The 142,404-nt window shown below is 48.8% G+C and overlaps 1 protein-coding gene across 12 annotated transcripts; it reads left to right on the forward strand.

Moving 5' to 3' along the window:
* Positions 1-9,003: 9,003 nt before the first annotated feature.
* Positions 9,004-119,066, forward strand: HIC2 (HIC ZBTB transcriptional repressor 2). 12 transcript variants are annotated; one of them, XM_044440773.1, is made up of 5 exons: positions 9,501-9,674; positions 10,631-10,707; positions 81,593-81,641; positions 96,960-97,104; positions 113,182-119,066. In XM_044440773.1, exon 5 carries the CDS (start codon positions 113,219-113,221, stop codon positions 114,926-114,928), a length of 1,710 nt encoding a protein of 569 aa, XP_044296708.1. In that variant the 5' UTR covers positions 9,501-9,674; positions 10,631-10,707; positions 81,593-81,641; positions 96,960-97,104; positions 113,182-113,218; the 3' UTR covers positions 114,929-119,066. The 12 variants fall into 12 exon arrangements, with proteins under 12 accessions (XP_044296717.1, XP_044296707.1, XP_044296708.1 ...); XM_044440772.1 differs by lacking the exons at positions 9,501-9,674; positions 10,631-10,707 and adding an exon at positions 9,005-9,200; XM_044440775.1 differs by lacking the exon at positions 10,631-10,707.
* Positions 119,067-142,404: the final 23,338 nt, after the last annotated feature.

The following is a 142,404-nucleotide window of genomic DNA, read 5'->3' on the forward strand; positions in this document are numbered from 1 at the left end:
TGACCCCCCACCACAAATTAACAATTGTTGAATCTGCTGCCAAGTTGCCTCTGACTCGTTCTCCAAAGGTCCTGCCTAAGATAGCCCTGCTCAGCTCTTGTCAACTCATGGCAGCGGCTTCCTGTATGGAGCCCATGCATTTCATTTTTGGTCTTCCCTTCCATCTTCCACCTTGGAATTTCCCTACCACAAATGCCTTTTCCAGGGAGCCTTCTCTTCTCATGATGTGCCCAAAGAAGGAACAGCCTCAGTTTTGTCATTTTTGCTTCTAAAGTTCTGACTAGGTTTGATCTAGGATCCATTTGTTTGTCTGTCAGCCCAGTGTATTCTGGAAGGTCTCCTCTAGCATCGTGTCTCATACACATCAATTGTTCTCTTGTCAGTTTTCTCCAGCTTTCATATCCATACATTGGGACTGGGAATACAATGGTTTGGATGATCCTGACCTTGTTCTCTAGTGAAAAGCTCTTACAATTAAACTAACAATGACTAATATGTAAATTTGCACATAAAACTAGGAACCCAACTGTATCAATTATATATAAGCTCCAACATAGGCAGATAGAATATCCATATTCATGTCTGTTCAAGAGCAGTGTCTATAAATATTGAAAATATTATTTCTTCAATCCATTGAGTTCTAGGCCGTGGGCTTTTATCTTCCTGATATTATAGGATCAGTCTTCTAGGTGTCAAAAGGGCACAGAAAATCCATTAAATCAACCAAAGTTCTAAGAAACAGGTAGATAATTGAAAAGTATATGCGATAGCAGAAACATCATGTTCCAGTACAAAGTGTATCTATATTATAACTTGCATCCAAAAGGAGGCAACTGTTAGACCCAGAAGAGCCAGTGAAGTAAGCCATATTCTTTTACCTCCCCATATGCCCTAATCATAATTAACTAATTACTGGCAATTGTTCTCTTCAGTGGCATAAGGAGGTAATTTTAGGCCCTGGACTTAATGATCTTTTAGAGACCCACTTTAAACAGCCATCTGTTTTTTATGGAACTAATTTCCCCCATTCCCCACTTCACTGTAATTCAGAGTCCACCCTGGTGTCTACAATCCTGAGCCGGTGTCATATGGTCCCCAATCTTGAACTGCAGACATTCACCATCCAGTTCCTGCTACAGAGCAGTAAATTGGTTGAGCTTAGCTCGAGAACAAGCTAACTCTGCCCAATATCTGTTCTGTAGTCCTTCATTGCTGGTTTCTGGTGGCAATGAGCAATGTCATTGATTGCCCTCTCTTTTGAAGGACTGCCAAAGAACTGACCTCTATTTTGAAGGTGTCCCTCGTTTGAAAGGCTTGTCCTGATCAGGCTGCATTGAGAGATCCAGAACCATCAGCAGGAAGAACTGGAGAGCAGCATCCGGGCAGCAGATGATGCCAACAGTCACACAGGTCACCGAGTTGCAGTTACCACACTATGCACACAAGGATTTCTCTTTCGCTTTGTATCAGTATGATCCAGCATATGCAAATATTATGCAAATCCATGTCCTTTGTGGGGGAGATGCATTTCTTCATTCTATTTAAACCATGACTTTCAAAACTGCATCTTTATATATAATTCAGCATACACACACCTCATGCAAACCAATGTCCTTTTTTGGAGTGATGCTTTTATTTTGGGGATCCATAACTGGCCACGCTAACTTTCAGTCTGATTTAGCAGAATCATCTCCTTCCATCCATCCCTTCATCCTTTCATCTCTACGTATCTTTTTGAAACTGCGTATGATGCCTTTTTTGCACTGATATCTGACCTGGCACTTGTGTGGCTGAGGGTGTTCAAAGACAGGCTGGACATGCACCTGGCGAGCATATTGTGAGCAGAGCTGGCTGGAGCCGGGGGTCAGACTAGATGGCCTGGGAGGCCCCTTCCGACTTGCTCTGTTTCTGTGTTTGGCTCTGCATGGCAAGGGCGGGATGGGGCCCGGCTCGAGTGCCAAGCACATGATTTGTGGTCAAAAGGCACTCCAGAGAAGCCCGTGGCATCCCCAGATAAGGACAGACCTCTGCTTGCGGCAGGGGAAAGCAACCACCAGTCACGAGAGATAATACGGAGCTGACTGGACCGGCAGCCTGACTCTGCAGTGCCCTTGCAAATGTCCAGTGAAAGTGGACAAGCTTTTGCTTGCTTATTTTGGACTCCCATGCCTTCTCTTCAGCCAAGCCGTTTCCTCAAGAGGAAGCTGCAGTAGAGGCCAATGAGCAGGAAACCGTGTTGCGGGTCCTTCGTGATCCTGCCGTGGTGGCGGTCTGGCAACAGCCATTCCACCAGGCTGCAGCGGAGGGGGAGGCAAGACAGCTCCATCCTACCCCCCTGCGGAGAGACCGGCCCCGGACGGCTCCTCTCCATCCCGAACCTTCCATCTGGAAGTTCCAACTACTATTCACCTTCACGAATTAGTGCCCAAATATACGCGTTTCTTTTCCTTTTCCTCTTTCCCCTTGCTTTTGTGGCTTATGGATTGTAAACCTGGAGGCACAGATGCGCGTTTTAAAAATCATGGATCCTAAGTAAGCTGGTCTAGCAGCGTATTTGGGTAAGTGCAGAATAACAAATGCTTTAGATATAGGCAGCGTGAATTAAAGACTTCATTTCCTTGTCGATTTGTTGCATTCACAGTCCTTCCAAGTTCATTCTTGATATTAAACATGTTTTGTTTCTCAGACCCTACCCGTCTGGTTTCAAAATGACCTTTTGCAGCCAAAGGCAAGAGGGACCTTCATTCTGGTGGCTACCATTTCCTTTCCCAAGAGGTTATAACCATGGCATTGTTCTTGGAGCATGTTGGGGGGGAAATCAGCACCCGCCACCAAAAATATTGAAGGTCACTGTTAGCTGTGCCTCGTTGCAGGACTGTTCCAGCCCTCGTGCAGCAGAGAATTCCCAGTACATGAGTAATTGCGAAACATTAGGACTGGAAGCTTCTAGGCGGACGATTCTGGGGGGCCACACCATTGGGTGGCCAGGTGTCCTGCCTAGAGGACCAACTCTATTTTGGAGCAATCTCCTCTTTGAGGGTGTCCTCTGTTTGAACAGGTGTGTGACCAGCTCTGGCTTAAAGTCAAGCATAAGGAGAGAGAGCAGGAGGTGCCGTCAGGTTGGTTACCAGCAATAGCATCCTGAATTAGCATCCATAGCACCTAGTTGCTCTTCCCCATGCGGTTAGCTATCTTGTGATTCAAGTAATAGCTTTTTCTACATTTGCAAATGCTGCGCGAAGGAGCACCCTTTCTAAAATGATGCATTTCCTTCTTTTTGACAGTGCGTAAGGGCGCACCCTACCCATGACTTCTCACCTCGGCATGGACAGTGTTGGCTAGCACTGACAGAGGTCGTAGACCCAAGGATAGGGAGGGCTGCAAGTTGCCCACCTGTGCAGGAACACTTCTCAGGCAAGCTCCCAACAGTCTCCGTTCACATAATGGTTGCATGTGTCTGTGACGAGCATCCACCCACCCTTCCTCTTTGGGTTTAAAACTGAGCCAGAAACTTTGTGCTTATTGCAATCAAGTTTTAATTCGGTGTTCCTTGGGAATATGGGCAGCTAGCTTGGATGGGGCTACGGCCAGTTTTATGGGGCTTGCTCACGCTCCATCTGCTTGACCATTCTTGTGTCTGAAGGTGGCTTCTCTTTATAAGGACAGCAAGAAGACTAAAGGTCAGCGTGGGGAGCTTGTCCAATACTCAGATGGTCTCCCTTATCTTTATTTGTCTAGGCAAGCCCTTTAGAGTTGGAAGGAGAGACCTCTGTGCCTCAAATGCTGAACTCCGAGTAAGTTAACAATCAAAATAAGTTTACTGGCAGACAGAGCTAACCAAAACGGGTTTTGTTCTGTATACAGCGCCCAATAATGGATGTTTTTTGTGGGTATCTTGTTTTCAGATCCATCATAAGAACAAGATACAGCATAATAATCCATTGGTAGCATTCTATTACTTAACCCCCCCAAAAAAGCACTGGCAAAATATGACTAAAACTGGGGCTGAGATAAAAGAAATTTGCATAAAAACAGGAGGAGGAAGCATTGAAAATTGTCCCCCACCCCCAACATCAGGATGTTAAAACACAGGTGTGAGGTTTCCATCCATCTCCCTGGGGTTTCACAGAAAACAACACTCACCTAGCGTTACCTCCTTGTTGTTTGCTGGTTTCCTGGACTTGGTTGCCGTTTTTTCTGCGTTCTAAAATACAGTGCCTCTCCGGAGGGGGACCTTCCATCAGGAAATGTCTTATGACAACATGCAGATAGGTTTGCCATTCTAGCCCTGCCTGCCACTGGGATGTAGCTGGGCCCGTGCGCTGAAGGGGTCTCTGCGGCAGCTTTACATGTTCTTCAGCAACTGCTTCCAAAGGAATTGAAAACGTTTGCCACTTCAGAAAGCGCTGCCTTCTTCAGAACAAAGTGATGCTTGCCCTCTGCGACTGCCCATTCTGAGCAGCTGTGGAATGCCAGGTGTCCTCCAGTTTCCTACATGTTTCCAAGTTCATTCATTCATTCTGTATTCATTATTATTATTATTATTATTACTACTACTACTACTACTACTACATTTCTATGCCGCCCCTTGCAGAAGCCTCGGAGCGGCTTACAACACATTAAATACAATACAATACAAAATAACAATATAAAATTAAAATTAATAACATAAAATAAATAAAAAATATAAACGATATAAAAGAAGTTATAAAAGTTGTAAAAGAAAAGAAGTCACCCTGGCCAGATAAATAAGTAGATATTGTTAACAATTAAAATGACGTTTAAATAAAAAAGGTCTTCACCTGGCGCCAAAAAACAAATAACGATGGCGCCAGGCGGACCTCTCTGGGAGCACATTCCATAGATTGGGCGCCACCACATTACCCTTATATCCGATCTATTCTTTTTTAAAGAAATCATACTGGCTCACATCATTCTCCTCCTCTTGCTCTCCATCTTATCCCCACAACAACCACCCTGTGAGGTAGGCTGGGCTGAGAGTCTGGGACCGGCCCAAAGTCACCCAGTGGGCTCCACGGCTGAGCAGGGAGCAGAACCCAGATGGCCCGAGTCCCATCCACTTTATTCAGTTAAAACCACACCTTGTAACATGGAAATATTATATTTGGAAATCTATCAAATAAAGCAATTCAAAGTACAATCCTATTACACAGAAAAAGGCCTACGACTCCAGACAGCCATATATAAATGATAGTCATTATGGTCGATTTTGCATGTACATATATAAGCTGGTATAGGCAAACTGGATGCATATTTTGTGTTTTTTCCCCCCAAATGCATACATGGTCACCTTAAACAGAATGCGGCCACTGAAATTACCACTGAAAAGGTCACTCAAGTTTTCTTTCCTTCTGAAATGAACACACTACCCTGAAAATTGTCGATTCAAGTCCTCCTGGGGTTTGATATATGAAGTTTTTTTTTTTCTGTCCTTACTTATATACTATATCTGCTACACAAATTAAAAAGCCCTTAATTCATTAATCATGTATTTTAGTTGATTAAAAGATTATACTGTTAATCTTATGTCTATTCTAAAGTGTCTGTTTCAATGGGACTCTTTTCCAGGTAACTGTATGTAGAACTATAGCCTAAATATGCATTAAGTTGCATATAGATAAATCAGTATTCTCCGAGCAAAAAAAGGGCACTTGTTTTTAAATCGGGGATAGAGAACATGTGAATCTCCAACAGTCATGCAATTTTAGTCCTCATAGTAGAGTTGAAAGAGAGTTTCATCTATTGGGCAGTATAAAATGAAATAAGGGACCTGGGAGAAAAATAAGCAAGCGGTAAAACCTCTATGCATAGATTTTGTAAGCATTGCATTAAAACATTTTTTAAAATCTGCCTAAGTGGAGTATTTTAATTAATTAATCAAATAGGACAGAAAATAGTTTGGGATCAATGGGAAACTCCAGGGTGACTTGCAGCTGCTATTTCGGAAATAATTCTCACTCCTACATAGTTTGACAACATTAACTATAGGAAGCAAGATGCCAAGTTAATCAAACAGATCTTTGGCTTGTGTCTCTCACCTGAAAAATTAATTCAGAAGAATATTAGTTCCTTGCCTTTTCAACCAGGTGGCTGTGCAGCTTGGATGGCCAGTTTTAGCATTTTGTGCTAGAATCGGAGAAAATTAAGCCAGTTTGCTCTTCAGTGGAAACTGGTCCCCTTTTCCATTCTCCCCTTCAAATTTTTGAACTACTCTCTAACAGAAACTATGCGAACTGAGACCTTTTAGAATTTGCACTTCCTTGAATTTTGCAATGAGTTGTATGATCAAAAATGCCTACAAAAATGCATGTATTAGTGGGGAAAACGGTTAAAAACTCAATATATTAGGAAAATGATTTCCAACTGCTGTGCATGTTAGGGCAAAATGGTCTACAAGGATTTCGGTATTAGGAGAAATGTATGCAAATGTGTGGAAGGATTTTGATGCAAACTTTTAATTGAGAGAAACCAAACCTGAAACATTCTTCTGTTCCTAATTAGAATCATCAAACTGCAGTAATTCAGGTGCAATCAATATGTAGTTTCTCTTTATCTAAATACTGCAGCCCCCATATTTGCATGCAACAATACTGAAATACTTACATATTTGGACTAAGATTCTTCAAAGATCTCTATCATGCTTTAGCACTGGGTCTGTTAACAATGACCAACTAATCTGCTTTTTTAAAAAATATATATTTTAAACTGGCTTTTGGTTGCAAGTCTCTGGCTGTTTAGTATGCCTTGGCTACTGTAATTCATTTTCTTTGGAGTAAACCCCCTGAATTTAGAGAGATGCACTTCTGAGTAGACAAGGCTAGCATTGAATTGGTAGTGTTTGGAGTACAATCAAATTCATCAAAGCTTAAACATGCACAAGCCTTTCCACAGGTAGTTTGATGGTAAGATTTTCTTGTCTTTGTGGTTTTTAATTATTATTAAATTTATATGTCACCTTCATCTTGAAAAGAACCAAGGCATTCCACAGGCACTCCAAGGCAGTGGTTTTCAACCATCGGTCTGTGGGTGGCCCACATCTCGCTTGCTATGGACCGGCACGGGGGCTGGCCATCCTCCCCCACCTATTCCTTGGGTGGCATCATGTTTGTGGGGGGGGGGTGCTGGTGCCAGTGGAGGGGGGGCAAGGAGGGGAGAGATGGCTTGGTGGAAGCTGGCTGGTATTTCGTTCTTTGGCTGGCATTTTTTGTTGCTCAGTTTCTGGTTGTTTTGGAGGATTTTCATTGTTTTGATGACGTTTGGAAACGAATGCACAGAACACTGTATTCTGTGGGTGGTGCTTCTGTTTCTCCCCAGTGCTCCCCGAGGTAGTTTCTTGTCCCCGGCTGTGCAAAGGTTGAAAACCACTGCTCTAAGGAGCTCATGACAGCGAACATGCTCTTCACCCTTTCCTCTTTATCTCCACAACAACCCTGTGCGGCAGGTTATGCCGAGTCTGAGCCTGCCCCCCCCCCCCAGTCCACTTTATGGCCACGTGGAGATCTCCTTGGCCCCAGCTGAACACTCTCACAACCCACATTTCCTTCTTCTGCCGTTAAACAATCGGCTGATGCAAACCCCTCCGTGACCGGAAGAGTAGTGTATAAATAGTTGAGGTAAATAAACACAAACTGCGAAAAGCTGCCTTTGTTTCACTGTTAGATGCCTCTTTGTTGCCTTTTCAACTGCAAATGCCTTCACAACAGAAAAGCGGGCTAGAAATGTTGTTATAAAAAAGAGAAAGGAAGAAGCAAGCCCGTGCAGTGCAGGCGACCCCATGTCCATGGTCCCGCCAGCCATGCCCTCTCCTCCGGGGTCCCATTCCGCTGGCCCACCCCTCCCACTTCCCCCTCCCCTCACAGGCCAGCGATTCGCAGCTGAGGAGCCTAAGCAGTTCCAGTTGGGCTTTTTTTGGGGGGGGGCGGTGTCTCCCTTGGGATTTGTCTTACCAACCCCGAGTTGGAGAGCACCCCTTTAAGAAGGGCTGGGTTAACCACTGCTACTGTGGGCGACAGTTCAGTCCCAGCCAGGTCTACTCAGAAGCAGGAGCAGACGAACCACGGAGCTACTGCTGTTAAGTCTTCAGCCCTAACCTTACGCGTGCGCTTCACTGGACTCCATGGGCTCCGGCTGCGGAGGGCATTGGGGCTCTGCTTGTCTTTGCTGGCAGGCCAGGTCGCCTTCGTGGGGCCTTCTGTATTCCGTGGCGAGGCGATGCTCACCTAGAGGAGCCCAGACCTGCAACACCGGGCGAGACTGACTTCTGAGCAGGCACGCCTGGACCGCGCTGCTTCTGCAGCCGTTCCTTCCCGGCGGAAAGCGGGGGAAAGAAAAGGAAAGGGCAGGAAAAGGCGTCCTCACCCTGCCGTAACTTTTGCACCCCCCCCCCCACGGCCGCCCCTGCCCTTAAGTGTCCCCGGGTCGCTGACACGCTCTCAAAAAGCCGCGCGCCCCCCCATCCTCCTCGTCGCCCCCACGGCCGCCCGGGGCTTTGTTTCCCCGCGTCCGAAACCCGTGGAACGGGGCCCTTCCGCGCGCGCACCCGCATCCCCATCCCCATCCCCACGGCGGCCGTCCTCCCGCGGGCGGGCGTGCGCCCCATCCTATCCCAGGGGCCGGCCCGGGCGGGCGGGCACGCGGAGGGCGCCGCGGCAGGGTGCGCCCGCGCGCAAGGCCCGCGCAGCGGCGAGCGCCCCCAGCCTCGCGCGCGGACCCGCCCGGGACACGTGTGCGCGGTGCGCGCGTGTAAAGGGCGCCCGCCCGCCGGCCCGCCCGGCGCCTCCTCGCGAGCCGCATCTGGGCGAGGCGCGCAAGAGCGCAGCGCAGCGCCGCTCTGCCTGCGCGGGGCGCGGCGCGGCGCGGCTCGGCGCGTCCTGCTCGGGGCGCGCGCATTCCTCTCCCCGCCCGCCGCCCGCCCGCCTCCCCCCGGCTGCCCTCCCCTCCCCTCCCCCCGGTTTTTCCTCTTTTCCCATTTTGGCTTCTATTCAAATGTGGGTCAGGGGTGAGCGACTCCCAACGTCACAAGCTTACAAGATGGCGCTGAGAGGAAGGCTGTGAGATGGGGAACGCGCTGGTATAATCCGGCAGGAGTGACGGACCCGGGGCGCCGGGGAAGCGGCCGCGGCGGGAGGCGGCGGCGGCGGCGGACGGAGCCACTCGAGCAGAAGCATGCAGCTCAAAAGGTAAGCGCCGCCGCCGCCCGCCCGCCCAGGCGGGCAGCTGGACGCGGCTCCGGCGAGGGGTGTGTATGTGAGGACGCGCGCACGCGTGTCCGGGGCGTGCGTGCATCCGGCCGACGGACCCCGGGAGCCGCCGCTTCTCCCGGGCCCGGGCTCGGGCTCGCTCGGCTTGCCTGGCGCGGAGCCCCGGACCGCTCGCCCCGCCGCCGCCGCCGCGGCGTCCCCAAGCCCACATGCCGCGGGAGCTCGCACACAAAGGAAGGCGAGCGGGGCGTGCGGTCGGCGTGTGCGCTCCCCGGCGGACCGGACCGCACGCGTGTGCCAAGTCGCCCCGCGTGGAAGCCGCATAAACAAGCAGACGGACGGGAAGCGCCCGGCGCGTCATGTGGACTAGAAGATTGGCGTGGCTTTTGTGCCTTCGGTTCTGGCGCTTCCCCACCCCCTCGAGCCTGTGTGCGCGGCCGCGCGCGCCAAGGGGTAAATTAGAACTTAATTTTCGAGCCCGAATCGGGCAGTTTGGAAAACTTTGTGTGGCTCGCCTGGTCCCCCGCGCTCTTTGTGTGTGCGTGCGTGTGTGCGTGCGCTTGGTCGCTGCTTGCATTGCCCCGGCCGCTCTATTGCTGGGCCGATGCCTCTTGGGAGGAGGGGGCGGGGGAGGAGGGGGGGCCTTCGGCAAGCGACTGCAGCTGCCGCCGCTGCGTTGGACAAGCCATGCAGGAAGGGAGGGGACCCCCCCGCCCCGAGACGGTACTCCCGGTCTTTCCTATTGATTGCTGGTATTGGCAGGCAATTGCAGCTAAGTAATTACTGCGGGGGGAGTTGTGGGGGCGCGCACGGAGCGGGCGAAGTGGGGGCACCGCCGTTTGCACGGCCCGGGGCTCTGGCGCTGCCAGGGAGGCGGCTCTCCAGCTTCCCCTCTCGGCGTGGCTGCGCCTTCGGCGGCCAGAGGCTCTCCCCGCTTCCCTCGCCCGCGCCGCGGCCGCGTCCGTGCAGCCTCGGTCTATGGAGACGGAGCGGTGGCCCATCCTCACGACCTGGCTTTCCTCTTGGGCCGCGCACCCCCCGCCCCAGCTGCGTTTGAACTTTTGCCACATCGCTTCTTCTATCTCTCTCCCCTCCTCCTCTCCCTCCATCTCTATTGAGATGGAAGAGACACTCTGCGGGGCGTTGTTAAGAACAGGGGCTTTTGTTGCCGCTGCGAGATTCAAAGGGACTAGAAACGGAGGGCTTCCCATGTAAAACCTTGGGGTCCCCCCGGCACCCACCAGCGGCGCCCTCCTGCTGCCGAACGCCCACCCTTTTCCCGGGACCTTGAAGCCATGCCTCTCCGAAATCTCTCTGGCGCAGGATTTCTTGAAACGTACTGTCTCCGCGCAGTTTTCACACATGGAGAGAAATAGCCAGCGTTCAGGTCGCTCTCCTTTTCCTCCTAGAACTGAATTTGGCCTGCCTTCCCATCATCTCCACGAACAAATGCACCGTGTCAGCAAACACGAACGGGTGCTTGCGGGTTAGTTACATTGCTGTAGATTCCTTTTAAAAAAAGGAGACCCAAACTTTCGAATTTGAAGCACGAGATCTGCATCCACGGGCAGAGAAGTGGCATTGGTCACTTTTGGGGATGGCTGGATCGGGCTCTCAGCGGGTGGCTGATATTTACAAGTGCGTATGACCCTATTGTGTTTCGGTGTGCCTTGGTGTCTAGCTGGGCACAGTTGCTGCAGAGTGGGCATTCTGGGTGAAGGTCCCAGGATTTGAGGAGGGGGCGAGGAAGAGGTGAGGCATGTCTTAAAGTTCCTTCAGGTGGATGTGGGCGAGCTGGGGAGGCCCCAGAAAGGGGGTTCGCTTCTCACCGCCACCCTCTCCTCCTCAGTGCCGTGCACTTTCCTCCTTTATCAGTCCGGCCAGCTGGTTTCTTCTTGTTTAGTCATTTTAGGGAGTGTGACTGTTGTGTCATTGCTGGGGGAAGGAGCAGGCAGCTATGAACTTTCCATTTAAGGTTTTGTCATTTACCTTTTAAATTTCCTGTAAACATTTTTTTTACTTGTTTGCTGAAACTGGTGGTCACTTGTACTCCCCGAGGGAGGTGTTTTGGGTTGTTTGCTGCACTTTGAAGGGAAGGTGTATTTCCTGTATAGTGAGAGCTAACCGAAAAACCTGGCACTGGGGGTGCTCATTTTGGGAAACATGGGAGGAGGGGGGGGGGGGGGGCTGAAAGCAGAGGGAGCAACATCCTTTCATTAACTCAAGCTAGTTCTGGCCAGAAATGATTTTGCAGCCCGCATCCCATTTCGATGGCGATGTGGGTGTGAATCATGGCAAAAAAGGGGGTGAAGCGAAGGAAAGACTTGGACTTTGACAAAGATCTGCATGAGAGGCTTCTCAGATGGAGGCTTCAGCTTTTCCAACAGGACCCATAAATGGCCATTCAGGATCAGACTGCGTGCCATGAGTGACGTACGACGAGAAGAACCTGACTTATTTTTATGATTGTCAGGAGTTTCTTTGGTGCTGCTCCTTAATCCTAAACACACAAACAATCAATTAATTGAGATGGCACCTAATTCTTCAGTTTGATCTATTTAAGCCAGGATAACTGCCAGAGTCAAAAGTGGAACGCAAAGTTTCTATCCTGTTCCAGCTTAGGGGAGTAGATCATCTCACCAACTGAGGTTCAAAAATAAATTCGACGATACCACCCCCAATTATTGTTCTGTACCGATGTGCATTCTTGGTGGCACGTCACACCTTGCTTTTTCGGGTCCTAAAGCATATTCCTCACTCATGCTTGTCCAAGCAAATACCTCTCGGATGCAGTCGCCTCGTTCTGAAAAATGCACCTTTGGAAACGGCTTTGCTGCGTGTGCAAGGAGGTATTCGTGTACACTCACAGCTGCAGGTGTGTACATGCCAAACCGAGGGCAGGTCTCCTTTCTGAAGAAGGGTGTCATCTTTCGTGTCTGACATGCACACTTGCAAGAGAACAGGTACCCGCTTTTTAAAACTGGATGCTGGCTTCGTGCATGTCGGTCTCTGGGTCACGCAAAGCGGTACCCATTCGTGGCAGTCCGCCCAGACACCTTTTTTGATGTGCAGCCGTGTGCCTCCCCCTCCCCCTTCTTTATTAACACATTTTCTTACTGGGAGTTTCTATTTTAGTGAGACGGTTGATGCTGCAAATGTGAGTTCACCAGAGTTTTTTTTTTAATACGCTGGGATTCAGACCCCACTTCAAATTTGCACTCAGTGTACCGCACAGGTGACTTGTCCTTTAATGCACCTCCTGTGGGAGCCATTTTGTGGTGGTGCTCGGGGCAATTTCTCAACCCACCAATAGCTCACAGTCCCACCCCTGTTCTGGGTTATTTGGCTTGAAGATATAAAAACATAAACCATGTTATTCTTCCTGGGCGTATGTATTTGTTTAAACAAAGGTGCTGCTAAAGAGCATAGTAGAGCGTAGAGTGAGAGCCTCGCGTGCATATTTAGACAGGCCACTGTGCTGGATTTCTCCTGGTAAAAAGTGTGTTTCAAGATCGCCTAGAGTGCTTTTGCTGTCATGTGATGAGGTTTAGCAAGTCGGTCCTGGATTGTTTAGCAGCAGAAATGACATGATAAGGAGGCCGTGGTCTTGAGAGGCGAGTGGGTGCTACATTAACGGTGTCCTTAAACTGGAATGGATTTACACCTCGCTTGGGGCTGCTGAACTGCCAAAATTCCCCTGAAGTGCTGACGAAATCTCAGAGGGAAAACAGGCACCAGTGCCAGCAAGGCGATCTGGGGAGAGCTGGTGGAACTGTAAAATGGCCCATCGGTTCCTGGAGGTGGGAGTGCTGGAACGGCAAGGCGGGTGGCTTTGTTCCGCTGTTTAGGTGGGGAAGGGCCGAGCAGAGCTGGCGGATGCTGTGCCCCCTTTACTGTGTCCTTTCTTTTTTTGGCAAATTGGGATCTGAGCATGGGTTGGCAGATGGCTGGCGGGTCATCTTCTGAGCTTAATGAAAAATAGACTTCACAACGTCAGCTGAGAAGCCGTCTCCCTGCTTGGGCTTTTTTCCTCCAGTTTGTAGCCAGACTCCAGTCCACTTTCTATATTTATATATACATGGCCTTGGTTAGGAATCTCCTATTTAAAACCAGTGCTCTGGTTTTAGCGGCCACTATAAGCCGCCGACTCTCCTCGCAGTGTGCCGTGGCTTCAGCAACCTAGCAGCAGATGTTGTCTTGGAAAAGGTTTGGGGGGGGGGAGGCGGAAACGAATTGCATTTGTGATTCAGCCATTATGTGGGCTGTGACAATCTAGGCTCAATGGGGTCTGAAGGAGTGGGGGAAGGGCCTGGGAGAGAGAAGGGGGTGGGGGGGTCGCATTTCAGTATCGCTGGACACGCCTGCCCTGTTCGGCTTGGCGAAAAATTAACTGGGCTCAGCTGTTGAATTGCTTTCTGAAGAATCCAAGCCGAGCTATAAAGCTGGAAGACTTTAAAAAAAAAAGCCAAAACCTTTTCTCAGTCCTTGGCTTGACTGAAGGAGAAGGATGACACGTAAATGCCAATTTGTGCAGAAGGAGGTTGAAATGTGTCTCTTGGAGTTACGGCATATTGGAGTAGGAAGAACAAGGCAGTTCCAAACCTGGCTGTGAGCAGGGTTCTCTTTTTTGGAAACAGACGCGATTTGTCCCAGCAGCTTGCCTGCCTGCCTTCTCAGGGCAGCAGTCTCCTCGAGTGTACAAGTGTTGACTCACAGCAGTTGCGTACCGCCCGTCCCTTGCACCTTGGGACGCACACCGCATGTCACAGAAGTTTTCGTGGCATAGATCCACAAATCGCCTACTGGCTGGAAGATGCCCCCTTGTATAGATGTGGGGGCAGCTCTGGCCAAATCCAGTCCCATTTGAACTAACCTCCAAACAGGCTTTTTACAATAGGAACGTTCTAATGCAGTGTTGGATCGCTTGCAAAAATGTTATGCCACAAGGAAACGAGGGAGGGGTTTCCTTTCCTAAGTGCCAAGGCATCTTTTGCTGCCCCGCTCCTCAAATTGCGATGGAGTATTGCTGCAGGTCAGCAGATGTTCCATGCCGCTGTATTGCAGTCAGTATGGTAAAGTTGCTGATATTTTGCTCTACGGATTTGTTTTCCCCCTTTCTGTTTTAAATGCCTGCGTAGCATCGCAGCGGTGGTTCTGCAAAAGCTGGCCCATCAAAACCAGAAGCATGCAGTGGTATCTGGGGGTTTGGCTTCCACCAGATGTGCTAAGGCAGCTGGTGCCCTCCAGATAGATTAGACTACAACACCCACAATCCTCCCACATCTGAAGACCACCAGCTTGGCAAGGTGACATGGAGCTGCTGTCTGTTCATACCGCTTTGCTGTAATTAGCAGCTTGTGGAGAAAGCAGTTGTTCTCCTGACAGTGGGCTTTGGGAGAGCAAGCAGGGGAAAGAAACCTCAAGCAGAAGTTCAGTGTTGATCTCAAAGGCGACTTTCTTTGTAAAGCAGTTGTTAGAGTTACAGCATGAGAAAAATCCTGAGGGCAGTGGCTGTACCTGTGGTGACAGGTGAGAGAAATGCCTGTGTTGCTTTATCTGCCTTTGGATGAAGGCCCGGCATTGCCTGCAAACGGCAACTCTGGATTAATCTCCGCATCGTGTTTTCTTTCTATAGATTGGGTTTCTCATTTTGTTAATAAGTGGTGCCTAGCCAGGGACTCGGAGTCAGCTGTTATGGGGCAGCGGGGAGCAGAGTATGTGCTCTGCATTATGGAAAGGGCAGCTTTCATGCTGCACAGGACCTCATCTGGATTGACCCGGGCGCTGGGGGAGCTTTGTGCTGGTGTTGAAGGCTCCAACAAGGAATTCAGCTTGTTGAAGACTGTTGATTTAGTTTATTTGGCAAATGGAGTGGGACTGAAGGAGAGAAGAGGGAAACTTTTGCGAAAGGGTGGGGTGCTTGGTTTTAAACTGCGTTTGACTTCAGTTGCTGGAAGCTGTTTTTGATGCCCTGTAATGTGAGCACGAAAACCGTTTGATCCTTCAAACATGTTGATTTAAGGTAAAATACATGCTTCTTCATTTTCCCTGAGAAAAACAACAACCCTGTGAGGTAGGTTAGGCCATGAGCTGCCAATTGGTGCAGCCTCAACTGGTGGGCTTCATGCCCAAGTCTGCCGTAGTCCTAGTCCAGCCTCGAACTGGGGCATCACCTTGGCTCTCTGCTGCCGTTTCTTAGGCGGAATTTGGCCCTGGGGCTGAAAAGAGGCTCTTCTGCACACCTGGCTGACGGCATGTCAGAGGCTGATCTTTCGAACTGGAGCCGGCAGGGGCCAAAGCTGCGGCCAGTGTGTGCACAAGCCACGGGCTCCGCTGTGAATTCGTGGTGCATCTGTGGCTCAGCTCCTCTTGTGGCGCCTCGTCACTACAGAAGCTCGCTTGAGTCTTCTCGATGCCTGTCGGCTCCTAGGCCGTCTGGCTGCTCTTTTGCGAGATGCCAGTTCTTCCGCCAGCCCAGCCGTTCTCCTCCTCGAATCGGTTTCATCAGCAGCACTTAAGGGCTCTTGAACCCGCGTCTTCCTGGTCGGCTGCCCCATGCGTGTTGCTGCCTTTTCCTTGGGAACTTTAACCGGCCTGTTCTCAGGCACGTCCTCAGCAAGCTTTTTGCGGTGCAGTGTTGCTCCTGGGAGAGCTCTCACTTGGCTGCGAGGCTCGCTGGGTGGCTTTGGGCCAACTGGTGTGCAGAGGCGGCGGCTTACGTGCACCCGTTGCCGGGGAGCATGGTCAGGATGGTGCTGCTGCACTGGCAGTCTGCCTGTGGGATCCTTGAGGCGGCCGGCTGGCTGCTGTGTGAGCAGAATGCTGGGCTAGATTGCACCCTTGGCCTGCTCGGAGGAACGTCCAAGGAGCCCTGCTGAATCAAACTGAAGGTCCATCCACTCCAGCTGCCCACAGGATCCCCCAGCAGGGTGGGTGAGGACCTACATTTTTCTTATGTCACTGGACCTCAGCCTCTAAGGGTCAAGTAGAGAGGAGGAAGGTATGGTCAGTCGCTGGAGGTTCCTTGTGGGAAAAAAGACGGACTCTAAACACAATGCATCACTAAATAAATATTTGGGGCAAACTCGCTTCCCCAGTTGCACTCATCTTCGGAACTCTGTACTAAGGGAAAAGAGACTTATGGGCTAGCTTACTTTAGGGAAAATTGGGGAAGGGCTGCAGCTTACCAGCTTTGCCTGCAGAACGTGGAATGCTTGCAAAGCCAAACCTCGAACTGAGAAGGGTCGGGGAAAGAATGGTGCCCAGCTCCATTCTGTGTGGACGGAACAGGCCTGCAAGTATGAAGCAGCTTCCAGCGTTCCTAAGCATGTGTGTGTTGCGTTACGGTGGCTAGAATGGTAGCTTGGTTGGAGAGGGTGAGAATTGGTGAGCATCTTCAATGGCGGTAAACACACAAGCCTCTCTTGACCCACAAGGCATATCCGACAACTGCAGTGCCCCAAGGTTTGAAAGGCTCGGGAGACGACGGGCACGGCCTGACTTGAGATTGTAGCCTGTGGGTCACCTTTTGAGGAAGCTCATTCTGCAGGCTGTGCTGATGCGAAACCAGCCCACTCAGCACCACCCTGGAGCCATCCGAAAGCTGCTCGCCTGGGGAGACGCGTAGCTGAGCCCCCGTTCCCCCCTCGCAGGCCAGCGTGCTGCACTTCTGGGCTCAGAGATTCTGCACCACATTACAATTGGGGTGATGAATATGGTTGTGATCGGGTAGCATTCATATTGTGAGTCAGTCACTAAAAGCCATCCAGGCAGTAAGAAGCCATGTAGAGCAATAGAAGCTTATCAGTAGTAGTAGTAAAGATGCGTATATTCCTTTCTGACGTTGTCTGGGGTCGGTCAGCGTATTTGGCATCCCGTATCCAAGGTCCTCCAGTACTGTTGCTGGGGGCCGGGGCAGGGTTGCGGCTCTGCCCCTCGTAGCCTGTGCAGAAAGAAGCACACTACACCTCTTGAGGCTGGAAGCCACCTGGGGTGCAGATGAGAGGAAGCTGGGGCCAGGGGCTTGCACCCTGTTTGGACAGTGCCACTCCCTCCCCTCAGGTAGCTGCCTGGATGAAATGTGGGGCACGAAGTGTGGGGTGCTTTTTGCCACACCTCGAAGTGTTGCATCGGCTTCTTCAGCAGTTCACATGTGTCAAGAGCGCACCGTGTGGGACTGCACTGCTCAGAATTGGTTGCAGTTTCGATCTTCCCTGCCCTTCTCGGAAGCCAGGAGGGCGGGGGGAAATTGCAGTCCTGGGGGCGGGTACATTTGACCGCTTGGGAGCAGCACAGAATAAGCCCGTTCCGTTCCTCCACGCCCAGCAAGTGGCACCTTTGAAAGGCCCTCTTGTGCAGGTTCATAGTGGATTGAGCCCCGAAAGCAGCTGGCCTTTCCTTCAGGGCAGGTGTGTTCTTGCCAGGATGCCAGGCACCTGTTCGCAGCCCAGCTGCCGGCCTTTTGGGAGCCCCTGAGGCTTGGGGGCGCTCTTCAGAGGCAGCCCCACGTGGAGCACAATGCAGGATCGTGGTGGTCAGCTGTGTGGCCACGATCCGCTGAGGGAAAAAGCGAGCAAGCAGCGTTGTGGATTCCGCACTGCCCCGCTGTATGGTTAGTGCAGTTTGGATGTTTGGCTTCCTCCTTTCCTTTCAGACTCATCCTAAGCTTTGCCTTACACCAGCATTATTCTGAGTGTGGGCTCTAAGCAATTAAGGCAGAGAGGTTTGTGCAATGTTTCCTCACTCAGGAAGGTCGGAGTGGCTCTCCTAAGGCTTGATTACTGGAAAGGAGCATTTAGCTACAATGCTGGGATAGCTCGTATTTTGCCCTCCCCGGCCCCCGCCTTGGTTTCTGCCCCTCTGCCATCAGCTCCACCCCCCGTTGGAAAGTGGCCGGTGAGCATTGCAGTGGAATTGAATTTGGCTCCCTGCTAAGCTGGAAAATTCTGAAGATGGTTTCATGGCAAGAACAGCAGTTCAGTTCAGTAACATTCTCGGTCCAACCTGAAAAGATTCCTTAGTTTTGCCATTTTCGCTACTTCTGTATTAATCAGCACCATGTGCACATCTCAACAGGCTGTGTGTGTCTTTTGCCCGCCTCATCACCGCCGTTCCCGCATCCCTTCCTTCAGAGTCGCAGAGACACCACACACTTGTGATAAGGTTGTTTGCTGGTTTGCATTGTGTCTGGCTTCCTCTAACTCGGTGCCCCTGAATGTGTTGCACTACAGCTCCTATCATCCCCCACCGGCATGGCTGTGTAACTTCGTGCCCTGCTGTTTTTCCACCCCACTCCCTCTGGTGGAACGGGTCACATCAAAATCGAAAGCCTTTCAATTTTGTCAGCCTGGATTCTCGAAAGCCTTTCAGTTTCGTCAGCCTGGATTTCTCGCTTGATTTAAAAGGGGAAGAGGGAACCGGGCTAGGCTTTTCCTTTCTGGTAGAAACCCCAGTAGAAGAGGCGGGGAAGGCAGGGTGTGCTGCCAGGCAAGGTAAAAAGGGGTGTGTGTTTGCGGGAGGGGGGACACTCAGCTCTGTCAATGCTGTCACTGGTGGTAACCTGATGGAAATGCGTCCGGCTCTAAACGCAGCATCACGTGGGCCGGCCTCTCGGGTCTGCTAACTGGGGGCAGTGCAGGGGAGGGCGTATTTATTCTGCAAAGAGGGAGCAAGGGGGGCGAGCTCTTGCAGGGCGCCTGCCATGATGGTGAGACAACCAAGGGCTTTGGGTGGGGGGCAGACGAATTCCCAGAGGAGGCAGTGGCCAGTTCTCATGGCTGGAGGCTCCACTGTCCGAGGCTCCATGCCCAGATACCCGAGTCCCTGGGGAACTGGAGCACAAGGTATTCGTGAGTTCACAGCCTTACCGTATTTATTTCAGTAACAGTCATTCAAATCGACAGCGCTCTTTCTAAGGTTGCCCCAACACAGAGAATACAACAGCGTCAGGAAGGCTAACGATAGAAGGAGCACACAGAAGAGCCAGTGTGGTGTAGTGGGCAGGGGTGCAGGGCCATCACTGGGTGTCCCTGGGCCAATCACAGACCCCCAGCCCAACCTACCTCACAGGGTTGTTGTTCTGAGGAGGAGAACCTGCAGGCATTGGCGAGAGGAGGGCAAGGCAGAGATACAGAATTTTTGTCAGAGGGGCTTTGTGGCCCTCATGGTGGGGAACCCCATCCTCGTGGAGTCCCAGACTGGCATCCTATCCTGCCAGCGGGAATCCTTCAGTGTTTCCTGGCTTTTTTGCACTTTATTATCCCGAAATGCTTCTCCCAGGCACAACGGTGCCCAGTAAGAGACCTGAGCTAGGGGTGCTGGCAGTCTCCTGTGTTTTGGGCATAGTCCCCAAGAGCTTCAGAGTGTAATAGTTAGTATAATAGTTTGGCCCTTCCGTTGGACACCAGGCCTGCCTTCCCCTGCCTTCCAGGAGCTCCATAATAGAGCATGGCCATCACGCTGCCACTGCCACTGCGGCAGCGACCGTGTGGTTCCCTCGCCAAAAAAAAAGACAGGCTTTGAGGGGGGGATTGGTGAGTCTGGAGAAGGGCGGCTTCGTAGGCGTGTTCTCGGAGGCATGGGAATGGAGTCGTTGGAGAGGGCAGGACATCTGCAGGTATGGAGCAGATGAGCCAGGTCGATGTCTGCAGAACGTTCTTTCCTGCGTAACATTTTGAGGAGAAAATGAGCTTGCTTAAGGCAGGGCTCTGCCTTATTTTATTCATTTCCTGAATTTATAAACCACCCTATAGCCCATAGGGCTGTCTGGGGAATGCGATACAAAATGGAATAAATAACATTAATAACCAATAGAACAATAAAAAATGGAATACGTGGGATTCAGCAACTCAACAAAGGCACTATCGAAAATAATGCGTCTTACAGCACAGTGGCAGCTTGGAAACAAACATCGAGAGTGTTGCGATGCCTTAAGAGGCTTCGCGGTGCAACACCCAGGATCCCTGGCCATCCTCTGCGCTGGCTGGTGCAGGTGGAGGTGGTAGTCCGAAACACCTGAAGGGAAGCCCAGTTGGTTTCTGCCTTTGCGCAACCGTGTCTTTGTTTTGAGTAAGAGAGGTTGCAAGCAAGATCCGTGGCAGAAACTAAAAACGACCCTGAAGCCACCTTGGTAGAGGGTCTGTCCTGAGCCAAGGGTAGAGGTGTGTGGCCCACCTGTTTCTCCTGCACCTCTTGGCAGCTTTTCATGCCATGGGGTGTTCTCCTGGCCTGACTCTGTGGCTTGGCGTCGGGAGCATGGGGTCCCTGCTCCTTCCTGAAAGCCTGAGGCTAGAGCTGCAGAACCCAGTTCCGGCTCCCGCTCAGTCGCATCGCATCTCTCTGATCTGCACTGGCAACCCATTTGCTTGCAGGCCAACTCCAGGTCTTGATGTTGACTTACGCTGCCATAAATGGCCTGGGGACTGAATACTTGTTGGGAAGTCTCTTTGGTATGCACGGACCCAGGCCTTTGGGTCCTTTTGATGAGTCCCAGGTATTTGCGTTTGTTTCACTGTTTCAACCCTTTCTGGGATGTAGCATTTTGTTGCTAGTTTGGTTCTGGGGACTGCTTGCTGTTTTAGAGTATTGCCTTAATAGTGCTGTGTTTTGTTTTGCTCCATTTATTTGTAACTTGTTCTGGGTTGTTATGAAGAGCCACATTTGATCTATAGGGCTCCTCCTCTCCTTTTTATGCTAAGTGTACTTTGGCAAACCTCGTTGTGCTCCAGTGTGTGTGGATACCTCTCCCCTCATGCGGATCCTTTTGCTTCCCGCCATCTTCCTGACCTGGATGGTGTCCCCAGGCCCGGACGATCGCTCTTCTCGTGCTGCCTGGGAAGGCAAGTACGCCCTTCCCACAGCGGCTGGAAATTCCCAGTCCCTGATCTAAAGGCACAGGAAACAGCAGCGATCATGAAACTAAGGAAGGCCAGCGCTGGTCTGTGTTTTGGGACCCATAGGGCAGAAGAATCGGGAAGTGTAGCAGTGTCAGCTTGGGTTCAAATCTGCTCAGCCACAGCTCACTGAGTAACCTTGGGCTGGTTACGCATTTTCGGCCTAATCTGCTTCCCATGTGCAGTTGCACTGATAAAACGAGATGTGGGGGAGAAGCTGCATAACGCCTTGAGTTTCTTGGACTAAAGGTGAGTTATAAATAAATACAGAGAAGATTTATTGGATGTCTGCTCCATGATGATGACTTCCCATCGTTAAAACGGCATTGCCTCCGGCCCTTGTTTTGAGAGAGATAAGAATTTATGCCACCCACTTTTCCTGGAAATTCCTCCCCGGCCTCCTGGGCATCTGCCCCTTTTTTGAACCTCTGCTAGGAGTGGTCTGTTTGTGTCTTGCTGTGTGTGTGTATTTCCCCTTGCACACACGCACACCAGGGCTTTGTGGTCTGGTTCCAGCTCACAGTGTGACTCAACACTTTCAGAAATTCTTGGAAGAGAACTTCCATTTGCTCGAGGTCAGAATTGTATTGGCAATGAATTTGGGCAGAGCTCTGTTTGCCAGCTAGTTTCAGGGAGCTGGGGGGGGGGCAGTCTTGATTTCCATGTGAAATGGGGATGGACAGATTTTCTTGAGTCCCTTCCGCTTGTCTCCGAGATTGTCCTGCATTGTTCCGATATCCATTCACTGACAGAATACTGGGACAGTAGGTTTAGCCAGAATTTTGTTCTAGAAGTGCTCATACATGCTCGTCTTAATGAGAAACTTCTCAGAATCAAAAAACCAGTCTCCAAACCTGAAGAATAGGAAACAGTGGTCTGTTACAAAATTCTCAACTCAGTTTCATAGACATCTGAACTCATTTGGTTAAGTTCCCCTACACCGCCAACAGCAAGCGTGTCAAGGTGGTGGGCAAGCTGAGTGGCCACCTTCCAAGGAACTGGGCAGCTCTTTAAAGGGAATGAGGTTGTGTCCATGGCTGCTTCAGATTCGCTTCCACTCTGCATTCAGCTGGTTTTGGATGGGGTTCAGTCAATCAGGTCCAAAGTTTTATAGACAAGGCCCCAATTCGCAACCCTCCAGAGTGCTCATGCATGCTTAAATGTCGGAATTGGCAGTTTTCACCCAGTTGTGCCATGCAGTGTGTAAGTGCGAGTAGGCGTGTTTGTGTAGCAGAAGAAAGCATGCACCGAACCCATCACGCGAGGGAAGCATCACTTGCAAACAGTGCACACGCTCTGAAAAGTTCATTCAGAAGACAAATGCACGGGGGAAATGCAGACAGAGAATGTACGAAGTTAAAGCAGGTGACGGTTCTTAAACTGATGATGGGAAAAACGAGAAAGCAGAGCTGAACCTGACAGATAGGTTGTTGTTAGGATGGGGCTGGATTCTCCCCGAAAAAGGGCGGTTTTGTGTTGTTGGGAGTTTGGGTGGCATGAAGCAGACCTTTTCACAGGCTGGGCTGGTTCGTCTTTCCTAGACAGGTCAAGCTTGAACATGGCGCTCTGGTCACTGCAAAATGTTAGATGTGAGTCTGCCTTAGACTTTGATTCACAAGCGCCCTGTCATGTACAGACATGAGCCCGAGTTTTGGCTGCGCCTTCTGGCTGAGTTCCTATCGCAGCAGGTTGGCTGGTTGTCTGTTCAGACCAATGTCAGGTGCTGGCCCTTCATTTTGTATGCCACACACAACTTGGGACCCAAGGACCCAAAGGGAGCAGAGCAAGATGCCAGCGGGCCAAATGCAGCCCTCTGCAGTGCCCAAGATGGCCTTCTGCCTTATGCCTGAACATCCGTGGTGTCCTTGCTTTGATGTCGTTCTTCCTTCCGTTCTGCCACCAGCATCTTTTATGTGTTAGGCAGGTAGAATACCCAGGTAGAATAGATTCCTGTTACCTGGGCATTCTGCATTGGGCTGGCTGAGGGCCCTTGCTATTTTCAAACTTTTTTTTCTGTGGCTTTATATGATAGCAATCTTATTGTAATGCTTTTAACCTGTCCTGCTAGATGGGTTCAGACAACATCCTCAGGGCTGGGTTATCACTGAACATTGTTGAAATGTGGGTTATCGTGTCGTCTCAATGCAGTCGTGCTAAGAAACCACAAATAACCCACAGTTCACCATCCAACAGCAAACCATAAATTCTCTTCATGGGTTGTTCATGGTTACTACCACCCATAGTTGGTTCGCATGGGTGGGTTCAGACGACACTACATTCTCCGCTTCAGCAACGATCTGCATTCAACCTCTACACAACCGTGGGTTATTGCATAGTCTAAACCCAGCATTAGCCACTCTGGGGGCTTTTTGCTATGGTGTATAAATACCATAAATAAAATTTAAGTGGATTGTGTTATGTTTGAGCTTCTGTATCCTATTGGAAAAACCTGAACCATTTCATCAAAAAATGGTATATAAATATAGTAAATAAAATCTGTCCCTTTCTGTAATCCCAAGAATCTTGTCACCCGATTCTAATTTTCTGTAAATAATCAAGGTTTATTGCAGTTCAGGCTTAGCTTCCCCACTTCACACCTTCTGTTGTGGGGAAAAGAATAGCTTACCCAAGCCACTGAGGTTTGTGGCTGAGCAGGAATTTAAATGCATGCTTTGTGTACAGCATTTTCCTCAACTGGTGACTGGCCCCTTGAACCTTCCATGTCGGTATCTGATCTATTAAAATGGCCAGCCGCCACCATTCAGGCAGTCTCCTCAGTGAAATGCACAGGCCAATTAAGCCGTCTGCAAAATAAATAGTTTTGAGCAAAATACACTGCAGGAATCCCAGCTTCCTATTCCTTTGTTTCACCTTGAGAAGTGGATTTCAGTGCAAAAGGCAACTTTCCCTTTGAATTGCATCTAGTTCTGGTTGTCTCAGTTCCAGTGTTTCTGTGTGGAAGCATGTTTTTGTGTGTGCGTGTGGTGCTCAGAATCCTTCTCGCTCATCTGCTAAGCATCTAAAATCTTACAAATGTTTGGATAAGATTTTAGTTTATTCTTCTTTGGTTTCCTTCTGTAAATGCACAATTAAAAATAGAAGAGGACTGCCTTGTGGCTTTAGTTGTTCTCACGTTCGCATGAATGGTTGGTGTTGACTGCATGGTTAAAACAGTGTGAGAATGAGCCTAGATTTTGTGCAAAAGAGTTAAAATTCGTGAAAGGTTTGGTGCAGAAAGTAGTAAGACACCACATGAGCCCTGAATGCTTTGCTTAACACTGATAAGTAGGCTTTTCAAAAGAATAGTAGGTTTTCGGTGTAATAGGTTAGCTAATGCAAAAGGCCAAAGGGTACGCTTGGCTGTGTTTTTTGTAGTTGTGGTTTGGGAATCTCTTCTTGTTATCATTTTTATAAGTTTAGAAACATCTGCTTACAAGCTATGGTACTACCAGAGGGGTTGTAATTCATGAGGAGGGTCTTCCTGAAAGTTTTGAAGTGGGAAATGTTGTGGGAAATTGTCTGGAATTCCCCCTTCCCCTATGCAGGTCGTATTCTGTAATTTACATCAGGGGAAAAATCAGTTTACATTGGAAACCTTTCTGATATTCTAAGGTCAAGGCCAATCTAGCTTAGGATTTCAGTTTTCCTTGTGTTTCATAAAGAGCAATGCTTAAGAATACCCCCGGTTAATTCTTTCTCCCAACGTACTGCAAGTACTTGTTACCAAATAGTTGAAGGCAAAAGTTAAAGCAGATGAAATGTGTTTTAAAAGTTGACTGTATTATTTTATTTTGTTTTATTATTTTCACTGGAATGCATGTTGAGGTTTTAAAAGAATAGCACGCACTTCCCTTACATTGTTTAAATTTAAGGGGAAAATAACGGTTCTGAAAACGGTTGACACAGGAATAAATTTTAGCAACCCAGAGAATTGTGCAGAGTGTGCGGAAAGCTAAAAACCTATTTTAGCAGTTCGGTGCTTTGGTATTTAATTTGTTGGGGCACATTGAACTTTGCGTCTGAGGCAGAACGTCCGAGGATCATGGGCAGGCAGGAAGCTACAGCAGCTGGTTTTCACTGCCCACTGGTCACACGCCACAGTGTCTTGGAAACCACTGCAGATCCCTACAACAAAGGATGGGTTTGTTTGTTTATTTATTTAACATACTTATTTTATTTATTTATTTATTTATTAAAACATTTTTATGCCGCCCCATTCGCCAAAGCCTCGGGGCGGCTTACAACAAAAAATTAAAATAACATTTTAAGATATATACAATAAAATACAAATATATAATATAAAACATACACTATAAAACAAGCCGCCCTGGCCAAATAAAATTCAATAATATTAACATTTAAAATACTGCTTAAATAAAAAGGTCTTCGCCTGGCGCCGAAAAACAGGTATATCCCATCCTATACCCAAAACATCTCAGGACAGTTTATATTTATTTATTTATTTATTTATTTATTTATTTATTTATTTATTTATTTATTAAAAACATTTTTATGCCGCCCCATTCGCCGAAGCCTCGGGGCGGCTTACACCAATAAATTAAAACATCATAAATACCATTTTAAAATATATACATTAAAATAAAATACAAATATACAATATAAAATAAGCCACCCTGGCCAGATAAAATTCTTGGTTTACAAGAACCAAAACAATCGATCAATAAACAAACAACAATTAACCATTAAGAATGTGCATGAAACAACAGAAACATATTACCGGTAAGAACAAAGTCAAGATCAAAAACAAAAACAAAAAGCGACTGTGAGTACTTAAAAACCATCAAAACTCCTAGTTCTTAAAATGGCAGGCAAATAACAAGGTTTTCCCTTGGCACCGGAAGCAATATAAAGTAAGTGCCAGGCGAACCTCTCTGGGGAGCGTATTCCATAGCCTGGGCGCCACCGCAGGGAAGGCTCTCCTCCGGGTAGAGACCATCTTTACCTCCTTCAGGGAGGGTCCCCGGAGCTGAGCCTCTCCTGCGGATCGTAAGGGGCGCAAGGGCATTTTGGGACGGTGGCGTTCCTTCAGGTATCCTGATCCCTAGCCGTTCCAGGGTGGTTTTATTTTAATCAGTCAATTAGATTTATATCCTGCCTTTTTCTTTTTTCAAGGACTCACAGCAGCTTCCAATATTCTCCTGCTGCTGCTCTCAGTCTTCTCCCCACAGCAACATCCCTGTGAGGTAGGCTGGGCTGAGTTAGGACTAGAACCCAGATCTATTGAGTCCCAGTCGCACACTTTTAACCACGACGCCACCCTGGCTCTGGGTTTTGAAGCCATGGTGCAGCTCACAGGTTTCGCCCGCCATCGCAAGAGTAATGAGGCAACTTTTGCATTGTTTCTCCAGTGAGAGGTAAAAAGCAGCTGCTTCATCTTCTTTTGCCCCGTGATCACACAATCCCGGCCAATTTCTATTTTAAAAACAAACAAGTATGACTTCACATACTTGCTAAGGATAATTCCCTGAAAATTATATTATAACCCTGAAAAGCCAAACTGGACTAATACTTTATTTCCAGTCGGTGTTCATGGATGGTAATTAATGGACTTATGAAATGGAAAGATTTTCACAGAAAAATTATACTGGTATTATGCCTTGCTTAAGAAAATATTTTCTGTGGAAATGTTTCCAAGTCGCGTTGCTGTGATCTGTGCATGGTGCCGCTGCATGCATTTGGCCATACAAGAACCCTGGAACCGTATGTTCAGAATCCGCATTGTCACGGGAATGTGTGGGTTTGAAATCGTGAGATTTTAACCCAATTTAAAAGACGGATGGAAGCAGAACTGAAGCCATGAGGCGCAACTTATCCTTACGAGCAGGCAGGCAAACAAATAGATGTATGAGTATTTGATGGAAATGTCTTGCATGAAACTCTAAGCAGAACTTTTGCATGTTTTCTTTGGTTTTTCTAAAATAATATTAGGTCTACTTTCTAGGTTTGTTCTAAATAACTCCTGCAAAGATGGGGATTGACAGAGACATGCTGCATGCTGATTAAAACCTTCCGGGCCTCTAGTGCCTTTCAGGCTAAATGCAGAGGACTAGCAATAACCTTCAGAGTCCTAAAAGATTTAGGGCTGGAACTCTGGAGGGGATCTCCCGTGTCTCTTGTTAGGAGCTGAACATTGTATGAATGGGCATGTCTTGTCTCACAATGATCTCATATTTGCATTAGTGCAGAACTGTCCTCCTCCTCCACCTCCTCCTCCTCCTCCTCCTCCTCCTCCTTCTTCTTCTTAGAACATTTCTATGCCGCCCCTTGCCAAAGCCTCGGGGCGGCTTACAACACAATACAATACAATACAAAAATAACAATATAAAATTAAAGTTAATAATATAAAATAAATAAATATAAACGATATAAAAGATGTTATAAAAGAAAAGTTATAAAAGAAGAGAAAAGAAGTCGCCCTGGCCAGATAAATAAGTAAATATTGTTAACAATTAAAATGACGTTTAAATAAAAAGGTCTTCACCTGGCGCCAAAAAACAACTAACGACGGTGCCAGGCGGACCTCTCTGGGGAGCGCCTTCCATAGATTGGGCGCCACTGCAGAGAAAGCCCTCCTCCGAGTACCTACCCTCCTAATTTCTTTCACGGAGGGTTCCCGGAGAAGGGCGTCTCCCGCAGATCTCAAGGGGCGGTTGGGCATATATGGACGTAAGCGCTCCTTCAGGTAACCAAGTCCCAAGCCGTTTAGGGCTTTATAGGTCATCACCAACACCTGCAGGATTTTCTGCAGGATTTCTACCTGTGGACAGAAAGTAGCTCTCCAGAGGTGTTGGACTTGGGCGCCCAGCATTGGCCGGGTGCATGAGCAGATGGCTCTCGGTGGCTACCAGCCGTGCTGGCTGTGTGCTTCCTCCGTCACCAGAGGTGGCCTGCCTCCATGCCCCAGTTGCTGAGGAGCTGGCAGAAGGTCTTGCGTTCTGCCCTGCTTGAGGGATCCTGCAGGCAGCTGGTGCATGTACAGAGTGCCAGACTAGCTGGACCTTGGGTCTGATCTGGCATGGCTTTTTATGTGTTCTTGTTGGTTCTGCTGGGAAGGACTTCAGGAGTCCAAGGCCAAACCATCTGGAGATCTTACCTCCTGACTACCCCTGAGTTGTATGCATTCCTGTTGTCTGTAGATGTGTATTAGTTGCTTTTTTTAGAAAAGCGGTGCCTTTAGAGTCGCTGCCTTTAAGAAAGAAGCCTTACTGGTTTGTGTTACATGCTTTAGAAGGTCTATACCCTGACTTTCTCTTGGGTGTGATCCTCAAGTTGGCTTACGATTTGATGATAAGTATTGCAGGCCAGATTGGAATCACGCACGCATGCCAGAGAGGGACGGATACACAGAGAGAGCAGCAACAGGAAGAAAGCGCGCCCTGTCCATCAGCCAGGGGGTCTCCCTGCCTCTTCAGTTGCAGGGCAGCTGAAGTCAAGAGGTCCCCCTGGCACGGAAGGGGCACGTGAGCTCAGCAGTGGCCCCCTTTCTGGGTGACGACTGGGGTCAGCCGGCCATGGTGTTACCGTGAAGGTCTTCCACGGGGCAACCTCTGGGTGGCTCCTGGCTTTCACTTGATGGATTGCGCTACAACACGCTTCCTTCCCGCCGGGCCAGTCTGTGTGTTTTTACATTTTGGTTGTTTACTACCGTGTGCCCCTTCAGTAGTATGGATGTATTTTTACATAGGTTTACTTCTGAAGGGCTTTTGTCCTTTGGGAAAAGCAGCTTAAGAGATGCTGGGTTTATTCTTCCAGCTGGAGTCACACAACAAAGCTGCCTGTGTGATTTCCTGGACAAGCTACGTCTTTTTCTGCCTCAGTCTTCCTATCTGCAGCCTGGGCATATGGGTCAACCTTGCAGGGAAGAGCACACGTTGAGCCCCTGAAAGCAGTACGTTAACGTTTTAATGTTTAATGCCTGCCTAGGCACGTTTCGGCAGAAAAAAGTCCTACCGCTCTGGTGGAAGAATGCTAGAAGTTATCGGATGTTTTTCTGTCTGAACCTCCATACGATCACACAATGGATTAATACTTAATGCTCTTGTAGCTCTTTATGGACCACCGTACAGTAGCTTTCTTCAGCCTGCTGTTCCCCAGATGTCATTGCTATGAACCACCCAGAGAGCCTTGGCTACTGGGCGGTATATAAATTAAATAAATAAATGTGTGCGATGTCAGTTCCCGTCCTTCCCAGCCAGCCTGGCCCTGGGCAGTTGCAGTCCACCCATTTGGTGGGACCCAAGTCGTGGAAGGCGTCTCTTGTACTCTGTCGAGTGGGTGCTTTCTTGGAGGATGCTTTTGCGGGAAGCAGAGCTCGTCTGAGATTCGTACGCTCGCTCTCACAGCCCCGTGCCTCCCACCTGCCCCACAACAAAGACATCGTGATGGGTAAAGGGAAGAGGAGGCATGGCGGAGCGGAGGTATTTTCGTGGCCATGGCTGGCTGTGGAGCAGCTGCTGAAAGCCAGTGCAGAAGTGTGACCTACAGTGTGGCTTGCACTTATCCAGGGGCTGCTGCCAGTCAGAGTTGGCCATATGGGGCTGAATGGGAGCTGCCCAGGAAGTTGGGCAGCCTCCTGTCTTTGGATGAGGCCTCACCCTTTGGTGAGCGATGGAGAGCTTGTGGACAGCAAAAGCAGAAAAAAACCCCCTGCTTGTCCAGAAGCCGTAAAAGCCACTTTGGATCAGTCAGAAGAATGTCGTGGAAGACGCTGCTGCTGTCGAAGGGCTGGCTGAAGAAGGCAGGGACAGAAGGCAGATTTAGACCAGCGATGTGCTTTTTGGCTGTTCCAGGAAGTCATGGGGCTTCTTACGGAGGGTCCCCAGGTGCAGTGCTTGGCATCTCCAGGTAAAAGAGGCAGGCTGCCCGTCCTACAGAAGACCTCTCTTGGCTTCAGATCAGTCAAAGCAGAGAAGGGGCCCCAAGCCGTAGGCCCTGGGCTCACTTTGGCCCTTCTGGAATCCCAGTCTGCTGGCTGTTCGTTGATGTCACAGCTTCATGCGTTCCACTTCTAAAAGGCTGACCTATCCATACAAGCCTGAAGCGAAATAACCTGGCCCTGGGGTTTGTGTTTAGTCCTGCCCCCTTGCCTTCAGCCCGCCCATCACTGGACTGTGTACGGATGTGCCGGGGAGCCATTTGGGGGTGCAGATCAGCCTTCCCTTGCAGGCCAAGTCCTGTTGTCTCTGGCTGCACCAGGCAGGGAAGAGGGCTGATTGCTGGGAATGGTGCCTGGCTCCGTTTGCAAAACCCCCCTCGTGCATCCCGTAGGGTTCCTAGTTGCACCACCAGGAGCCTAAAAGAATTTGCAGACTTCCTCTAGCAAAGGGGTGTGCGTGTGGCTAGAATGCTAAACCCCTCTTAGTTGGACTGTTCTTCAGTCATAGTTGTTGCAGTAATAATACAATATTTGGTAACTCCTCCCTTTTTTCAGACCCTCACACATGGAGAAAAATGTGTGAAAAAGGAAAGGGCGAATTACTCCATTCTGATGCATCTTTTGTGCCTGCCTGAATGCCAGGGCTATGTTGAAAAGGAACTTGTTCTTACTGTATTTTTTAAAAAATTGATTATGATCTGATTTAGCATGCTTGTTTGATTTGCATTTGGTAAATGGTATTCTGTGTTTATTTTCCATGCTGTATCTCAAAATTTGGGCCATTTGAAAAATTGAACTAAATATTTGTTTAGTTGGGGAGAAAGTCAATTAAGCACAGTTACAGTGCAATTATATTTACTCTAAAGGAAGTCCCAGGGAGTTTGGTGGAACTTGATTTAAAGTAAGCACCAGACTACAAACATGCATATGATTTACATTCTAGGCAAGCAAATTCAGAGCTTTGCTTGGAAGTTATTTTTTATTGAAAAAATTGCCAGCATTTTAAAATATGACTATTCAGTAACATGCATTTAGTTTAAAATTCCAGGAGGGTGGAGAGAAGGACCAAAAGTACTAAGATCCTAACTTGAGTAAGTTGCAAAAAGCAGGGAGAAAGAGATTTCTAAAATGGTAGTCAACTGCAAAATAAGTTGCAGTTTTGATGCTGTCCCATTTCAAAGGTATTCATTCTTCGAACAACCATCTTGACATGCCCAGAGTCTTTGCAGCAAGTCCCATTTAGAAAAGAGGAAGACTTGTGAGTGGCCCCATTGGGTCTCACTGCTGCAGCTGGGCCTTTCTCCCGCTTGCAGCTGATCAATAAGTTTTATATTCACCCAGCCTCTGCATATGCAAATAACATGTATTGCATCTATAGTATGTATTGATTTATTGATTTTCGGAAGTGCAGAGTTTTGAAACGTCCGAAGAAAGGATTTGCTTTAAAACAAGGTTGAACAATGGGGCATTTGTGTGTTCTTGTTGCAAGCCAGATGCAGCTTGCCCAAGAGGCGTGATTCCAGCAATTGTGGGTTGATTAACCCCTGGTTTGCTGCCAGTTGCCACCAGTATGTGTGAACCAGCTGTGCATGGCGGGGGGTCTCCAGGGTCTTGGGAAAGAAGCTCCATCATAATGGAGCACCTGGGACACTGGGCATGCTGTTCTGCTGTTCTGATACTTGCTGTCTAGGGGCAGATCTTTATTTATTTTATTTATTTAGCGAGCTTCTATGCCGCCCCATTCGCCGAAACCTTGGGGCGGCTCACAACAATCTTGAGAGCATCTGCCTTCTAAACAGGTTTATTTTATGCATAGGCCCAGTTTTTTCCTTAATTTCTCCTTTTACTGATGTGTGGATGCTTGGCAAAACCATGGCATTTCCAAATAAAAGTCATCTTAAACAGTGCAACCTCCCAAATGTTATCAAGGTGCGTTTTTATTCCAAAGGCCTTGTCAGCTGCAAAGAATAATTGGTTGCAGTCATTTAGAGTTTAATTTTCACTGGTGTAAGTGAATTAATTTGGAGGGGGGTGTCATTGGCCCAACTGTATCAATTCACTGCAGCGCCACACAATGTCACGTTTTAAACATTCAGCTGTTGGCAGTCTTAAGTCATCACCTGGTGGATTTATATGCAGTATGTTGGTGTATGCCAAGTTATCTTGACTACCTGATTATGAGAGCCAATAAATGGAATTTCTAGGATAGCTTTCAGGTGAAATTAATGCTGTTGAATTCGACCTTGGAAATTCCCTTCCCTCTACTTGGTTTATAATAATAATTGTGGTAGTGTGAAGGAGCATTCAGGTTTCCCTGCTGTTGGAAGTGGAGTTTCCTGCTCCACCCCACCCCTTCCTGGGGCAGTCTGTGGAGCCCAGTGAAATGGGATGGGCGATGGGGGTATTTGGGGGGGGGGGAGAGGTGGCATCTCAAAAGTTGGGCAGAAGGGCACACTGCCTTTTCATGAAGAAGGCAGAGCCTGGATCTGGCATTGCCGTGACTATAATGGCAGATACATTGCAGTTCATCTTTAGAGGTTGCTCTCTGAGCCACAGGAAGCTCGGTAGATCCCTGGAAGAGAGAAGGCCTTTTCCGTGTTGGCACCACACTTGAGCCATACGTTCCCCAAAGATGTTTGGCTGGGCATCTGTATTGTCTTCCTGTTGACTTTTCTCCCCGGGGTTTAAGCAGCCTGTTTCTGAGTTGTGAGGGCTGCTTTATTGATTCTTGTGTTGTTTATATTCTTTTGCATTTTCTTTTAAATATTGCATTTTATATTTTTGACAGTTCTGTGGCTCTGTATTTTTGTAGCTACTGCGGTCCATCTGGGAAGGATTCATTACTGGGCAAGTTAGAAATGGAATAAAGGCATGGGGTCGGTAGTTCTGGAGGATGACAATGGTTCTGTTCCCAAATGCAGTTGGGTAATCGTGCATTTGTCAGATAGTTGTTTCAAGCAAGCAAACATACACCCAATACCTCAAAGTAGCCCTCCCTGCACTGGGGACCTCCAGCTGTCTTGCACTACATCTCCCATCAGCCCCCATCCATCCTGGCTGTGGCTCCAAGTTGGAGCAGTCTGTGTTTAAGGGAATCAGGCGCTGGGCACTTCTTGCTGTTAGAGAATTATCCATTTCCCACGTCCTCTTTGCAGATTCAGTGGCATCTGAATCTATCCGCCTCACGGCTCCAGGTCCAGCACTTCTTGTTTGCTTTCTAAGAACAGGCACAACAAAGAGATTTCTTGGCAGTGGTGCAAAAGAAGGGATTTGTGTTTAGCGAAAGAGTGGGCAATGAGAAGAAGAGAGGGGACTCCTTGTTCGAGCTTGCACATCAGCTGGGATGAAACGGCCAGACGTGTCCCGAACAGCCGACCCGAGCACATGATGAGGCAGTGCTGGTGGAGCAGGGCGTTGCTGTTTTTCATGTGTAGACGTACTGATATTGTGTGAAACGGTGTAGAATCAAGTGCAACCGGATGTGAGATGCATTGGATCCGTAAAGGGAACCCTTGCTGTGAACCTGGAGGAGCCAAACGGAGCTGTCGTGGAGAGGGCATTTGGGAGAGCTTTCATTTAGAGGGTCAGGAAAAGTTGGAGATAACTTGAGGCCCATCACAACAGCAACAGAGGCAGAATCTGCTGGCGGGGTCCAGAGGTCTTGGTGAGCAGCACCAGGCGCTGCAGTTAACTGAGTTGGCGGCGGCTGGTCTAAATTGGGTTGAGCAACTTGTAGGCTCAAACATTTGGTACACTGCCGTTCCCATCAGCCCTAATTACCACAGCCAAAGGTGGAGGATTATGCAAGGGATTCCTCTGAATATTCCTGACATCAAATAAGGGATCCAGGAGTGGGGATTGGGCTTTGGGAACTGGGGAATTAAATGGGCACCAAGCCTGCCGATTGGAGCCACCTTTCTGAAATAGGTGCAAAGGGGATTAGATGTACAGGGGTGTGGATTTAAGGCAAATACGCAAGAAGGTCATATGGTAACAGAATAGGCTTCCTAGGGGGGCTGTGGAATCTCATTCCTTAGGTACCTTCAAGGCAAGGTTAGGCATGTGTCCCTCTGAGATGCTTTGGGTATTGGCTGAGGCTGCCCTGAGGTTGGACTTAAAGCTCAGCCTGACCCCTTCCGACATTGTTTCTTTTCAAGGTAAAACGCCTGAAGGGCGTTGATGAAAGGACATCATTACAGCCAACACCTCTTCCATTGTGTGGACTTGGAGTGTGGAGGTGCACATTTCACATGGTTTGGCACTTCCTGGACTGAACCAATTCAAAGTAGCAGGTGGGAAGAGGGGTGGAGAGCCTCTGAAAGTTAGCGTGCCCCGGTTCTTGGCTGGCGGCTCTCCTTCACTTAGCACTCTCCCCTCAGTCCCTCTTTGCAAGACAAAGGCCTTTAGCATCTGTAGAACAGAACGAAACGTCTAACAGAAGTTAAACAGTGGGAGAATTAAATAATTTTTAAAAGCTGAGTGGCTCTGGACTAGAAGATATCAACAGTCCTATGCACAAATTCATGTGAAGGCAGTCCGGGTGTACGCCGGGGCCAGAATCCAGTGGCCCCCCAGTACAGTGCTGCCGATGGATTCCCCCTGCCCTCACTGGGCGTGAGCCAATCCTCCAAGAGGTGCCCCACAGGATCAGGTCGCTCTGACTCAAAAGTAACGCAAGAACAAGTATTTTCGAATGAGGCACTGTCAGGCTAAGTGTTGAAGCAAAGAGGGAAACGGTGGCAGCTGCTGTCGCAGGAAGCTCAGCTCGGGGTGTGGAGCCCTTGGCCACTAACTGCCTGTGCCAGCTCTTGCTTTGAGCGTTTGGCCCTGGTTTGGCACCAGTTTTATTTATTTTTATTATTTATTTATTAAAACATTTTTATGCCGCCCCATTCGCCAAAGCCATTTTGAAGCAACGAAGGTGAAAAAGTCGCATCTCTTCAGCCACTTGACCTTCTGGATCCATATGCCTGGTGCTAACGGCATCGTGTTCTAAGATGCTTGATTCCTGCTCCCCAAAATTTGCAGCTTCATATTTGACCAGGGGAAGGGGAGAGAAATGGCAGGTAATTTATGGACACCTTCGCACTCCCACTGGCGCAGAAGCCAAGCTATTAATCAGTGAAACTCGGACACGCTTACAGCTTCTGTATACCTTTGAAAGTTTATATATCCGTGGCTTGCAGAACCCAAAACAGCAGGACTTGGCTTGGCTGTAGTTATTCTGACCCTTCCAGCCAGAGTGTTGAAGCCCATGCAGGCATGGAATCTGCAGAGCATGTGAAGTTAACTATAGGAGTGTTGGTGGCATTAGTCTGAGCTCTTAGTTCTAGGATTAAGCTCTTTAGATTTAAAGAACTCCGCTCTGGACTGCCCAAAGCCCCATTTAGCTTCAGTGGCAGGAGTTTCTCTTTCCCTTGTTTTTATCTTGTAATTTTTGCTGGAGTTGTCCCAGCTTGCAGGCATGTAGAATTTTTTTTTCTGCTTGAAGAAAACACTCCATTTCGGAAAACTTCTTGCAGGCTGCGTTATATTGGGGGAGGGGGCAGAAGGCAAAAATCTGATGGGAGACGAAGTCCAAACTATCTGGAGGCGACCACCATGGGGAAGGCTGTCCTAAAGTCACAAAGTAACTTTAGAGTGGTGGAAAAGTGGTACTCACTTTTCATTTAACTCCCCAAATAGCTGGTTCCAGCCACCATGCACACAAAATTTCTGCAAATTTTCCATCAGTGGTAAATATCAGCCATGATTGCACAGCTTTAGTTCGGGGGGAGGGGAGGGGAGGTGGACATCCCCCCGAATCCATCCATAAGGGACCCCTCCGATTTGTTGTGGGATATAAAGTGCACCATCAAAAGCCCACTGGATCCTTTAAGTCTTAATTTATGTGCATTATAAAAGCATGTTGAGAGCCAGTGTTGCTGCATGCACGATGCGCTGGGAATCGGGAGATCTGGGTTCCAGTCCCCACTCAGTCATGGAGTGACTTGGGGCCAGTCACAGACTCTCAGCCCAGCCTACCTTGCAGGGTTGTTGTGACGATAAGGAAGAGAATGATGAGTTGCACTCTTTGACAGGAAAACAGGTGGAAAATAAATATAATAAATAATATCTCTTCACTCATTCTTGAGTAGCTTTTACCCCCTGGGGATTTATTCCCTGAACCCCATCCCACCCATCTCACCTCAGAGCTAATCTAGCTCTCCACAAACCCTTCCTGGATTTGAGGTACAAACTGCATTAAAGAGTCTATAACTAGCTCTGCTGGGGAAATGATCGCAATTTTTGTTTGCCTGTATTTGAAGATTTTAGCCTTACCAAGTTCTGCAGTGCTTCTCTTTGAAAAGGGGGGCTTCTCTAGCTAAAAGGGTTTGTGCATTTTTTTGCTGTTAGTGAATAATCAGCAAACAGCCTTGGAAAATGGTTCTGCAAACCGTTTATTTACTCAAAGCATTGTTTTACCTGCTGTTCATCCAAAATTGCTCCCAGAGCAGCTTACAAAATCAGAAATCAAACAGTCCCGACTCTCAGGTTTACAGTTGAAGAAATAGCTGGTATTTTTGCATGCACGGCCTTGATCCACTTCAGGACCACCATATATGGGGAGGGTAGATTCACATTTACCCCCTTCACCTCCATGTCCTCTCTGAAATCAACAACAGAAAAGAATAGATGTGTTTTGCTAACTCGCCCCTCCGCCCCAGGCTGGAAGGGGGGAAGTAAATGTTGTCAGTGGAACAATTATCTCGTTGCTTGGTACAGCTGTGCTGGTTGCTGTCTTCATTGGCCCTGCACACGGTTACACTAGAGTAAAGGAAAGGCAAAACCTCAGCTGCACAGTCAGCACAACAAGCAATTTTGCTCAAAGGTAGACTGCACCTGGAACTGGTGGTTCTGTCTGAGGGACTCAAGTTCGGAGAAGCTCTCTGGAATTGATGTCGTATAGGCGGTAACACCAAAGGTGATGGGTGAGGCCAAAATGCCCAAAATAATAGCCTATGTAAAGCTTTTACAACCACCAAAACTATACTTTTCAATTTTTTTTAGAATGGGGAGAAAGCCCAAAATCCTGGGAGCCCCCAGATGGTAAGTGGAACAGAGGGGAGAGCTGTGGAAGTTTTGAACCCCGGAAAGCGAATTTGGCTCTCAGACTTGGGGTTATTCACTTCTGCACTCTGCCTCTTCTCTCTTCAATTAATTGTTTCAATAGCTATTACTATTTATATTTTGCTCACTTATGACTCTTGCTTTTGAATTTGCACTTTAAAAAAGTCTCTGACTGGACTTTCATCCTTTGCTGGACCCGTATGTTCACCTGATCTGGTCCTTTCATTCTTAAAGGTGCTGCAGTCAAACCCTGAGTCCCAGTGTGGAGTTCTCTCGGCACATGAAATTGGGGAATATTCCCAAGGAAAAGTGCTTTTGCCCTGTAACACCAGCCTTGACCTTACTCATCATTTCTTTCCTGTGGGTAGGTTGCTGGAGATACCAACAGGGACCCCAATGAATTCATATTTCTCCAAATCTGATCAGTGGATTCTGTGACAAACCAGCTTTTCCTGAGTTGTGCAGGTTCTGTAGATTTGTAAACTGTTTACATTTGTAATTTTACGCAAATTTCAAATTTACTCCTTGAAAATTAGGGAAAACCCCAATGACTGAAAAGGCAAATTTTCCCATTGACGAAGCATGCAAATCCACATTTTCCGAAGGGTGGCGTATTTTGGGAGAGTTTGTACAGACACATTTGTGCAGAATCTGATTCAGTCTTGCAGTGGATGATAGAATGCCACAGCCTAGCAAATGGACGCAGCACCTGCAGCCTCTTGCTTCCCCGACTGATGCTGACCGATGTTGGTGTCCAGGGAGTGGGCCGGTCATGTGCTCTTGAACTGTGACCATGTGCCAGGTTCAGACCTGGAATTTCAGAGTGCCCTTTGGGGCTGGCACTTTTTTCTCTCTCCTTCTGTTGTGCTGGGAAAGGAGCCATTCCCCAGTAGTTCATTTCTGTGTTGCTTTTGTAGTGGTCACTTGTCTCTGCTGTAAAACTAGAACGAATGGTTGCACTCCAACTCCCATTATCCCTACTGGTTGGGACTGCTGGGAACTGGAGTCCAAAAACATTGGAAGGGCGTTCAGATGAGCCATTTGCTGGTCTTCCGGAATCTGTTGTTTGTACCTTTGTTTTGTTTTATTATTGAGACTTGGTTTCTGTTGCAAGCTGCCCCACTTTAATATCTGAAGAAGTGCACGGTGGTACTCTTCTCCGATAAACAATTTGCAATAATGCTATATCTGACTTTCGTTCTCCTTAAAATGCAATTGTTTCTCATAAAATTGAGTGAAAACGATGAGATGCAGTAAAGGAAAAATCAATTTTCCTCTTAGAGGTCCATATTAAAAGGCTCTGAAAACAGATTTTATAGAGATGAATAAACAGTGTATTATATTATAATCAACATGTGTGAGAGAGAGTCTTGAGGATAGCTATTTGACTAAACCAAGAATAGGCAACAGGATGAGCCGAGAGACCTTTTTGGTGCCTTCGCCTCCTTTTAATTTCATTTTTAAAGCATGTTTTTGTGAGCGTGAGGGGTAGAGAAAAGGGAAAAAGAGTTTGCCTTCCATAAATTAGCAGGGTTGGCATTGAAAACCGTGGGTTCAAAAATGGAGTTCAGGTTTTTGCGGATCAGACCCAGCTGTCTTTGCGGACAACCTTTAGGGTAGGTGTCTTGTCCTTACCTGGGGCAGCCAGTTTTTGTGATACCTGGGTGATTTCTTCAAGTTTCCCCCAAAGGTCACCCATTCCTGGTCTCAGCAAGCTGGGGTGGGGGTGGGGGCAGCAAGGAGCTATTGGCACAGTACAGCCAGAATCTAAATATGGTAACTGAAGCTATTAAAGTATTTCACTTGTAATAGTAATGGAACAGAAGGGCCTGGTGTGTGTTGGTTATCCTGGTACATTTTCACTCATGTCAGTGGAAGGCAGGAACTGGCCTCCAGAGTGAGGGACCCAGGAGAATATCGCCTGCCAGTTTTCCTTGATGTCTCCACAAGTCAGAGGACTGGAAACTTAAAGTTTTGTATGTTTCATTTTTAAAGTGAGCCTAAAAATAAGAAGGCTGAATAAGAGGTCTGGGAAACTTGCGGGCTGGGCAGGTTCCTCCCATACGTCACTGGCAGTGCTGGCTTTGCAAATATGTCGCAACTGGACCCTTTTATGGTGGTCTGGGTTAGGGTTAGGGTTGGGTTAGGGTGCTTTGAGGCCTCACTGGCTGGTGCAGATGGTTAGAATAGCAACCATTGGCCAAGTTTTCAGAGCAGCTTACGTTTGCTGTTTCCCAGCCCTATTTCCTTGCAATTGCGTTGGACTCCAGCTCCCCTAATCCCCAGGCATTATATGGCGGTTGGCTGAAGGTTATGAGTGTTGGAGTCCAACACGTCTGGAGGGTTCCAGTTTAAGATGTTCAGCAACTTTGGATGGTGCTGTTTGCTTGTTTTGGTTTTTACATTGCTTGGATAAACAAAGGCGGGTGGTATACATTTTAAATTGCATCATCATTACTAGCAATAGGTAGTATTAATTCATTTCTGTACTGGCCCATAACACAAGCTCTGGGCAGTTCACAAGAATTACAAACCATGAACACCAAAGGATCAAACAGACATGAATTGACTGTCCTTAAGAAAGCTGGATTTCCTTCCCTCTTTAAAATGCATTTTCTTTCTTTGCTGATGCTGGATGGGCATCCTTGGACAGTGTTTTCGATAAAGCATCGAGGATTTCTCTGGAAGTCTTTTTCTTTTCCACGCACAGTTCCTTACGAAATTGTTGGGAAGAATGGAGCGGCCATAACTTTGCCAAGATAGACCATTCTTTGTCCGTGCCCTTGCACCCCACCCTGGAGGCCTGTGGTCACATGAATTTAGAATTTGGGTTCATGAAGAATCAATAGCTTCTTAGCTCAATCGGTCAAATGAAGAGAGTTGAGACATGTGATAACCGACCTCATTTAGCTCGGTTCCTTTCCAAGGGGCTATGTCACCACCACACAAACGAATTCGCCACACAATGTGAGATTAATTTATGAGCAAGTGGTCTCAAAGGGTGATATTTTGCTAGACCATGTGTGCTCTTGAGTTGGTTGCTCTTTTTTCTTCTTCTTTTTCTGGCAGAGATTTCAGAAAATTTTGATCAGGGCCAGATTATCAGACGGGAACAAGGCTGTGGTGCAGGGATCAGTCATTATTTCTCATACAGTCCTGGTACATCTAGTAATTTCCCCACTAAAAATGCCCCATTTTAAAGGGGCTCTTTGTAGAGGCCAGCTTGGCCCCTTAATTGTCCTAACGCGTTCCTTCTTTTGAAAAAGCCGCTTGAACACACTATTAAAATATAAGTTCTGTCTCTGTCTCTTTTCTTTTAAATGATTGTTTTCTTTCCTTATTTGTTCATTTTTGTTCATTTGTTAAATATTTATTATTGAACAAAATATTAAACAAAATACATATTAATAAAGGTATTTTTAATTAGAGGGAAACGTTTTGCGTTATTAGCCAAGATTGAGGGACTGAGTAGAATTTAGGTCTGACCAAGCAGAGTTGCCCTTACATGTAATTAGCAAGTCCAGTAGGTAGCTATTAGAGAAAATCAAGATTCAGTGGCATCTTGGTTGTAGGAAAAACCCCTTTCTGAAAGGGGTTTAGCCATCAGCCAGGATGTGCTCTTCTTGATGGTAGTCCTTATTTTTTAATTCTCCCTGGGCATTTTGAAATCATTTAAAGAGCTTGTGTGTGTGTGTGTGTGTGTGTGTGTGTGTGTGTGTGTGTGTTGGCAGCAGTTTTAGACATTTTGTTGTTTTTGGTTGTCTTTTCAGTCCGCTAGCTGAACCATTTTGTTTTACCCACACATATCAATGAAGCAAACCAAGAAAAAAGATAAAAGAAAAATTATTATGACGTAATTTAACTCGTCATCCTTCTGAGAAAATGTAAAGGGGTTCAGATTTCTGGAGCAGAAGGGCAAAACCTGCCACAACCAGCTGGATCAGCCGATGTCAAGAAGCCACCAGAAATAAGTTTGTACTTATTTTTATACACTGGTGGCCTTTTTTTTTTTTTTTTTTTTTTGCTTGATTTTTCGGATTCCTGTTGTGGGTTTACTTGTTTTAACAGAAGAGGCTGTTAACTGGGGGTATACAAATTATGGCAACCAGAGAAAAACAACCTAGCCCTGTGTTGTCAAAATGGACTGGTGATTTTTGCAGGGTTGCAGGCACAAATATTTTCATGTGTCTTGGTGCTGAGCTGCAGCACTTCTAGCAGCGGGCTCTTCCAGCGCTCCTGTCTCGAAATAGTTGTGATCTAGGCATTTGGGCATTTCCAAATGTGCACAGCCACTGGATTAGGTTCCCAGTGTTCCACCTTTACCTGTACACCTTTTTGCCTCCTTTCTGGTCTTTAACCTGCCTCCTTGTAGAGCACAAATGATGAGCTGGTGCAGGTGTGACAGAAATGCAGTGGGGGGGTGTCCTCTCTCCCCTTTCAGCAAGTTGTGGGAAGTGTGCACACACACCCTCCTTGTGAGTCAGAACTGGATCCACATCACTTCACTTTTCATCTGCAGGTACACACAGAGGCCCTCTGTGGAAATGCATACTTGGGAAAGAACTTCTGTATATCCATTCCCAGATTCTGGGCCCCTGATCTGCAAAGTGAGTGAGCTTTCCCGAACCGGCATCCCCCAGCTGTGTGGAACTGCAGTTCCCATAATTCTCAGCCAGCATGGGAGTTGTTGTCCAACATGTCTGGGGCTTGGGGAGTGCTGGCCTGGAGAAATCTGAATGGAAGCACAAGCATCCCCTTTGCAAATCCTGTGATGGCATTTTGCTGAAGGGCCGTCCCACCAAGATTATGGGCTTTATCAGTTCAGATAAACAAAGGCTGACTTTCCCAAATCTCCGCCCTGCCCATTTTCTCTAGGATTCTGCTACAGAGGCCCAGAGAAAACGCCAGATCTGCTTGGAGATAGGGGAGCTTTCCAGGGGTATCTGCCAGCAGACTCTGAAGCAGAAGCTGTGGGAACAAGCTCAACATGGGCGGATTTTTCCTGCTTCAGAACCAAACCTGAACTGTTGCATCATTCTCATGAAGACACCTGGAACTTTCCTACTTCTGGATCTTGCCTGCAAAAACCTTCAGCCATTTCTGAAGGGATTTTCTTTCTCTCCCTCGAAAGGGTAATTCCCTCACCAGTCCAGCTCCTGTTGTTGTTCCAAATGTCCCCCATCCCTCTCCTCCCAGTTCCATCCCATTGGATCAGGTTGGAGACCTTCATCGGCTCTCAACCTTTCTGCCACAGTGGCAGGAACTAGAGAATCTCTCCTCCTCGCATTGCCCTGCCCAGGGGCAGTAATTAACCTTGTTTTTCTTGTTTTAAAGTTTCCATTGCTGTCAGTGGAAGATTCCCCCCCACCCCACCCCCCAAACTGGGGAGAGAGATTTGCAGAGGGAGTGGTGACTGAAGAGGGAAGGGTTACACCAAATCTGGGTCCAGGGGTTTCTCCAGATCGCCTCGCCGATTGTCTGGGTTCTCTGCAGTTCCCATTCTAAAAGGTTACTGATAGAGGTTCACACTGCAGTAGCCGCCGCCGCCGCTTCGTCTTGTTCGCTCCTGTTGCTTTTGCTCAACCCACTGCTAGAATGCAGCCTGGGAGGGCTTTTCCAAAACTGGCTTCAGACCCTCAGCCTGAAACAGGTTCCACACCTCTAGGTAAAACCTCTCCTTTCCGTACGTTGGGTGTCTCCATGTTGCTAAAAGTGACCAGCCTTCCCAGCTTGAGTAAAAGCCTGGCGTAGCATTTCCCAAACCTGGAATCCTGATTGTTTATTCAGTTTATTTTTAAAATCACATTCTTTGGCCAAAAAGGCTCCTGGAGCAATTTTCGTGGAGTCTGTAAAACAGGCTAAATCTAAAAATATACAGCACACAAGGAAGAATGTACGGAGAGGGAAGAGGAAAAAGTGGTCTTTCACTAGCCTGTTTCCCACCATGGCAACCAGGTACTTACAGCGGGAATCACAGAGGTTCCTCATGGCAGCATGCTGTCTCCAGGTAGCCCTTGCTAGCCTTATCCATGAGTTTGTCTCATTTGGAAGGCTTTTAATGGGGTGGCTAGCATCCCATTTTGGGGCAGTTTCAGTAGTTCAATTATGCATTCTGTGAAGCGTCCGTCCTTGTTAAATACCCATTTAACCTGGAGAATGTCAAAAACATAATTTTGGAATGCAGGCATGTGCTGGTGGCTGCACATTTCCATTGTTTTTGCATCTGTTTTCTTCTGCCGTCGATTTACATTAAACAATAAATCACTGCAGGTCCTCAGGGTTACCAGATCTAGGTATGATTATATATATGATCGCATCAAGGGTCTTTCCATGCACTTGGGTGCATTGATAAAACACAACACCCAAATCTTGATCTAATCATGCACACAACCACATCAAGGTTGGGGCATTTTCAGGATTGGCATTTGGTCGATGCCGGTAGCGTAGCTGGATAGGGGAGCTAAAAGGGATTTAAAAGATGTGGCAAATGTGGTACGTTTAATGTATAAAAATACATTAAAAAATAAAAGGACTGGTGGAGAATTTGGAAGGCACGGTTTCTACTTGCAAACAAGGCCAGGTAATTTAAGCTGTGATTCTGTACCTGTTTATGTAAGAGTTCCACTGCAGTGTGCCAGTGTGGTGTCGTGGTGAAGAGCATGGGACTGGGACTCAGACGATCTGGGTTCTAGTCCCCGCTCAGCCATGGAGCCAACTGGGTGACTCTGGGCCAGTCACAGACTCTCAGCCCAGCCTACCTATCAGGGGTGTTGTTGTGGGGATAAGATGGAGGAGGAGATGTAAGCTGCCTTGAGCCCTTTGTAGGAAAAAGGCAGGATATAAATCAATCAATCAATCAATCAATCAATAAAAATGTGGTGGGACTCACTTCTGAGTAGAGTTGGAAGTTGGATTGCACTGCCTTCCAGGGAGAAATGTGGAAGGACAAATGTAGAAAGTGTCCTTTTATCCTCTGCTAATTAGGGCCTGGTCTAACTTCTCAAATGTAGCTTCTCGCTGGTTTGGCCACCCACGATCTCTTCTCTGAAGTTTTCCCATCAGCGGCTTGGTGAATGTGATGATTTTGCATAAACAGGCAATCCGCTATTGGATGCAGAATCCAACCTGCTGAAGATCTCAGCACTTTGAGAGAGAGAGAGAGAGAGAGAGAGAGAGAGAAGGAAAGAAAAGAAAGGGAAGGGCCAGTGGTGCATAATGAAGACTCCAAAGCCGGAGGAGGCCTGGCTGAAAAGACCACGAGCAAACGAGGTTTTCTGCAGCTTGCGTGTCACATTGCTTTTCCCGGAAATGTACAGATTTGCCAAATTGGCGAGTTTTAGATCCAGTCAGGCACTTCTGCTGTGCACTGGGAAATCAGTGCAGAGGTATCGGAAGAGTCCTTTTTCAGTGTTCCTTCCCTGCACCATTGACTTGTGTGACAATGCCGTTCGTGTCCCTGTCATTGTCCAGGCCTGTGAGGGTCTGGCTGGAGCCCACTGCATGCTGTAAACACCCAACATGATGTCGAATTCTGTAACTTAGAACTGCTCCAACACAACATCACACACTGAAGTGAAACATCTGGGCATGCCGGATCTGGGAAGGCTACTCCAACCAGTGAAGACTTCTTGTTCCCTGAAGGGTCACCAAGTCCTCTTATGGAGACTTAATCAATTAGGGTGCAGCGATTTAATCAGCTAGGATTTCTTTAATCAATCCAGGGTTCTCTTGGAGTGCCTTGGTTCTCTGTCTGTTTTCTGCTTCTGTCTAGAGGCCAGCTGGTGGCCTTGCATTCCTGGCTCTCCACTATGTTTTATGTGCAGTAAAATAGTGTGCGTGTGTGGGACGGAGAGCGTGTGTGGATTTTTATGCAGCAAATGCTTCTGCGGCAGGCGGAGATGGCCCAGAGAGTGGCCCCAGATGCAGCACTGTTTCTGAAATCCATCCAGGGACTCCTGTCACTTTTACCCCTGGGGGCTGATTGACGGGAATGTGTGTGCATGGTTCTCCTATACCAGGGTGGAATTAAGTTTGAAATCCTAACATTTTTGGACTGTGACAGCAGCTGGTGTGGCATTTCGGCATACATTTTAGCTTAAATTTTGGCTGGGGGGCACTGGAAGGAAGGCAGCAAAAATACGGAATCAACTTGGAGTGTCTAGGAACCAGTTTATAGCTCAAGGAACCAGTTTATAGACCTCCCTCCCTCCCGCTGAAATGTAATAGTAACCTGAGGGATTTTCATTGTACCTACTTTAAGCTTAACAAAGATTAGTTGCTTTGCTTTTAAACCCTTCTTTGCCATTGCTACAGGGATACCTGCGTGATTCATGAGTGGACCGAACTGCTGTGCAGATGGAATTTTCATACCTTTGGACTCTCTTTCTGTTTCAAACATATGCTTAGTGGTGCACTTTTATTTGACGCTCCTTTAAAAGCCTTCTGTGCTAACTTAGGGTTTTCTGGAAAACTTCTCTTTCTGTGCAGCAGCCCTGGTTCACTGGCGGAATGGTCTTTTCGGTACTGGGTTTTTTTAACTCTGCATTTTTCTTTCTATGGAAGCAGAAGGAAAATGAGTAAACTTATAGCTTGAAGTCATGGCGTTATTTGGACAAGCCCACACAAAGTAAATCTTGGAAATTGTTGCCTTTTAAAGGAAAAACAAAAACAGCCGTAATGTTTCTTGTAGTGACACTGGTAAAGTTGCTTGCTTGCCATGTGTAAATCTTTAAGCGATGCTGGCTCCTTGCTCCCAGTGTAGCCAGGGTGGCGTGGTGAGAAGAATTCGGGACTGTGGACCCAACAGGACTGGTCCCCACTCTTGTCCCTGGAGCTTTGGGTCAGGCGGAGACTCTGCACCCAGCCTGTTTCACCGGGGGGCGGCGGGGGGTGGGTGGGAATGGGATGGTTGTGAGGATAAAATGGAGCTTCCTAAGCTGCCTTAGGTTCCCCACAAGAGGGAAAAAGGTGGCTTATAAATGCAAGTTACTACTACTAGTAATATTCCTTTTAACTTGAAAAATGCTCCAGGCAAAGCATGTTTTACCCGGGCTCCAAGTCGGCTGGCTGGGTCGGGCTGAACAAATGTGACTGGCCCCTTGAGCAGCGTCATGGCTTCGTAGTGATTCCAGCCTGGACTCCAACAAAGCCAGGCTTCCCCAACTCGGCTTCCTCTGGATGTGTTGGAGAACAACTCCCATCATCCCCAGCCAGCATTGTTTAGTGATGGGAGTTGCTGCCAGACAGAAACCGAGGGTGTGAGATTGTGGGAAGCTCGTCTAGCTGCTTCTCTCTCTCTCTCTCTCTGTTTGTTTTGTGTGTGTGTGTGTGTTTGTTTGTTTGTGTAAGGTGTGCAGTTCTGTCCTCCTTCCGCTACACCTGGTGTGGCTGCTGTAATGAGCATGCAGGTTAATTCTTGGCTGCTTCCTGCACAAACCGGCCGTTCTCCCGACTGTTTCGTGCTGCCACCGATTAACAAGCCTGGATTGCCACTGCTTTCCTTTTATACGGGCCGTGGGGCAATGTGCTCGTCAGTGGCAGGAAAGGGCAGGAGGAATGCCTGGCCATGGTTGGTATATTTGACAGGTTGATATACTGCTGAACATACTTAAAAATATCTCTGAAGGTGCTCCTGCTCTAGTTGAGAGGCTTCTACTGGGATCTTAGGGACTTTGAAGGACACCAAAAGCGATACCTGTTCTAGTATGCGAAGTTTTCTCTGATGTTGTTTTTTGTTATTCTAGTGATAATCCCGACTATTTTTTTCTTTCAAGGAAGTCAAGGCAGCTGACACAATTCTTTTCTGCTCCTTCTTATCCTCACAACAACAACCCTGTGAGGTAGGTGGCATCGTCTGTGACTGGCCCAAAGACACCCAGTGAGCTCTATGTATGAGTGGGGACTGGAACCCAGATCTCCTGACCCCCAGCCCCACACTCTTTCTTAACCACTCTGGCTTTTGTTTGCATTTGGTAGCCCTGTATTAGGCCAATTCTCACACACGCACGCACACACACACACATGAGAGAGAGAGAGAGAGAGAGAGAGAGAGAGAGAGAGAGAGAGAGAGAGAGAGTTCCCTCAGTCAAGAGGGTAGAAAAACCAGGTTGTGTGTGTCCAGGTGGAGCTGTTTGGCTGTTGCAGTGAGGATGTCTCTGTCTTCGGAGCCTTAAGATGATATGAAGGAGGAGGTTTTGCCGTTCCTGAGAGTGGAACCTGTTGCCTGATGTGCTGGTTTCATGTGTCACTGCCCTTCGGACCACTGCAAAGAAGGAAGTGAGAGGCAGTTGTTGATCTTCCACTTCTGGAAATATAAAACTGCCCCCATTGACGAGGTAGTCCTTACATTAACAGACCCTGAGATGTGTCTAGGCCAGGGATCAGCAACCTGTAGCTCCGGAGCCGCATGTGGCTCTTTCATCCCTCTGCTGCGGCTCCCTGTCGCTCAAAATATGCGTCACAACCGCCAATGTGTGACACCCGCCAGCATGCGATTTATTGAGCTTTTCGACCCCAGATAGGCCAACCATGGATAAATCCAAGGAAAAAAAAGTTTCAGAAGAAAACAGAACGTTTAATGGTACGTGGGCAGATTCATTTGCTTTCACTCTGACGAGACTGGTTTACCAGTCTGGGTTTTTTTAGGTAAAAAACGATATATGCAGTGTCATCTTCATTTTAGATGTCAAAAGGGTTTTGTGGCTCCTGGTGTTTTCTTTTCTGTGGGGAACGGGTCCAAATGACTGAGTTTTTAAGGTTGCCGACCCCTGCTCTAGGCACTTTGCTGGGTTGAAAAAGTGGGAGTTCATAGAAGCCAAATGACCAGGTAGCTGGAAGGGCCGACACTCAAAGAATAAAGTCCCAGGTTTAGGTGGTGTAAAATCCTTCTGATCTCTCTTCACCTGGTAAACTTCCATGCGCATGGAATTGGGATATTCTGCTTATAACAGCATCATTTGAAGATGATTGAATAGGCAGGGGAAACAGATAAGTATCTACTTGCTTTACTGCGTGTGTTTCATTTGTTTTTACGTTTTTAATTAAAGTGTTATTTAATCTGGTATTTCACTGTTAGCCACCTGAAGCTGCTCCCTGCCCCCCCCCCCCCCGTTTTTTGAAAGGCAAGCTATACATTAAATAAATAAGGTATTTAAAACGTTTCTGATTTAGTTGAGGATTCCAACAGGGATAACTTTAAATCAGTTTGTTACTCATTTTTTACATTCCTAAGCTGGAGTTCTGTGGGCAGTTCACAAGAATTAAATCATGAAATACAACACAAAATGCAATATTAAAGTTTAAAACTACAGTATAAACTAAAAAAATCAAAATAAAATGAAAGTTAGCAACAATGCAAAGATTTAAAATTCACTAACAGGTTTAATGTGATAGAACCATTACTGTCTGCTCTATTTTTTAAATTTTTAAAAATGTCTTAGTTTTTTGGGAGGCTTAAAATGAGCAAAAAGTAGTAGAAAGTAGGTAGTGCATCTGTCTATGGTCACATCCTGTGAATGGGTCTGAACCACCATCTGTGCTTCTTGGGTTGTCCCAGTATTTATTTACTTCATTTGTATACCACCCACTAGCCGAGGTACCCAGGATAGTTAACAGAAGATAAAAGAGGAGGGCCTTCTCTGTGGTGGCGCCCGACTATGGAATACACTCCCCAGAGAGGTTCACCTGGCGCCCACGTTATATTCTTTTCAGCATCAGGCAAAACCCTTTTAATTTTCCTGTTATTTTAATGTTTAATGGGATTTAATTGGGATTTAATTGATGTTATTTGGGGTTTAATTGATGGTTGGATGCTGTGGGGCTGTTCTATTCTCTTTATTTATTATAAGCTGTCACGAGACATTCTGTAGGGGACGGGATAGAAAAGCTTTTAAATAAATAGAGAAATAAATAAAATTAAAATACATGTTTGGTGCGTGTTCCAAGGGCATGTGTTTTCTCTGCTTTTCTGTGTTGTTGAGGGGATTCCTAGGGGAAATTTCACAGTAGCAAAGTCTTTCTCATGGAGGTCATTCAGTGCCCAGAAACGCCCATAGCAGGTGACCTGTGAGGTAGGGCATCCACTTTCCCAAATCTCCCTGAATGTTCAGTGCTTTGTTTTATCATGGAAGGCGGTGGCGCCTAAGTTATGGAATGCGCTCCCTAGAGAGGTCCGCCTGGCTCCGTCGTTATTTGTTTTTCAGCGCCAGGCGAAGACCTTTTTATTTAAGCAGCATTTTAAATGTTAATATTATTGAATTTTATCTGGCCAGGGCGGCTTATTTTATATTGTATAGTTGTATTTTATTTTAATGTATACATTTTAATTTTTACTTATGAGGACCTAACTTATTGTTGTAAGCCGCCCCGAGGCTTCGGCGAATGGGGCGGCATAGAAATGTTTTAATTAATAAATAAATAATAAAATGTTGATTCCATCAGTTTACTAACCCTGAATTGATGCCCATTGTCCATTTGGTATTCAGCAAGGGCAATATCATAGTTACAATTCGTGTTTTCCAGGGGATTTATCCCTAGCAAGGATATGAAAAACTACATATAGATGTCAGGAAAATACCAATCTGTCTCAGGGAAATGGAGACAAGGTGCCCTGGATCCGAGTCTGAATGTTTCTGCCAAACAACAGCCTTGGAGAGCTCAGCCTAACTTTTGAGGTCTAGTTTTGTATCGAAATTGTTTAGCTGTCCACATTGTTTTTAAATGTTGCATATTGAAACATTGTCTGCATTTGGGGCTGGAAAAAGAGTGGAGAAAGGCGGCAAACCATGATGGGTTGGGGCAAGTCTTGTGCTGAGGAATGGCTACAACAACTAGGATTTAGAAAAAGTCTCAGAAGAAATGCACGGAAGGGGAGACATGACAGAGGTGCTTAAAAGTATGCACGGTGTAGAAAAAGTGGAGAGGAAAAACATTTTTCTCCCTCTCCTACAATACTAGAACCTGGGTCACCCATCAAGCGGATAGGTGGGAGATTCAGGACAGGTGAAAGGAAGGTCTGGGAATTCCTTGGGCTGTGGGATTTACTGCCACAGGAAGTAGGGGTGGCGAATAATTTGGGTGACTTTAAAAAGAAAGGATTCATGGGGGAGGCGGCTCTGCATGGCTACTAGCCTTGCTGGCCATGGACTACTTCCTTTGCCAGAGGTGGCTTTCCTGCATGCACCAGTTGCTGAGGAGCTTGGGTGGGAGGAGGGCTTGCACCCACCCTGCTTGGGGTGGGGGATCCTGTGGGCAGCTGGTTTGCCACTATGCATATGGAACTCTGGACTGGATGGATCTGGGGTCCGATCCAGGTTGGCTTGCCTTGCGCTCTTATGTGAGTCTTTTGTCGTCTTTGTGGTGTGTGTTTTTGTGAATTGCTGTGAGCCACCCAGAGAACTTGAGCTATTGGGCAGGAAAGAAATTAAATAAATACAAGAATAGAAACGAATGTGCCCCAAGAACTTGAGTTGGAAGAAAGCCAAACTTGCTTGAAGTAGATTAGTGTTTATCGGCATATGATGCCCTGGTGTTTGGGGAATTAAAATTTGTTGGTCTGTCAATGGATTCCACTGCCTTTGTTTACTCCCAGCGCCCCATAAATTTAAACAAAGTGAGGCAAGTATATTGCCTTTTAACTTTTTACAAGTAATCCAGTAAAATAATTCAAACTACTATAGCATTTAAACCACATAAAGTGTTCTTTTTTTCTTTTTGGCACTAGTTCTGCTTAAACACTTCTTATCCTTTTGGATGAAGCATTACCATAGGCTTCTTTTTAAAAACTGTTGCTGTTTGGCAAAGAGAATAGAACGCGTGCTAGGTTAGTCGACGCTCCAATGCAAACGGAACCTTTTCCAATGCACTGGATGCCAAGCAAGTTAGAATTTTCCTGGTTAGAATTCTAGCCAAGCCCCATCGCTGCAGGTAATGGGAAGCACAGCTGTTTTGGATGCTGAAGACCATGTGCTGGTCCGACTAGTCTCCCCTAGACTTGGACTCCGCAGTAGAAGATGGCTCGATATGGGAGTAGCGTGGAGGGAACCTAACGTTGCGGTACCTCACCCACAGAAATTGCTTTTGGCAAACCATACTGCCCATTAGCCTTCTAAAAGCTCTGCTACAAATACATTTTTCCTCCCATCTTGTGGGGAGACCTTTTTCTCGTTTCTGCCACCAGCAAAGGCAGAGAGAGAGAGAGCTGTGGAACTCCCTGCCAAAGGAGACTAGATTAGCTTCTTCTACATACTTGTTGGTCTGTTGGCTTGGGGGCTGTTTTTGCCCTTTTAGAATTTGGGCGGTTTTTGTTTGCATTCTTCCAGGATTGTTGTGATGCTGTTTGGATCTTTACTGTTGCCTGTGGTTTGTTCCATGCGGTCTTGAGCACCGTTTCCTGGTGGATGGGAGGGCCTGACTTAAATGAATAAAGAGCTGTGAGGGTTCAAAACAGGCCAGTAGTCACTCCAAAACCTACACAGGTTTTGAGGGTTATTTTCTCATTGGGTGCTTCCGTGTCCCTTTGAGCCAAAGGCTTGCTTGGGTGCCATCCACTTTGTTCCGGTTGCCGCTGTATGCCAACTCCCCCTGTCCTGCTGAACCCACTAGGCACTACTGCCAACAGAAAGGTTGATGGTGAGTAAAGCATACCACTGTTTCCATCTCTAAACTCCCGCTGCCTCACGGAGCGGGGCAGGTGAACCGGCACCCTAAAGCTTTAGAGGAGGTGAAACAGGGAGAATGAGACCAGTGGCAAACCTTCAGTTGGAATGTGGGCACCCTGCTTGAGAAGGAAAGACCAGGAGATGGAACGCTTGGTGCACTGGCTGTATTATTTGACACAAGCACTGCTAGTAGTAGAAACTTCCCCTACTAGAAACTACCCTCCAGTGAAAAGAGGCTAGCACCTAATGCACCTTCTCCAGACATGGTGCCCTCCTCATGGAGTGCCCAGCATCTCCGAGCCAGTCTGGAGGATGCTAGGTGTTGCGTTGCAGGCCGGCACATCTGGAGAGCACCAGGCTGGTCCGAGGTCTTGCCGAGGCACATCTGCAATGACGTGCCACAAACGCACCCCTCGCCTCAAGAGGAGCCGCGTGGAGATGCCTCGCATGTCTCAGTATCATCAAGGAAGACTTATGAGCAGCCACCAGCCACACCCAAGTTGCACCCAGACCTGACGAGACTTTAGAGCAATTATGGAAGGAATTATTTCCCTTTTGGGCTTGCAGAAACACAAATGACAAACTCGTTTCCCCACCACCACCACCACCCAGTCAATTTTTCTCCCTTTTCTTTTGCTTCTTAAAAATAAAAAAGCTGAGCAGTGCACACCCTCTGAATCTGCAACCCTAGCATTTAAAGTCGGAATAGCTTTGCCCTCTTTTTCTCTCTTTCGAAAGGCTGGTCTTCATGGGGGTGTTTTCAGTAAAGAGCAAGACCCGTCAAATTTCTCTTGCATTTCCTGAGGAATGTTTCCAGACCCCCTACCTATTTTTCCCCCATTTGGTAGTCTGAGTCCAATGATCCCACTTCTGCAAAAGGGGTGGTCATTTTAGCTGGGCAAAAGGAGAGGCTGGAAGTGCTTTCAGCCCCCTCTGGCTGGATTCAAGCCCTGAGTCAGAGCCTGGGAGGGCCAGAGGGGAAAGAGGTGAGGCCCAAACCACCGAAATTCCTAGCATCTGTAGCTTCAGATACTCACTGTCAATATTAAGCCGTAAGAGAGGCAATCCAGGCTTCTGTAAATGAGAAAAGGAACTGTAGGAAGCCACCCAGGCAAGGAGAAAGAGGCCTGGCCATGTGGGGGAAGGCAGTTTTGCAGGGGCAGTATCTGTAATCGGAGAGGATGTGTGTCTGGCTGTCAGTGCCACAGCACCCTAGACACCTGAAACTTTGCATTTCTAATGGCCGTGCTCCTTAGAATAGTTTCCTTTATTCCATAAAGGAATCTTCTGCTGCTACGAGCAAGCTTTCCCAGCCAGCACATAGATTGTGGCCCATTCAGCTGGAAAACAGTGGTAATTAGAAAGCACCCAAGTTACCCTTGGGCAGACTCCCCACCTCCCACCCCAGGAGAAATCAATGGACAGACGTCTTCCTCAGGGTGCTTCAGGACTGCCCCAGAACGGGGGCTGTGCTCAGGGGTGCTTGCCAGCCTGGCTGCCCTCAGACGGGGCAGGCAGAATCCGGCAGCTGTGTCGGCTCTATAGGTTTTCTGGACGGCTTCGCGGCGGCACCATCAGGGCATTTCCAGCCCAGGTTTGTGTGATATACCAAGGGGGCAGCTGCCCCCTCTCCCAAATTCCAGGGGTGGCCTGCAAGCCATTGCAGGCTCAAGAGCATGTCGTGGACAGATGCGGAAAATCTTTTAGGTCGATCTCTTGGAGAGAACTGGCAAAAGCACATTTTGGTGCTAAGGAAAGAGTGTTGGGCTTAAGCTTTCAAAATGCCGTTGCTTGGTTTGTTCAGCAAAATATCTTGGTTTACAAGCTTAAGCCAGTTTGCAGCCTGCAAGAGCCTTGGCAGAATCCGATATTCCCAGATGCAAAGAAGCTTTTCCATGGCCTTGGGCTGGATTCCTTGCCATCAGCTGTCATGGACGGCTGATTTAAAGGTTTACCCTGGCACCTGGGAGTCTGTTTAAATAGTAACAGCGCAATAGAAACGCCACCATATATGCCTCTATATTTTAATTTCTATAGGGATAGGAAAGCATGTTCAATTTTTCCTGCCCTTCATTATTTTTTTTCTAGGAAGGTCTGATGATTTCTCCAGGTCTGCATGTAATGGCAAATGACTAAAATCAAGATTGCTGAAAACATGGCCAAGTTCTTTACTATAGCCATCAGAGGGAGGTTTAATTGTGAACTTCTCTGGGCAGGGACTTGAATGCACACCCTGAGACTAGAAGACCAACTGACTTGGATTCCAGACAGATGTATGTTTCTGATGTGGTCTGTACAGTGACGATTACCTGCTTTGACATGTACTTACAGGCCTGTTTGGTCAGGTATGAGCCACCTCTTGGTGTCTGATTTAGTACATTTTCTAGGAGTATATATGTCTTATTATGCATCTGAAAACTTGGCTTGATTTTTTGAACTTTAATAATTTTTTCACTTTGCTCTGAAAAGAAATAAGGCCTCCAGTTCTTGGGATGCCGCAGTCAGAATGTAATAAGCCAGGTTTTCCCCAGTTATTTATTAGATACAACTATGATGTCTCCACTTACACAAATAAATCTTTTAAAAATTCTCCACAGGTGTGTGTGTGTGTGTGTGTGTGTATGAAAATTTCTACAAAACCCGCAGTGCTGGAGCACGTGAAAAGGCTTACAACTGCCTTTGAATTTTAAATACTAGACTACAGAAGAAGACCTCTTTGCTTGAAGCTTTGGTGGTGGTCCTTGTAATGCAGGAATTCTAGCCCCAGAAAATGCATTGCTCTTGTCTGTTAAGTGGCAACTATTGTGTGAGCTTCTTTGAAAAACAAAAACCCCTGCATTTACCCTGCCTTTGTTTGTCCTGGGTAACAGTTTCAGGTTTGTCCTGGGTAACAGTTTCAGTCGGTTCCTTTATCCCAATTCCTTCATCACAGATTGTTTTGTTAGGATGTTTTCTGTGGTGGGTTTGTTTTAGGGTTAGTGTTTCCTTTTGGTCTAAGCTTTTGGGAGCTCCATGATCAGGTGCATGGAATATTGGGAAGGATTTGGGGTTTATGTATTGTATGTATAATGGAGGGGGAGGTTCGGTTGTAAACTGGGAAGTCAAAAGGAATGTGAGTTAAATGCAAGAGGGGGGCATCATTCACAGGATGGCTGCTATTGATAACCCAACATCCTGACTCCAGGTAAGCCAATTAACACATGCAGTGAGATAAAGATCCAGTACCTTGATTCAAGCCTCTGATGATAGTCAGGAAACTGGGACCTGCTCTCTTTCTAATCTCCCTCTGAAGTTCCTTTTCTCTGCAGTGACTGCTTTCAGGTCAGTGATGGTGCTATGATAATTAATAATGCTAATGATATTGATAATTGCAGCTGTTTATCAGCATGTGTTTCCCCCATTTCTCAGTAACTCCAGGCTGCATTTGGTATTTGGAATGAAAGCACCGTTTCCAGGCAATGTTAGTAAGATTTAGGCGTAAAAGGAATTCCCCTCTTAACCAGGGAAATGGATCCTGTGCTTTCCAGCTCTGGCACGTGTGCATTTCCAGCCTTCTGCTGGCTATGAAAGAAAATTCTGGAACCTGGTGAAGTACTTAAAAAAAATAATCTGGTGGTTATGCAAATCTTTCCTGAAATGCTATCTCTGAAGCAAGAGGAAGAGAGAGAGGACCAGTGCAGTGCGAAAGCCAGAGTGGGGCTATGTCCTTTCATTCTCTCTCTGCCCCCCTCCGCCCCACTCCCCATGTCTTCTTTCGCAAGGAGGGAGAGCGATAAAGGAGGGATGCAACTCCACAGACTTGTTTGCTTTCAAACACCCAGATTTCACAACTGGCCCAAAACTTTGATCCCGTCTTCTTGGTCTCTGCTGTCTTTCTTCTCTTCTCATCCTGCTGGGACTCTGGCAACTATGAAACCTGAAACCGGTCCTGAGTCACAGACGAATGAGGTGGACATTACCTAAACCCAGCTGTGATCTGCCTGATCAAACAATGCAGTTCCTTCCCAGGTGCCCTCTGGGCGGTGCATGATCTCTTATCTTACCTGGGTTCCAGCTTCCCTGCCTCCACCCTTCCTGCTTGAAGGGCAGCCCTTGGACCCTGAGTGCTCCTGGGTGGGCCAAGAGAGGGTTGCGGTTGTGGTTGTGAAGACCGACACACCTGTTGCCCTAAAAATGGACAACCCATGGGAAGGGGGGCAGGTTGAGCTGGAAGAGAAGGGAGCTGAGCCCGGCAAGGCTTTGCCCCATTGTGCCCAAGGGGCAGCACGAAGCCGGGTTAGTCACTTTTCTGGAATTTACAGCTTTTTCCTCCACAGGGAGTGGCCCATGGGCACCAGGGTGCTTTTCAGAGGCAAGGAAGCAAATGAATTCTTGGAATGGGGCGTGGGCCAAGATAAAGGGTACCCGAATTTGGAAATGCTTCTGAATTTTCTGATGGACCAGTTTGGAAAGGGAAAGATGGAGGTCTTTTCCTTCCCTCCCCTTTCCCCTCACCAAACTTGTCTTCATCTGCTCTTCCTGCATTTTCAGTCTCGTTCTGGACTCGTGCTTTACCACCCATCATCCCAGCTTGAGAAGGACTTTCTGCTTTGGCACTTCATGCTTCACACGGCTGGGTTTAAGCTGTGAGCTTTCCAGATTGGAGCACTGCGACTTCACAGCCCAGAGGAAGCCATGGATACACCAGGGAGGCGCATGCCTTTCTGGGGTAAATACCTGAAGGTTCATGAACATGTCCACCTACTTGGTGGCCCTCCAGAGGTGTCTTCTGGGAGAACCTGTTTCCCATCATCCACAGCCAGCATCTCACTAGCTAGGGTTGGTGGAAGCTGCTGTCAAGCACCCCCGGGGGTCTTCAAGTTGTGGGAAGCCGGTTCAGCCCCCTATCCCTGCCTTGCTGAAACTGGGACCACAACACCCATCCTTGCCCAGTGCTGGCCGGGGATGCTGGGAATTGTATTCTAACACAGCTGGAGGTTCCTCCTACACTTGGGAAAGGCTGTTCTGTACCATTAACTCCTGAAAGGTTTAGTGGTAGTGATGGACTAGTTAGCTGCTTGGAAAGCCAGTTTTCCAGGGAGCTGAGCAGTTCTGCAGTTAGTTGTATCCTTAGACACGATGAGGGGTTGACTTTTGTTGGGTGTCATGATGGTTCGCCTTTGCACTCTTGAAGTCAGGATTGGGGAAGAGCCACTTTGGGGGGGTTCTTCCTCAAAATAACTTGGTCGGTTTTTGTGCCTAAACTCCTGCCGGAAATGCTGCAGAGCCTCGGCTGCCAGTCCGTGTTGGCAGTATGGGGCTGGTGGGCCAATGGACTAGCATTTGTAGGGCAGCTCTCTCTCTTCCTCTGGCCTGGACTGGCACACTACGCTCCAGGATGCCTCCCTGAGCTTTGGCCCTGCCTTTTGGAAAGAGTGGGAAGTACGCGCTCGCACCCATCTAGCTTTCGTCTTGGCAGCGGGAAGGAATTTACTCCCACAATAAGCCTGCCTGAGCTCAGCTTTACAGGCCTTTTACAATCCCTGTAAACATTTCTTCCAACGAGAGATTGTGGGGAACTGGGGTCAAGGTGGTACGGGAGGCATTCTTGATTTTTTCCCTTCAAAAAACCACCGTCACTGCATTTCATCTGTCAGTGAAATGGGTCAGTGGGAAATAGATGCATATGATTATCTTTAGGACTTAGATCAGCCTTCCGCAACCTGGTAGCCTTCAGAGGCATTTGGACTGCAACTCCCAGAATTCCCATCCAGCAGGTCCATTGACTGGGAATTCTGGGTGTTTCAATCCAAATGTGTCTGGAAGGCACAAGTTTGGGTGAACCTGGTCTGGATGGCTTCAGTTTCAAGGAGGCATTCCCCAGTGTGGGGAATCCATCTCCCCCTTTCATCCATTTCATCATCCATTTGAAGGTATCCATCACCCCCAACCAACACTGGGTGATGGGATTTGTAGTCCACAGGCTTTGCAAGCAAGGGCTGTGTCATGCAGTGAATTCATTGTGTTGCTTAGTTTTCATTTTTAAAAAGGTTGAAAAGCAGGCTTAAATGTTTTGATTTTTTAAAAAATAATTTAAAAACTGTACCATACGAGTGACAGAGACCTTCCTGACTTCTCCATGTTTGCAGACAGTTAAGTGAGCATGTACAGAAGATTTTTTGCAGAATGGGTTGTTCGGTCAGAAAGTTCTCTGTTTTTAACTGTACTTGTGTTTTAATTTTTAGTACTATCTAGGCTAGATGTTTCTTTGCTGGTAATCTTATTTTATCATTGCATGGGAATTGATCATGTAAGAATCTATGGAGTAAGCTGCTTTTGGAAGGCTCTTTCCCTGAATGGTAACCTGGATAGATTTTTGCATAGAAGCAAAATAAATTTTAAAAAAACCACAGCAGAGACACACAAAAATCGCAGCCTACTATCTTGCGGTGTTTTACCATGCGAGAGATAATTTGCGGAGGGGGGGCCTCTAACACACTGACCACTGTGAAACTGCTCCTATCTTCCCAACCTTCATTCCTCTAAGCGTTTTGGGCTAAGTTTCCAGCCTCCACCACGTGCCTGGCACTGGCAGAGGTTGTAGTCCAGAATATCTGGAGAGGCATATGATATGTTTGGAAAAGAAAAGGCACGTCTTGTTCTTTCTCTGGCACACGCATCTTTCTTTTCCTTTCCTTCATTCCTTAGGGGCAAATTTCTGCAAATGGAATGCATCGATCGACTAGAGCGACAATCCTCTGCCTGCTTACCAGGAAGCCAGACTCATATGACGCAGTGGGGTGGTGATGTTTAGGATTGCACCACAAGGGTTAAAAACATGGATGGCAGACCTGGTAAAAACAGCGGGTTGTTTTATCTGGTGATTCAATCCGTAGATTGACTTTAGCAAGCTCCGGCATAGGGCGGGCCAGCTGCTCCGCCAGGCAGCATCCGAGAAAAAGAGTTCTGTGTTGAGCGTCCCATCCCGTCCCCTCCGCGAGCTCTTTCCCACCAGTTGCACGCCATATTTGTTCCGTGTGCGTCGGTGTGTTATCAATGGAGATGCTGCTGTTGTCTCTTCCTTGGCTGGGAACGGAGTCGTGATGATCTGCCCACCTTGGATGCATTTCGGCCTGTCCTGATTTGGATCGTGGGGGGTTGTGCAACGTTCTGACAGTGCGGGGAGGAGAGCTCGCCGAAGCAGCACAGGGTGGTCTGATGTGGAGCCGGACACGCGTGCGTTGGCTCGAACGATGTGGGTGGCGAGAGGGCGGGGAAGGCCTCACGGCTTGGTGGCAGAAGGGTCTGCGTCTGACTCTCCAGCCAGTCCAGTCCAACGGGAGGTGCCGAAGCAAGTGCTTGTCCCTTGATGAGACCCTGGGGGACCTGCTGACCCTCACAGTAGACCAGCCTCTCCAGCCTGGTGGGAGTTGGGCCCAAAACGACATCAGCCCCATCAGTGGAAGTGGGTTGGGAGTAGTAGGGAACACAGAACTCAAGGCTTGGAGACCGTGCGTTCCGCCCTGGCCATCGCTGGAACATGGCTCTGGAGAGCTTCAAAACGGCACTTGGCCCGGAGACTAAGAGGGGCCCCTCAGGCCCCCTGCCTCAGAGGCCGGCTTCCTAGTTAGCCCTCAGAGGCACGGCTCCTTCGCTACAGCCCTGTTCTCAGCTGGGAAGTCAACTCCTGTGCACTTCTGGGGCGAGTGGGCCCTCCAACCTGGCAGGCTCCCACCCTGCATAGAGACACAAATCCTGCAGCTGGGGCAGCACACACCCAAGGCAGCACGTGGCTCTTTCTTGCTCATGGGCTAGTTTTCTATCTGCAGGGATCCTCTGTGGGCGTGCAGTCATATGAACCCCGAGCCCCTCCTCAGAGTGCGGAGGCTGTGAAGCCTCACAGCAGCGGCTGAGCGCATTTCGGAAGGGCGGCTTGTTTGTGTTGGATTGCACAACTGAATGCTGCAGCACTGCAGGGCGGCCTGTATTTTTTTGCTGACTCCAGATTTTGGGGAGAGGACACTGAGGAGGCTGCCCTCCTCCTTCCTGCCACAGTCACCAGGGCCCTTGCACTTGTTCTCTGCCTCCGGACTCAGTCTGTGTAGACAACCAACAAAGTTGGATGCCCAGCTGGTGGATGCTGCAGTTCCTTCTCTGGCCGTTGCTTTTATGCTCAAAGAAAGCAAGGAAACAGAGAAATTCCTGGGTTCCACATATTTCATAAAGTATATTGTAGATTTCCTGCTGAAGTCCATGAAATTAAAATTAAAAGGAGCGGGGGGGGGGGTTTAAAAGGTTCACTCTCTTAAGGGCTAGAAACATGAGTGTGCATGTTTGCTCTCAAACAAAAGCTTAACCTTCTGAATTGTCCATCCAGTTCTGAATCCTGGCATCAGCAGGGACACGCATGGCTCTGAAACTGAAGAAGCGACTGGGAATCACATCCGTATTCTGGCCTGCATGTCCCATGGTCCTTTGCACTGGTTACGGCTGATGGGAGCCGAAGGCCAAAGCATCTGAGAAGCACAAGGGGTCTCAGCCCAGTTAGCGTGTGCGGCTCCCCAGAGCTCAGTGCTGCATCCAGGAGCTTTGGTGGCCCTGCCTTCCAGGGATGCTGTGTCAAGAGCCGAAGCTGAGCATTGCCACCTGTGGCTTGCGTTCAGTGCATTACGGCTCCCGGCTTGCCTTTCTGGGACTGTTGGAAGCCCAGGTTCTGCCTTTTGAGTAGGAGTGAGAGGAACAGATTTGCTTCTGTCTTCTAGGTGTCTTTCTTGGCTGCTGCGGGATCTTGTTCCTTGCAGGGGAACATGCTGGGCCGGCTTGACGGTGCCTGCTGCTCTGTGGCTGCCTGGGGCACTGGCAGTCCAAGGCGGCATGTGCTGGAAGCGCCCAGTGAATCTTGGCCTTTGGGCCACATTTAGCATCATGTGCTCCTCCCTCCCCAGGGGATCTGTGCGCAGTTCCTGTGCGGGACAGCATTTCCGGATGCTTTCCAATAGACAGCCGTTCTGTTGCCAGAATCGGCACCTCTGCAGTGGATTTCTTGGGGTAATCTCAGGCCAAGGTAGGCAGAAGGTAGCTCTCCAGATGTGTTGGGCTATGATTCCCATCAGCCCCAGCCAGCATGGCTAATGGATGGATGTTGCAGTCCAAAGCATCTGGCAAAGCCCAGGGTGCTTGTCCTGGAGTTTGACTATTGAGTCAGGGCGCTTGAGTCTGTCGGAGTCATAATCCCCTGCTCTCAGCTGTGATGGCTAGTGGGGGACTTTGGCCTAGGAATATCCAGAGACTGTGTGCCCCCCGCTCTCCCTCTAACCAACCTTGCAGGTTTGCTGTGTGGATGGCATGAGCTGAAGTATGAACGGAAGTGTGTCATGCCATTTGGACTCCTCTGAGGAAGGGAAGGATAGAAGTATATGACAAAGGCAGAAAGGTAGCTCGTGGAACGTTCTCCTTGGTAGGATAACCTCTGGGGTCTTCAGTCTATTTAGGACCGTTTGGCCTTCTTGTTAAGGGGTCTCTCCAGAGGGGAACTGGAATGGCTCTCTTCATTCAAGGCCATTGCCCCCCAGGCCAGTGCCCTCTGGATTGGGAGGGTCTCATGGGGCTTGTAACCCCATGCTTGCTGGCTTTGATGGGAGTTCTGCAGCCAGAAATCTGAAAGCGCCTGAGATGTGGAAGAGCAGATGTGATGGAACTAGAAAAGATCGTCCGGTATAAGGACGTGTTTTTGGAGAGCATGACCAAGTTCATCCACACTGTTGCTTTGGCCATCATGGCATAGGAGTGTGAACGCTGGACAGGGAAGAAAGCTGGCAGGAAGGCAATGGATGCGTTCAAAACATGGTGCTGGAGGGGAGCTTTGCAAATATGCAGGACTAGTGAACAGTTTGGTCGGAGATCAAATCAGTCCCGAGCTTTCCCTAGAAGCAGAAATCCCAAAACGGAGGCTGTGGTACTTCAGACACATCGTGAGAAGGCAAGGCTCCCTGGAGAAGACGATCATGTGAGGAAAGTCAAAGGCAGAAAAAGAGGAAGGCCAGCCTCGTGTTTGCAAAGGCTGATCAGGGCTGTCATGGACCGGAAACTTCGGAGAACACTGTTCCTTGTTCATGGGGCAGCCATACCTGGTGGCCTGTGACAGCAGAAGGTTCTCATCAGCATGGAAATGTCCAGATCGACTCACAAAGTCTTTCACCATATGGCTGTTTCTGCAAAGTCCCCATCTCCTGTCCCCTTTTCCCTCTCTTTCTTTCCTTCTCTATTCCACCTTCCCCTCCTTTCCAGGAAAGCTGCTTGTTAAGTCCAAGGATGAGGAACATGTGCTTCAGACATGTGTGGACTTTAGTTCCTGTTCCTCATAGCCAATGTCCCAACATTTCAGCACGATGGGAGTTGTAGTTCAGCACAATCTGGGCTGCCACCAGGGTCCCAGCCCCTGTTGCAAGTCATTCCGTGTCATTTTTGTCCCTGGGGATTTAGGACTTAACAGGATGAAAAGACTGGGAAACACCGTTCCTGTTGGGAGAGCTTGGCCCTTGGGCACAACAGAATTTTCTGCGTGGAGCTTTTATCGCTGTACCTTGATGACCAAAATGTTCCTTTATGTTGTGTTCGGTTCTTTCCCACTTGAGAGCATTTGCTGGCCTTGGGAGCAAATGCACAGTCCTGCAGCATTTCCCCCTCGCTGGGGTTGGGTTAGGGGCTTCTCCTGGCAGCCTCCTCTTGCTTGGTTGCTGTGCTGAGTGCAGAGTAGGATGGGAGCACCTTTGGCAGTCCTTGCTCGCCTGCCAGGGCAACGGGTGTCGTGCAGCTATCCAGGGGTGCTTTTTAGTATCTTTTCCAGTAACTCAGCAAAGCTGAAGGGGAGGCGGATAGTGTGGAATGAGAATAATTCTGGGTGTTTTGAAACCCTGATTGGTGGTTTGAACTGTGGGATGGGAGAGGCAGACATCTGGCTCCTCTGTCCAGTTTTGCTAGTTTGGTGCTTTGTAAGGTTGGGCATGGCACCTTTTCTTTTTTCTTTTTGGGAGATGTTGCACTTCTGTCTGCAAAATACGCTGGTTAGAGAACCCATCGTAACCTGCAAATCCCACCCTTTATCCAGCAATATCAAGAAGATTACGTGTGTAGGCGTCTTTTCCCAATGTCCTCCAAAAGTATGAATCTTGTTATCCCTGACCCCTGATTGTGCTAGTCGGGGCTGATTGGAATTGTAGTCCCAAGCAGCTAGGTAGAAAGTTTGAAACTCATGAGCGGCTTAGTTAACATGTGAAATTCACTATCTCAGTTTGTGGTGATGGCCTTTAAAGGAATTGTTATCATTTATATTATTTCTATACCACCCCAAAACCAATGATTTCTGGATGGTTTATTTATTATGGTTATATTCTACCTTATTTCTGTATTCTTCCTCTTCCTATTAGATTTTCACAACAACCCTGTGAGGTAGGTTGGGCTGAGAGTCTGTGGCTGCTCAAAGTCTCCCAGTAAGTTTTGTGGCTGAGTAGGGGTGAACACCCATGTCTCCAAGTCCCAGTCCAACACTCTAACCACTAGGAAACACTGTCTCTCATACTGGCTAGTCAAATTCATGGAGGAGGTGGCGATCGATAAACTACTAGACTCCTGGTGGCTTTATGTGCCGCCTTCTGTTTCAGAGGGTCTATTCCTTTGCAGACCATCTTTTAACCAGCAATATCAAGAAAATCACTGGGGCTTGACGTTGCTATACTTGTGGGGTTTCCCACCAGGGCACCTCGTTGGCCCCTGTGGGAACAGATTGTTGGCCCAGGTGGCCCCTTGCCCTGGTCCGGGCTCCTCTTACGTCTTCTGTGGGTATTGAGAATGAAACCCACAATCACATTAAAGCCACACATTGAGAGCTAGAATGATGCAGCGCTTGGAGTGTTGGACCATGACTCCAGTCACTCTCCCTCACCCTCACCCACCTTGCAGGGTTGTTGTTGTGAGGATGAAATGGAGAGGAGGAAGCCCTTGCTAGCTGCTCTGGGTTCTGTGCAAGAGGAAGGAAGCTGGGATATCAGTGTCCTATAAATGTTAGAATATATATCAATAGAAGCTAATCTAAATTCATATAATAATGATTGTGATGATTAAAATAGTGGCACTTGCGTGACAAACTGCAGAAGGAAAAATGCATGTTTTGGAGACGCCCGCTTCTTGGCGTTTTTGCCCTCCGAACTGCCAAAACACCGCATGCGGTGTCTGTGCACACTCGGTAACGAACAAATGGTGTGTGTAAATGCCGAAACCAGATGGAACGTGCAGGCGTGTTACCGCTGCTGCTGAGGGCAATTTGGTCGTATTAATACTGGCGAGTTTTCTGCATTTTTCCCTCTTCCCTTCAGTGAGAAAGGATGGGCTTAGAATTGTTTGGGCTTCTTTTCCCCTTTCAGGAAAAATCACTCATCATTTTTTTGCCCACATTGTGAACAAGGTAGTATCATTCCTCACTTTTCTTAAAGACGGCAACACTTTTTCTCGAAATCCAAATAACTCCAGAGATGTTTAAACATTTAAAAAACCTAGGGAGCTTTGCAGGGCCTTTAAAATTAAGAATAACAGCACAGAGATAAGAGGGCTGGTAAACTTGGTTAGATCTACTAGAATTTAAAGTGTTGGAAGGAAATGCTTACCTTATAACAAGCGTGTCTGGGCAACACACACACACACACACACACACACACACACACACACACACACACGTGTTGTGTGTCCTGGTAGATATTAGCTCTCTCTGAGTTGTTAATTCTAGCAAGGTGGATGTGACTTTACCCATTGCCCAGCAAGGGCAAATGGTTTGTCCTCACATTATAATAGCTACTGTAAAAACGGAAGCTCAAAAATATTTGATGTACCAAGATTAACTTCAGCCAGGGCCTGTGACAACACCTCTTTCGTTCGTTCGTTCGTTCATTCGTATTTTTCGATTTATATCCTGCCTCTTTCCTACAAAGGGCTCAAGGCAGCTTTCATCTCCTCCTCCATCTTATCCCCACAAGAACAACAACCCTGTGAGGTAGGTTGGGCTGAGAGTCTGTGACTGCTCAAAGTCTCCCAGTAAGTTTTGTGGCTGAGCGGGGACTCGAACCCAGGTCATCCCAGTCCCAGTCCCATGCTCTTAACCACCACACCACGCTGGCTCCACTCCTTTGAATATTTCAGCTCTTTTGAACACTTAGGAACAGAAGAAGCAGTCTTACGGCCTCCAAGAAAAATGCCTTTCTGTCAAAGCAAGGGATGAGAAGCGCTCTGTGAGACCCGCTAGCTGGCTGTCATAATTTGGAACATTTTATGGGCCCGCAAGACTGTTTCCTCACATGTTCTCTGACATCAGTAGATCTGTGCAAACAGGTAACAATGCGCTCAGCGTGCTCCATTTCTGAGGAACTTCCTGCCTTTTAAAACACTTTTATTCCAGGGTGCTTTCTCTGGTTAAACAGACACTGGTTTTACTGATACCCTGGTTTTCATTTTTTAATTCCTTGTGTGCCTTCTTTTTGTTCACCACCCTGGAATCAATCTAAATGTGGAATAATATTTAAAAGTTGTGGGTAAATATTATGGAAATCGAAGCATCTGGAAGACAACTGCATGATCTTCCTGTTAGGAAGATTCTGTCCCATCCTAACCCTAAAATAGGGTCGCAGAAACTTAACTCTGGGTTTTATTTTTATTTATTTATTTTTATTTTTTGATTTATATCCTGCCTTTTTCCTACAAAGGACTCAAGGCAGGTTACATCATTCTCCTCCTCCATCATATCCCCACAACAACAACCCTGTGAGGTAGGTTGGGCTGAGAGTCTGTGACTGGCCCAAAGTCACCCAGTTGGCTCCATGGCCGAGCGGGGACTAGAACCCGGATCGCCTGAGTCCCAGCCCCGTGCTCTTCACCACGACACCACACTGACTTGATGCCTGAATGAGCGGACAGTGAGTTGTAATCAGCCAGCAAACTGACCTCCAACAAAATGGAACTGGATCTTGTTTTAATCATGGGCTTTCCGTTAGGCGTTAATTGAAGTCCCATGGCTTCTTATGGGTCTTTTCCAAGTATGATGACTAATCCAGCCCAATGTTGGGTTCATAAAGCATGGTTTGTGTTAGGTTTTTGGTGTGCTGTCTAAATTTGATGCACCGCCGTGACAACCATTTGTTCCACTGCAGGGAGTGATACGCAGAAATCTACAATGGGTCCAAACAGCTTTAGATTTGTGCGAAATCTACCAGTGGATTTGGTTTTTGTTTTTGCCATGACGTGCCTGTCCCACATACTTGTTTGGTGTGTGGTGGGGGGGGGGGAGTTGCTCAAATTCCTACTTGTGCAAAGGGGCATTAGTGCAAATGTGTACTTGCACCAATGCGTAAGAACTCGAGTGAGCATTTCTGCCAAGAGGAATGAATGGAATGAAATTTTCCCCAGTCCTTAAAAAAATAAGTGGAATTCCATCAGGGAGAGGACAAGAGAATGAAGGTTCCCGGGCAATCTGTGAAACCCATCTGGTGGGATGAATTTAACAATATCTGTACCTCCCTAACCACTAGGGACTGCTGTTTAATGTTGGAAAGTGTGGGCCTGTGCCAGGATTGAGAGCTGAAGGCTGTAAGAGGAAACAAGCTTCTCCGCACCACGAGTTTGCCTGTTTTTGTCTCTTTGGAAGATTGGACTTGGGCTTGCCTGAGCTGGCTGGGGAGCATGGGAGGTGAGGTCCAACCAGCCTGTAAAGAGCACCAGGTTAGAGAAGGCTGAGCGAGAGCGTTGGGTGCTTGGAGGAATGAAACGGACGCAAGGGCTGTGCTGTGGGCTCATGCCCCTTGGGTTTTACTCTCCCCTTGTGCTTTGTTTGACAGTGCAGCGGGTGCCGTTGTGGGGTGCCAGCTGGCCAGATTTTGTTGTGTGAACTGGGTTTGCTGTTGGTAGCAGGCCAAAGGTAGCAGAAAGGCAGTGCCCTGGGGGGGGGGGGTGAGAGTTGGGAGATCCAAGTTCCAGTCCCTGCCACGGATGACTTTGGCCTAACCTCCCTCACAGGGTCGTTGTGAAAAGGAAATGCAGAGGGTGAAGAGCAGGTCATGCCTCCTTGGCCCCTCCTTGGGGAAGGCAGGGTAGAAACATAGCATACAATCCTCCTCGCTTCTGCCACAAGTGGGAGCGGTGTTTCATGGCTATGAAATGCTCTTGTCTCGGGTGGGGGGGCCTCACGTTCGCCGGCCCTTCATGCAGAAAGCGGGGGGGGGGGGCAGCTCGATGCAGCTTCTAAGAGTGGCAGCTGCAAAACACCATCTTGGGAGTTGACCAACTGCTTGTTAAAACAACTTCTGTTGAAACATGCGAGCCACACCGGTGTCTAGAGATTAAATCTACTGTTCTGTTTTCTCGTCCCCCCTCCCTCCGGTCCCGCCACACACACACACACACACACACACACACACACACACACACACACACACCATCCAGGTGTCTCAGTGTGGTCACAGGGCTGAAACCAGGTAGCCCCAAGAATTCGGCCGCCTCTGCCTTCCTCACAGCCCCCTCCCCAGTCTGTCCCCGGCGTCCGTCTGTTGCGTTTCCGCAGTGCCCCTGCTCGGAGCCGTGGGTTCCTGCGCTGGGGAAAAGGGCTCGCACTCCTTGCCGTGTAACCTTTATTGCTGACTCCGGAGAAAATCCCAGTACCACCCTCGGGAGGAGGAGGAGGAGGAGGGTGGGGGGTGCTGGAAGAGATGAGGTGTTGCAACCCTAGGGAAACGGGCTCCCTTTTATCTCTCACAGCTGCAGGCTCCCCTCCCCTCCACCAAAACGTGGCTGGTATGTCTGAGCCGTATCCTTCAAAACCAGTTTTCTAAGTAGATTAGATGGGCAGCAGAGACAACTATGCAATCGAGCAAAAATGTGTGCTTCTGCCTGCGTCGGCGAGGGGGTGTGAGCAGTCCGAGTCCACCATCTGGAAGGTTGGGGGGGGGGCGCCCGGCCCTCTCCCGGCATGAATCACCAGAGTCGCTCGTCCAGCGGGCAGCCCTCACTAGCTGAGCCTGGTCAAGGCCCTTTTTCCTTGCTCGGGATGAGACGGGAAACTGCGTTTTGTGCGTCTGTGCAGCCCTGCCAGCATTTGTGGTGGTTTTGCTGAGGTCGAAGGAACAGCTTCCCGCCCTACAATTTTTTCTCCAGCCTGGGTGGGGGAAATAACCCCAAGGAGGCGGAGCTGGGCTGATTGGGAAAGCGAGCCGAGGCTGATTTCTGTGCGGGGGTGCTTGGCCTGCATTTGTGGGGCGCTGACCTTGTTTCAGCTGAAAGGCTGAATGCAGTTTCGGGGAACAAGCTGGGACAGATGGCTTTCTAGTGGCTGAAGAAGGCGGCCAAAAACACACCTTTGTTTGTTTAGAGCTCTTATTCCCATAACCGAGTCTTAGAAGAGCCATTTCAGTCTTTTAGAATGGGGTTGAAGGGGAGGCAGGATGCCCCCCCAAAAGCTGGGGAAAGGGGATGTCACAATCTTAGGGACCCTCGAGAAGGCTGAGGTTGGCCAGACTTGCACCCCTGGCTTAGGGACTTGGGGTTAGTCGAGGCTAAGATTGGCTTAGCTAAGCGGTAAGCGATGGACGTGCTTTTGATTTTTGAGTCTCACAAGCAGAGTCCTGCTGGACCCAGTCCCAGCCATGGACCAGCTGCCCCGGAAGGTTGAGGAGCAGGGCATGAAGACACATCATCCTTGCAACTGGGATTCCCAGCATGCTGCCCCCAGACCTTCGGTCATGGCATCTTGCATCCAGGGCTGGACTTACACTCCAGAAGTTTGTGCGAACCCTTTTTAAAATGCCTTTGTTGCATTTTGCGTGGAGAGTTTCATGACTTAATTGTGTGCGCTGTAAAAAGGGAGGCCTTCCTTCTGTCCGTCCAGAATCTCCTTCCATCCAAGTTTTATTGGGTGGTCCCAGCGTCTAAGATTACAAAAATGAGAGGGAAACACCTCTCTCTGCCCCATTTTGTGCGTCAGCGTTGTAAACGTCTGCCGAGCTCCCCCTTTCTCCTTTGTGTTGTGTGGCTTCAGTCAGATGTCCGGCTGGAGTTTGGTGAGAACCGGAAGTTACCAACTGAGGGGGATGTAGGAGGCTCAGCATTGCTCAAGAGAGCCCTCCTTTGCATAACTCCGAGCTGGCATTGCATCCGAACCGGGCCTTTGATGCAAGCAATACCCAGGTCCTGTCATAAAGTGTTTTGCAATCTGACCTGAACCAGAATGCCGAGTGTGCCAATAATTGGGGGCTGGATGGGAAACTAGCTTAGCCGTCCGCCAGCTAGGATGGATTTCTGTTCTTACTGGCTTCCTGTCAGATTTTTGGGAGTCAGGCGGTCCCTGGCCAGAGTCCTGGGCTCCACAAAGGAGTGTTACTAGCCCAGGATAATTTTGCAGTGCGTCTCCAGGCAGGAAAATAGTTGGAGGATTTGGTTTGATACAGAGCCACTCTGGCATGCCCTGAATATGAAAAACGAACTGGAGGAACGGGGAGGGAGCTGAGATGCTAGACAGCGAGAGATGTGCCTTCTGTTCTCCCCTGCTGTAGCGATGCAGTGGGGCACCAGAAGGCTTTTTTCCTCTTCCGCCTCTTGTTCTTCCTGTATGTTTGTAGCTAAATTTGAGTAGTGGGAATGGCCGCAACCCTTTGGTTTCACTTTACATAAGTGCCGTACCCCTTGAATGTCACAGCTCAGGGAATTTGAGTGTGGGGAGGCAGTTGTTGTCATTCGATGGAGTGATTCCCGTCTTCCTAGTCAGCCAGGTGTGTGCCTGTGAGTATATTTCAATCTGCCTTGCATTTGGCATGACCCTGGAATTCTTACAACCCTGTAAGGTAAGATGGAGTGATGACTCCCCATTTTGCGGATGGGGAGACTAAAGGGTGCGGGGAGGACTTGCTTAAGGCCTCCTTAAGAGGTCATGGCAGAGGCAAAGCCAGACTGGCGGTTTTATAGCTGAGGGTCAAACTGTACATGATGCCAAATGCGTCATCTGAAACCAGCTCAGTTTTTGATTCTTAATGCTAAGCATGGGGAATGATTTCTATCAGGTCTGAAGGAGGTTGAGCTGCAACCCTGACCCAGATTGCCCCAGTGCGGGGGTAAAATGCTCGCATTGTTGCCCATGGGGGGGGGGGCTGGCGACCCCTATGTCCGTGGGGCCCCTTACCCATTGCCTCTTTTATTCTGAGCTGTGTCGGAACTATCCTTGGTGCTGAATTGCATGCTGAATAGATTCACCACCATGGAGCCCACTGAGATAGGACTCACCAGTGTCCCCTGCCCAGAATGGGTACTGAATGCCAAGGGGACCCTTAAGCAAAGTAGAATAGCAGGCGGCCTCCTTCTTGGCATCCTGGCATTCTGTCCTGTTACAGAATTGGGTTAGTCTTTCGAGCCACAGTATCACGTCGCTGGCTCATGTTTGGCCTGTGAAGTGCGAAAACCACTAGATGGTTTTCTCATGCTCTGCTGACAAGCATATCTGGACCACGCATGTCTTGCAATCTTGACGCCTGTCGAAGGAGAATCCCCTCTGCACCCAGAAGGGCCTCCTTCTGCATAGAATTCTATCCTAGCTTGCAACATTCGATTCCTTTGCTGGTCCTCAGTTCTTATCCTGCCCCTGACAGATTCTCCGCACCCATACTGGCTATTTTTTGCATGTTGCCAAACCTGCACCAAGGTGTTCCCTTGGGGGAGGGAGTGTAACTTTTCTTCCCTTCTGTTGATTTAACCTTATTTTGTAGGCTGCTTTTAAGGGTGGAACCCCTTTTCTTTTTTCTTGGGTTGCCCTTAACTTTTGAACTAACTCTACACTCACCACCCGATCAACTTTCTTTCTGCAGAAACCTTGCTCCCTCCTTACTTCCTTTCTGCTTAGATGTGACAGATTTGTATGTTTTGAGAACAGACCTTGGATGGGAGAGCAAATCCCTTCCTGGTTATGATTCTCCCAAAACCATAAAGCAGGCATAAGGTTATATGGTTTTAAAAAGAGGTTCATTACAGCTACTGACATCTGAAAACCCCAAGCCAGGAGCCTAAATGAAACTACGGGCATCTCCGTAATGGTGGTGAATAAGAACTGATGGCAAACTACACATACAGTAAGCTTTTCACAGAACACGTTCAAATAACACCCACAGGTGCGTATCTGTGTGGACCCCTTTAGCCGCTTGAATGAGGAGCCTCCGCTCCGTTCCGCTGGTGGGAATGAGAGCCAGCATGGCATACGATAAGAGTTTTGGACTGTGACCCTGGAGATCCACACTGTAATCCTCGCTTGGCAGTAAAACTGACAGGGCTGTGTGAAGATAAAATAGAGAGGAGGGGGAATCACATGACGTCTTGGATTCCTTGCGAGAGGGGAAGAGGTGAGATAGAAACCTGCGATGATAGATCTGTACGAAGTCCCAAGCTGCATGGGGCTCCTCCTAGTGGCCAAAGGTGTTACTTCAACCGCAGACATTTAAATCAATTAATGCATTGGTGTGTTTTATAAGCAAAATATCCCGAGGTGCGCAGCACGAGGGACCTCTTTGTATGCATGCCAAGCTGCATGTTTCTAGATTTCACGATCTTGCTGCTGCAGCGAACGTGGCTGGACAGACCAAGATCCATCTTGGTTACACACGCTTTCTTGAAATTGTTAGAATACATGAGATGTGTCTTATTTCTAGCCTGAAGCATCTGGTCTTAAAAACGTTTTAGAGTCTTAGTATACTCCATGGCAGGGTCAGACTGTGGACCCATAGAGGAATTTGGACTACAAATCCCATAATTCCTCAGCATTGGCCATGCTGACTGGGATAGGTGCTAGAGTCTGAGAGTATTTAGAAGGACTTAGGGTCCCACTCCTGCTTTGCCAGAGGATGCCTGAAGCATCCAACTTTTGGAAATTGAGGTGCAAACCAACCCCTTTTGTCCACTTCCCAACTTAATCTTTGAACCAGGACTTAATTTTCCTCCTGATCATGCCCTTTGCTGAATTTTGTGTTGCAGTTCTTGAGACAGGTATGCCAACATGCACTTTAAAACTAGCTATTCGAGGCAAGCAATACACTTGCAGGGCTGGTTGGGAGAGCTGGAATCCCCCCCAGCCCATCTCAAAGTTCACAGGATTGTGCCCTTAGGAATGGCTTAACTACTTCAGTAGTTAGCTTCTTTTTCTCTGTATTTTGCACCAGAGTGCCAGAGTGTGTCTTTATGTGCACATTTTAAAGGATTGTTTTAATGCATACATTAACGTGGAAACAGGACGGAACAGAGATTCTAACAAACCCTTGCAAAGTTGTGCCCGGCTGAAAATAGGCTGAGCCGTTCCTTGTAGAAAACTGCCCTGGGCAATCCTTGCCTGGTGGTTCTAAATTCGTGCAGAAAGGGTTAAACTTCCACGGTGCTCTTGCACTGTTTTGGTATGCCCCAGCGCTGTTTTTTTGGAGTGGCTCTGGTCTCCTGTCCCCCTCTCTATAGCGTGCCTTGAGGTTTTCTATTTATAAACCCCATCCAGTATTTTCTCCCCACGAGCAACATTCTCCAGGAATAAGAACTGCCGGCTGCGTGCGAAAGGCATAACCAGGTTTCCTTTTCGAAGCAGGTTCCACCAGTGTTGCTGCATCCACATGACTGACCAGGTTTCCTTGTTGGTAATTACTGGGTGGAAAGTGGCAGCTCAGTTGCGAATGCAAACCACTGTGTAATACGACAGATGGAAAACATCCTTTTGAAAAAGAATCTTGTCTGTGTGCATGACTCCTCCTGGGCAGGGGAGCTGGAAGCCCAACCAGAAGGCAAAATCTGTAGGAACTGGCGAATTTGGGGCAAGGGAGTTGACAAGTCTGTGTCCCATTTCTGAAGGGTTGCACGTGTCTACTGTGGTGACAGCGCTGGAGGAAAGAGTAGTTTTAGGGCCTCGAAGCACTAAAATGGTCAGTGTTGTGCCCCTTTGAGCAAATCGCTCACATTTTTCTCCAGCATCCTGTGGAATATAGCCTATGTTGGTGACAGAGCTCCCGGGAATGGGGGCAAAACGGGTCCCTGGGATTTGCAGTCTTGCCCACCCTTGTTCCGGAATCCCCACCGTGTCACCTTTCTTGGTCATTCTGTGGCTGCATTGTCCAAGCTGAATAAGGGTCTCCAAGAGGGTTTCCAAAGGCGTACTCCTAAATACAATGATTTTTTCCACTTTGGATTGATCCAGGGGGTTTATTGATTAGAAAGAGTCTAGATGCTTGACAGTGGCCTCAATCTTGGGATTTAGCAGTGGCCCTCTGTAACATTTGACATGGAACAGCTGTGTGTGTGAGTGTGTGTGTGTGAGAGAGAGCGCGTGCATCTGCAAGCATGTACTCTTGCCTGCATTCTCATTGCTTGACAGCTGACAGACGAACATGTGTGAACTCTCCTCCGAGCGAACACCTGGGGTGCAAGGCAATATAGCCCTCTGTCTCTCTTTCTGGTCTTGGTGAGCAATGGCTGCTTTGCACGTGTGTTCATGGTGTGCGTCCCCCACACTTCCTTCCAAGGGGGCCGAGGACCTAAACCTGGTTGTATCATACCTGTTCCCCTTTTGTCCTCACAACAGCCCTATGAGGCAGGCTAGGCCCAGGGCTGCTGCTTGCCCCAGGGTCAGCCAGTGCATGTTCAGAACGGTGCAGAGGTTTGAGCCCGGGTCCCTCCGGGCTTAGTCAGGCGGCGTTAACCCCTACACTGGACTGCTCTTTCGTTGTGAGATGCGTGTGCCATGAAAGTCAGCACGTCCTGTGTCAGTGCCCAATACATGCGTGTGTTTCGTATTATTTCATTCAGTTCTGTGCCACTGCATAGCCAAAGCGCTCTGGCTCTGTGGCTTTACCCTGGGGAACAAAAGTTGGGATATGATGTAAGCCTTAAAAAATCTAGCTCATGATGTCAGATGGGGTATTGCTTATTTGAATTTTGGCTGTGCCCGTGGTTGGAATCTCTGATGGCCATAGCTTAGCTTCTAGGCTTCTGCAGCCATATATGTATTGTGGTTTTGGGGCTGACCTAGTGGAACAGCAAGCGAGAAGGCAGAAATAGAACGTAATGTGGCATTTTTCCCCTTTCTTTTTGGGATCATAACTCTGAAATGTGCATCCATTCTGTTTAACTGGTGACTCCCTCTAATAGCGAACGGAGAGGCTGAATACCAACCAGAACCGCGAAAAAGCAAGAGGGTGGCATTGATATATATTCACGGGCTCCCCAGAGTTTGCAAAGGCACCATAAATAAATAAATAAAACAAAAAACCAGCAAGAAAGCAAAACAGTCCAGCCACGATTGGGCATGAGTAATAGCTGAGGGCTGTTGAGCATTTCAGAAAGAGCAAAAATGGGTGGTGGGTTATGTATGAGTTCATGCTCCGCTGGAGAGAAGGCAGGGCTGTGGAGAAGTGAGGATACACTGCAACATTTTATTGCAGATCCCCTTGGTAAATAAACCAAGAAAAGATAGTTTTGCAACAATTTTGCTGTTTCTGTGCTGGATAGTTCAGTGGAATTCGCTGTCCCAGTGTGAAAGCCACCAATCTGGATGGCTTTAAAAGGGGTTACTGCTCTTCTGTGTTGATCCTGCCTTTTTCTCTGTAAGGAACCCAAGGAAGCTTATGTAATCCTCTTCTTCCTCCCCATGTTATCCTCACAGAAGTAGGCCATAGGTTCCATATAGCCTGAAGTGCCTGATCCTGCCTAAATTTGGAAGCTAAGCGGGGTCAGGCCTGGTTGAAATCTGGATGGGGGACTGAAATGGTGTGAACCACCCAGAGAGTTTGGCTACAGAAGTGAAGAGTAGTAGTAAAAGTAGTACGGGGGAAGGGGAAGGGGACTGGGAAGGAGAAACTAGGCTGATTGTCAGTGATGGTTGTCTTGGGAGCTTAACAGCTTAATGAGGACTAGAACCCAGATTTCCCAAGACCAGCTTCCCACCGAGCATCCCCAGGAGCTGCAGTCCCAACACATCTGGAGAACACCAGGCTGGCGAAAGTCTCCTTTAGAACCTCCCCCCCCCACAAAAAAAAGGCAAAATGTGCAGAAATATGTGTCGAGGATGTTATAAACTGTGTGTTCTAGACTGTTTGGCCCAGCCAGGCATTATTAGTAAACAAACTGCGCTGTAAGTTTGGCTTTCTCAAGTTTTGGTATTTCTGATGATAGTCCTGCAAATGTTTGGAGAAGATGAATCCGAATGGTGTGGTTTGCCTTAACTCTTGGGTTGAATTCTTGGATTTTTTTTTTTTTTAAATAGGAGCAGCATAATCAGACCGGGCGTCTTTGTGAGCAGATTGTTTCTGTGTGGTCTTCTTTTGTTAGGGTGGTTTAGGGTCTCTGAAAGCCCTCCTCGCTCGCCCACCCCCTGCTCGGGGCAGTGCCAGCTGCCTCTTCATGCAGAAAACAGTCAGCATGTGACAGCGAGCTTAAGAAAGCCCAAACCTAGCCCTCCATAGATCTTTCCCCAGCTTTCTTCACCTCCAGCTTTTGCAGGTTTTTTCCTCGGACCTCTAAGCTATATTTCTTTATCCGGGCATATTCCCCACTCCTTCCTCAAAAATGAAGAAGGGAATTCGAAGTCATATTCTTGAACACCGAGCTGAGATTTGACATGCAGAATTGCAGTTCCGAGCTTGGAAATAATTTTAACAATAGACCATATGGGAGTCCTAAACTCTCAGGCTTTTATTATTAAGAAGGTGGAAAATATAGCCTCATACTGAATGGATACCCAGCGTAAACGAATGCCACAAGGCAGGCTTGCTGGAGGTTGTGGGGCAGGAGGAGTTCAGATGGTCCTTTGAATATAATAACTTAACATCTTGGCCTGCATCCCAGCTGCCAAGGGTGAGCCAAGAAATAGCACGCTGCGGTCCCGGGCGCAAGCTCGGCTGCTCTCACTTCATCCGCCTCAAGCCCCGATTCTGTCATTCTTTCCCCATTTCCTTTTTCTCTTCCATTTTCTTCTTTTTCTCCTTTGCATTCAGACGCTTCCTGCCATTTATTCCCCTTGCCAGGGTTTTTCTTCTGTGCTGCTCCGAACTGGGAGCGAGCTGACAGGGCAGGGCGAAGTAAAAAGGAAACCGGCCGGCTCTTGAATTGAACTCACTTTCCAGTTTGAGGATGGGCTTGAATTTCTTCAGTATTCTGCGGTTGCATCTGCGTTTTCTCTGCTGGGGTTATATTTTCCTTGGTCTCAGGTAAGAGTTCCTTGAGGGATGAGCAGAAATTTGCTTCGCACCTAGCCTGGCCAGGTGTCACCTTTAGAGAAGACAGTCCTCTGTGGGAATGGATGCCCTGTCCAGGTAGATGCAAGACCATTAAGACTGTTGTTCATCAGCACCTGAGCAATGGGCAGGACAGGTAGGCATGCGAGTCACCTGGCCACCGTCTTCTGCACTAGGGGCAGGTGTCCTGTATTTCTTGTTGAAACCATGCTTCCTCTGTTTACTTCTCAGTTTGAAAGCCAGTCTGCTGTAGTGGTTAACGTGTCAGGCTTAAGAGATCTGGGTTCTAGTCCCCACACAGGGTACCAGTCACTGGCTCTCAGCCTAGCCTACCTCACAGGGTTGTTGTTAGGGTGAACTAGCAAGCAGGAGGACCATGCAAGCTGCCTTGCATGGGTGAAACAGGCAGGATATAAATGGAATAATCACACATATAATATCTATTAGAGTATGCATTGTTATGCCTACATAATACGTATGGGAATAATTGTGATAGTAATTATAGCGATGTGCCTGCATTTAATTGCGCTGCAATAATGATAATGTTATAATAATTATAATAATATGCCAGTGTTGTGCAAATCTGATGCAGAAGTGGCTGCCTTGTTCTCGCCTGGCGTGCAAGTTGGGTGGGTGTGTGTGTGACGGGAGGGAGCAGGACTGGATGCCAGAAGGGGCACGGCACAGGCGGAGCTGGCACCGCTCTGCCTCTGCTGCGCATCTGCGTGCCACGGCAGTCTCTGCGCGTCCCGTCTGTGCGCACAGCCAATTTCAGAACATTTCCAGGATGGGGTGCAGAAGCTTTTTCAGCCCCTTTCCAGCAGATTCCTTTTCAGCAATCCCCAGAGCAGGGCAAAAAGCTGTGGGGACAACGGTGCCCATACATTTCTGCTCTTGCAGTCAGTAATGCCACTTCTTACATCACTGGAGGGGTTTTGGAATTTTGGGGGGCTGCCCAAAAGCCAGGCAGCCCCCACATGTTTGGGGAGGCAGGGAATGGGGTGAAGCCCTCTAGGTCTCCCCACCACCACCAGGTGGGCCTCAGGTTCTTCATCCTAGTCCGGTGGAGCTAGCGCCGTTCTTTCCTGTCTAACCCATCTGCAATGGGAAGTAGAACAGAAGAGCAGCTTTGCTGGAGTCTGGCTAGGGATGCAAGGATGTTGTGAAAACTTTGTTGTGGTTGTTAGTCGCGAAGTCATGTCGGACCCATGCAACTCCATGGACAACATTCCTCCAGGCCTCCCTGTCCTCCACCATCCCCCGGAGTCCACCTAAGTCCACACCAACTGCTTCAGTGACTCCATCCAGCCACCTCTTCCTCTGCCGTCCCCTTCTTCTTTTGCCATCGATTGTTCCCAGCATTAGGCTCTTCTCCAAGGAGTCCTTCCTTCTCATTAGGTGGCCAAAGTATTTGAGTTTCATCTTCAGGATCTGGCCTTCTAAAGAGCAGTCAGGGTTGATCTCCTCTAGGACTGACCAAAACTATGCTGCCCCTATTTCACAGATTGCAGGCATCTTTCATGCTGTGTTTTGCCCAGTGATGGAATCCGTTTTTCTGCAAATATGTGTCTACCCATTTGCACCAATTTGGCATTGCACAAATTCACATTCCTCCAAAATGCACAATTAAAATCCCCCCAGATGCCTATTTTTTGTGCTTTCGTCTGTGGCAGAAATGCCCATTGCTGCATATTATTATTCTGATTTGTATTTCTTGATGAATGTGTTTGTATAAAATCACATAATGTTTTAAAGACCTGATCTCCGTGATTCGGAAAAGCTGGGCGGTTGCAGAATCTGCAGGTGGGATTCTTAGAAAATCTCACTCGTTGGAGTCCATTGCAGAATTTGCCAAAATGTCTGTTCTGCCTAAAGGTGTATCTTGCCTCATATTTTTTTCCATAGTGGCCAGGACACCTATGGTAACAGCCACACTGCATAACCTTCTTCCATTTTCATTTCTCAGTGGCCTTTCGTTTTCATTTCATTTCCAGCATCCTGGAAGTGGCCCATGTCTGTTTATTTTCCTTAAATTTTCTAGACTCACATCCAGCACGGCGGCAGTGAGGCCTAAAAATTCTGGATTACAAGTTTGACAGGATAAAATTAAAACAGTTAGTCATAATAACAACAAAATCCTGCCAAACAATAACACTGTACAACCAACAGAAGCAAGTTACACATTCGGCTAAATAACAGTGTCTTGACCTGGGGCTGAAAAGATGGTGAGGTTGATGCCAGTCAAACCTCCTCGTGATTTTTCCAGGGAGCCGATTTAAAACTAATTTGTGGGACAGTGAGTTGGCAAAAGCCGGCTTACAGGATGATTGCTGTGTTGACCAGGAGAACAGGATGGAAAGCGTAGCTTTGTTTTATTGAGCACAGATAATGCTGGCTGTAAACTTAGAAAATGACCCGTTGAGGTTTAAACATGTTGTGCTTGAAATGTCAAGTTGTTGAGATGTTTTCTGTGGGGGTGCTGGCAGGGGGGTTAAATCCTCAGAGCTGGGTTTCAGTTGCAACATTTGGAAAATTAGAAAATTGGAATAGAACATGGATGAAATGGACTTCTGGGAACAATTTGTTTAGGCCATTTTAGAAGAAGTTGTTTTGCATCATGTCTATTTGAGCTGTCATGCAGCGGCGCTTTTCCAGTAGGAGCACATTGCACAATAATAAAACAATACAAAATGCTAATATTGTATAGTATCAGTGGCATTAGTTTGCATTCTTGCCACTTCCCTCTGCATTGGATCTACGTAAAATAGCACGGGCCAGCTGATTCTCAGAGGCCCTCAGGCTTCTCAGGTCTAGAAAATCAGCTCTGAAAAAGAGCCTCAGCGTTTTAAACGATTGCCTTTGGTTTAGAGAAAAGATCTCTAGAATATTACCCAAGGGACATTTCTTCCTTCAGCAGCTCTGACCCCTATTAACAACTTTGCCTTCTTTCGGGTGCCCTCCATTTAAGGCAGACTTTGTAATCTCAGCAAAAAGATAGGTCCCCACCATCAACAAGCTTACATTGTAAAGTTTGACAGTAGAAGAAGGGAAGGGACGGGACGGGACGGGACAGAAGGAGGAATAGAAAAGAAGATAAAGTGGTACAGTCCTGACAGGGCTGAGAAGGGCGGAAACAGGGGCTGTGATGAGAAAATAAGGAAGGGATTAATGGATAATTCAGAGATGATGTGGGTAGCAAATGTTCTGTGCGGAAGAAGATGGCTTGGGGTTGCTTCACACAATTCAAAATGCTGCCATAAACTAGTTGAATCTTGAAGGCGCCGCTGTGCTGGTCGTCTTGACTAGCTGGGCGCAGGCCTCTTGATAGATTTGTGGCCTGTCTTCTGGACGATCCAGGCCTGCTGGCTTTGGAGGCTTGTCCTTCTTACTTCTGAGTAGATGTACAGAGGCTGGGTTTGGCTGCTGAAGGAATTCAGTGACCCAGTTTGCATGGAACAAAATGCCATAGTGTGGATTGTTGAAACTTTAAGTGGCTGTGAAGTGTGAATGCGACCGCATTAACAAACCATGCTTTGCTAACCCTGAACAACCCAGAAAAAGAACCCATGGTTTGTTGTTGGGTTGAGAACACGTAAGTTGTTTAAATCAGGAGTGGATCGTATGTGTGAACTTAGAACCATAGGTTGTTTCACCAGCCTTCAGAAACAGTGGGCGGCAGCAGTAATAAACAAACAAACAAATTCCACTCCTCACGCTGTTAAAACAATGCTGGAAAAGGTTTTGGGGTATAGGAAGGAGGTGGGTGAAAGAGGAAGGAAGGAAACAACCCAGGAATTGAGAGGACAAACCATGGTTTGTTAAATCATCTGCCAGACAAATCATGGATTAAATGAGCCACGTGTTAGCATTATGTGTGAACAAGGGCAATGGCTAGAAAAATTCCAGCTGCAATCCTAATCATATTTACCTGGGAGTAAGATCCACTGAGCATTGTAAGAAATATTTCTGTTTGAGATTACACTGCTTACATGCAGCTTTGAAAGAATCAGAACCTCTCTTGCAGCTTGGGCAGTTAGGATCTGACCCTGCACGGGCCACTATCAGCCCCAGGGAGGAAAAGCAGAATCCAAATCCAATTTTCTACCTATTCCAGAGGTTGATAGTTTACAAACCACATCCATATTTACCTCCCTGAAGTCATCATCCAAAGGCATCTTCCAAGTGTGCCTACCAAATGAACTGAGGTAGATGGTAGCTAAAGACAGGGCCTTTTCGGTCATGGCACCCTCTTTGTGGCATGCCCTCTTTTCAGTCTTGCTTGGCACTTACGTTATGGTCTTTCTTGTGCTTGGTGAAATCCTTCTTATTTAGGCCCAGGTAATTTACAAAGCATGCTGTCAATTTTAGCATTTTTTCATATTTTGTTGGGTACTGGCTTTATTTCAATTTTATCTGTTGAATTATCGGTTTCATTCTTTGCTGCTGGTTTCATTTCAGTTTTATGCTGCACCCTCCCGATTTGTCATTCTCAGGATGTATTTCATGAGCTCTGTGCTGCCCAGAAACCTCAGGTTATTTGGCGTTTTAGAAGTACACCCAATAAATAGATTACTGCTTCGATAACAAAATCAGTCAATCAAAGAAACAGTACCTAGAGCAATCAGCGCATGACAGGTGGACAGAAAGAATCCCGAGAGAGGTAGCAGAAATCTTTTTTCAGGGTATAAAATAATCGTGCATTGTGTGAATTTCGTGTGCTTCTCAAGGCTGGGTGTGGGAGAAGATGCCACACGGTTCGCTATCATTCTTGAAAGGAGGGGGTGCTCCATGTTTGCGTCTGAAGGCTCGGGGCATGTCAGCGAAACTAGGTTTCAACATGCTAGCTGTGCCAACAATCCGTGTTTGTCAAGGATTTAAGGTGGGTGGGGGGAGATCCCTGGGCCTTAATTTAAAACAGGTAGGGTCCGAAAGCATTCCGAAGCAGTTAATCTTTCCCGTCTCCCCAGTGCATCTTCCCCCAGCTGCCACATTCTTTTTATTTATCCAGGCACAGCATGTTGCGTGCTAACACATCAAGCTTGAACTGTGTTTGACTGGGGATGACATCCTGTTCTCGGACTCCTTTGCCGTCTCCACCTCCACCCCCTCCCCAAATGGGCTGGCTGAACCAAAAGCGAGCACCGTCGGTGTCCTATATCAGGTCTGAGGGCTGTGGGCATTGCCACCTGAGAGGAAGAAGACCTGTGGACCTGGGATGAGCTGTGTTTCAGCAAAGACAAGTTTTCTTACACGGAGAGAGAACACGCCGTGTTCCTAGCACACGGAATATCGCCAAGCAGTTGTTTTTCTCCCCATTGATCTTGCTTTCCCGGTGTTCATGAATAGCTGTGGCCTTCCAAAAGTGGCTGGATTTCAGTTCCCATGAACCCTAGCCAGCATGGCCACTGGTTGGGGATGATTGGAGTTGTAGTCTGCCATCTGGTGGGCTAGATGGGACCCTGCTCCCACTTTAGGAGAATGAAGAGTGCCAAACTTTTGCTTTTTCATGGTGTTTACTCCTGAGTAAAGCCCACAGAAAATTAATGTCTCTCTCTCTTTCCTACAGGTAATGTTGCATGTTGCCCCAGGGCGAATACCCCCTGTTGGTAGCTGAGGTAAGAAACTAATGAGTTACTCACTTGAGCTTAGAAATTACTTCCCAGTCTCCCCTGGGATAAGGCTGTGTCTTGTTGTGTTGTATTTCGTTTCTCAGCACAGGCGTTTGAGTGGAATGAGGATTTCATCCTGCCGAAGTAGGAAATCAGGCATGGCAGCGATTCCAGAGGAGTTAATTTGCTGCTTTTTGCTTTTCTGGGGGTGGGGTGGGGATATCACTCCTGTGAATTCTCTGCATGTACCTATGGGGGCTGCCTTCCCCAGTCAGGCACCCTTTGGGTGTTCCAGGCCCAGCTCCCAGGATCTGGGCGGGACGGTCCTTTGCATCCAGACGGCATCCCATTGGAGAGGCTGCAGGGGGTTGCGGAAATGCTGCAGCAAAGATCCAACCAGTGAGTTGTTGGTGCTTGCTGAGAGAGAACAGAAGCTACCGTGGTCTTTGGCTGGCTGGCTGGGCATGCCTGCCCTTTCCCCAGCTTACTGTCACCACTGTTTATCAGTTTTCACTTTCCTCTGGGCCTGACCTGCACCCCTGCTCAGAAGGAGAGAGAGGAAGCCACGAAGAGAGCAATGCTCTTCTTGTCCCCGGCTGTGTGCTCGAGAGGGGCAGGTGAATGGGCAAAAAGAGAAGGGGCTCATGGTGTATTTTGGGGGGACAGCAGTGGTTCCTCTGCTTGGGTGGGCTCTAGCAGGTTCCCCCAATATTTTTGCTAGATATCCATCCCAGCATTCCACCAGCCCAGCAGAGAGAGCAGAGCGCCAGTGTGGCCAGGCCAGGCGAGTGTTGGATTGCGATTTGGGAGCTTGGGTCTAGTTCCCACTCGGCTGTGACACTCCCTGGGTGGCTTTGGGACGGTCACTGACTCTCAGCCTCACCTGCCTCACAGGGTCGTTGTTCTGAGGAGAAAAGAGCCTTGCAGGCCGCCTTGGGTTCCTTGCAAGAGGAAGACGGGCAAGGTGCAAAAGAGCATCACATAAGCACACCTGGTGCCGACCAGGGCGATCGATGCCGTGGGTGGGGGGTTCCCCGTGAAGAAATGCTCCTGTTTGGCCTTGGGAAGGAAGATTAGGTGGGAAGAAAGGCTGTGGAAGAGTCTTCCAGGCACACAAAAGGATATCGCAGAGAAAAATACTGCAGCCTGTTCTGTGCCATCCAAGGCCGTAGGACACCCAATAACAGGCTGGAGCAACAGGAGGATGGATTTCTGCGGGACATCAGAAAACTGCTCCTAACCATTGGAGCAGTCCTGCCGTGGAAACAGCGCCCTGTGACGGGGTGAGCTTTCCTTTGCTGGAGATGCTCATGCAAAGACTGCCAGGGATGCTTTCAGCTGGATTCCTGCACCAAGCAGGGGGTCGGTCCCAGTGGCTCCTTCCAAACAGCAGTTCCCTGCACCGGCAAAGCTTCCTTTTTGTCCAAGATGGGTCTCCATAAGCTGAGCCCACCTTGCATCCCTTTGCTTTGGGTTTGCTGCCTAGACAGAGCAAGATCCAGGCCCTTGGAAGTGACAGGTTTTTATCCTAGACAATGAGCAAAAGGAGTTACGGCTCTTAGGTTCTCCACCTTAACTAAGAGGGGCTCCTTTTTCATTCCCTGGGCCAAATTCTGCTTGGGCGGGAACAGCATTCCAGGGGTGAACAGGCCCCAAGGCAAGGGAGATGGAACAGACATACCGAGATGGTGCATTTTAGCTGAAAGCTCTCGCTCTGGCAGAAACTGGACCATATGAGCAGCATTTCGAGTGTGGAGAGCACCTGCACCAAAGCTGGGAAGCCAGGAAACCATCTGTGGTCGGGGGAGGAGACTGGGCCACCTGGAAAGCCCCAGTGCACTAGCCTGGGCTCCCAGTTCTGAGGTCCAGCAAGGGGAAGTGCAGTGCTTCTGAATGATTAGGAAAGGAGTCAATCAGTGAACAAGAAGGTTAATTTTCATACTTAAAAATGTATCCTCAGCTTAATTCTGTGCCAGATTTAAAAAGATTTTTTTTTTAAGAATTAGTTTCATAATGGAAATCTGTAGGTGGCTGGTACCTTCTTGGGAGAGGCATTTTTTTCCATTTGGATAGGACTGTTTTTCTGCATTAGTTCCCCACCTGCTATCTTAGCTTTCCCTTCCCAACCTGATGCTCTCCAGATGTGTCAGCCTGCAATTCCCATAATCCCCAGCTCCCCTCTCTCTACCTCTCACACTCTCCATCTTTCCCCCCCTTTCTTAGCCCTGAACAGCCAAATAAAATGTCAACCTTGTGAGAATGAAAAATTCATCAGCGTTCACTGTATAATCTCAGCACTACAGATCATTAAGACAACTTGTTGATTTATCAGTGTTCTTTGAAGACCCTTTTCGGGTGAGGAAAAGTCCTCATTGGACTGATTTCTAACATGTTAGCCTTATACAACTAAAAGATTCTTCTGGTACCTTGAAGAGGAAAAACGATTTTACAGTGTTAAATTTAGTTCTTTGAGGGATGTGCATTTCTTGCTCCAGATACCCTGGGTTCCTTTCCTGTTTTAAGATGTTTTTTGGAAGAATTATATATAGGAATGGTTATTAAATATTATTGCTATTTAATATGTGTTTGAATTCACCATCCTGGTTCAGGACAGCTTACAAAAAGCCATAAAAATAAGTCTTGTGGAATGCATATAAAGGTAATCATGAAGGCTAAACAGACGAGGAAGCAATTGGAAAATGTGGGATTGCAGTGGCATTTCCCAGAATTCCTCACCTTTAGTCCCTCCCCAAGTGTCTTAGACTGCACCCCCCCCCCATGTTGGAGAAGGCTGCACACCGGGCTCCCTCAAGGGTGGGGAATCTGTGCCCTGCCATAGTTTTGACCTGCAATTCCCAGCAACCCTAGCAAGGATACCAGGGGTGAGGGATCTTGGGAGTTGCAAGCCCCAAAACTCTGGAGGGCCACGTGTTGCCCATGCCTGCGCTAAGCGGTTGAGTCTCTGCTCCTCTGGCCCGTGCTACCTCCGGCGAGTACGAGCTCCAACTGGTGCCTTTGCATCCTTCAATTCACACTGGATATTCCTTGTTGGCAGTGCCAACCTAAGGTCCAAACCCTTTTCCGCCTTCCCTTCCTCTGTGAAGAGCATTTGCAGGCAGTGAAAAGGCTTAGTTTGGGGGGAGAGCAGAAAGAGAGAGCGTTCTGAGTTGTTGAAAGGAGTCAGCGATTCAGGTGATGAGCACATCTGTGAAATCCATAGCCAGATATTATTTAGGGTTGGTTTCCATGGGAATGTTTTGGGCAGCACGCTCCCGTCCTCTCGGGCTCTTTCCTGTGCATTTCCTGCACTGAGCATGTGTTACATCTTTCTGTCCAAGAGACAACATGTTTCATATTTTCCCATAACCTTCCTCTGACCCTTTTGGCTGAGGAAAGGAAACGCAAGATGGGACCGTTTCTCACTCTTGATTTTGAGTGCTTACACAGAATGGAAAAATCCCATGTCACTGGTTGGCTCCTTCCCCTTCCCCCACACTTTTTGTGGGTATGTCGTTGTACGATACTCCTTGGATCCATAAACCATGGGGAGGAACCCTCCAGGACCCAGAGCAGCTCCTTCGCTGCTCACAAGATGGTTTTGCCTCTTCATGTGGGACTGTTTCTCTTCTCTGAAGCCTTACCATGGAAGATTTAATTAGCAGCTGATTATGGGTCAGGTAAGCAAACTCATGCCTTTCCTTCCCCAAAGGCTAGAGGCACAAACCACAGTAGGATCTGTTCGTTTTGGGAATGCTTTGATGTTTTCTGTTGGTGGTGGCAGTGAAAGCAAAGTCGTGGCCAATCTGAGGGATCTTCGGAAAGGTCCGTAGCTATCCCATAGAGATAGAAAATGTCTAGAAGGGCTCGGAGCCTGTACTTGGCAGGAATTCAAGTGTCCAGTTCTCCGTGGGCACGGTGGGTGTTGCTTTTCCACCACGCAGCATCTCAGTGGTGAAAAGCCTGTGCTTACGACCCTCAAAGAACTGTGGTTCTCAGAATATGGCGAGGAAAGCTGTGCAATCAATCCAGTGGACGTCTGCCGGGGAGATGAGTGTCCAGGCTGCTGCCCCGTATCTTAAGTGCAGGTGCGGCAAAGCAGGTCAGTTCTGGTGCACCGAACTTTTCCAATTGTGGCAGGCTGCAATCCTACAAACTTGCTCTGGTGTCAAAGCACAGCGGAGCACAACTTTCCCCCACTCCAAGATGTGTTGGAGCAACAGTCCACGGGTCCTGCTGGCCAGAGGTGCAGGCCAGCACATCTGGAGGGCACTAGATAGGTTTGGAGAGGGCCGGCTTGCAGCGGAACTTAAGGCATACAGACCTTCTGGGACAGACTGAGATTTTGCAGAGCGCTGCCATCTGGCAAGGTGCGTGATGGATTGCAGGTCTGTTTTGGCTCGCCGCGCCTGCCTGTGTTTCTTCATCTTCACGAGTGCTTTCGTGAGCATATTCCAGCAGGACACAGCCACTGTGGAAGCGAATGTCCCACTGGTTGGATTCTTTCTGTAGCAAGTGTGCTTTCTAGTTCCTTTCATTCTCCTTGGTGCCTCACGTCTCTTTCCCAGGGATTTCCAGTTTTGAGATACTTGGACACTACACTCAATCTCTGAGGTCTTTCTCTGAGTGCCAGCACAGAGGGAGGTACAGCGGGTGGCACCAAGGGGAAGGGCCTTCTCAGAGGTGGCCCCATCCATGAAATACTCTCCCCACTGCAGTTCAGCTGGTGCCAAATCTGTCATCTTTTGGGCACCAGGTTAAGACAGCCCCCTTTTTAAGAACTTAATCAGCCACCCAGGGGCCTTAGGAAGAACACCAGGTGTTACGGAGTCACTCTTTTTATTATTCTTTGTATTTCTTGCTTTTATCATCTGTTTTTAGTTGTTTAAAATCTTTTACTGTTTTTTCTGATCGCTATCATTTGTTTTTAGGGATTGTGTAAACCTCCCAGAAATAATAATAATTATTATTAATATTATTATTATCATCACCATCATCATCATCATTATTCAGTGGTGGCGGCAGCAGCAGCATTTTCAGAACACACACCTTTCTGGTTAACGTTATTTGCTGATTTATTTATTTATTTATTTTTCTATTTATATCCTGCCTTTTCCTACAAAGGGCTCGAGGCAGCTTACATCATTCTCCTCCTCCATCTTATCCCCACAACAACAGCCCTGTGAGGTAGGTTGGGCTGAGAGTCTGTGGCTGGCCCAAAGTCACCCAGTTGGCTCCATGGCTGAGCGGGGACTAGAACCCAGATCGCCTGAGTCCCAGTCCCACGCTCTTCACCACGACACCACACTGGCTCTCTTTATTTCATCTTCCAGGCTTTTCATTCAACAAACTGGCACCTGAGAAATATTTATAAGAAGTGTGCAAACTCCAGGCTTCCACACTTGGCACTAGGAGTTCACCGAAAGAAAGAAACAGCCTGTGATTGCACTCTGATGTTTTCTTGCCTACTTCTGAGCTTATGGATCAGAAGGGAGCCAAGCTGAGTTTTTTCATGGACCACAATTTCGCATCTTTTTGTTACACGGTGAATGGGATTTCTGGAAACTGGCACCAGGAAAACTCATGGCTTCAATAGAACGTAGAATTCCATGAGCCCTGTGTTTGCTGGGTGCTGTTTTTGTATAAACAGCAACGAAAAGCCCGTGGCTTGGCAAGATTTGTGCAAATCTCTCAGAACGTGCGCTTTCCAGGTACCGTTTTGGTGCCAAAGGGGCCTGTTTGGCACAAAACGGCACCTGGAGAACATACTGATTAATGAGATTAGTGCAAAACCCAGTAACCCACATATTTTCCTGGTGCCATTTTGTTCCAAAATGGCCATTGTTACCCAAAACTGCCCAAGCAAAGCACCACGGCTGAGCACAATGTGTGGAGTGCACAAATTCTGCTAAAACAATGTGTTTTTCCAGTGATGGTTTCCATAAATTCCACTGGCAGTTTCAAAACAAAATGCAAATTGTAGCCCATCTTGTAGGCAAAAGTCCATGAAGTCGACTGGCACGACAGCGAGTCTTTGCCAGTTGCAGCCGCTAAACCAGATGTGAGCAGGGACTGAACTGGGGAAATCTAATGGATTTCCACAGCACCTCTCCAAATGGATTCCTCACACACCTTTTTGCTCACCCACAAGACCCTTCCATTTGGCACTGTGTTAGTGTGCCTCTCTCGTTCTCGTTTTCCTTTCCCAAATATTCGTTTTGGCAGCTGTGCTCTCAGTGATGTTTCCTTCTCACATCACACCCCGTATCGCTGAGCCAGATTTTTCTTCCTCCAGTTTGTGTGCCGATTCCTACTTTTCTCCCAGTCTCAGGATCTTTGATGCCACAAATCCAGAGCCATCCATTTTGATCCACATTTCCTTCTGAATAGGGGCACCGGCCGATGCCAGGCGTCATGTAATGAGGACTTTCTCAATCCAGATGTTGGGGCACCAGCTCCCATCAGCCTCAGATAGCATGCCACTTATCCACCCCAAACATCTGCAGAAAGCTGACTCGGTCGCTCATCTTCCTTGCCTGACCCAAGCACATTTCTGTCTTTGCTTGACGCAAACCGATTTGCAGCCCCTGCGGCCTCCCGATTCCATCTGGGAAAAAAACCCTCTTGGCACAATGAGCTCTTGCAGACAGCTCCCTAGCGCCATGTGATGTGACTTTTTGCCATAAATGCTTCCTTTTCACATCCTGCCCCACCGTCGCCCCATGCGAGCCTGTGTGCCAAGCCATTTGCTCCCTCCAGGGAGTGAGGACTCTGCGCATTCTTGCGCACTTATGCAGCACAAATGTTCTTTGCTTAAAACATTCTCTTAAGGTCATAGGCCGGGGGTGCAGTGTGTCCTTTTGAAAATAGCTTCCCTTTTGAGGACAGTTACCAGATACTCCTCTGGGGTGGCCTACAGCTGGTGCGCCTTGGTACTAACCTAATCCTTTGAATGGTGTCTACAGAACACAAGTGCACTTCTCAGTGTATTTAAAGGGGCACACCTGTTTGGTTACGGCTATTAGATGCCTAAGGGATGGAAGGGGCTATTGGGGAAGCGAAAAGGGGTTGCTCTTTGGGTGGCGTGTTTTTCTTGCCCATCCTGTATGTTCCTCCAAAGCGCCGAGCAAAAGCGCCGTCCCAACGTTCTCCTCCCCCTTTGCAGGTGGAAAACTTGGGCTGCGAGGGGAGGTTTCTTTCCACCCTCCTTCCCCCAGATACTCCTCAAGGGTTTTTTTTTTTTTTTGTGGTGGCTGAAATGCTCCGGTTACTTGTCAGGGAGTCTGGATGGAAGAAAATGAAAATAGCAACAATAAGGGACCGTTGTGGGGGAAATCCGCTCGTCCTGTATCCATGGAGTCAAGTTGTCAGGTTCCAGTTCTGCTTGCACAGGTGTGTACCTTCCCTGTATAAGGTTGGCCTCGTACTTCTGGCTCTCCCGCCATTACGAGGCCATTGACCTGCGTAAGAAGCTCGTGTGGGCAGCGGCCCCGGTTCATTTCAGCGGAGGGAACAGTTCTGAATGTGAAGGAATGTGTGAGCAGCTGCCCTCCAGATGTTTGGGACTTGATTCCTAGCATCCCTGACCTTTGGCCGTGCTGGCTGAGACTTATGGGAGTTGAAGTTCAAAACCTCTGGAGGGCCCCGGCTTGGGTGGTTTGCTCACTGAAATGGGTCGGAGAGCTGAAACCAGGAGTCCTTTCCACTGGGAAAAGGGGCCGGGGAGATCGGGCAATCGCTCAGAGCAGTGGCTTCATCGCGGATGGGCCGACGTGCATGAAATGGGAAGGAAAAAGGGGGAGACGAATTCACATGGACCAAGGAATGGAATTCCTGGCCACGAGTTGTCATAGTGGCTACTGATTTGAAAAGGGCACTTGACAAATTCTTGGAGGTAAAGCCTAGTCGTGGCTGTTGGCTTAAGTCCAGGGAAAGTGGCTACCTTCTGTCAAGCCAGCTCCTGGTCTTTAGCTCAGCATTATGGGTTGTTTCTGATGGGCCTCAGGCAGAAATCTCTCCCAGCGCTGAATGGAGGTGCTGGGAACCAGATTTTTTCATGCCCCAACAATATCCAGCCTGCCCCCATATAAAGCAGGATCAGTGCTGGTCTAGACAGACCTTCTGGGGCCTCACTCCTCAGGGTTGCTCTTGCATTTGTAAGAGACATGGGGAATCTGCCTGCTACAGAGTCAACTCCTGGTCTGTCTAGCTCAGTTCTGCTGGCCCTGGCTAGCAGCAACGGCTTTCCAGGGTGTCAGGTAGAAGCCTTCCTGGAGAGGCCAGGGATTGGGACCTTCTGCACACAAAGCAGGGACTTTGCCGAGGAGCTGAGGTACCAGCCTTGCCATAACGTTATCCCTTGAGTTGTGACATCTTCTTGAGAAGGTCGAGATGCTTTTGCACAGTATTTTGAAAAGTTGTTGGCTTACGCTTCTGTGTGAAACAGTGAGGGAGTGAAGTGGAGAGACGGACTCCTCTTATATGAAGGGCTCCTTAGGTGCCTTTATTAGTGTATGTGAGTTTTTACTCCATTCGGACGTCTTCAGCCTGCACATTCCCGATTTATATTTGTATGGCATGGCTGTTTTTATCATGTTGTGTCTACGCTCTTGCCGCACCCAACCCGACTGCAGCAGACCGCAGCCACGGTTTCTGTTTGCTCAGCTCTGCATTACCACTACAATTCCTTGGGGAATGGGTAACTCCTGCTTTAAAAAAAAGTGTGTGGGGTGGGGGGGAAGCTTGCAATGCAGTAATTAATCAGTTTCATATAAGCTGCTTAGCCTGTGTTTATTGAGATTATGGAACTAAGAAAGTCCTAAAAAGTCAACTCCTAAATTCCTTCCTAGTCACTAAATGCCATCCTCAGCCCTCTTCCTGCTTTGTGCTAGCAGGCAAACCTGTTTGGCCTGCCCGTTGGCTTGACCAAAGCCCCGAATGTGCCACTGGGTGGGGTGGGGGGAGATCCTTCCTGTCGAAATTGCTCCTGAACTCTGCACCTGCCCTCGCCGGCACCTGGAGTCACCTGGTGCATGACTGTGAAGGAGGATGAAAAGGATAAGATGGAGGAGAGACGGAAGACCAGGTAACCTGCCTCGGGTGCCTTCCAAGAGGGGAAGCGGTGGGATATACAGGTGATATGGTTGTCAGTAGTATCGTGTTGTACCTTTCCTCCTTCCTTCCTCTGCAAACCCGGTGAAGTAGTGGGAGGCAGTGACTGGCCCAGACGATGGAGGAAAAGGCGGCCAGTGGCTGCTAGCCCTGACATGTTCCTTCCACTGTGTAGATTGCTTGGGCGGGGAGAGTGCCGCTTTATTTCTGTCCTGCTGGTGGGATCCTATGCTTGATCACTGTCTGAACAGAAAGCTGGACCGGGTGGGCCTTGGGTCTGTTCAGCCCTGCTGGATTAGCCCGCAGGTCCATCTAGTCCAGATCGGTGGCAAGCCAGCTGCCCACAGGATCACACCAGCAGGATGGGTGCAAGCCCTCCTCCTGCCCAAGCTCTCCAGAGACTGGTGCATGCAGGCAGGCCACCCCTGGTGAAGGAGGGAGCCCAAGGCCAGCAAAGATAGTAGCCACAGAGAGCTGCCTCCTCCGCGTCCATTCACCTTTTAAAGCCATCTGCGCTGCCGGCCGTCACCACTTCCCATGGCAGCAAATTCTGTAGTATGTGCTGCATGAAGAAGTCCTTGCTTTTATCCAGTCTGAACCTCCCACCAGTCAGGCTCATGGGATGACCCTGGGTTCAAGCGTTAGAGAAAGCTAGGTAAATGTCTCCCTCTCTACGTTCTCCACGCCTTGCATTATTTTAAACACCTCTATCATGTGTCCCCTTCCCCACCTTTTTCTAAGCCGAATAGTCCCAGTTGCCTTTCTCTGTACTTTTTCCAATTCAGCAGTGCCCTTTTTTGGGTAAGGCAACCAGAACTAAGCACGAGATTCCAAGTGCAGTTGCAGAGTCGCAGGAAGAGAAGATTTGTATGAGAGAAGTGAGATTTCGGCAGTTCTAATTTCTGCTCCATTCCTAACTATGCCTTGCCTAGAAATTGGGTTTTTCATAGCAGCTGCACGCTGGCTGACATTTTCACTGCGCTGTCCACTACTTCCCCAAGATCCCCTTCTTAATCCATCACTGCTAGCTCAGATGCCATCAATGTGGAGTTGGGATTAGTTGCCCCAACATGCATTACTTTACATTTGCTTATATTGAAACGTATTTGTCATTTTGATGCCCTTTCTCCCAGCTTGGAAAGATCCTTTTTGGAGTTCCTCATAATCTCTCTTGGTTTTAACCACCCTAAAAAGTTTACTGCCATCAGCAGACTTGGGCGACTTCACTACTCACTCCTAATTCCAGATAGTTTGTGGTAGTTTATGAAAGGTTTGGTCCCGATACAAACCCCTACAGGGCTCCACTGGAGACCTCTCTTGAGTGGGAGAAATTGCCATTCCCACCCTCTGTCTTCTGATCATTAACCAGTTAGCAATCCGTAAGAGGACCCCCCTCCCTTTTATTCCAGGGCTTCCTAGGTTGCTCAGGAGCCTTGGTGAGCAACTTTGTCAAAAGCCTTTTTGGAAGTCCAGACAAACCGTGTCTACTGGATCACCCTTGTTTATGTGCTAATTGACATTCTCAAAGAGCCCCAAAGGTTGATAAAGCAAGGGCTCCCCTTGTGGAAGCCATGCTGATTTTTTTTCCAGTAGGACTTCTCCCTCCGTGTGATTTATTCTGTCTTTAATTATGCTTTTTAGAAGGTTACCCAGAACAAATGTTAAGCTAACTGGCCTGGGATTTCCCAGATTCCCCCAGATCCCTTTTTAAAAATTGGTGTTGCACCAGCCATTCTCCAGTCCTCTGTACAAGAGCTGATTTTAGAGACATATTAAAAATGTTGGTAGGAAGGCTTTCGTGCTTGAGTTCTGGACTGGGTGACTTGCTGACTTTCAGTTTGTCGGTAAGGTTGAACATCGCATCTTTTGCCAGTATTATCTGCCCTAATTCCACAGATTCCCTTCCAGAATTCATTATCTCAGGGACTGGAATCTGCTGTTCATCCTCTTCTGTGAAAACTGTCAGAAATAATTCATTCGGCTTCTCTGCAATCTCTTTGTCTTTCTCTGAGTGCTCCTTTAATTCCATTATCATTCAATGGCCCAACTGTTTCCTTAGCGCTCTTTCTTTTGCTGTATCCTTTACTGCAAGCCTTGATGTTGTTAGCGATGTGCCGTTCCTTCGCTTCTCTGATGGCCTGCTTGCATCTCCCTTGTGCAAGCTTGTGGTCCCGTCTGTTCTTCTCATTTGGGCAGGACTTCCAGTTTTTGAAGGACGTTTTCTCCTCCCGAATCGCTTCCTTGACTCTATGAATTAACCATGTTGTTGATTTCCCAGACTTTGTACTCCCTTTTCTCATTTGTGGTATGAATATTGGGTATGCCTCTATTACCATGTTTTTGAGTAATCTCAAAGCGCTTTGATGCAACTTAAACTTCTTGAGTCCCTTCTTCAGCTTCTTCATTACCAGTTCCCCCATTTCTGAGAAGTTTTCTCTTTTGAAGTCAAAGGCACCTGCGTTCAGCATCTCTGGCAGTCTCCCACTGGACCATTTATTAAATCCGATACCAGTGTGGTCGTGGTTCTCGAATGGCTCAACAACATTTCCATCCTGCATTAAGGTCCTGGGCAACCCCGCCTAGGGCTAAATCCAGGACTGCCCCCTCTTTCTGGCACCATCTTTTGCGTTCAGCCACTCCCACGAGTGTCCTGTGGTCCTTGAGCATTTTTCCAAAATTAAATGCAGCTCTTGGGTTCAAATAGTCTTCCCACCCCTTCCAGAGGCTTGCATATTAAAGTGAATTCTATAACCTTGTGGGAAAAAACACAGGACCAATTTCCAGCTTTTTTTTTTTTTCAGCTGGTGATTCCACCCCCCCCCCCAAATAGGTGAATATGAACCTCTGCTTTTGGATTATTATATTGAAGCTTTGGGGGAGCTCCTAAACCGGGGAGAGAAAAGACGCTGAAGGCAAGATTTTTCTTAAACTCTGACCTACTGAGAGTGTGATGCCGGTGTTTGGTTTTGGCAAGTAGGTGATTGTTGCACAAAAAGTCCAATAAAAACACTATTTGTTGACTTTGCACAGGTTTTATGAGTCTAACTAGTCATCTCAAGCCTGGCGATCTTGTGCCATGTTTACCTAGTACAGTTTTCCAGCGCTTTCTCCTCCTTGATGTCCATTAAGTAGCCCTTTTCTGCTGCTGCGTTCAGTGTTGTCAGAGTTTTGGAAGTAAGGGAGGAAAAGCACAAGAGCGAGCGAGCAAAGAGACCTGCTGTTCACATGACACAAACTGTTGGCTTATTTAACCTATGCTTCTTTGGCAGATGATCAAACAAACTGTGATGTGTTTTTATAATCCTTGGGTTGTTTGTTTCCTTCCTGCTTTGCCCATTCACTCCCTCTATGCCCAACATACTGACATGAAGAACTGATAGTTCTTTTTAATCCACTCTTGCCCACTGAATCTGTAGTCTCCCCAAATAGCCCACATCTCTGTGTTCGAACATAACGACAACTCATGTTTTAAGCCATTCAGAGTTCCCAGCCTAACCACAAACCATGACTTCCACATTAACAGACCATGGTTTGTTAGCACGCTTAGACTTGCTCAGCACGACCACCTGGCATTCAACAACCCATGAATTAAATAAACCATTGGTATGCGTATTATGTGAAAACCAAGTCAGAGTCTCAAAAAAGGACCCCAGAGAAGGAGAAGAGACCCCATGGCTTGTTTTTATACACTTGGTTTGTCATGGTTAGCAGCTCACAGACAAAGCATAGTTTAATGTAACAACCCATGATTCAACAGCGTCATGAGGGAGCCAGTGTGGTATAGTAGTTAAGAGCATGGACTGGCTCTCAGGTGCTCAGCCACGGAGTCAGCTGGGTGGCGTTGGGCCAGGCGCTCAGCCTAAGCTACCTTGCCGGGTTGTTGATGAGATGGGAGGAGGAGAATGATGTGAGCTGCATTGGGTTCTTGGTAAGAAAAAGGCGACGTATGAATCAAACAGCATTTCAGTCTCAGACTCTTGAGATTTCAACGCATGTAAGCTGGATCTAACACTTTTATTCTGGACTCTGCTTTGATGGATCATAGCCCTTTTGATCAGGTGGCCAATGCACTGGGAGGAGTCTGAGGTGTATATGAAGTTAGCTACGTTGGAGCGGGGAGGAAGGAAATTAAAAGCAGCGGTGGCAACCGCATTCTACGCTGCAAACGGTCCTTGGATGGTGCGGTTGTTGCTGATAACCCGGACATCCTGCTGAGCCAATGACCACATGGAGTGGGATAAGGACCCTTTATCCTGATCCAGGCCTCTGAGAATAGGATTAAATCTGTTTCTGAATTCTAAGTCAGGGCTGTCGGGAACAAAGCTTCAGTCGACTGGTCTCTGCTAACTTGCATATGTCCAGTGTCTAATTAACTTCCAGAACGGGCATGCTTGGGCAGTTCTCCACCCTGCATTTAGCCTATTTGAGCTCGGTGGGGCTCACTTCTGAGTGGCCAGGGAGAGAGTCACTGTGCAGGGCGAGAGCTTCCTTTGTTGGCGTTGGCCTTGCAGGCGGTCCTTTTATGTCCAAGAGGGGTAGAGGAGCATTCCTTCTGGGAAAGTGTCACTGTGTGCCCTCCAGGGGAAATTGCTGCTGATCAGACGCCCCGAAGTTTCCCTGTCATTCTCCAAAATGCTTAATTTCGGTTTCTGTTAATTTCTTAACATCTCCTTTCCCCTCATCACCAAAGGCACCGATTGCTCTGAGCACAGCCTCTAGGCCAGGCAGCGCTATGCACGCCGGGAGACGAAAAGGCCCTGCAGAGCCGTCTGGGGTATGCTCGGCGTTGTAGGGCTTTCCCTTTCCTGTCTAAACACGCATAGAATCGCACCCTGCATGAATATATAATTGCAGAAACTCAGGGAGGGGTGTTGGTTTTAAATTTAGCTTCATCGTGGGCTTCTCCTCCTTTCATTCAGCAGTCTTGCTAAAAGGAATCTTAAGTGTAAAAAATCTCATCCAGGGTTTCGTTACTGCTCAGTAGAACCTACCATCCTATAGTGCTGAAGGCTTCTGGCCAGGGGTTTTCACTGCAGAGCTAAACCTTTGTTTGGGGTCTACGGATTCCAGTGACTAAATGCTCCTGCCATGTTCTTCTGGATCTCTGCAGGTGGAGAAGCTTCTCTATGGAAGCTCACTGTTGTGTGAATTTCCATCATGTGAAGGATTCTGGGGTGGGGAAGGTCTCTACATGTTGAGAAGTGGAAAGTTCAAGAGCTGGGCAACGTGTGGCTTTCCAGATTTATTAGCCTACAGCTCCCTACAGCCCCGATGAAGAAGGATCATCAGACCAAAACATCCGGAGGGACACAGGTTCCTCTGCTGGGGGAAAGGAGTTCACAAAGGACCTGTGTGTGAAAGAGAGACCGGCCAAAGAATGTACACCTTGGTTTCTTGAAAGACTTCGCCTGTCGATCAGCCTGCGCCCGTCTAGATCTTTTTCGATGTTTAGGATAGCAAGCCCCGGTTGACCATGCTGAATGTTATAGACCAAAACATCTGGATGGACCCCAGTTGTGAAAAACTTCTATAGAGCTTAGTTGGGACTGAGTCGATACTTCTTCAGTATCTCCAAGGAAGTTTCATAAGTGAGGGTTTTGTTTTGATCCTTGAAAAAAGCTGGAGGGAAACTTTCCCGGGAAAAGGAGTCTCTTGTATAGAATTAAAGCCAGGAAGTGGGGGACACCTGGGGACGGGGTGTTGAGGCAGCAAATAATGGAAACATGGTGATGGTTGATATTGAAAAGGCTTGTTCTGCAGAGACGGGTGCACCCCTCCCTGTGTTTGGACAGGGGATAGTGGGGCTTAGAAGAGTTGTTCTGGCCTAAACATGCCCAGGATTCAGCCCCACAAGACTGAAGATGACAGAACACCGTGGCAGCCCGTCCACGGAGGTGTCCAGGTGGCCGCCTTGAATGACCTTCCCGTACCCCATAGCTCCATTTTGCCTTTTTGAGGTCTCCTTCCTTGGAAGCAACGATGAAACGTGGGGATAAGCTCCCACACCCTGCTCATTCCCCTTCCCCAGAGCTCAAGAGGGGTTTGCTAATTCTGCAGCAACATTTGGCTGGGGTTTTTTTGTATCTCCCTCCCTCCCTCCCTCCCCCTCCTCCTCCTCCTCCCCCCTCTCTCTCGCTCTCTCTCTCTCCTCTTTTCCTTTTCTTTTTTAAATGGATGTTTCGATTTTGATTGCAATTTTTTAATTGCATTTAACAGTGATCCCTGCTGGTTCTTCACTCTGCATCTTTAGAAACCACGGTCCATTGAAGGCTGTTGTGATTTCAATGGAACATCATGGGGTGTACCTGGCCCGTCGGGCAGCACGGGATGGAGGTGCCTTTAGCCCAGTGTACCTGGCATGGTAAGCAGCAACAGAGCGGAGTTCACCTGCGTTCTTCCTGCCCCTGCAGCCGGGCCACCCCCTCCCTCCCCGCCCCCGCTTCGATGCAGCTTTGGCACCAGTTGGTTTTGCTGCTGCTTCGCGGGTGTCTGTCGTTCCTTCTCTCCTCTTGCTTGTGTCGGCATGTGTCTGCTTCCCCTGAGCCAAGATCCGAAGCTTCGTCGAGCTCTTTGGTTGTGTTCTCTCTCCCCAGAGCTACCCTGGGGTCTGCATCTGGATAGTCGCTCCTTTGATGAGGTAGCCTTCCTGGACGTTGGCTTGCTCTCCTAGGGCTCCACAGCAGGGGTGGGAAATTTCTTTCAGCCCGAGGGCCAAACTCCCATTTTGCAGAAGCTTGCAGGGGCTGCATCCCAGTGGTGGGCGGGGCCTACAGCAAAAGGGGTGGGGCAAACTAGGATGCCATTTTGGCTTCAAGCTTCGGGCAGGTGTTGCTACCTTTTGGAAGGGGCAGGGACTGCGAAAGAAGGAAAAATACTGAACGATTAGTCAAGGGGCAGGGATGTGGCTGAGAAAAGGGGTGTGGCCGAGAAAAGGAGGCGTGGCCATGGAGCGGGGGGGGGCAGGTTCATCCTCTGCTCTAGAGGAAGAGAAGGCAGACTTCATTGTTGCAGGACCTGCAAGAAGTGCAGGGGTGGGGGCATAATAAAGACCAGGGTGTGCCTGAGCATATGCTAAACCCAGCTGCTTGTTTCCAGAACTTGCCCCAAGCTCTCTGCCCCCTCCATGCAGAAATTCTCTTCTGGTTGCTGTTCGGCAAGCTTTCCTTCATTGCAGCAGTCTAATTTAGGGAAGGCCAGGAAAGCGTACATGGTGGCAGTTATGAAACACCTGTGAGTTGGGATTTCACACTGATCGACTGCAAATCAAGCACCAGCTTCCCAGCAGATCCCAATCTGACTCTGCGTTCTCCTGATAGGAGGACTGCTCGTGAATGATACCAGATGGGTGTACAACTCATTGCTAGATTAAGCTTGGACATAACCCCATGGAGATGTGGGAGGAAGGAACTGGAAAATGTGGTCAGGAAATCCCCCCCCCCCCACCAAGGAACTGGAGGAAAACCAAATTTCTCCTCCCCAGCCAAAACCAAAAAAGTATCAGGGTTTGGTTTTGTTGCCCAGACCTCTGCATCTCTACTCTGTTTTGGCCATCTGTGAGAAGTCAGCATTCCTTCCAGCTCGCCAGCCAGGGACTTGAAACAGAAAGAGTTGTGGGTTACCTATCTCCATGTGTTTAATCCAAGCGCATTTTGAGCAATTGGTTCCTCACCGAGGGACAGTCTTGCTGCAATTTCTCGCATGACCAGCTCCAAGAGAGCCGTCGAACCACATGGTAGCTGATCCAGTCATCGGAGAGCCAAATTGCACGGGAACGTTAAGCAGACACATTTTTAACAGTGTGTTTAAATGGGGCTGCTGCTTTTTCTCCCCCATGCAGACTGGATTTGAGATGGCAGTGTGCACGGAAGGAGTTCTTCATCCCTTCCCATCCACTGCCACTTTTCCACCAAAATCCTTCCATCTCCCCACACCCGCACCGCTCCAGAAAGAGCAGCTGTGAAGGCAGGGGTTGTTGGCAGGGAAAATGAAGGAAGTGTCACACCGAACGCCTCCCCGAATGGAAAGAGTTCCAGCCAAATCAAGGGCTGCTTTTCCTGAGCAGCTTTTAAAAAGATGTGCATAATCTAAAATGCTGTTCGAAGATGTTGCGAGAAAAGTTCTCAGCTTGAAGAGCTCATTGCTTGAAATGTCGTGGGTTTTTTACTTCCTGCATCGATGCATTTGTTTCCATGCCCCTTGAAATTCTGCTCTTTCTCTCTTCCAAACCTTCCCAGGAATACCCCAGAAAGCACCCTATCTCTGGCGTCTTGTCTGTGCTTTCATCCCTTGAATTTTGTATTGTTACTGCGGCTACTACATTGCATTTATACCCCGACTTTATTCCTCTTGGATGGAAGTCAAGCGACTTGCAAAGTTCTCCTCCTTTCCGTTTTATCCTCAACAACAACCCTGTGAGGTAGGGTGAGAGTCTGTGACTGGCCTGGAGTCACCCAGTGAGTGGGGACTGAAACTCAAATTGCTCTGACCACTGCATCACACTGGATCTCTTTTAGAGCCGGTTTCAGGCAAAACTGCATGTTAAATTAATCAGATGCAATATAGCTGAGGTCAGTCTAACTATTCTAAAATCAGTGTCTGTGGCCCTGATTTGGAATTTAACCTGCCTCTCATTTTTCCCCCCTAATTCCCCCTCACCATTGCATGGGCGGGTTTTGGAAAAAGGAAAAACTCCACTTGTGTCAGTTAAGGTTTTCTTTCTTCTTTCAACTCCCACCCTGCCACTGGAAGGGATTTTAGCAAAAACTCAAATGCAGTTTTAATCCTCCCCTCCTGGTATATAGTGCTCCCAACCTGAATTGGGGCCATGCGCCTTTACACTAGAGTTGAAAATAAATTCTTGATTGCATGTCAAGAATTGGTCCTTACACGCGTTGCTAGATGAGGTGAGAAATGTTCAGAAGGGACAGAATGGCGGGCATGTGGAGGGGACGTGTTTTCTCAGTCCTCCTTGCCCAAAACCCCCCTGCAAGCAGAAAGCCAGCACTGCAAGGAACATGGTAAGCTAAACCCTTTGGCTTGCTTTCCGTTTCCTTTACTGAGATCCTTAACGAAGACCATGATGTGGCAAGGTCTTTGGGGTTTGGGCTCATGCATTTGTTTTGCATGGTGGGTGGTGTGGCAGGAGAACAGCCCCGGCTTGAGATGATTCCAGCTCACCCTACACCATATTGTAGGTCTCCTCTTTGGGGCGCCCTTTCCTAGGGCCGCGGGGTGCTTGCACAAGCTCTCCACATTCTGTCATTGTGTGGATGTGCTGAGCAGCAGCACAGCATGGGTGGACCTCGGGGCCTGTGCCCAGGGCCCCAGAATGACTATCCAGAGAAGGGCAGGTGACGCAGGCTTCCGGCTGTTCACACCTGTACTCACAAGGATGCTAAGATTTAAGTTGGCGTAAAAAGCAACTTCGCACGTGTTCGTAGTAGCGTTGTTCTAACATTCCGTGGATACTGCTGTAAAACACGGAACTGCAGTTTGGGTGGAGAAGAGGAAGGCTAGTTAAATCTTCAGAACTGAAATAATTAATACACCTGGCCACCAGAAGGTCCCTCACCCACCTTGATGACATCTACAGATGAACATTACCTGTAACTGAGTAGCACTTAGTCCCAAAAGGAGTGAGAGGGAAAGATTTTTGCCGTGCAAACCCTTCTGGACCCAAGGCTTCTTGGGGAAGGCGCTGTCAGATTTCTGAGCAGGGAGGGGGCAGTGATTGTGGTGTTTCACATAGATGAGTCCACAAAGGGACACTTTTTAGAGTGGCAACATCAGTTGCTGGCCTTCGGCGTGTCACTTTGGAAATGCCCCAGTCCCAGAATCTCACGCACACTTTTCCTTGGGCACGTTCTGCCTCGGTCCTTCAAATCTTCTGGGCACTGTAGTGAACGCAACACAAGCCTTTGTTCCAAGAGCACGAGGAGAGGGTGCAAGGAATGGCAAGCAGAGCCAAACCAATTTGGCACAGAAATCGCGGGCTCGGTGTTTTCTCCTTGAGTCAGCAAATCGCACAGCGGCGGCCGCTGCCGCGTTAGGTTCCCTCTCTCCCCCGCCCTCCCCCCTGCCTCTTAAAATGGATGTTGCTGCCGGGCTTCGCTCGTCCTGCGAGTGCCCCTGAGCCCCCATCTGTGGTCTGCAAGGCGGGAGGTTCAGCAGCTCTCTCTGGCCCCACAGTGCTACTTATCCATCTGAATCAAGGTGCTCCCTTCCCTTGGCACTCCTGCTATTCTGCTCCGTCTTGCAGTGTTTGATCCCTCAGTCAGTTCCTCCCAGGGGTTAGGTGGTTGCCCCGAAATTGCCCATAATCTTGGGGTATTTGGGGGGCGGGGGTATGCATATTAAAGCAATTTTGCTCCTCTCCTTGGCTGAGAAAGTTTCCTGGAATCACTTCTATAAGAGGCATTTTGCACTCAGAGACCACTCTACCCCCACCCCCCAGAAAACCCCCACAGTTATGGGTCTGACCATAAAGCCCAAGCTCAATGTACGGAAGGTCCCAAGTTGATCCTTGGCATCTCTGATTTCATCCATGGGGGAGCAATGATCAGAATGATCCTTCCCTGCCCAAGACCCTGGAGAGGTCCTGCAAGCCAGAATACTAGGACTGACACCCTGTCCTTGCTATAAAGCCACTGCCAATGTTTAGGGTCAGGCACTGGGCCCATCTGCAGCACTCTGTTTCTTACTGGGGCCAGTGTCAAAGGTGGGGATGGCAGGAGACCTGGCGAGGACGTACACCAACAGGGGCACTGCCAGGAGCTCCCTGGAGCTGCGCTTTGGTTCCAAATTCCAGCCTGCCTCTTGCGCTGGCCAGAACCATGGTAGTGCTCAGAACGGGGCACAGAAGATCTCCAGAAAGCTGACCCACTGACTCTGCCTGTCCAGCCAGCAATAGCCGGGGGAGAAGGAGCTTGTGGAGCAACAGCAGCTGGTGCTGAAGGTTTGGGGAAAGGTCAACCAACTGAGGGCAGCTTGCCCGAGGACTCCCCAGGGCTGTCTTCCCCAGTGCTGTCCTGCTCTTTGAGTGCCCTCTGTGTTTGTTCTGCTTGCCTTTCCACTTCACTTGAATTTTGGTGCAGCGAGCGCCATTTTCCTGTGTGCGTTGCCTGTTGTGTGAGGAAAGCTGTGCTCATGGTTTCTGTCCCCTGTGCACATGTTGGCGAAACCTGCTGGAAGGGACCTGTGAACTCACATAGGTTTCCTGTTTGACGGGGGCTGTTTAACCCAAACAGGGCAAAAGAAATCCAGGGCTGGAACGGGGGTGTTCAGCCCCTTTGTTTTTCTTCCCTTGCACAGGTGTGCCTCAATAGCAGCACAAAAGCCAACAACTCTCACGTCAGACTGTCTTTTCTGCTGCAGTCAATCGGTGCACTCCCTGCACGACGACAAAACGCACCACACCCAAAGCAAGGCCCACCCAGGCACTAACTCGCTTTGCTTTTGCAAAAGTCCTGCGTGGTATCAAGGTGTGTGCGCAGGTAGGGTAGGCCGGCAAGGGGTACAGTGCAAGTGAAAGCTGCACCAAGGCGCTGCGCACTCACGGAGTTCATGCAAAGCTTAGAAAGCAGAGCAGCACCCGTCCTACTTAGTGCACCTGCTCCACTTTAGCAACCGGGCCAGGTAATCGGTGCGCTAAAACTTGGGGCAATTTGGATTGGGAAAATTGCTCTGCTTGCTCTCGGAAAGTATATTACTTGTTTCTGGTGCTTCAGACGTGTTTTCACGAGTGTTTACCGCCATTGACAAAGTGCGGGCAATGCAGAAGGACCTCAGATTGAGACAGGGGCCTTCTGGAGGACTTTGGCGTATTTGCTGGGCAGCAGATCAGCTCCACAGGGGGCAGGTGGGCAGCAGATGCTGCGGGAGGGGGGCACAACAGTGGCAGATCTTTGAAATTCTCCCCCAAGGCCATGTTGCTCGTCGAAGGCCGCCCCTCCTCCATCCTTAGTGAGGGTTTCTGCAACCCTGGAGAACCCCAGAACGAGCCAGAAGCTCCCCCTTGGTTCTCAGAGACCCTGTTCTTTGCTGCAGCTCCGTCCACACTCGCCAGCTGCTTTTGCAACTGCCTCTCCTTTCCGTGGTGCCTTTCCAAGCGCCGTATGTGTCGCGGTTTTGTCCATGCTTATGTCCAACAAGCCTTCCATGGTATGGTAGAAAAACATCCGACAGATAGATATGGTTTAACTCCAGGGTGCAATTGCATGGAGGAAAACACCTTGCACAAGTGCCCGCACCTCGTCGCCACACCCGGCCTCTCTGCTCCGCTGCAATCTTCATAGTCCAGCATTTTCCAGCTCTGCCTTGAGGTCCGGTGTTTTGCCTGTGCTTGCAGAAGAACTCCCTTTTGTTCTAGCAGCGTCAGCACAAGCTCCCGATGCTTCTGCTGGCTTGTCTGTTCTGTTAATTACTTCGCCTTTGCTGCCAATCAGGGCCTGGGAGAGGCACCAGCTTTTCCTAAGAGTGCCGTGATCTTGCAGGATGCAGAGGAGGCCCTCTTGGATCAGGGCGGTGGAGCGGTGGTCCGTCTGGTGTGGCGTCCTCTCTCCCGAAGCGGGTTGTGGTGAGGGTAAAACAGGAAGGAAAGGGACCGTACGAGCCACCTCGGGTTCCTTGCAAGAGGAAGAAAGTAGGGATAGCTGATAAACGAATAAAACCACCGAGATGTCTCTGCTGTAGGCGTCTACGTCGGATTTGCATGGAAAGAAAGCTGTTCTAAATCGAAAAGTATATTTTCCTTGCATTTGCTGTTGAGTGTGCATGTGGGCAGGGGAGGGTTACAGCTGCTCCTCTTAGAAGAGACCTTTTCTCTCCCACCTTCCCTCTCCCCTGCCTTCTCTCTCACAGGAGGAAACACCTGTTAAGACTGACTTGCTCCACACATAAGGACAAAGCCAGAATAGTTGTTGAAAATCTTGGCTTGTCATTATTTCTAAGCCCTGCACTATCCCCATCCGCCCCAAGAGACAGTCGGTATTCTGTGGCCATAGAACTTGTTCAGTCCTGACTGGGAGGTTTTGGAGGTGTTGTCCCTTAGGGTTTTTTTTTTGGAGGGGGGTGGAATAAGACCCTTTTTGCTCATCTACAAACCCCAGCCTTTGGATATCTCCCTTTGGTTTTGTTTTGTTTCATGCTGTTTTGACAAGAGAAGAAACAGCCGAATAACAGTATAGTTACTAACCGAATATTGTTAAGAAGGGGAGTGAGGAGGGCAACAGAAATGCTCCAGGGTTTGGAAACACCGCCCTGTGAGGAGGGACTGAGGGAACTGGGTATGTTCAGCCTTGAGAAGAGAAGACTGGGGGGTGGGGGGGTGGACATGATATCCCTCTAGAAGTACCTCAAAGGATATCACAAAGGGGAAAGTCAAGATCTCTTCTTGCTGATGCCAGAGTGTAGGACACAGAATAATCAGCTCAAGTTGCAACAACCCAGGTTCAGGATAGCTAACGGGAAACGTTTCCCCACTCCTGTCAGAGGGAAATGCAACAGTGGAACCAGCTGCCTGGAGAGGTGCTGGGCTCTCCCTCACTAGAGACAGTCAAGGGGAAACTGGGCGGCCCTCTGAGTGGGATGGTGTAAACTGGTGTCCTGCAACAGCAGCGGCTGGACCTGATGGCCTTCGTGGCCCCTTCCAGCTCGACCATTCTGCGATTCTTTGCTTGTGGAAACTGATGGGGGAAACTGCCTGCTCTGCACAGCAAGAGTGTCTGGCAGCATTGTGCTCGTCTGTTTCTCTGTTGCTTTTCGCTCTGCCGGTATCTTGCTCATGCCTCATTGGATGCAGCAGCCTAGCCTCTCTCTCGGCATGTTAGAGTTTTATCCTGAGCAGAGACAGCCTGGGAGGGGGCTCCTCCATTCTCTCGTTGCTTCTCCCACCCGTGCTCACGCATTCAGCAGTGGGACGGGTGGCTGCCCACCTCAAGAGCCTTCAGTGCTTCGCCTGCGTCTCCTGCGTGCCTTTTGATACCACACCAGAGCCCGTACCCATCCTTGTCATCCCAGCAACAGAACAACTGGTTCATGGTTCTTGCACCTCTTCGGATGTCATTTATGTCTAAAAAATTTCATAAGTGAAAACCAGGGGAAGTACCTTGGTGTAAATCTTAACCCCCCCCCCCGCCCCGCCAGTGCAAGTAACAAGCATGGAAACATGCCCAGCTTTGGGTGAAGCATTGAATGCTTCTTTCAAAGTGGATATCGAAGTGTTTTGCTTTGTTTTTGTACAGAGTTTGGGACCAGAGAGTAGAGAGGACGGATGAGAAGGGATGGAAAGGCTTATGGTTGGAGCTGAATTAACAGGGCCAGTGTGTTCTGCTCTGGATTTTCATTCTTCACCTTTGCCAGGGTCCTGGTTGGATGCCGAGTGTTAAGACGGGGGGCCTTACCACAGTGCGAAGAGGGAAGCAAATTGGCCTTCCTCCACAGACCAGGTGACATGAGTTTGCTCCCTCCGTGGAAGTGACTAGAGATCAGACTCTCGGCAAATTGCAAGCAGTAACCTGTTCAGGAGTAAACTGGCTGATTGGGATGCAGTGGGAGGCACGGTTTTGGCTTGTGCTGCAGTTTTTATTTCCCCGCTCCCTGCTGTGACTGTATTCTGTTCAGGGTTTTTAAAGCTCTGTCTGTTAATGGCGGAATTATTGTTTCTTTGGTGTTCTGTCAGTTAAGTTGCTTTCTAATGATTGTCAGTTTCGTTTCATTTCGCTTATTAAAATTTTTTTGTGGCCCAACAGCCAAAGTGCTCTGGGCAATTACAAGAGATCAAAACCCTTAGAAATACAGTGTTGTGCATAGCGTAAAAACGGTTTAGCTGCAGACATATAAACAGTGTGCAGAGAGAGAGAGAATATCCCAGCACCTGCCTGATCAGAAAGCTTATCACATGCTGCCAACTTCCTCAGAGTAGTGGATGGTCTGTCTTAACAGTGTTGTCATCTGGCAGACCTGGCTGCACAGCATATTCTGCAGTGGCAGGGGCCACCCCTGAACAGCCCCTCCCCCCCCGTTGCTATTTTCCAAGTTGCTTTGGAGGCCCATTGATTTTGTTCCATATTGGCAAACAGATCCGGCTTCACGGTTGGAATGGCCCTTTGTGTGATGCCTTCAAGCAAGGCTATTTATTTATTTATCGATTTATATCCTGCCTTTTTCCTACAAAGGGCTCAAGGCAGCTTGCATCCTTCTCCTCCTCCATCTTACTCCCACAACAACAATCCTGTGAGGTAGGTTGGGCTGAGAGTCTGTGACTGGCCCAGAGTCACCCAGTTGGCTCCATGGCTGAGCGGGGACTCGAACCCAGATCCTCTGAGTCCCAGTCTCACATTCTTAACCACTACACGACACTGGCTCTCCACGTTGCGCCCAGCCTGTCTGCCACCTGTATTCCTACAAATACCTTAAGGGGCAAGTCTGTACTGGTTAGGGAAGGCTCCCCTTAGTGGCTGAAGATGCCACAGGCTTCAACCACATGGATACTTTTAGATGAATTAAAGGCAATGGATTGGTTTAAAAAAAACCCAGGGTACATACATCTAGGGTACCCTTAGCATGCTTGCCAAGATTGGGCTTCAGAGTTTGGGCACAATAGCAAAGACAGACAGACAGACAGACAGACAGACATTCTTCTGCCTCAAAGGAAAATTTGGTCCCTTGGACCAGGCAGGAAAATCACTCCATGCAGTGGATTTATTATGTTTCTCCAGCACCCATTAGCCACTGGCTGTGCAGAGATTAATCAGGCGGTACTACGCGCAACATAAGCCCAGTCCAACCTCAGCCATATACACAGGCTTCTCCTCCTGACCCCCGCAAACACCCGGGAGCTGTTAGCAGACAAGAAGGAGGGGCGTGGGGTCCCCAAGTTCCACTAATTGTGCTGGTGGACCAGCACCAGCCTGCTGAGTAAAGTCATGAACCAGAAGTGCGACCAGGGGGCCTCCTTATGCATTTTCTCCATCGTTCATCCATACCGCTAACTCTGCAACCGGACTTTCTTCTGTCGCGGAATCTAACGCATGGAGCTTCCAGGCACGTCCCACCCAAGCACTGCCTGGACCCAGCCCTGTGCGACTTCAGCATGTTTGGTGCATCGAATGCCTTGGACCTGTGCCTTAGTGGAGGGCGTCCTCCCGTTTCCAGAGCCGTGGACTTCAGCCTTTCAACTTGGCGTTTAGAAGTGCATTTGTTGGCGATGGGAGGCCGAGGACATGTAGCCGGCTTTGTCTTCCTTTCCCCTTCCTTTTGAGGGCAGTTGTGTTAATGCCTCTCTGGGATTTGTCATCCTTTAATTGTGCATCGACGTGTTGGCCGAGGGCCAGCGCTGTGGCATGTGTCTAATGCAAATGCGGCATTCCTGTAGGGCTGGTATCCAGTGGATTGCCCGACTGTGCGCTTCAGCTCCCTCTTTCCACTATATCCATTTTAATAGCTCTGTTTATAACTCAAAAGCTTGCATGCACCGACCACAGGCTCGGTCTCGGAGAGGAAACGCTGCCTTGACCTCTTTTGCATCCCTTTAAAAAAAAAAACACCACATTTTGAACAGATCTCTTTGCTGGAGTTCGGCCAAGCTAATTAAGTGTGGAAGCGTTGGAAGGCCCGGTGTGCGTATTAAAGGCTTCCTCGGAGGCCCTGCATCGTGCGTGCCAAGAGTGCGGGACTGGGACTCGGGCGGTCTGGGGTCTAGTCCGCATTTGGCCATAGAGACAACTGGGTAACTTTGGGCCATTCACAGGCTCTCATCCCCACAACAATAACCCTGTGAGGAAGGCTAAGATTGAGAGCAATAGGAGGAGAATAATATAAGCCCCTTTGAGTTCACAAGAAAAAGCGGGATAGAAATCTAATAAATAAATAAATGCATCCTGCCGGCAAGTAGCACAACCCAGTGGTACAGCCAGGTGGTTGACTGGGACCTGGAAGCCCCATCTTAGTTTGCCCTCACTGATTGCCAGTTTGGTTCTGGATCAAAACTAAAGCATTGGTTTCAAGCTATCAGGCTCCACATGGCTCAGGAGCCCAATCCCTCAAGGAAGAAGCATCTTGTATGAAGCTACCCAGTTCCTGGAGCATTTCTTTGTGTGCCTCTGGAGAGACAGGCTCAGCAGGTATCCATCCAGGAGCAGCCTTTTCTGTCTTAACCCCATGTTGCTGGAACGTGCTTCTAGAGGAAGCTCACCTGGCACCAATCCTGCCGTTCATATTTCCCCTGGCATTTGGCTGTTCGCTGTGGCCCAGTTGTTTTGGGCTGGTGTTCATTCTTAAAGGGATGTTGCTGCATGTTTGCGGGCAAACACTCTTCTTATTGTATTTCTATTCCTATGAGTATTCTCCTATTCATGTGCTAAGCCTTGCCCTTCAAGCTGGGTGGGGTTGTCCCACCTTTCCAGCCAGCCAGGAAAGGAAAGGGCAGAAGAGCTGATTATGCAGAAGGAAGATTTCTGCATTCCTGCACGGCTGTGGAGAACAAGGGCTGAGCAGCACGTCCAGAAAGGGACAGGCCAGTTTCCTCGACAGCCTTCTCCCGTGGCCCTCCCCATAACGCCCGTTCACCTTGCAGCCTTCTCAGCAAGCTCTTTCAAGGTGCAGCCCCCTGGGTTTGAGGCTCGTTAGCCATGCAAGTCGTCCATATTGTTATGCCAGGACTTCTTGCACCCCGCTGTGCTGTAGCCACAACAGTGTCCCTCTAGGGAAGGGGCAGGCAGTCTGGAAGATACAATGGTCCTGCGTTCCATTGCAAAACGTTGGTTTGATTCTCCGGGTCCTGAATTACCTCTTAGAACCCTTGGCTTGCACAGCTCTGCAAATGTGATTCCTCTGTACTGCACCTTGACGTTGGCATTTCACTGTCTGTGACAGTGGCGCTGGGTTCCCTTTGGGATCATGACCTCATTTTGCACGCTGGGGCTCCAGAGGCAGCCCAGAAACCCAGCTGGCTCATCAGTCTTGGATTAGGTCAGCCTCTGTCAAGCCAGGTTCCCTCCAGGTGGTTTAGAGTGCAAACCCCATTGTCTCTGAACAGGGAGAGCTTTGGAAGTGGGGACGTTTAGAAGAAGGAGGGCGAGGGGGAGATGGAGATGGAACAGGCTGTCTGAGGCTGAAGGGAGCTGTAGCCTCAAACACTGGAGGGCCCCGATTTAAAGGAGGCTGTGTTAAGTTGTGCAGCCAGTCTGTTTGGGAATTGGATGCTTCCACTCTCGGTCAAGCCCCGTTTATGGCCCATATCCCTGGCAAATCGCTGACCCAGGTTTTTCATGCATGGCGATATTCGTACTTGTCTACAGGCACTATCAGTGGCAGTAACACGAATGACATTGCTCTGGAAGAAGCTTAGTTCTGAGCTACGTGCGAGGAGTCCAGCTAAAATTGCATCCTGTTTGTGCACAACGCACACCCCTTCTGTTGTGCAAACGATTGCACATTTCATTTCTGCAAGCAGGTATAGGCTGCTCGTGGAACCAAAGCACCTGGCAGAGACCTGCTAGTGCATTTGGAGCTTGAGGAATGACGCTGCTGGATGCGGCCCGGCGAACAGATTTCTTGAGCAGGGAGCTGCCTGGCTGAGATGGGCACCCCTAGCGCCTTCCGAAATATTCACTCCACGTCGACTTCTTGCACATTCGGTTATTGAGATTGAAATGGATTGAACGGGCTTCGTCCCTGCTTGATGGGCTCCATATACTCATCCCTGTGAAGGTGCAGTGTTTGTTTTATTGTGGCACTAACGTTAAATGAGCAAAACTGACTGGCACTTGTGTTAGCAGATGTATTTGTTCCCCTGAGTCAATACTTTCTAGAAGCACCTTTGGCAGCACTTCCACCTGTGAGCACTTGGGCTTTGCTGCTCACAAAGTGTTTTGTCAGCAGGCCAAAAAGTCCCATTTCAATTGCATCAGGCCAGAGAACCTTCTCCCGCATGTTTTCTGTGTCTCCCGCATGACTTTTTTTGCAAGTTCTACACCAGCTTTCACAGGGGCTTGTTTCAGCCACTCTTCCGTGCTTTGTTCTCCCAACTCAGCTTCAGATCTCCCCAGCTCCATCAGAAGTTTCGGCTGCTCTCTTGGATGCTTCTCTGAGCAATGCCCAGCCACTGGGGTTGGGTTGGTGCCGTCTCCATGCGGAGTCACAATTGAGACATAGAATCACAGAGGTAGAGGGAGCCAAACCGAAGCTCAATCCAGACAAGACGGAGGTCCTGTTGGTTGGTGGATCGGGCTTCGGGGAGGGTGAATTGAACCTAGTCCTGAATGGGGTTGCACTCCCTCTTAGGGACAAGGTCCGCAGCCTGGGAGTGCTCCTCGACCCAGAGCTTTCACTGGAAGCTCAGGTGACAGCGGTGGCGAGGAGCGCTTTCCTTCAGCTTCAGCTGATTAATCAGCTGCGCCCCTACCTGGAGTACGACTGCCTCGCGACAGTGACACATGCATTGGTGACTTCCCGCCTTGACTTCTGTAACGTGCTCTACGTGGGGCTGCCCTTGAAGACGGTCCGGATACTTCAACTGGTTCAAAATAGAGCTGCCAGGCTGCTGACGGGGACTGGGCGTTATGTTCACATGACTCCAGTCCTCCGTCAGCTTCACTGGCTTCCCATTGAAGTCCGGGCCCAATTCAAGGTGTTGGTGATGACCTATAAAGCCCTAAACGGCTTGGGACCTGGTTACCTGAAGGAGCGCTTACGTCCATATATGCCCGCCCGCCCCTTGAGATCAGCAGCAGAGGCCCTTCTCCGGGAACCCTCCGTGAAGGAAATTAGGAGGGTAAGTACTCAGAGGAGGGCTTTCTCTGCGGTGGCGCCCAATCTATGGAATGCGCTCCCCAGAGAGGTCCGCCTGGCGCCGTCGTTATTTGTTTTTTGGTGCCAGGCGAAGACCTTTTTATTCAAACATCATTTTAACTGTTAATAGTATTTATTAATTTTATTTTTGGCCAGGGCGACTTATTTTATATTGTTAACTTGTTTTATATTGTTAATTTATAGTATTTTAATCGATTTATTTGTAAGCCGCCCCGAGGCTTCGGCGAATGGGGCGGCATAGAAATTTTCTAAACAAAGAAGAGGGCCATCGGGACCAACCCCCTGCTCAGGGCAGCTCTCCCAGACTCAAGCCGCCCCTCGCAGAGGGCTGCCCAGCTGCCTCTTGAATGCCTCCAGTGCGGGAGGGAGGGAGAGCCGAGCGCAGCCGCCCTACTCCTCATTCCCGTTGTCGCACTGCTCTAACAATCAGGAAGTTCTTCCTGGTCTCCAGCCGGAATCAGGCTTCCTGTAACCTGAGCCCGTGTCCTGCACTCTGGGAGGATCGAGGAGAAATCCTGGCCTTGCATATTCTTTCTGTTTTGTAATGACAGATTTAACGGTGCTCCAGGGGATGGTCATAAATTGGGATTTCATGTTTTCTAACCTGGCCCTGACTGCTGCTGCTGCTTCACAGCGTGTGTCCCAGGGTTGCTCCGAGAGCCGCTTGATCATTATGGTGCGGCTGGTCTAGATAGGAGCTCCAGCAAATGCCGGGCCTTCCGGAAACGGGGACTTCGCACCAGAGATCGTGGCACCGGCGCTGCACACAGAGGCCTCCGTTCCACTCCTCACGGTGCCTGTGGGGCTTCTGGAGGCTGCGCGTTGCCCCGGAGCTGGCTGGGCATGTCGGAGCAAAAGGGGGCAGGCTCTGTCTGCAACCCACAAGCCCCAGTCTGTTTTTGTCGACTTAACTCGTGGGGCACGGTGAAAATATTTTGCACCTTCGCGGTGTTGCATTTCATGTGTGCCTCGAATGGTCTCAGTGCCGATGCAGTCCATTTCTGTGCCGAGGTGTAACCGGCTGTGGAAGAGTCGGGTGACAGGAAAGGAATCCTTTTGCGAGGCGCTGGATGTAAACCTGTGTGCGTGGGTGCAACAAGGTTTTGCTCTGTTTTCCTTCCATGCCCTTAACCTTGCATTCGGACAGTCAGTGTTGATGAATGGCTTCTGAGTCACAGGCCTCACGTCAAGCTAAGAGGCGCGCTTGGCAGCACAGGCCACTACAAGACTGAAGGGCTGTTGTGTCGCAATCTTCTGCGCTGCATTTACATCCTGCCTCTTTTTCCTTGCCTGGTTCTCTGCGCCATTTTTATCGCATCAGGCTGAGAGTGAAGGACTGGCCCGACATCTCCCCATTAGCTCCGTGAGCAAGAGTGGTCTAGATCCCCCGTCTCCGAGGTCCCCAGTCCAGCACCCTGACCACCACGTCACACTCGCATGAGACCCCCTGAGTATGCAGACACGTGTGCGTTTCGAGCTGAAAAATGGGCTTAAACAAGAGCACGGACTGCCCACCAGAAGGCTTTCAACCCCAGAGAACTCATAAAGGCAGGGGGCACCCACTGGTCCAAAACATCTGGAGGGCACCAGGCTGGGGAAGCCTGATCGGAAGAACAGAAGTCAGCGGACTGGTGCATCTAGTAACATTTTCTGTGGTTGCGAAGCCTTGGGGGAATGTTAGGAACTGTTCCTTGTCTTTGCCTCTGGCATCTTTACCCAGGTATAGTCCCTAGAGGGGACGATGAATGATTGTTTTCCAGACTAGCTGAAGCCCTGAACAAGAGCACCCTGTAGAAGCTGGAAATAAATCGGCAACAGTCTCTTTCCAGGCGTAATGCCTTTGGTCATCCCTGCAGGGCATGACGTGTGCATGTGGCTCGTGACTGGCTCAGGTCGGTCAGTGAACACTCTGGCTGGCAAGGTTGTGAGCCTAGTTGTACTTGCCCCAAGGCCAACAGATTAGCCATCACTTGCCACACCGACCTGTTTTGCATGGCATAGCAACGGATTGTGGGTTTGTAGCCACGATCGGCTGAATCAAGGCAGCTTCCTGTAGGCTGGCGTTTCTTCTTCAAACAAGGCACCCTGACAACCCATGGGCCACTGCAGAGTTTTTGCTCATGGTGGTTGTCATGCCATCTAAACCCAGACAGCTGATCCCACTGTAAGTCAAGGGAAGTGGAGAGCGAAGTGCAAAGCAAGAGTGGAAAATACCTTTGCCGGTCTTAACAATCTTGCTTTGCTGCCGGTGGTGCAGCCCCTCCAAGGGACCCACCTGACACACTGGGGGAGGTGTCACTGGTAGGAGTCAGTCTCCTAGTGGGTTTACCTTTTTCTTTACTTTCCCCTGTCTGCTGTCAACAGGTGAGTTGTGAAGGGAATTGGTGGGATTTCACTCACCACCCTTAAAGTTTCCTTTTTAAAAAGTAAGAAAAGGAGATTCCTGTGATTAGTTTTACAATTGGCAGTAGAATTGCAGCGGTGGGGGAATTTGGGTGCTGTTCGTTACTGGGTGAGCAGGATCCGCCCGGGTCTGCTTCCCTCTGGGTAGATGGCATGGATGGAGAAGGAGGCTCGTCACCCCTCTGCTCTTCTTGCCTCCCCTGACCGGTTTTTCTCTTCCCTTCAGGTGATAAAGCGAACAGGGAAAGGAAGAGAAGGTGGAGATGGAACTGTCAAACCATGCCAAACAACTGCTGCTGCAGCTGAACCAGCAACGAGCCAAAGGTTTCCTCTGTGATGTGATCATCGTCGTAGAAAATGCCCTTTTCCGTGCCCATAAGAATATCCTGGCAGCCAGTAGCATGTATTTCAAATCCCTCGTCCTGCACGACAACCTGATCAACTTAGATACTGACATGGTCAACCCTACTGTGTTCCGGCAGATCTTGGACTTTATTTATACTGGCAAGCTCTTAATGACCGACCAGCCTGGGGAACAGAACTTTAATGCTCTCCTCACCGCCGCAAGCTACCTCCAACTCCCCGACTTAGCCGCCCTTTGCCGGAAGAAGCTGAAACGCAACGGGAGGTCCTTCGCTGGCAGGGCCGGCGGCACCCCCAGTGTGGGGAGACCCCCTCGGAGTCAAAGACTTTCCACCACTTCGGTCATCACGCGTTATTCAGGGTCCACCGAGGGGATGAAGGGCTCTCACTCCAAGGAGATGCCAAAGGGAAAGATCTCGGACGACGAGCTCTTCCTCAGCAGCTCCAACCAAGAGAATCCGCACGCCTTGAGCAGGGGAATCAGCAAGAACGGAGGCGATGGGAGCAGTGGCAGTGGGGACCAGGAACTGGGCCTCGACCTGTCCAAGAAGAGCCCCTCGCTCCCCCCCGCTGCCTCCCAGGACGACGCGCAGCGCAGCGAAAGCCAGCGTGGTTCCCCCCGACCTGCCTCAGCCCCCACAGCCAACAGTGCCTCATCCTTCGAAGAGTCCGCCGCCGGAGCGCCCCCAAACCTGGCCGACAACTGTGAACCCATGGAAATGGACCTGGGCGAGGACCGGCAGCCGCTCCCGGAGGGCAACCAGCGGAAGAGCCTGCGCCATTCGTCCCGCAAGAAGGAGTGGATCAAGAAGGACAGTGCCTTCGACCGGAAGGAGGGCGGCGGCAAAGGCGGCGAGGAGAGCGAGGGGCTGCCCAACGGGATCCCGGTGGGCCCCTTGTGCAAGTCGGCGGAGCGGGGCCTAGGCCTGGGTGCCTACGGGTCGGAGCTGCCCTTTCCCTGCAAAGAGGACGTGGAGAACGGGAAGGAGAACAGCGACGAGAGCGGGCAGAGCGAGAGCGAGAGCGGCGGGCACACGAGTGCCAACTACGTCTACCGGCAGGAAGGCTACGAGCCGGTGGCCTTTGGGGACAACCTGTACGTTTGCATCCCGTGCGGGAAGGGCTTCCCCAGCTCCGAGCAGCTGAACGCCCATGTGGAGAAACATACTGAGGAGGACCTCTACATCAAGGAGGAAGGGACATACGACGAGAAGGAGGAAGAGGCCGAGGATCTGTCCAACCCCAACCAGCCCTACACCACAGAATCCCGGCCCTTCAAGTGCTCCGTGTGCGAGAAGAGCTACAAAGATCCGGCCACCCTCCGGCAGCACGAGAAGACTCACTGGCTGACGCGGCCGTTCCCTTGCAACATCTGCGGCAAGATGTTCACGCAGCGGGGCACCATGACGCGGCACATGCGCAGCCACCTGGGCCTCAAGCCCTTCGCGTGCGAGGAGTGCGGGATGCGCTTCACCCGGCAGTACCGGCTGACGGAACACATGCGCGTCCACTCAGGGGAGAAGCCCTACGAATGTCAGCTCTGCGGCGGGAAGTTCACCCAGCAGCGTAACCTCATCAGCCACCTGCGAATGCATACCTCTCCCACATAAAACCAAAGACACTGCAAGAAGGTCTGAGCCCCCCGGCCATAGAGATAACCTTTCCCCAGACCTGCTGCTTTAAAAACAAAACGGAAAAGGAAAGAAACGAAACGAAAAACGAAGGGCCGTTCCCTTCCCTGTTCAGTCATGGGGGAGTCGCTCAACCAAACAGAGCTTTATTTCTTTCTCTTCCCCCTCCCTCTCCCCTTCCCCCCCTCCACCAAATATACAAAGAAAAAAGCACCCCCCTTTAAGCTGCTCCCCCCTCCCCATGTTTGCGTTTTCCTGCTGTCCAGGCATAGTGCGCCCTGCCAGTGTCCTGCTAGCTTGAGGGGAAAGGTCTGTGAGCCCAGGTAGCCGGGGACAGAGAGAGGAAGGGAGAGAAGGTTTTCCCCCCCAGCTGATGCTTTTTGGAAACCTGGCCCCCTCTTTGAGCCTGAAAGGAGGGGCCTGGTCACTTCCCCCCTCTCTCTTTGCTTTCTTAGCACTTTGGACTCGTAATTACAAAGCGCAGTCCCGGTGTGATGCCCATTGCGCTCGTTGACCTTGGCTGATCCAAATGAGCCCACAGCTTATCAGCGGGCGCTCGTCTCCCCAGGAGCCCCCGTGCAGTTTTTGCTTTGGGTTTTGCTTTGTTTTCTCCTTTTGGTAGTCCTTCCAAGACTCCTCCCTCAGAAAAGGACAGATGCCATGGCCATTGGCTGAAGCAGAGAAGAGTTTTCTCGGTGGCATGATCCATGCACGGGCTTCTCCGCAAGTTGTAAGAGGAATGGTATCAGCCGGAACGTGGCGTTCCCCAGTCTGCCCACCTTTTCCGTGGCGGAGCGTGTCCATTTTAATGTTGGCACAGCAAACACGTACCTCTTCTCCTCTAACCTCATCACCCCCCCTCCTCTCAACCTCTTTAGCCTTATCCATGACTGAATGGGGGCTGGGTGCCCCCTGGGGAATTTCTTTCACATGAGCAGGGGTCATTTTTGTTGTTTTCCCTACTAATTTTGTATGAATATTCTTTGCTTAGAGGTACTTGTTTTATTAAGAGAGAAACAAACCGTTGTTAACGTTTATGTCATTGTTGGAACTGGAAGGTCTGAGGTAAACTGTATGGAGCAGGTGGGAAGTAGGCAAGATTTAGGCTGGGATTGCTACAAGTTCCTTTAGGTACTTTTTTCTATTATTATTATTTTGTGCGTGCATGCGTGCGTCGGTGTGTGTGCGTGCGTGCATATGCGTGTTTAGTTTTTTTCTCCCTCACTAAAGAACGGGTCAGAATGGATAGCCCTGTTCCCTTTGCTACCTCTTGAATTCATGAGAACAATAAGATGGTTAGTGAAATATTAGGTGTGGCGTTTTGTTCTCCCTTGTCCTTTCCCACCGCAAAATTGTAAGTAAGTGTACAAAGTAGAGATTAAATTAAAAGTTAAGGGATTTTTTTTTTACCACCTTGTCCTTCCATCAAGAAGTCAGCTAAAATAATTATACAAAAAAACTTGGCCAAAGACAATAGGTATATTATAACCAGGCAGGCCCGAGTGAATAGCGCTTGTAGGGGTTACTGGTTTTCACCAAATTACTGATTTTGTTTTTCTCTATCCGTGAGGAAACTTGTTTTTTTAATGAGCTTTTGGGCTCTTTCCAGCCTCGTTTATTGAACCTGGATGCTGTGGGTGGAAAATGTCTCTTCCCCGTGGCTTTCCCAGTGCATCTGGGTTAGCACAGAACCATCCGACGGGTGAGAGACCGACCTAGCCGGCGACAAGTCGCTGAAGTCCAGAGTGCAATATACACATGGGGGAAGCCCAACCAAAGTGTTTCATATCCTCCCTTTTTTTTAGGGGTTGTGGGTGTGCGGTTTTCTGCTTTTATTGTCGTTGTTGTTGTTTGTTGTTATTATTAAGGAAATCTTAACACGTGCACACAAGTTGGAAAAATGGAAGAGAGACCATTCTCACAGCATCCGTAGAAGACATCACGGCCAACAGCTGCTATAGGTTAGGAGAAGAGGAGCAGGCTTCCACCTGCCATTTTGTGGCCCCTCGTCTTGGTTGGCGTGAACTTTTGTGCAAAGTGATGGCTTCCCCCCCACACACACACCACACACACTTATTCGGGTGGACTGCGGTGGTAAAAATGTTGCAGTCCCTTTAGAACCCTGTCTAAATTGAGTAAGGTTTACATGTTTTTTTCCTCTTTAACTTCCTTGTTCAAAACCATTGTTCTTTTTATGATGCTGATTAATATTAATATTAATATTATTATTATTATTGGTAGGGTTTACCAAAGCCCTGTGTCTTCTTTTTTTCTTAAGAAAAAGAAAAAGAAAAAAAACTTTTTTGTCTTTTTATGTTTAGACCAAAAAAAAAAAAAAAAGGTGAGCATGTTCGAATAAAAGATGAGCTTTCTTTTCTTCTTTTTCTTCTCCCTCCCACGCCTTTAAATGCCCCCCCCCCCATTAAGAGAGTGACTAATCTGTAAAAGTATTCTGGGTCACTTTGAATGGATCAAAGACATCTTGTGTCCAGAGCATCATGTATGCAGGTTAAACCTATCCGTGTTGAACTTGGACGTGGGACAGGAAATGCAGTTTGCTTTCCCCTCCATCATCCTACAGAGCTGTGCCCCACTCATCCCTGGGGGCTGCTTGATAACTCCATCTACCCCCCCCCCGTTATTCAAGTGCCACAATTTCACTTTCGCTCGATGTTGTGGGTCACTAACAGAGCACTAATGTGAAAAGAAATCCCTCGCACTCTCATCTTATCAAATGATGCTTTCTCCTTCTTTTTTTAAATATCATTGCCTGCTTTATGGGGGGCGGGGTAATGAAGCAAAGTAAATGCCCCCGGTGAACCTTCACCTGGACAGTGCCATACAATTTGCATGGCGTTCCCAAGTCATGGAGAGCTTCGCTGAAGCTCACTCCGTGCCTGCCCTGCCCCAGCCGGTGCGAGGACGTTCTTGCTGGCGGTGGAGCTTAGAACAGCATGATGGACGGATGGGTTAGTGGACTGTGGTGTCTGGGTTGGATCCCCCAAATGCCTCCTGCGTGGCCCCTATTGAGCTTGGTTCAACAAGGAGGCAGGAGCAGAGCTGCACTGCACCACCAGCCCCAGTGAATTGCAGGCGATCCAGTAGCAACCCGCTGGGTTTTGTGTTCTCCTTGCCAGAAGAGGCCCTCAACCTAGCAACCATGCTGTGATATTTTGGGGTTGAATCCCCTCCATGAGCAGCTTCTGCTCAGGGGCACAGCTGTAAAATTTTTATTTCAGACCCACGTAAACCAGCAGGCTTTGGTTTGTTCCCCACCCTACTGCTCACCTCTCAAATATCCAGACCTTTCCTGACTCTTGAGATGCCTTGGAGCAAAAGACCTGAGCCAGTAATCTGGTGTTTGAAGTCACGAATTGATATCACTCTGCCTTATTCCTACCTCGCCGCCCGCCCCCCTCCAAAGGAAAAGAGGAAGCAGAACAATGCATGGCCTCCTTCCACCACCACAACCCCAAGCCCCAACACCACCAGACACTTCCTGTCGCAGTTACAGAGCGACAGCAATGCTTGCCATTCCATAGTTTCTGTGACGTTCCCCCGCCACACTTCCCCGTCTCCTTCCAACTGGTGTTGACCACAATAAGCGGTAGTGTGACCAAGCTGAAGAGCTGGTAGAAGAGATCCGTGTAAGGTGTGAGAGTAGACCTTTTGCTGAGCCAAGGTAGCAGGTGACTTCCAAGTGGTAGTGTAGAGGTGCGCTCCCACACGTCGAGTTGCGTGTTAGTAGCATCCAGCCATTTACTTCCTGGTGGCGAAAGGGTGCCAAAACTTTTGTCCTGGAAAGTTATGTGAAACCGCATCCTTGTATGCTTGTATTCCCATCGGAATAAGTTGCTGCTTGGTAAAATGTCCATCTTTAGTTATCCAAAGAGGAGCCCAAAAATGTAGTGAGTGCAAAGAGCAAACTATACCTCGATCCTTCCGAATTTTATTAGATTTCAATAGTTGTGTGTGGTGCGGGTGGGTAGAAACATTAGGGTTGGTTTGGAGTTTGTGTTGTTCTGGTTTGAAGTTTTGGAATCTTGAAGTTTCCGGACCCATTTGTGTTGGGGTTGCTTTTCTTTTTATTATAATTAATATTATAATTATTATTAAAGGGGCCTCCTTTTATTTTTATTTCTCCCCTCAGCACTTAAACAATACGACAAAAAGTCTGTGTACAGCGCGAGTATTGTACAAAAATGAAAAAAAGTTTCTCCCTTTTCTTTTTCTCTTTTTTGCAAAAGTAGGTGTGTAGAGTTGTGTTCCATATACCGAATTATGACTTCTTTCCAAATTTTGACAATAATAATGGAAAACCTAATAATACTCAAAAACTTCAGGGACTGTTCAGGACTCATTTAGAGGGTCCAGACACTCAACTGCATTTAGACGACATAGTATTGTATCAAACATTTTCTGTATTTTAATGAAAAAGCAAAACACTAGTTTCATATTTAAGATTTTAAGAATTCTAGGGTTGGGGTGGGGAGGGAATAACTTCTGTTTGTTTGGTTTGGTTTGGTTGTTTTGTCTTTTTTTTTAGTTACAAAAAGAGCCTCCCGAGGACTTTTTTTTTTCCAAAATAAGAATACTGAGGCCTGGCAGCTTAACTAAATGCTTTAGTCAGTTTAGATCAAGAATGTTTTCGGAGTAACAGGAGAGGATAATAAAGTAGGGGGAAAAGTTGTATTAAAAAGATAGCTCATACCCAAATTCACAAAAACTATTTTTTAAACCAAAGCACATTTGAATGAGTATGGAACCTCACTTGGCTCAGAAAAAATACTAATATATTTATCTCATTGTTTACATAAACTTTTACAGTTACAGACCTCAACAGATCTAGGGGCCAGTCAAAATTAATCTTTGCTTTTTCCATTGGTTTAGCTGTCAAAAAGGCTAGAGCAAATGATTTGTGTTTTTCTTATTTAAAAACAATCACCACCTCTTCAGTAGGAACTAATGGATATTCCTGCGCATGGTTAGCGTGCATCAGGCATTGGCCACAGGTGTGGACAACCTGTGGGTTCTCTAGAAGCTGGATTCTCCACTCTGAGCAGCCCCAACCAGCATGGCCAAAGGACAGGGCGATGGGAGTTAAATCGTCCAACCTCTGGAAGACCACAGGTCGTCCTCCCCTCCAGAAGGGGAATAGGTATTTTATAATCCTCAGTGGTTAATACCGTGTGAGTAGAACTGAGATTTTCATTCAGGAAGTTTATAGACAGAATCGTGTCAAGAAAGGTTGAGGAATTCATGAGGATGGGCTTCCATCTGTTAACACGACATGGTATGGAAAGGAGTGGCACGCCCTTTATGGTGAACTTGATGTGACACTGTATTGAAGGGTGTTGTGAGATAGTGGGAGAAGATTAGGAGAGCAGAGTGATCTTTCCTTCAACAATCAGGGATTGGACAGGGAGGATGGGAGTGGAAGATGGTGGAGAAACCCAACATGACACCATTCTTGGAGGCAAGAAGACAAGGCCCTTCACTTTGGCCATAATACCTGGGCGTCATTCTTCTCTCTAACCCCTGCTAATGGGGGAATTGCCAAAAATAAAACCCCTTTTAATCCAGCCTTGGGCTACTCTGAGCAGCCACACAAAGTTTGCAGGAGACACCAAAGAGCTTCTGACAAGTAGGGCTATCTTGGGCATTAGCTTCAGAAAAGTCACGGGCCTCACAGCTGGCCCACCATGCTATCCCAAAATGTCCACAGGTGTTAAAGGGCTTGCGCAACAAATCAAGACTGGGCTTGGAAAGTCTGTGAGGGCTAGTTTCTATGTGGGAGGTGCCCCCACCCCCAAGTTTGGGGCCATGGGCTTATATGCCAAATTGCGTAAGTTATATTGCTCCTCCCCACCTACACAATTCTTTCTGGACAAGTTGGACTAATTCACTCCAGTGAGACTCTTCTGGGGTTTCTACCTGTGATCTCCAAACCCAGCTGGCAATCTGACACTTTCTGGAGGATTCAAGCCATGTTTTTGACTGTTTGCAGGGCACTGTATCCAAGAGACCATGTTGATGCATCCATGCCTGTTGAGACCCATGCTCTGTCCTGCTGCTTGTGTGGTGTCACACGACCCCTTTCCCTCCAGTGGCTTTGTCAGCCTGTGACCTGGGATTGGCTGGATCCCAAGTTGTACTGCTTATGTATGGAAGCACTCTTCGTATACCCTTTTTTTCCCAAAGGAAAAGAGAGAGAGAGAGAGAGAGAGCGAGAGAGAATCCAACAGATCTATAGAAGTATTTCCATGTAAAAAAGGCATGCTTGTTTTTGCATCGTTTAGATAAAAGTAAGAATGATCACCTATGTATAGTTCTGATGCTCCCACCCACAAAAATTATACACAATTTCCCACCTGACAGTTCTTGTTTGATTTAATGCTGTTTTTCCACTTTTTACGCCAAAGCCGCCTCATTTTAAGTAAGCAAAAATAAATAAAACAAAATCTTTGGGGTGAGAAAAAGAGAAGGAGAGGCTGATGGAAAACAAACATATTAATTTTGCCTGGTCTTGAATATCTAACAAAGTTGGTGCAAACACTATTTGACAGTGTTGTTTTTTGTATCAATATATATGTGCAGTAATGAATGTATTTATTTCTCAAGATTCTGTATGCACAGTTTTGCAAGGAGAAAAACTCAAGAGCATCTGCAAATGATGAAAGATGTGTCCGCAGGGTCTTCGCTACAGGATTTCAAAAAAAGTGTTAAAAATGTTTTAAAACTTAAAAAAAATCTCAGAGACTCTCAGTATAGCCATAAACCATAACCTGTGAAGACAATACAAAGACGGGGACATTTGTAGCTTTTTGCATAGAAGACAACTTTGTTTTGCTGTATTTAAATGTTTCCGGTTAAGGTGTCATTCTTATTACAGTTCCGTGTCCTTTTTTTCTCTCATGTTCGTGTGCGTGCGTGTGTGTGTACAAGTGTGTATGTGAGCAAGCGTGTAAAGCACTGATTTTGAACAGTGCAGGTCAAAGTATGGGTTAGCAGTATTTTCATTTTTTTTACCATGTGACTTCTGTTCTAAAATGCAGGAATGTCAGGCTGCAAGGAGGGAAACACCTGGGGATATCTGGGGAAAGAAGGCGAAACCTCTGATCTGGTAATGGGTGGGGTTTTTCCCTGTTTTTCAATTCCCATGGCAAAAGAAACGGGATGGAGAGCAGGCGGAGGCAGTGCTGACCGCCTCCATGCCGGTCCTTGAACGTGGGAGAAGTCCTCCTGTGTCCCCGTCCTGCTCCCCTGACTCCTTTCTCAGTGTTTACAGTCGAAGCAATAATGGGGAAATCCTTTGGCAGAGAGATGGGGCTTAGCCAGGGCAGGGCAGACTGAGCACCCTCTTTGTGGGCGCCAGCAAGGGGAAGGGCTTCTTGCCATCCTGGCGCACGTTCAAGCGTTGCCTGCCACCTCAGGGACAGCTTGCCTGCGTCGTCCTCACCGCGGCGAGCCACGGCCCTCGTGTTCGCTCCGTGCTGTCGGGAGCCAGCCAGTCTTCACCCACATCCCACCGTTGTCTCCGCCCCGTTGGGATCTTCGCGTCCTTGCGCCATGCATCGAAGGAGGAGTGCTGTCCCTGCTGTGTGAGGGATGCTTTAGTGGCACCGAGCAGGGACACTCGGTCTGTGCAGGACCCTCTGGACGCTTGGCTCTTCCGGGCAGAACCAGCCCAGAGTTCTCCCGTGTGCCTGTAAAGGGTCACGACACTTCCCTAGCAGTATTGCTAAATCAAATGGCCCACACACAGCCGCTTTACACGCACCCGTTTACATGCACACCCTTTTTTGTTTTGTGTGTTTTTTTTAAGGGAAAAGCCACGTCCGGAAAGGGCTGCTGGGTTAAGCGTAAGTGTCCACACTCGGACAGGAACACGTGATGCTCAGCCTGACATGTGTTCCCGTTCCATGATGTCCAAATGCAAAACAGCTCAGGAGAATTTGGACAGGAGGGAAAGGCTGGCAGGGAACAGCTTAAACCTCTCATTTGACTCAGGATGCAGCTCTTCTTGCCTTCTTTTTATTTTTTGGGAAAGGAAAGGCCTGTCAGCATAACATCCCGCATCTGCTCTGCAGAACATCCACTTTTGTCCCACAGACTTAAAAAGTAAATCTTCCTTGTGGGACTTAAGACAATACAATTATAAACACCTGGAAATTAAGCCCTTACCAGGGAATTTATGCAGGCAAACCTGATGGGTTTGTCTGTCCATCTCCCCAGGTCACTGCAATGTTGCTGAAATTCCTTTTGGCTAGGGTGCTTGGAAAGCAAAAGCCTTTTTAGCAGAAAAAGTGCAGCTTTGAATATGCAACTTGAAACTGGACAACAGAACTTTCTTAGATGCCTTTGTTCATTTGATGACTGTCCTTTATGCTGTCTAAATCTCTTGCGGACAGAATGTAAAGCATTCCATGTAAATCACCCACTTCTGTCATCTCATATTGACCATCACTGGGGCCCTGATTTCTGGTCCCTTTAAAGCTAAGGCTGGCCTGCCTCTCTTTCTCTCTCATTTTCTGGAACAGCACCCAAAATCAATTACTTCACCTGGAAGGAAAGATGCATCTAGTATCTGGAATGAGAATTCTGACTTTTCCCTAACACATAGCTTCATGTATTATGGGGGATAAATCTCCTTTTCTACCTCACTCATGCAGTGGATGTTGCAATACTTCTGTTGTCTTTCAAAGCTCTTGGAAAAGATTGGGAGGAAGGGAATACATTTTTGTAGGTCTGCCACACTTTGACCCCCCTTTCTCCATCGCCTGGATCACGCAACGTTGAACATGTGTCATGGATGCATTAGCTGCTATATTGTGTCGCTCACCCAGAATTATGTTGGTAGGCTCTAGGTTTGGAGCAAGGTATGCTAGGATATAGGGTTTGCTTTTGCCAATGAACAGGTGGTATGTAGTGGGTGGGTTTTCCTTTGGGTTTTTTATACTTAAAAAGGGGCTCCATCCTAGGTGTGCTTAGACCCAAAACACCTTTTTTGCGGGACCTTCCTTGGTCTAAACCCAGCTAGGATTATGCACCTGATAACTTTATCAGTTACAACATGTTGGCAGTATTTCCACAAATCCACTTTTGATTAATCCAGAAATTCTATCTCGTCTTTTCCCCTCTGGGAGGGGAGAGCAAAGGTTTTGTATGGATTTTTTTAAAGGAAAAAAAAAACCTGTAGAGTTCAACTGGAAAAGCAGTCAGGTGTTACCTCTCCCTGCTTTTTAAGCCTTACCTCTCTGTCACATCACAAGACCCAGAGGTTTCCTTACATTTAGCCGACATTCCTGTTGCAAATGTTCTATTCATTTCTTTCAAGAGCTTGAATTCAGGTTAGAGTTGCAGGGTGCTGTGACTGCAACTCGAGTGTCATATTGGGGGGGTGGGGGAAATAAAAAAATACAGAAATTATAATATGATCTCAGCATTCAGTAATTTGCAGTCTTAATGTACAGTGACGAGAAACTGTTATTTTATGAACTTTTCATTAAAAGGTTGATTGAAAATTACGATCTGGTGCTTGCTATTTCTTATTGATCTTCATGGTGGTTGCATTCAGGATGGTGGTGGTGGTGGTATTGGTGGTAAACTCGCCCGACTCTTGGTGACGTGAGATTGTATCGTAGCAGGTTGTGTTGAATTTAAGCGTGCTTAAACTGGACACTTGTACTTTGAAGATAAACCCACTGCTGATTCTTGGCCTTGCCTTTTTTCTAGATGAAAGGGGCCAGTTTGAAAATGAAAGAGGTGTTTTATTTGCTTGCTTTTAGAAAAATCTAATTGTGTGTTTCTTGTGAACAAGCAGCTTGGCCCTTCAGAAGGGGTGCGCCATGGATGCAGAAAAAGGCGAGGAAATGTTCAGACAGGTAGCTCCTTTCCTGTAAGGAAAGCCTACACTGTGGGAGCATTTTGGGGTTTTTTGCAAATGGGCATCCAAGATACTGGGGGGAGGGGTTGCCTTATATTCAACAGTTCCCCTCTTCCTCTCCCATAACATCAGAGAAAATTTTCCTTTCCTCATCCCCTGACCCAAGAAAACAGGCATGGGGATACAGTCCATGGAGTTCCCCATCTGTTGGACCAGCTTTCCCAGGTTCTGCCTTTGTTCCCAGCAGGGACAAGCTCATCTCCGATCAGCAGCTGACTGGAGAGAAGAGCTTTGCCCAGCTGAGGAGAGGTGGTTGGTCATGGGAAGGAAGACACTGAATAATACAGCCCTGCCTGCATCTGCGGTTTGTCCTGCACTGGTATCCTCTGCTTGCTTGTGAGCAGACACAGCGGTTTGGGCACTGAGGTGCCCTTTGAAAGTGCAGAGTGACCCAACAATTCTAGGAGATTTAGAAGAGTGTCCCAAGCACCTCAGGAGTTTTTGATGTGCCCTTTCAAAGCTGTAGCGACTGCCATGGCCTCAGGGGGGAAATGGGTATCCGATTGCTCCCCTACAGCCAAGCCCTGAAATAATTGCTCCAGCTGCTTTCCAGGGTGGCAGAAATGACCTCAGAAAAGTTTGCAAGGGCTGGCTATGGACAGGTCCCAGATGACTTCAACAATTCAGGCCACAATCTTAAACCTATTTGCTACAGAATTAGGCCCCATCAAGCACTGTGGGGTTTAGTTGGAGTTCAGGATCGTGCCATCAAGGGTTGCTTTGAGAGACAAAGAATCCCAGATCCCTTTACTCTTTCTTTATACGGCGCCATCACCGAAGCCCTTTGGGAGGTTTATATCCCCTTGTCCCACTGAAATGGGAGGGCAACAGACTTGGGGTAGAAGAGAACACGCTCTGCCACCCCACCACCTGCTTTTGATTTCAGGAAAACCGTGCCGCACAAAGTGGCAAAGAACATTGGGCTTGCCGTTTGAGAGGCGGAGAACTTTCTGAAGGCCCCCCCAGACAGTGACAGGGATGCCTCGTGCGTTTGGGCAGGCCTTGCAGTGCTGGCTATGCTACGATGAGCAGAAGGCATCTTTCTGGGCAGTGCAGACAAACAGGATCCTTCACGATCTGGTGTGTTGTATCCCTCCTGGCTCACAGGCTAAATTCCATTTTGGAGACGCTCTTGGGAGCCAAATTCTGGGCGTAAATATGACCAAGATTAACATGGAGGTGAAAACAATGGGGAGGGGCAGAAATACCAACATATATTAGCTCTCCGTGCCAGTAACTCCGTATCGGGGAGGCATTATCCCCTTTGAGAATGGAAGTGGTGGGGCAAGAAGCCACCTATGGATTGGTGCCTGGAGGGCAGGAGGAGGGACTGGGGCAAGCTGGCGTGGCCATCTAAGGAGGCCTTCTCAAATAGCCCTGCTTATCCAGTCAGGAGCTTCTCTGGCAAGCTTCGGAGACGCGTCCTCCTCTTGTTCCTCTCCTGCCATTAATGTTTGCTCTCCTTTCTCCGTCATCTCTTCGGCCAGACTGCATCCTTGGCTTCAAGCAGGGGCTCATGTTAGCTTGGAAGCCCTTCTCTTGTTCCTTTTCCAAAACATCTCCTAGGCACAGAGGGTACCCAAACTGGAAAGCAAAGACCAGGGGTATCTTGTCCTGCATACAGACGATCCTGCGTTTTCTGAGTATGGACAGCTTCTGAGAACTCAGGAGATCTTTGCTACCTGAGGGGCATTGTGGGGAGTGCGAAGGGCAGCTGGATTGGTGCCTCCCGGAGAAGCAGGAGGGCGGAGAATTCAAGGGGAGCCTAGAGCAGATGCTAGAGGTGGATGCTGCTAGGATCCCACGGGTCTTCCCCTTAACACAGGTGGTTCAAAACTCCCCCAGGCCAAGAAGGTCACTTCAGAGAAGTTCTCGTGGACTGCATCACACTGGTGAGTGACGCCAAACAGGAATAACACCAGCATGTTGTAACTTAAAGCTCTTACTGGCTGGTAACTAAGTCTTAGCAGAGGCATTTTAGGAGGAGGCAAAACTTCGTACAAAATCTGGGGCACCACCAAGAATTGGTGGTTGTGGAAAAGGAGGTGAGCTGTTGGGGGAACTTGTGGGGGCTGTGTCTGACCCCCTGGGCAGGATGTATTTGCTCACACACATCTGAGGTTCTGGACTCCTGTTTTAAAGTACTCCTGAATATTTTCCCAGGAAGAAGAAAATTGTGTGGGGGGAGAAGAGAACTGTGGGAAATACCTGCTTAAATTATGTCCCTTGCATGCCATCACACAAGTTCGTGGTGCCAATTTAGGGCCCACATGTCAATACGGTTGGTTCTGTACAGAAGTTCTTGGATAATTCATGTTAGGCCTGGGTGGGGAGGGCGAAGCAAATGACCCTGGAGATTTTCTCCGCCTTGAAGCCCTTAAGAACAATGTTGAGCTCTTAACCACACCAAGCCCTGCTTTTCCACAAGGCAACCTTTTTCCAAGACAAATATCTCATTGGATTGATTTGTGTTCCCCACCCCACCCCACCCCACCCAAGTCAGAACAGCTCTTATCAAATCCCCTACAGTTACGTCCCCTCCAAGGACATAAGAGCCAGGCTTAATATTTAAAGATGGCCTGCTAAATGTGACACTCCCCCCCCCATCCAGCTGTGTGTAACAATCCTTGACACACTCCATGCAGCCGTGCCTTTTAAAATTCATCCGTTTCCCTTCCTTCTCTGCCCACCCCCAGCGCCTCCCGGTAGCATCTGCAAGGCTGACTATATTTTAAAGTGACGGACTGTAGGCGCTCTGCATTTAGTCTGCCTTCTTTTTCCCTGGCAGGTTGCAAAGTCAGCAGTGCTGCTTAGAAAATCAACTTTATCTGTCCTTGGAGAGGCGCTTCACCCAGCAAGGTTAAAGAGAAGGACGGCAAAGAACAGAAAAACAGGAAGAGCTATGGCGGGAGCGAGCTGGGGGGAGACGTAGCGGCTTGGTGGAGCAATGCACACCTTGCCACGTACACATATGCACACACCAACACACACCCTTTGTCGTTCGGTCTAAGCTAAGCCTGTAAAACCAGTATAGGTTGTAATGAATTTATCCAACACTGAAGTGCAGCTGCTGTTTGCGGTGGAAGCCAGTTTGTGACAAAGGTAGCCATATTATCAGCAAGAATAATTATTTTAGTTCCATTCTACCCAAAAGCTGAAGCATCTTTATCCTAGAAAGAGGGTAGAGCAACGGGGGTGGTGAGGGGGAGGATCTGACAGATCCCACATTTTACAAGCGTTGTGAAGGGGTCTGCAGAGAGTAAGACACCTGCCCATCCTTGGTGGGTTGTTTCTGGTGCTGCCATGGCCAGAAGCAAACCCGTTGAACCCACTTTGTAGTGTGTAGGTTCCTAAGATGCACTGGGGAGCCTGGATTCCCCACTGGGGAGTGTAATATCATCCCAGGCCTAGGAAGAAACAAGCGAACTGATGCATCTGGTTTGCCCAAGCGTGAAAGCAAGGTTTATTCTGGTACGTGTGAGCGGAAAGACCAGGAGTGGTGGGGGACACTGGCTTCCAAACCCACAATCCTCAAGCTGACATTCCCATTTTCTCGAGGTCACAGGCACTGCTCCCTCTCATGGAACTGTCTCTTTGCTGCTCTTCTGCTTTAGCTTGACTGTGCCTTTTCCTGTGTAAGCATTTGACAAAGTGCTAAAGTGCTGATTGTCACTCGTCAGCTGGGTTTCAAAGAGAGTGCATCTATTATCCTCTCCAGTTCATCACAGCCCTTGCGCCTTGCTTTAAAAGAAAAAGGAAAATAGCACACAGGGCTTGCTTTCCTCACGGACCCGATTGCCTTCATTTTGTCTAACCTCTGTGCATGCGAATGCTTCCCTTCCTCCACTCGTAAGTGCCTTTCCCTTTTGTGCCCCCTCGTTTCGATGGGCTCCTCCAGCCGAACAGCAGATAATTTTCTCTCTCTTTCCCAGGCCTCCTACACTTGGGCACCCCAGGCCTGTTCATGTCCTGTTGAACCAACTTCCTCTGGTGCTGCTTCTCACGTTGCATCTTTCATGATCCTCTTTGTTGCATTCCCCAGCCCCTCGGTCCGCCCACGTCCCGGCATGAGATCACGCCTGGCTTGCTGTGTTACAGTGCCTTCAGATGCTTTGGAATAAGTTCCTCCTGGGGAACGGAGACCACAGATGTAGGCTTATCAACATTTAACTGCAACGTTTGGCATCGGACGGGGAGAGCAATGTGAGCCCATGATATGGCTGAAGGCCTCCCAACACAGATAATGTGGAATTTGGCTACATGTCTGTTGGGGCCGAGCCAGTGGGGTCAGTGCCAGGGCTAAACAAATGTCCAAAGGGAGCCAGGTCCTGTGCCAAGCTGGGGAAGCAGAGCCAAGGATCCAGGCCAAGAGCCAAAGGTGAGGGACAAACAGGAAAGCGTTGTGTGGGCAAAGTCCCATCTCAAACAGGAAATCTTTAAAGCCCTTCCTGTCCAGGAGTGTCCAGTGGCCAATTCAGGAGGGTAAGATGTCAGGCCACTTGGTGGTGGGCCAAAAAAAGTTCTGGAGACCTGTTTCAAGCCTGCTCACAAGTAGAGGAGGACAAGCCCCTGCAGCCAGCCCAGTGAGAGGTCTAAAAAGGCATGCAGAGTAGGGGTGTCTTCACGTGGAAGGGCTGACCAGTCCAAGTCCAGTTTAAGAAAAAGAACCCTCAAAGGAGGAACTGCAGCTTGGCGTCGCTCAAGAACTGCACCTGGACAGCCAACTGAAGAGGCCGGCCCATCGGTCGCCTGGTCATTCTGCAGGAGGGTGAGATGTGCTGTACTTCTATGCAGATAAGGATAATTATTTCTGAATGTGTTTCCATGCACCTCAATGAACATATGAACATTTTAGGTTGATCAGTGTCCTCTTTTTAGGGGTGTGTTCCCTAAAGACATGTCTTCAGCACAGAGTAGCTTTCAGACAAAGGAACAATCCTAAGCCAGACATGGGGTTGAGCATCTCACTCAAGGATCGGGCCAAAGGAGAGCGGTCCAGGACGAGCACTCGTGTGGTGTTATTACAGCTGTTTTTTGAGCTTTCTTTCCACATCATCCTACGGCCGAAAGAAAGAGAATGAGAAAAACATGCCACTTGCTCAATTTCTGACTGGGAAGCTGTTGAAAGATGGTTTCACAGGGAAATGGTGGGGAGAGAATGGGAAGTTCGCAAGCTGCCTTCCCTCCGGTACCCTAACCGGGGGCTGCTGTCTCAAGCACTCTGCCTGGGTCTTGACCCCTGGCTCACCTGGGCCCGTGCTGATGGCAGCCAGCCCTTGGCACCTCTGAGAGGAATCTGACGTTCTTTACAGCCGTTTCCTCGTGGCATGGCTTGCCTTCTCCCTCGCTACCCCACTGACATCCTGCATGGCATGTTCTCATTAAGCCATACCCAGGAGGACCCCCCTCCCTAAAAAAAAAAAAAAAAGCCTAAAGAGAGAGGGGGAATGAGAAAGAGAGAGAACAATTTTTTAAAAGATGCATGTTTCCTGAGCAAAGATGGAAAACAGCTGTACAGAGGAGGAAAGTGTGTGTTTGGAGATGAGGGAGAACTATTTGGCCGGGCAAAACGCAGTGGAAAATACAGATCCCATTTGGGTTGTGCAGTCCCACCAAGCTGGCCTTCGGCAGAGAGGGTGAAAAGGGCAGCAGCTGCTTCTGGCCACAAGACCCTGCCCGTCAAACTGACAATCGGATTCTGCACGAAGCCCCCAGTGGCCACCTTAAAAAAAATGAGGTCGTGGAAGCAGCTCCTAGCTTCTGAAGCAAAAGGTGATCAGGCAACCTGCACACCTGGAGAAATGCTGTTGATCTGAGCAATTCCCCCGGTGCATGCACACAGACACTCCAACACCCCACCCGCAAGATGTGGTGAAGGAATGCAACCACCACACTGTGTGACTCAGCAGTGGCTCCAGCTCCTGGAGGGCCCTTGGGCAAAGACCCTCCACAGGCCCCTCTTCCCCACCATCCCACCCGTCACTCCTGCTCCTCATCCTCCGCCTCCTCGTGGCTGCCACTTGCTTGCCTGGGGCTGCCTCAGGGGTCATCCCCGTTGGCCCTGCCTTCCAAATCAACATGCACAGGGGGCTTCAGCATAAACCAGAAGTCCTCTTGTGAGTGTGATGGAAATTCTGTTACGTGTGCTTCTCACTGTTACGTATGTTTGTTTTATCCTGCACAGGGCCAGTCCTGCCATGAGGCCGACGGGGGCCACCACTTCAGGCGGCAGATGCTGGAAAGGGCAGAGGTGAGGAATTGGAGGACAGCTGTGTCACTGGGCGTCCCCCTGTCATACTTTACAGAAAATAGTTCTGCACTTGAAGCTGTCTTGTATTTTCAGGGAAGACGTTCGATCGCCTAGTTTCTTTGACTTCAACTCCAAGAAGCTCCTGTCAGCATGGTCAATGGTGAAGATTGCTGGAAGGTGAAGTCCAGCACATCTGGAGATCCACTTCCTGTCCACTCTTCTGCTCCATTGGAAGGGCTGTTGAATCCCAATTTAAGCCTAACTTAAGAAGCTCTAGGAGGGGAAAGAAGCGATCTTGAAGTTGCTCAGCAACAGCAGCTGGTCGTCAGACTAAGCACGGACGTGAATTACTCGGTCACAGTCTTCCTCACTGCCCTGGGATTACTGTATTGCTATCTAAATCGGAGTGATTCTTTCTAGATATGAATTTCTGCCTTTAAATTATCACATGCAATTTTAGCACAATCCTGATCCTCTTTCAGCAATGCATAGCAGGAAACTATCTGCCCTGCAACTCCTAAACTAGCCCACCATCTTCAGGGGGCTTGGACAACATTGTCCTGTTTTGAAACAAGATTCAGCTGCTGCTCCAGTCTGTCACCGGATGAGGAATGAGGTAGGAGCGCCAGGCAGCAAAATCTCTCCAGCCAGGCCAAGACTGTGTGCTTTTGTTGTTGCGTCCCTGTTTTGTTTTTCTAAGAGCTGGACCGTTGGTGTCTGATGGAGCAGCAGAAACCCGCTCTGCATGCAATCCTTTGCAGACAGCAGTCGTCCGGTGTTGAAATTGGTGGCTGGCTTTGTCAAATGGAGGTAATTTGCGACGGTGGCTCAGTCTAATCCTACAGACTCCACTGTGCTTACCTTTGCGTACAGGGGTGTGGCCTGCGGCTCTTCTGCAGAGGTCAGGGAAGTGGTGAGGCCACGTTCTTGACCAATAAGAAGAAGACGGGTGATACAAAGAGCTGCACTCCTGCTCAACCACCCACCGCCATTCCCACCTTCACAACAAGAATGCACCACAGGATGTTTGCCTGCGTGTTTATATCTTCAGGCTGTCTACACAGATGACAAAGATCCATTTTTCATTTTACGTACATTTATCATGGGGGACGATTAAGCCAAGCTCTCTCTCTCTCTTTTAACCTGCAGCTTCACAGAGGTCGGACGTGCCCCGACAACATACACACTGGGAACTTCCATGACTTCCGAAGGAGTTGTAGGTAGACAACTGGAACCTGGATCAGCCGGACCCAAGCTGGAACCAGGGGCCTGCCATCCAGGCGCTTCTCAGTATGGATGGGCAGCTTCAAAGCCATTGCTACTCTCATTTCTCTGGGTTCTCTTAATAGCTCAGATGCTGTGAGAAACTGCCGTTTCTCAACATGGCAACTCCTTGGCTGGGGGAGATATGCAGGCTGCCTATTTGTTCTTGGTTGATGTTTAAGGTTTGGCGTTACTGCCCAAAGCCCTACACAGCTTGGGACCAGGAGCCTTCTCCTGTATCAACCTGTTTAGCCACTGAGGCGATTGGATGTCCTGTCCCTTGTGAATCTATGTCCTGCATGGAGTCCACCTGGAGAAGAGGCTTCGGTGGAACTCCCTGCCTCTGGAGGCCAGGCAAGCGCCAACATCCCATTCTTTCCAGCACCTCCTGAAAGCACCTTAATTTCAGGAAGCCCTTCTGAATGAACCAGTCAGAATGTCATTTTGTCATTCTGACTGAACCAGTCAGAGCAAAACATTTTGTTTTGTGCCATTTTATCTTTTACAGCTCACGGTTCAGACATCTCCGTACAAGAATATGGAGTAGATGGTCCCTCCAGACAGAGCAAAGTGAGGACAATCCTCTGATGAACTTTCAATATAGAGGACTCTCATTCATAAAGTAGGACACCCTCCAATTTTAGCCACATCGTGCCCATTTCTACAAGGGGTAGGCAAGAGTGGCATCTTTGGCGTCACCAAAATCAGGCGTCAAGATACCCCTAATTGCAAATTAGGTTAAAATTTAACCGACAGCACTGCTTTCATCTTAACGTTTCCTTTGCCTGTTGAATTCCTGCCTAGCCTCCCCACTCTTCGGTGAAAGCCAGGAGGGCCGTCTCCAGGGATAAAGATGGCAGCCTTGCTTTGCACCCTGCCCTCGGTCTCCTTGCCATGGAGGAAGCCTTGAGAAGATCACTGGCTGAAAGCAGCTAGCAGGCCTGGCTTCCTTCTTGCCTTGGGAGAACCGGCAAGGGAAGAAAGGTGGCAGATTTCTTCATACTGTCACATGCTTTGATGGAAGGACAGGCATGTCCTAATGCATCTCTGGCGGCCTCTTGCCTAACCCACAGGGAAAGACGTTCTCGTTGCTCATCTTGCTTCTCTTACTTGATGGCTTGGGCTCGCTCCATTTCAGGGCATGCCCATTTAGAAGCACTCAGTGCCCAGAATGGAGGGGATTTTCACAGCTTCTGCCTCATCAAGCAGGACCCGCAACAGAATGTGCGGTCTTGCTGTTCAGGATGCCAGCCGCACCCTGTTCTGCAGTGCTCCATTCCATTCCCTTGCTTCCCTGACCACCGTCAGATTTCAGCTCCGTGGAGAGGGAGGGAGAGGACTTGGGGAGGGGGCCACAGACCCCTTGTCCTTTCGTTCTTCCAAAAAAGTAAGCCAACATAAGCCACAGATAAATGCTGACTGGCAGCGGACAGGAGAGGGAGGAAATGCGGTCTCTGATTCAGGGCTGGACACCTCCTGGTTCTCCAGATGTTTTGGCGTGCAACCCCCAACAGTCCTAGCTAGCATTACAAGGGATCATGGGAATTGTAGCCTTCCAGATGTTTTGGCCTGCACGTTGCGATCCCTGCAAATCAATCCACCCACAAATACAGTAAAAGCAACTTTCAAAAGAACAGGATGTGTCACCAGGAGAAGCAAGGCAGCCTCCCTAGTCCTTTCCCTTTGGGGTGTTGTTTGAATTTCTGGAAGGGGCACCCCACCAATGCGCTTCGTGCTTGAAAAAACCTGCGAGATCAGTCCAAGGAAATTTGCAGCCATGGAGGATGTGTCAAGGCAGGGAGCCATTTGGTTTTGCTTGCAATGAGAGCGTAGACATTTTTGGCAACAGGTGTACAACACGCTGAGCTTGGGGGCAGGTGTGGGGGGGACGCATTCTGCAGCCCCCAACGCCTTGGCATGGCATGAATGCACCTTCTGGAGCAAGCGGGGCATTTTCTCAACAAAGAGAGATCACACTTCTAGTGAGTAGGAGAAAGGTGCGTAGGTGAAGCTACTTTCAAAGCAAGTGGTACAGATGGCATGCAACAAACAAGTTGTGTGTGTTTAGTTTACCAAATCTGGGAACTTTAAGGGGGAAAACATTCTTAAAAGTCACAATTATTGGTTCCGTGAGCATGGCCATTAGCCAATGCCTCTGTTACCAGTCCGTCCTGGCTGCATTTCTCTGGGCGATTCTTTTTGATCCACACCATCAATTGTTTGCTGAGTTTCCTGCCTGAGGTGAATTTTTCATTTCTAAGGTGCATTCTCTCCTTTCCCTCCCTTTGCCTACCCCTCCTCCCCCACCCCTCCTCCAAGTAGTTTTTCTGGCCTTACCGCTCTCTTCGGCTGGCCCATTTCATTCTAGGGAGGGAGCTGGGAAATGTGGCCCAGCTGGTAGCACTGAAGACTGACGTGGAGTCATCTTTCCCTGGCTTGACTATTGGCATAACTCATCCAAAAACTTCATGGTCCAGATTAAAATCCCCCTTACTGGGAGACCAGCTTGTATCTGATAACCTGGGAGCTGAACAACAGCAAGATGGATGAGAAGACAGTGTCTGGACTGTGTTGAGACAACATGATAACCACTGAATGTGGATTGTCGTTGAATGGTGGGAGGATGTTGAGCCACAGGTTCTTGTGATGTCTGAACCCAGCCAAGGCACCAAACCATGGTGACCAATCCACAGTCCACAAGTCCACAACAAACCATGGGTTTTCTTCATGGGTTGTTCATGGGCATGAGAGCCAGTGTGGTGTTGTGGTTAAGAGCATGGGACTGGGACTCAGGCGACCTGGGTTCGAGTCCCCGCTCAGCCATGGAGCCAACTGGGTGACCTTGGGACAGTCACAGACTCTCAGCCCAACCTACCTCACAGGGTGGTTGTTGTGGGGATAAGATGGAGGAGGAGAATGATGTAAGCTGCCTTGAGCCCTTTGTAGGAAAAAGGCAGGATATAAATCGAAAAATAAATAAATGTAATAAAATGACAACCCGTGCTCAAGCCAAATTTCCTAAACCTCAGCCCCAGCCAAATAGTCTTTGAACCAGGTCCAGCTTTGGGGTTTAGTCCTCCCTTCTTGCCGAGCTCTGGGTTTAGCTCCAGGTCTGAACTTGTGGGCCCCTGAAGAGGCTCTTGGGTAACAGTTTTGCCCAGTCATTCCTGGAGAAGTTACCGACGAAACCTGGGAACTTCTGCATTCAATGAAAGTGACAAATATTCCCAGTTGGATCAGCTCCATCAAGAAAGGGCCCTGAACTGCCTACACTTTAAAGGAAGATGCTACTGTGTGGGTTACTCCAAGTGGAAGAAAGTCTCCTGAGTCGCATCCTTCCCAGTCTCCAGCATCTGGCCCCCTTCTGTCCATCGGCTTCTCCTCCTCCTGGGCCTTCACGCAGGAATGCAGTCCATGGGACAGGGGAGACACCATTCCTGCTGTGGGCGCAGAGTCAACTGTTGTGACACCACCACAAACAAGGGGCGGCGTGTGTGATGCAGCGACGATCCTTGGCAAAAGCCTATCGAGGACGTTGCCAATGTGCCGGAGCAGTTCCTGTCCATATCTTTTCCATATTGGGTTCCGTCAGGATTCAGGCCAAGAGCGTCTGCATGTCCCGGACCATCAAGCAAAGGTCTGAAGACCCAACCTCACCCCCAGGAAGAAGGGCCTCGTGTGCCAACGTCTTCCGCCTCCAACAACCGATGTTACTGAGCAGAAGATCTTGGGGGCCTGCGGCCACTGGCGACTGGTGGCCACTGTGGGTCTGTGAGCTGGACTTCCACCTCCAAAAGTCACTGCCCTTTTTGCACTGGGCCCCATCAGCTCCAGAAGCTGGACCTGGGTTTGCATCAAGCTCTGCTGCTTGTGTGCACATGCTTAGCTAGATCAGGGGCAGGGGCATCTCCCTGCATCTCTAACAGGTAAATATCATGTTTATTTATTATGTATTTATTACTAGGTGTTTCCCACCCCATTAGCCACAAAGCTGCCTTATGTTGCTTGCAGTGGGCAAAACCTAAGGGCCAAACTCGATATGACCCTGCAGGGGCCATTCCTACAGCCTGTCAAGTTTTAACAAAGAAATAAATAAGAAACAGCGCACAGCATTTCTGCTGGGGATGATTTTCACCAGGACCACGTTGTGCAGGGAAGAGAGGTTTAACCCTTTCCTCCCCAGCCCCCAAGGTAGTCCCCATACTGCTGCTGTTGCTACCAGAGGCGGCTTTCCTCTCAAAGCAGAGGAAGGGGTTTTTTGCACGCCTGCCACAGGGGAAGAAAGTGCTAAATGCCCACCCACCCCTTCTCTGCTCAGATCCCAAGAACTATATCCTCCTCAGCTAATGCTCTTTGCCTTTGAACCAACAACTCTGCATATTTGATGTAAAGTTGCTGTCTTAATATATTAAATAGGGCTCGGGTTCAAAGAGACCACGCGGGGCATTTGGGGGGCCATCCAGTCTCCCTGAAAACAGTCCCTGGCCATTCTGCAGCTCAGGCGAGCTTCTTTGCAGAGCTGAAGAGCGGAGCCAAAACAATGCTTCATCCTCTCTCTCCGTCTCCCTCTCTCTCTTTCACAAGAGTTTCCTGGAAGTCTCTCGAGTTCCAGGAGCGCTGCCCGGCTTCTGCGGTGTCTCTGCCTCGAAGCTGGATCTGCAGTGCTGGCGGGCTGCGTATTTCAGGAATGTGAAAATCTGGCACAGTAAATGCTCCAGCTCAGCCAAGATGATGTGTTGAGGCACGACGGATGTTTAATTAAAAGAAGGGAGAGATGCATAAGGCACAAAAGGAAAACCCTATGGAGAAAGGGGGATTGTAAATATTTAAGAAGTCAATTAGTTATTCCTTGTTGGAAGGGAAAACATGCCAGAACCTAAGTGCCAAGGCAGTCATTCTGGCTGGAAAAAAAGCCAGCACTCTTCTCCTAGTAAAAATCATCTGCCTATACAGATTTGGCAGATTCTCTGGGATGTGAATCCAGATCTCCATCTTAGGACATTACAGTGCAAACCGGAGCCTCACGCCCATAATGAACACATGCCTCTAAACTCAGAGGTTTGCATGGATCCTCTGCCCAGTATGAGGTGTGGTGGTGGTAATCTCCACCGGAGCGGGGCCTGGTGTGGGGCTCTGTATCCAAATTGGGGACCTTTAGATGAAGTGCTGGGAAGGAGAAGGTGGATAGAAAGGGGTGTTCAGAGATGGTCTGCTCCCCTCTCCACTGTGTCCACAGCACTCCCCTTTTTCTTCCCCACATTGGCTCTGAGGAGGGAAGGGGGCTCAGCCTTCATGGGACCTACTGGTTATGTCATGGAGGTTTGCTTTTACTGAAAACCACTGCAGAAATAAGGAGAAACACTCGGTTTTCGATTGAGACAAGTCAACATGGCTCTTTTCTTTGAGGTCTGCAGACCTCTCCTTTCTGGAAATTGGGGGTTTTTTAGGACCACCAAAACCCCATGGGGACTGGATTGTCCTGGTTGCATAACCTGTCTTATGGGCAAGGAGGTACTGTGACAGAACATGGAGAAACAGAAAGGTTTCCACCGGGAAAGACATCAGACAAGGGTGCATTTTTTCTCCCTATCTGTTCAATCTGTATGCTGAACATATCCTAAGGAAAGCTGAATTTGGATCAGAGAGAGGAATGAAAATTGGCAGAAGATACACCATTAATTTAAGATATGCAGATGATACTCTCTTTCTGGCAGAAAGCAGCAGTGACTTGAAATGACCCCTCGAGGAAAATAGAAGAAGAAAGGGCAACAGCAGGACCACAACTGAACATTAAGAAAACAAAACCTGTGACTACAGAAGAATTACACAACTTTGAGGTCAGCAATGAAGAAATTGAAATGGTGCAAGATTTGCCATAGTTTGCCTCAATCATCAGTTCAGAGACTGCAGCCAAGAAATTAGTAGAGGACTGAGCCTTGGAAGGGCAGAAGTGAAGGAACTAGAAAAGATCATCAAGTGTAGGGATGTTTCGCTGGAGACCAAGGCCAAGATCATCCACCCAACTGCATTCCCTGTCACTGTGAATGGGTGAGAAAGCTGGACAGCGAAGAAAGCTGGCAGCTAGAGAACTGGTGCATTTGAAACGTGATGCTGGAGGAGAGCTTTGTGGAACCCCTGGACGGACAGAAGGACGGACAAGCTGACCCTAGATCAAATCAAGCCAGAACTTTCCCATGATAAAGCTAAGGCTGCATGCTCTCGGCACATCATGAAAAAGCAAGACCTACTGTAGAAGACCATCATGGCAGGGAAGGTCAAAGAAGACCAAAGATGAGGTGGATCAACCCCATAAAGGAAGCTCCAGCCTTAGAATAACAATAGGTGAGCGAGCTGTCAAAGACAGGTTGCTTTGAAGGGCGTGCATTCACAGAGTCTCCATAAATTGGCAAGCAACAGCAAACAAAGCCCCACTGCACGAGGGGTGGGTCCCACAGGTGCACAGACACAATAGGACACTCCCTCCAGTCAATAGAAATGGTCTCCGTGTTGGGTATCCAATGTGTGTACACCACATACCGGGTGTTGCACAGCCTGCAGATTCGAATACTGGTGAAAGTAATTTTGAAAGCCTGATAAAATATTGTACGATTTGGTGGTGGTGGTGGCTTTCCAGCCTAGTGTTATGCACACCCCAAAGAGCGTTGCTTGGGCCAATGGTGAGTGGTTCAGCCTCTGCTTGAAGAGGCCCAGCAGCCAATCCAACCTTTATTTCCAGGCTGCTTCCGCTTCTTCAGCAACTTTGAACACACACTACAATGGACTAACTAGTTCTGACTGTGTGTGTGGCAGCGGGAGGGGAGAGGGCAGGGGAGAACTAACCTGATCGGGGTCAGGTTCACATGATGGCCTGGAAGGGTGGAGGAGAAACAGAAGCTGGTTCTTAATGACATGGCTTAATTATTTCCAATAAATGTTTCATTTTTCCTTTTGTGTTGAGTCAGGGGGGTGGGGGATGTCTTGCTGGAGATCTTTCTGAGATTCTCTGGCAGTGCCTTTCAGCTATAAATTCAGGGTTTTTTTTAAGCTCTAAGTAAAACAGTTGCACAAGCTGGACGAGAAGGCAGTTGTTCCCAGTTGCAGGACCCTAAGTTGTTCCATGTTAGGACAAACTAAATCCATCTTGGTAGAAGCATTCTTTGCTCTCATTCCTAAACCCAAGATGCATGCAGCCCTCCCAGTTCGGTCATGGTTCTCACCCCTGTCTTTTGTGCTGAATATTTTATCTTGCTTATCATATCTTACTGGCTGGATAAAGCAGTGTGGAAGGGATGGACGTAGGCCGGGGCAGGGATAAGAACTGATTTAAGTCTGTGGTCCCAGCCTTCTCCCTTTTCCATTCCTGGCATGGCCTCTCCCCCAACACCCTGAAGGCCAGATGTAACTCCAGAGGAAGTGGAAGAGCAGTTTTTCCCATGCTGGCTGCAAGATGGTGGCAGCGGCTCAGGTTCTGGGACTCCAACTCATCCTGTGGCCTGCCAGATGAGACTGGAAGGCCAAAGGATTGCTCCATTAACTGCTAGAGAAATGCGATGGCTTTTTCTCTCATTTTTAAAGCAGATTTGCTTGGCTATTTCCAAGCAGGAGCCGACCCAGTGATGTAGTGATACGTTCCGAAGTGCTTATGTGATGCTCATTGCGACACTCCTTTCAGCCATGGCCCCAGAGGAAGGCCAAAACAGCAGGGCTCTGGGGAGATCCCTAGTAACACACCCCTTCTGGCTGTTTGCATCTCCACCAGGAGCTGCAGGACAACTGGGACCAACAGATCCTTGTTGGGAAAATTCGTTCCTCTCTGCTCTTGCCCCTGCACCCCAGTGAGGGCTTCAGCAAAGCACCGAGGGAACAAGGGGGTGACGGATACTGCCGGGATCCCTGCTTGTCCAAAGGGCCAGTGGGGCGTCCCTGCAAGCCCTGGCTGCGATGCACCCCGGAAGGAGCCAGAGCTGTCTCTCCACTCTTCTTGAAGCAATTGGCAAAGGCATTTTTGATGCAGCAGAGAAAGGGTTAATCCCAGAGAGGCCTTTTAATTCTTCTCGCCGTGGAACAGGGCATGGCAGTTGCAGACGAGTTGCGTGCATGCGTGAGAGAGGAAGCCGGAGCTTGGCACTGCTGCGGTTCCCCCGGCCCAGGACCCCGAGGCCTCCCTGGCTGCAGGGTTCGCACCTGTCTGCCCAGCCCTTCTCAGGCGTACACACCTTGGTGAGGTGCCCCCGTTGCAGTTCTCAGGAGGGCAGGGTGGGAACGCCAGCCTGGTGTGTCGCTTGCTTACTCAACAGACAAGGAGTGGGAAATGAGAAAGCAAAACCCCCATTCATTCGGGGCAGGGTGGTGGTGGGTCGCTTCGCAAGGCTTCTCCACCCTTCTCTGCCTTCTTAACCCTTTGTCGGCTAGTCTTGCTGCAGGTCTGGGACTCTCGGATGGTGCCACATGGTGGCGAAGAGAGGGAAAAGAGCGGCCTGGCACGTGGCTTTCAGTGTCTCTTTCAAGGGCACCCCTGGCTCGTGTCTCTCTGCGCAAGTGCAGGATCCATTGCACACGCACAACCTTAAAAGTGCGTGCTATTAAGGAAGGCAAAGGCTGCCGTGGGGGGAACAGAGGGTTATAGAAGCTGTTGCTAGGCTTGAGGGGGCCCTGAGCAAGGTGCTGCTTTGGTGCTCCCTGGCCAAGGGTCGCTGGCAGCCCCCCTGCTTTCTCCACCTCTTCCCTTGGTGGCGTGGAAGTTCCACGGCCTCCTTCCACCTCCCCTGCCATTCTGGTCTTTCCAGCTGCTTTCTTCCCCACCACACCAGGCAGAAGGAAGGGGTTCCTTTTCCGTCTTTCTTAACGCTTTTGTTGGGCAGGCAAAGCCTCTGGGCTGGCCACCTGCATCGGCAAGGTGAGGCGAGGCGGCTTTGGTTCGGATGCAATTCACATGTGCCAGTTGACATGGATAGCTGTCAATGACAGCTCTCCCTGAGTTTCCCAAAAGGCCACACCCCTTCTTCTTGCTCCGCCCCTTTCCATGGGTTGGTGGCTGTCCAGCTCTTGTGCACTCCCCCATTCTGAAAGGCTGAAAGACCTCCCCAAAGTTACCAGCAGAAAGAGCTAGAAGCCATGTGCACCCCCCTTCCCATTGGCTCCACCCACTCCTGGAATTGCCACGCCCCCCACCGTGCACTTCTCCAAGATGGAACTCAGCTGTCTGGCTGAAAAGAGCTTTGGTGCCCTTGCGGCAGGAGCTTTTCATCTTTGCCTGCAGAAGGTCCACATAAAAAGACCAGCGTGTTATTTGGACTGGTGCAACAAAGGAAATTGACCCGAGCCAAGGAAGGAGACTGATCCCAGAAGGAAAGGACAAGCAGCGGAAAGGTGAGGTGCTGGTCTGTAAATCTTTATCCCAAAAGCTTGCTCTTGGTTGTTTCTCCTTCCATTTATCGTATTGTTATTTTATTTGTTGTAATTAATCCCAGGTGTGACATGGATCACAGCATCTGGCGTCCCCCCTCCTCCATGTGCAAACAGCAAGGAAGCCAACAATTTCAATCTCAACTATTTCACACTCTGCCCTGCGCCAGAAATACAAGACAAATGTGGCTTGCATCTGTCTCTTGGTTAAGCAACAGTCCATGATGCGCTGCCTTCCAGCCCCGGCTGAGCAGAAGACAGCCTTTCGGGGCCCAGTTTCTTGCTGTTACCATCTTCCTGATGCTCACCAGATAAAGGAGGGCTTCGTGGTGGCCGAACTTGGTTTTGGAGAAGCTCCTGGGACAGTGGTGGACAGAGCCAAGGGCACGAGGGACAGAACCAAAAGGCTTGCCATGCTGGCATGCGGTGCTTCAAAGCGATGGAGAGTCAGCATTAGAATGGGTCGGGATGGAGGAGACAGCAGAAGAGCCAGGAAGGCCCCAAGGGATAAGTGGTTGGCAAGGGTGGCCTGGTCACAGAACACGCTAGGGCTGGAGGCTGAGGTCCTGCCACCCTGAAATAGAGTTAAAA

This window comes from Varanus komodoensis, unplaced genomic scaffold (assembly GCF_004798865.1).
Source record: "Varanus komodoensis strain SLA01 unplaced genomic scaffold, ASM479886v1 scaffold38, whole genome shotgun sequence".
Classification (NCBI taxonomy): Eukaryota; Metazoa; Chordata; class Lepidosauria; order Squamata; family Varanidae; genus Varanus; species Varanus komodoensis.

Coding starts and splice junctions, on each gene's coding strand:
- HIC2 (XM_044440782.1), top strand. CDS start 113,219: ATGGAACTGTCAAACCATGCCAAACAACTGCTGCTGCAGCTGAACCAG.